This window comes from Panicum virgatum, chromosome 7K (assembly GCF_016808335.1).
Source record: "Panicum virgatum strain AP13 chromosome 7K, P.virgatum_v5, whole genome shotgun sequence".
Classification (NCBI taxonomy): domain Eukaryota; kingdom Viridiplantae; phylum Streptophyta; class Magnoliopsida; order Poales; family Poaceae; genus Panicum; species Panicum virgatum.
Genome location: NC_053142.1, coordinates 41621963 through 41749130, shown reverse-complemented (window position 1 = coordinate 41749130; position 127168 = coordinate 41621963). Strand labels below are relative to the sequence as shown.

At 47.1% G+C, this 127168-nt stretch overlaps 13 protein-coding genes and 1 long non-coding RNA gene across 20 annotated transcripts; 5 read left to right on the top strand and 9 right to left on the bottom strand.

Moving 5' to 3' along the window:
- The first annotated feature begins 14052 nt into the window (after positions 1-14052).
- On the top strand, positions 14053-15810 carry LOC120642681 (homeobox-leucine zipper protein HOX17-like). The gene is made up of 4 exons (XM_039919245.1): positions 14053-14455; positions 14627-14823; positions 14979-15058; positions 15178-15810. The coding sequence occupies exons 1-4, from the start codon at positions 14353-14355 to the stop codon at positions 15473-15475; spliced, it is 678 nt and encodes a 225-aa protein (XP_039775179.1). The 5' UTR covers positions 14053-14352; the 3' UTR covers positions 15476-15810.
- Positions 15811-24004: 8194 nt separating this feature from the next.
- On the bottom strand, positions 24005-27700 carry LOC120642680 (adenylyltransferase and sulfurtransferase MOCS3-like). The gene is made up of 11 exons (XM_039919244.1): positions 27374-27700; positions 27137-27229; positions 26967-27022; positions 26491-26555; positions 26320-26394; positions 26149-26227; positions 25896-25934; positions 25702-25801; positions 25136-25254; positions 24804-24926; positions 24005-24609 (listed from the first exon to the last, which is right to left on the bottom strand). The coding sequence occupies exons 1-11, from the start codon at positions 27645-27647 to the stop codon at positions 24223-24225; spliced, it is 1410 nt and encodes a 469-aa protein (XP_039775178.1). The 5' UTR covers positions 27648-27700; the 3' UTR covers positions 24005-24222.
- Positions 27701-29145: 1445 nt separating this feature from the next.
- On the bottom strand, positions 29146-30450 carry LOC120640265 (protein ENL-like). The gene is made up of 3 exons (XM_039916117.1): positions 30352-30450; positions 29558-29929; positions 29146-29490 (listed from the first exon to the last, which is right to left on the bottom strand). The coding sequence occupies exons 1-3, from the start codon at positions 30448-30450 to the stop codon at positions 29146-29148; spliced, it is 816 nt and encodes a 271-aa protein (XP_039772051.1).
- Positions 30451-32258: 1808 nt separating this feature from the next.
- LOC120642679 lies at positions 32259-34088 on the top strand. The gene has a single exon (XM_039919243.1). The coding sequence runs from the start codon at positions 32567-32569 to the stop codon at positions 33875-33877; it is 1311 nt and encodes a 436-aa protein (XP_039775177.1). The 5' UTR covers positions 32259-32566; the 3' UTR covers positions 33878-34088.
- A 2396-nt stretch (positions 34089-36484) lies between these two features.
- Positions 36485-39226, top strand: LOC120642678 (putative kinase-like protein TMKL1). The gene is made up of 2 exons (XM_039919242.1): positions 36485-37304; positions 38368-39226. Exons 1-2 carry the CDS (start codon positions 36785-36787, stop codon positions 38949-38951), a joined length of 1104 nt encoding a protein of 367 aa, XP_039775176.1. The 5' UTR covers positions 36485-36784; the 3' UTR covers positions 38952-39226.
- A 1270-nt stretch (positions 39227-40496) lies between these two features.
- On the bottom strand, positions 40497-60705 carry LOC120642677 (uncharacterized protein At3g06530-like). The gene is made up of 39 exons (XM_039919241.1): positions 60417-60705; positions 59606-59819; positions 59429-59524; positions 59225-59342; positions 58963-59136; positions 58557-58727; positions 58379-58434; positions 58178-58267; positions 57956-58098; positions 57694-57776; positions 57448-57576; positions 57165-57239; positions 56907-57078; positions 51325-51464; positions 51138-51245; positions 50584-50767; positions 50113-50210; positions 49885-50034; positions 49638-49791; positions 48116-48273; positions 47916-47997; positions 47499-47673; positions 47334-47409; positions 46989-47159; positions 46794-46865; positions 46616-46720; positions 45944-46033; positions 45391-45596; positions 45110-45317; positions 44835-45014; positions 44403-44498; positions 44244-44311; positions 43832-44165; positions 43507-43716; positions 42706-43389; positions 42194-42597; positions 41734-41977; positions 41281-41451; positions 40497-41143 (listed from the first exon to the last, which is right to left on the bottom strand). Exons 1-39 carry the CDS (start codon positions 60571-60573, stop codon positions 40913-40915), a joined length of 6477 nt encoding a protein of 2158 aa, XP_039775175.1. The 5' UTR covers positions 60574-60705; the 3' UTR covers positions 40497-40912.
- Positions 60706-61337: 632 nt separating this feature from the next.
- LOC120642676 (disease resistance protein RPM1-like) lies at positions 61338-64677 on the top strand. The gene has a single exon (XM_039919240.1). It carries the CDS (start codon positions 61437-61439, stop codon positions 63666-63668), a length of 2232 nt encoding a protein of 743 aa, XP_039775174.1. The 5' UTR covers positions 61338-61436; the 3' UTR covers positions 63669-64677.
- Positions 64678-74054: 9377 nt separating this feature from the next.
- On the top strand, positions 74055-80373 carry LOC120642674. 7 transcript variants are annotated; one of them, XR_005662681.1, is made up of 6 exons: positions 74055-74521; positions 76519-76634; positions 76830-76910; positions 78425-78461; positions 79178-79269; positions 79923-80373. It is a non-coding gene; the product is annotated as an uncharacterized LOC120642674 (long non-coding RNA). The 7 variants fall into 7 exon arrangements; XR_005662682.1 differs by having other exon boundaries at positions 76516-76634; XR_005662679.1 differs by having other exon boundaries at positions 76519-76910.
- Positions 80374-82281: 1908 nt separating this feature from the next.
- LOC120642673 (deSI-like protein At4g17486) lies at positions 82282-84856 on the bottom strand. Its single transcript, XM_039919239.1, has 4 exons — positions 84479-84856; positions 83428-83715; positions 83260-83340; positions 82282-82699 (listed from the first exon to the last, which is right to left on the bottom strand). Exons 1-4 carry the CDS (start codon positions 84591-84593, stop codon positions 82569-82571), a joined length of 615 nt encoding a protein of 204 aa, XP_039775173.1. The 5' UTR covers positions 84594-84856; the 3' UTR covers positions 82282-82568.
- A 1039-nt stretch (positions 84857-85895) lies between these two features.
- Positions 85896-87156, bottom strand: LOC120642672 (2-hydroxyisoflavanone dehydratase-like). Its single transcript, XM_039919238.1, has one exon. It carries the CDS (start codon positions 87011-87013, stop codon positions 86042-86044), a length of 972 nt encoding a protein of 323 aa, XP_039775172.1. The 5' UTR covers positions 87014-87156; the 3' UTR covers positions 85896-86041.
- A 1677-nt stretch (positions 87157-88833) lies between these two features.
- Positions 88834-91628, bottom strand: LOC120642671 (ent-kaurenoic acid oxidase 1-like). Its single transcript, XM_039919237.1, has 7 exons — positions 90784-91628; positions 90540-90689; positions 90168-90416; positions 89996-90079; positions 89677-89862; positions 89351-89469; positions 88834-89247 (listed from the first exon to the last, which is right to left on the bottom strand). Exons 1-7 carry the CDS (start codon positions 91399-91401, stop codon positions 89157-89159), a joined length of 1497 nt encoding a protein of 498 aa, XP_039775171.1. The 5' UTR covers positions 91402-91628; the 3' UTR covers positions 88834-89156.
- Positions 91629-92207: 579 nt separating this feature from the next.
- Positions 92208-94815, bottom strand: LOC120642670 (nudix hydrolase 8-like). The gene is made up of 9 exons (XM_039919236.1): positions 94345-94815; positions 93913-94229; positions 93742-93807; positions 93485-93622; positions 93311-93388; positions 93179-93229; positions 93044-93078; positions 92820-92928; positions 92208-92685 (listed from the first exon to the last, which is right to left on the bottom strand). The coding sequence occupies exons 1-9, from the start codon at positions 94460-94462 to the stop codon at positions 92479-92481; spliced, it is 1119 nt and encodes a 372-aa protein (XP_039775170.1). The 5' UTR covers positions 94463-94815; the 3' UTR covers positions 92208-92478.
- A 7750-nt stretch (positions 94816-102565) lies between these two features.
- Positions 102566-105585, bottom strand: LOC120640263. The gene is made up of 2 exons (XM_039916116.1): positions 103159-105585; positions 102566-103029 (listed from the first exon to the last, which is right to left on the bottom strand). Exons 1-2 carry the CDS (start codon positions 104141-104143, stop codon positions 102566-102568), a joined length of 1449 nt encoding a protein of 482 aa, XP_039772050.1. The 5' UTR covers positions 104144-105585.
- Positions 105586-116593: 11008 nt separating this feature from the next.
- On the bottom strand, positions 116594-118099 carry LOC120642669 (ethylene-responsive transcription factor 6-like). The gene has a single exon (XM_039919235.1). It carries the CDS (start codon positions 117948-117950, stop codon positions 116904-116906), a length of 1047 nt encoding a protein of 348 aa, XP_039775169.1. The 5' UTR covers positions 117951-118099; the 3' UTR covers positions 116594-116903.
- Between the last annotated feature and the right edge of the window lie 9069 nt (positions 118100-127168).

The window sequence follows — 127168 nt, the reverse complement described above, 5'->3', positions numbered from 1 at the left end:
CTGATGTGACAGTATATTTATTGAAGAGAGAGGGAAAGAAACCAAGACTCCAAATTTTATTTAGACTCCAAGTCTTCACACAAATCAAGAATAAATGTGAGAGAGACAAGTAGGCCATATAAATCAAAATAACACATTTTGCATTGAAAAGTATAGTTTTTGTGATGAAGTCTTTGAGGTTTAGACTCTACGAGTGGAGTTTGCATTGGGACTGCCATCAACAGTTCTATTCTTTTACTTACTAACTCCGAAAAGGACAGGCCAATTGGGCATCTTCCCTACCGGCCAACCGGCGCATCAAGCTGCAAAAACTGTCCGTTCGGCTTAATTAACTGTGGTCAACGATGACCATGGCCATGAGCCCATGATTTTAGCTGCTTCACCTTTCGTTTTTCTTTCCTTTTTTTTGGGGCTATTATTCTGCAATCATGCCTGTACGACGTGAATGTGCGTTATCCAAACGATGATGTGCTGTCACATCCTGGGCTACTGGCTGATCTCATAATCTTTTTTAATAATAATGAGTTTCTAACCAGGTCCGGGCTCCTGCAAATGTGCAATGGCCATGGCCCCTGGGTCCCCGAAGAGCCATTTCTGTGCTATCCTTGGAAGCATAAGATCCGTGTCAAATCTAAAAGCAACTTCTGTTTGGATGATTTAAAGTTGAGTGTTAAATTTTACATTTATAAACAGTTATATTACTACTAAAGTTTTTAATTTTTGATTAAAATTTAGCACATCCTATTAGCAGTTCGGTTTGGATGGAATAGTGCTAAACGTTAACACTTTCAGGTATTAGCACTTGATCCAAACATCTTTAATCGTAAGAACTCCCGTGCGCCTATGTTACCGTGGATTTATTACTTGTGATATTTTAGCGGCTTAGCTTCAGAGGTACGTGCACCGGCTACAGAACCAGAGTGATTTTTGAGAATAAGGCGACAAATAATACTCATAGCCACTAGCCAGGTTACGGAGTCTTCCGAATGCAGCGTCGTGGCGGCGGCTGTCGGTGAGGGTGATTGGTGTGCCGTGGCAAGCAAAACAAGCCGTCGTCTCAACTTCTAAATTGCACCCTGTATTTTTTTTTTGAAAAGAAATGGCTAGTCAGGAGCATATAATCTTCACGAGGCAAAGACGGTGAGATCTCAACAGAAGCCGGAAAAACTTCGATGTAGCAGGCCAGCTTCCACAGCGCAAGCATCCAATCACAAATTACAAGCGGCATTCTCCATCCCTCTTACAAACGCCATAGGCCACGATGGCCCTACTACCTAGCCAAGCCAGAGTACCCCCAGATGCCATTCTTTTTTTCCTGGAAGAACAGCCGCGGATGGAGTCGAGAACGCGACGACGGACAGGCGCCGCATTAGCCTACGCAGCAGGCATCTCTGGTGTGTGTGTGTGTGGGGCAGCCGGGCAGGGGATAGGACGGGCGCCCGCCGGGGAAGAAGGCCCCGCGATAGCCACCGCGTGCTCGACGATCCCGCGATCGCATCTCCGTCCAGGACGGCAGCCCGAAATAAAAGAAAAATATCCCCAAAACTCATGCCCAAATCATTGCCCCCGCGACTGGGGGCGATGCGACACCCCCGCCAACGGCAACGTTGCGTGCCGTCAACAAGTCGCAAGCAGTGTGGACCTTGAGACACATCCAGCCCCCCTCGGCCGTACTCAGCGTGCCATTTGCCATGTTGTCTAGCTAACATGGGCGGGGGCACGGTTGATCGGGGGGAGCACAGTAAACTAGCCGCCACCTGCGATAAGGATCTCGATAAGCATCCGAGACGGCTTGCCAGATAGATAATGCTGCAGCGTCTGAGAAGGAGACGTGAGGTTATATATCCCAGCAAGCAAGCGACTCCCCCCCGGCTGCAAGGCAGAGGAGCAAACACTTGTCCAGCAAGCAAAGAAGGGGAGGAAGCGGCCGGCCGTCCATCCTTCCCCACCGCGGCCGTGGAGGTCAGGCCTGCTGCAGGGTGGGCGGCGCGACGAGAGATTGGGAGATGCTGCTGCTGGACCTGGCGATCTGGGTCATCCCGGTGACGCTGGTATTCGTGCCGTGCCGGCGGCTGGTGGTGCTGGTGGCCAGGCTGCAGGAGTTGGAGGAGTGCATCATGCGGCCGCGGTCGCCGCCGCCGGACGCCTGGGCGTGGGGCGGCGTCGGGGGCCTGCACACCATGAGCGTCATGATGTGAGGAGCGCGGAGGAGGAGCTCCGCGGCGGAGGCGCGCGGCTCGGCTCAGGTCCCTTTCCTGCATCCGCTGCGGCCTGCCTGCAAATGGAGGTGCTCGCGAGGCGAGGCCTTTCTTCACTTGTTTTACATTCGAGGTGAGAGGGAGCATCCTCCGGGTAACTCAGCCATCGCCGGCCGTGTTCATAATCTGTGCAGCTTTGTGTGTACGTATGTAGTAGCAGTAGTATGCTCCGATCGTGCTTTTCTTCGATCGTTATGTTGGTGGTTGTTCGTGTTATTCGGCAATGCTCGTCATGTAAGAAAATTCAGTTTTTTTTCTGTAGTCGTGCTTGTCACCAGGCATTCAGTAGAGAGGGGTTGTCCAATAATTCTCTTCTTGTTCGTTGGGTTTCCTTTGATACCTGGCAGAAACGGAGCGCCCGGCCCCAGTTGTATGGGGCAAAAAAGAGCTTGTTTCAAATTGTACCTAAACTCTGTTCATGTCTTTGGAAAGAAGAACTTTAGCACAATTCGCCCCACATTATTATTCAGAGGCTCCGTAGACCTTCGCTCTCATACTTGTTTGATTCTGACAGTTTTTTTTAAGCCCCTGTCACATTAAAAAGAATTTTACTATTTAAGAGTATAAAATAAAATCTATTTATAAATTTTTTTGACAGATAAGTGCTAATTCTCGAGACGAATCTAATGAGGCTAATTAATCCATAATTTACTACAGTGATGTTACAGTAAATCTCTGTTAGTTATGAATTAGTATACTTCATTAGATTCGTCTCGCAATTTAGTTCCAAGATTCTGCAATTAATTTTATAATTAGATTTCATTTAATACTTTTAAATACTAAATTTTTTTTGACGTGACATGATTTAAAGTTGCGGCGCTGACGCTACACAACACACAGCTGAGTTTTGCTTCGGGGGACACGCGACCATGGCGTGCGCATCCGGCATCCGGTACTGGAGGAGTGGAGGGACCATGTCATGTGGTACGGGACGGGAGGGAGTACTGCTACATTGCAGTGGTTGCCTGACGGCGCCGGGCCGAAGGAGAACGGCGGCCCTCCACCCAATCCCGATCTGGCCGCTTCTTCCCGCTGTGGAGTGTTCGTCGCGTCCGCCGTGCAGTGCTGAACTTTTTTCATTTTTATATTTTTTAAAAATTAAAATTTCAAAAATATATGTCCGTTTTGAAATATTTCAAAAATATACCCTGGTCGCCCTCCCATAGGGCGACAGGCCCAATGTGTAATTTTTTTTTTCAAATTTGCAACGAAGTCCCTGGAGAAAAAAAACAAGCCATGTCGCCCGGTCCACGGGCGACCGCCGCTGGGCCCGGCCCACAGTCGCGGCAGGGGGCCTGTCGCCCCCCCCCCCCCCCGCGGGCGACAGGGGCGCCCCCCCCCCCCGCGGGCGACCGGGGTCTCCCCTCTTATAAAAGCCCCAGCCCTCCTCATTTGAGCCCGAAAATTCCACCAAAAATCCAGAAAAAAAAGAGAGGAGTGAGGAGAAGGAAAGCGGCGAAGCCCTGCCGGGTTCAGCACTTGTGATCTGCAGGTTAGTACATTTAGTTTAAATATTGTTATATTTAAGTACTACGTATTTAAATATGAGTAATATAATTTAATTAGTGCTATAGTAGATCCATTTAAGTAGGAGTTCAATGATACTTTAGTTCGTAGTTACGTAGTAGTAAATTAGTTTAGAAAATTAGTTCTACGCATTTATTATTACAATTGCAGTGCTATCAAAGTGATCAGTTGCGTCAGGTAGCGCACAACTTCGGAAGCCGTGTGCAGTACGAAGACAGCCACGGGTCGTCTCAGGCCTCGTCGTCGTTCTCGTGTCCGTCGACCATGCACGGGCCGACGTCGCAGTTCTTCCCAAGTGCAGGTAACGTACATATCTCTTTAAAATTACATAAAGTGTTCCTACATATTTACTAATATCACATACAGGATACGATCCAGCTACTGCGTTCGGCCATACTGGAATGTTTAGAGGGACAGCACCAGTTGGCGGACCGTATCCAGGGATGGTACCGGGGCCACAGATACCGGCCTACACAGGTTAATTTATGTTTCGTATTTCGGTTTCTACATGTCATTACGAAATATACGAGCGTACGCTAACATCCACATTTTTTGCGTAGGATTCTACCCCGATGCGGGCGCCGGACCTTCTTCTCCTCCTTTCGACCAGATAACGAGACATTCACCTTAGACGATTTCGACAGCTTGAGTCCAGAAGAGCCTGCCGTGCAAGGTGACCCCGATGTCTTGGGGTATTCACAGCTAGGAGGAGCACCACTTGGGATCTCTCAGCAGCAGACACCGCAGCCCCTTGCGCGTCCTGAGCGACAGGTGAGGTCTCCGGATGTTCTCACCTACTCCGAGGGACATGTCCGTGCCCAGCAGAGGGCTAAGAGGGTCCGACGCCCTAGAGGTGGTTAGATGTATATGATGTTTATTTGTATTGAGATAGCTGTGGACCGCTTATTTGTATCCGATGTTTATGATTGTGGTATGTTACTTGTCATTTATTTTTATAGATATTATTTATGTGAACTTATTATGTTTGTGGGTTCCATAATGCTCGTGAAATAAGGGAAGTTCTTGCGATTTTTTTCCGTGATTTAATGAAGGATAAGTTACGTGCGGTAGGAGTTAGCGGCCGAGATCTTGCCGACGATGATGACGAATACACGCTCGAATAGCTCAAAATAGGTCCCTGCAAAAATAAAAGTCCGAGAAAAAAAAGGGGGGGCCTGTCGCCCCCCCAACGGGCGACAGTGCCCTGTCGCCCGAGGGGTGGGCGACAGGCCCCTGTCGCCCGTTGGGGGGGCGACAGGTCCCTTTTTTTTTCTCCAGGAACTTCGTTGCAAATTTGAAAAAAAAATTACACATTGGGCCTGTCGCCCTATGGGAGGGCGACCGGGGTATATTTTTGAAATATTTGAAAACGGACATATATTTTTGAAATTTTAATTTTTAAAAAATATAAAAATGAAAAAAGTTCTGCAGTGCTCCCGTGCGGCCCACAATGGAGAGCCGTTGGAGCAATCACATCCCGCTCCTGATCCCCGGTCACCTGTCAACGTCAGATGAGACGGAAAGAAAAGGAGAGGCATTCAAGCTTTGGGCGACTGAATTGGGCCTCGTTTATCTTTTAACTGGGCTTTCGTTACGAGATTATGAAATAAGGCCCGTATGGGCCTTTGGAGAAATTATTTTTGGTTTGAGGGATGGGCTGGTTGCGTAGCCTTGACTACGCATGTCGGCCCAGCCACCCAGCTTACGCTACGGGCTACGGGCTACGGCAACACGCTGCTTACGCTATGCATGTCTTCTTCTTTTTTTCTTTTTTTTTGAGGGCTACGCAATGCATGTCTGGGAGGCAAGTCATCCGTCCAACGCGGCAATGATAAGCCCTTTCGAAAACGCGGCCATCATCGCTCCCTCACGCCTCCACGCCTCAGGGGCAAGGTTTTAAATAGCCGGCTATAGCTTCCGCTATAAACGGCTATAGCTTTTAGGAAGGCCAAACACTATGGTATTTAGTCCGCTAAAGCCGGCTATAGCCCGCTAAATGCCGGCTATAGCCCGCTAAACGCCGTAGCGGCAGCTCTGCCGCTAAACATCTTAGCCGGCGATTTAAAACCTTGCTCAGGGGGACGCTCAATTCAAATAGACCCTGCAGCTGCAGGAGGCAGGCAGGCACAGGCAGGCTCCCAGCAGCATCATGCCAATGAAACTTCGGCGCGCGGCTCCACTTTCCCCACGGCTCATCAGATTTCCCATGAGAGGCCGGCGACCGATCGATCTAGCGCAGACAGCACCTGCGCAAGGGCATTCCGCCCACGCGCGGCGTGCGAGCTCCAGACGCCCGAGAGCGCGCGCCGCCGGTCAACCGATCAGCGCGCGCGCCACCGCCATGATGACGAAGGCTAGCGCGGCGCGCATGATGGCGGCGCGCGGCAGCGGACCGGTGGTGGTGCAGGCACACATGTCAGGCCGGCCGGCCGGCCGGCAGGGCTCCCGCCTTCCTCTCCGCCCGTTCCGGATTATTGCCGCCGTTGCCTGGCGGCCTCTCATCACTTATGGCGAGACGGACAGGTGCTCGCTCGCTGAGCTAGCAGCGGCGCCCTGCAGCTGCTCATCACTCCGCATGCATCATCGCGTCCCTTGCGAATCAAGCTACTCCGATCCGCCGCGTACCCAGCTTTGGGATCCGATGGTTCTCGATCGCCCAGCCAAAGTGATCGACGGACCCTTTCGGTCGAAACTGGTAGAGATAGACCCTTCACTGTCTGCTCGATCTGCCCTCGGTGCGCTCTTGACTGCAGAAGTTGCAGCGTCCACTCGTTCTGTAATCATGGAACTGAACTGGCCACCTAGTTGGTACATTATGTATACTTGGCTCCGCCAGAATGGTTTGCGCGCCCATGCATGATTCTGATGACGGTGCAGTGACGGCCTGGCGGGGGGCATGGCAAATTGGCAATGGCAATGCATGCGCGCATGATCCCCGCGGGGGGTTATTGCAGCAGGGCTAGCTGCTTGCCAATACCAATACGGGCTCTGCGTGGTGTCTGTGTGTGATCGCCGCCCCTGCAGGCTGCAGGCCGCGCCGGCCGGGGTGCATGGTTCAGGTTTTCACTGCAGCGACGGCACATCGCACGGCAGTCCGTCGGCCTAGCATTTTACTGTGTGCCCTGCGCCGCCGCCGCCCACTACCGGATTTCGGGCACACGGCGAAGCCCCCTGGGCACATGGCGAAGATTTCGCCGAGGGTCGCACACGGCGAAGCGCCGACGGCAACTATAGGCACGGCAAAGGCCGAGTTTGCCGTGTGCCAAATTTCGGGCACACGGCAAATAATTTTGCCGTGTGTTTGTCGAGGTACACAGCACAAAAAAGTAAGAAGACGGCGTGACCGGAACCTAACGGCGTCGGGATGAATTCGCCGTGTGCCACGATTTCAGGCACACGGCGAAGATAATTAGTTCGCTATGTGCCACGATTTTAGGCACACGGCGAAGAATCGGAAAAAAAAAACAAAAAAATCCGCTGGGTACGCGTCCGTACCCGCCGGTGCCGCGTCCGTACCCGCCGGTGCCGCGTCCGTGCCGCGCGTTCGCCGTCGCCGCGCCCCGCCGGTGCCGCGGGAGGCCGCCGCACCCGCATCCTTACCCCGCCGGCGGCGCGGGTGGCCGCCTCGTCCCACCACCGCGCGCTCGGCGCCGCCGCACGCGGCTCCATGGCCGCGCGCTCACGGTGGCCCCACGGGGCTCCGCCGCGCGTCATGCGGCTCCACGCACGTGTCCGCGCGCTCGCTGCCACAGCTGCCCTCTGCTCCGTGCTCGCCCGCCGCGCCCAGCGGCTCCGCTGCCGCTTGCTCCCCACTGCCGCGGGCTCGCCGCGGCCCCCACGAGGCTACGTCACGTGCGTGCGAGCGCTGTCTGCGCGCGTGCCCGGGGCCGGCCTCCCGCCCGCCTGCCGCCGTGGGCCTGCACCACCGCCGAGAGAGAGATGAGAGGAGGAGGCCCAGCCGGGAGCTTTAAAAGGAAGAGAGGGATGATCCGCCTCCTGCACCACCGCCGAGAGAGAGAGATGAGAGGAGGAGGCCCGGCCGGGAGCTTTAAAAGGAAGAGAGGGATGATCCGCCTCAAGACGATTAGACCAATAGGAGAGCTCCATTTCAAAGCTTTGGATTGGTGAGGTGGCAAATGTGACCGATTTCTTTTATTTTGCCGTGTGCGAAAGGGCCGTCACACGGCAAACGGCTTGTTTTGCCGTGTGCCTAACGGCCGCGCACGGCAAAGGCAGACGACGTCCAGTGGCACATCCAAAATCCTAAACCAAATTTAAGCAAAAAATATAAATTTAAAAAAAGCATCAGAAAAATAACCAAATTTTTCTAAGAAAGAATCTAAGTTGTGTTTTGCATGTACAAAAAGTTTTGAAGTCATACGCCAATTTGACCGCCACTTTGAGTTCAAATCTAAACGACTACTTCTCAACTCTTTGGATCTTCTACGGAGATTCTTCGATTTCTGAGGAGCGTACGTGATAACTTGTCCGAAATTTTCTCAATTTTTTTCTTAGCCTCCGCGTATGAAATCATGATACCACGACAAATCTTATGATTTTCAGACTCCGTTTGATTTTTACAGAATTTTAAAACGATCCGGCCAGACGTTCGTGGTCAGTGTTCATGAGCAAGATGTTCGAAATTTCCTTCCATTTCATGGATATGGCCTCACATTGGACTCAATAATGTAAATATCAAATTTTGACTAATTATATTCAATTATTCAAAATACTTGCAGCTCAAATTTGATTTATCCACAAGAATTCGGTTTACTTAAATAAAATGATTAGATATAGCTGAAAGACCGAGAAAAATACCAAAACTTAACATATAATACCACGTATAGTATGTAGTTAGCAGAAAAAGTTAGGAGTGCTTAATCAAATTTTTTTGAAACAATTTGTCGTGTGCCACAACTTAGGCACACAGCAAAGAATAAAAACACACGGCATAGATTTTGATTGCCGTGTGCCAGTTGAAGCGCACGGCAAATCCAACGGTCAGGCAAACGGCTCGCCTGGGCCACCTGTTTGCCGTGTGCCAAACGTTAGGCACACGGCAAACAAACCAGGTTGCTGTGTGTTCGTCATGGCACACGGCAAACTCTCACCATTTGCCGTGTGTTTTATTTTTGCCATGTGTTTTTTTTTCAGGCACACGGTAAACGTACATTTTGTTGTATGCTTTTTGTTTGCCGTGTGTTTTTCTTTTGGCTCACGGCAAATGGCCTTGTTGCCATGTGCCCGAAATTCTACACACGGTAAAGATTGGGGGACACGGCGAAGTATTGGATTCCGGTAGGGGCCGTCGCTTCGATTCTACGCCACTGAACCTAGCGTGCGGGGTAAACAAAAAACAGTCACTCCTGCGGACAACAACAGCGCGCGCATTTACCTTTGTCCCCGTCACGCGGTGAAAGTGCGTGTTTCTGGTCTGGTGGTGGTAACTTTTTCGCCATCGAGATCGATCGATGAGCTTCCCTGTCAGGCCTGCCGCCAGTGCTCGCGCGTTTCTTACCCATCCAGTGAGCCCGGCCTGAAACTCTAAAAAAAAAAAAATCTTACCCATCCAGTAGTTTGTAGCGCTAGCACCGCATGTATGTCAATTGTCAACCGTCCGTTCCCATCAGAACCAGATCGGGCATAGATATCCCTTTTCCCTTCAGAGGTTTCGTCCGCATGCAGGTCTCAATCCAGGGCTCGAAGGTACCGGATGCCAAAACGTGCCGACGTGACCGGGAGCCCAATGGATCGACGGGCTTCAACTCCCCGCGCTGCCGCTTTCGATCGGCGTCCCGAAAGAAGAATCCATCCCACAAGCAGGCCCGGCGATAATCGATCGAAATGCGACCTCATCCGGATGCACGTTCGGATGACAGGCACACGGGCACACGGCTTCGTCGCCGGCGGGGGGATAGACGAGACGAGGATTACGACGGCGAGATATCTCTCCCGGCGGGGGGGGGGGGGGGTGAGATTTGGTTTGGGGCGTTCGACAATGATTGGCGGCGGTGGGATGCCTGCCGAAGGCGACAGGACGACACGCGTGAGGGCGGGTTGCAGGGAGAGGCCGGCCGGGCCCGCCGCGGCGGCATACTAGTAGGCCCCTCCGTCACCTGGGCTTCCTCCTCCTTTAATTTCTCGCTTTGCATTGCATTGGGGGCGCTGGCTGCTGCAAGGCGAGAGCGAGAGCGAGAAGACGGCAGAGGGAAGGAGGGAGAGCGGCCCGCGCGCGCGCCCACGTGCCGGCCCGCGCCCGTGTCGGACCGGGCCACGTGACCAGATCCCGCGGGATCGCCCGGCCGGCCCCCGTGATCTTCTCCTATGTCGGGAGGAGGACGCGCGCGCACCACCCCCTCGTCGCCGTCGCGCCCTCGTGCCCGGCTGGCTCCTCTCTTTTGCCCCCGCGTCGCTGTGCGCGCGCGCGCGCCGGAGTGGACAGTGGAGTCGCATGATTGGGGCAGCGAGCGATCGATGCGCGAGAGAATCTCCGCCACAGGTAGACGACGGATTGTCGGCTCAGGACGTACTTTCCTGTCAGGAGCTATTGGGTGTTAATTTAATAATTTTGCGCCAGCTCATACTGCTTGCAGCTGCGAATTACTCCAATGTCGCGGGCGCTTTAATTAATCAGTTAAGCTTTGACTTTCTGGAAAGATAACCTTGGTTTTTCACGCGGACCAGATCAGTGGATGGAATGTCTGAAAGATTATTATGCCGTTGATTACGTGGGATGGAGGAGGCAAAAGGAGGAACCGGTAGATTAGATGCTCGGTGAAAATCTTAATCAAGGTAGGTTGGACTACTCGAAGGCTCGATTGATGAGTAGGAGAGATCGCTAGCTAGTTAAGGAACTAATGGCCGCCCATTCCTATTTATGAGAGAAAATGACGACAATTTTAGTTTGAAACGTGGTCCCCAAATTATCAAAGACGTACTTTCGATCATGTGGTACTCCCTCTGTCTTAAAAAAGAACATATCTAGTGCAACCCATAACTTCGTAAAAACTCATGCAAACCATGACAAAAAAGTCGTTTAAATTCAGAAAAAAAAATCACACATCTAGATGATATGATGGTACACAATCTTGTAAAATATCTTATCCAAACTCGACTTCGTCTGTGAGATATAAAAATAACAAATTTCTAACAAATCATCTGGACAACTTCCTGGCTTGAAATTTGTTCTTTTTATATCTCACAGACGAAGTCGAGTTTGGAAAAGATATTTTACAAGGTTGTGTATCATCATATCATCTACATGTGTGATTTTTTTGATGAATTTAGATGAACTTTTTGCCGTGATTTGCACGAGTTTTCATAAAATTGTGGTTTGCACTAGATACGTTCCTGTCTTGAAATGTAAGGTATTTTGGTTTGTCCTTCGAGTTTTGGGAGATTTGTCTGGTAGTCTCCTTTGGGAGATTTCCACCAAGGCTTACTAGCGTGAGCTTCGGCTCCGCGTTGTGTACTCAAACTTTTCTCTTCTTAATATAACTCCTGCGTATTAGAGAAAAAAGTTTGATCAAGTTTAGAGAAAAGAGTAATAATATTTTGAATATCAAATGAGAATAATTAGATCAATTGTAAAATATATTTTTCATAATTTACTTATTGAATGCTAATATTATTCTATATAAATTTGATCAAACTACTATTTTGATTTAGAACAAAGCAAAATGCCTTACGTTTCAAGACGAAGTGAGTATGTTGTAAGAAATTTGCTCGATATTTTTTTATGACAATCTCTTGAGGGAGGACGAAGAGGAGGAAGTGAGCCCCCTTCCTTTAGGTTCTCATAAGGGTGCAAATGGGTGACCCTTAGGTGCACCTCCAACTCTCTCTAGTTCAAAATTTTGTACTACTTTTTTAAAATGAAATTTTGTACTACTTTTTCAAAACTCATTTTAAAAAGTAGTATAAAAATTTGAACTAGAGAGAGTTCGAGGTGCACCTAAAGATCACCCATTTGCACCTCTAAGTCCTCAATCCATACTGCCGTATGCACGAGCTATGAGCAGAGAGTAAAGCTTTTGGTGAAATTAGTGAAACTATTTTATAAAAAAACAATGAAACTGAGAGATGATCCAACAAAAGTTGGAGTACCATGGACGCAACTAGTATGAACCGCAGGCTAATGTAGCTTGGAGTACGTATAGAGTAGACGACTAGACGGAGCGGCGGACAAGCGCGTTGCCATCTCAAAAGGCTGGATCGATGGGCGGCAGGCATGCAATGATGGGATGATGATGGGTGGGTAGATGAGATGAGCTAGCGGGGCCCGAGCGCGGGTGGGGTGGGGATAGGTGCGTGCCGGCGCAAAGCGGGACACGATGATTTGGGCCTGGGGGGAGAAAGGCCATGATCCGCCCGGGGGCGCTCTCGCATGAATGGCCACTTGAACTCGCCTCTAGCTAGCTCTTGTGTGTGGGGGTGCGCCATGCCCTACCGCACCGTACCAATGGGAGCACAGCCACAGCCCACAGCACGCCCGCTGCAATGATGCCGTCCATCCTCGAACCGGGGCAGCCTTATTAGCGTTCTCGGTTGGTACCAAGTCGATCGAAAAGCCAATCATTTCTTCATGCACTGCTCCTACGTGCCGCGATTATTGCCTCTGGTGTGCAGCTGCTCAGTAGTTCTGGTCCTAGCTAGCCCAAAGCGAGCAAGTACTACTATACTAGCTAGATAAGATGTTCGCATCATACCGATCCAACTCTAGCTATTAGCTAGGACGATCAACATCCATATATGATATATGTCCATTCTGCAGTCAAAACATGGAAAAGTAACAGTTCAAAAAAAATCGCAGTTACTTTCATTCATTGGCATAGATTATATTCCTCAATTAGTGGCAACTAGTCTATCAACTCGCATAGGCTATAGTTAGAGATATCTAATAATTGTCTATCTCATGTTCTTTTTAACTAATAAAATATTTTAATCCAGTACTATAAAGATACATATTTATCATTATGTAATTGTAATAAATGTGATAGCTCTATTTACTAATTAATAATTTTTCTCACTTTGCATCACACCTTCATATATGTTTGATATGTATTTAATTGAACACTTTTGTTTGAGCTACGTGAACAACATGAAAATTGGTGTTCTTATCTCTTCTCTTATACATGAATATATTGTGACACATGCATTATGGTTAGTACTTTTATATAAATAATAACACAAATAATATATTAATATTGATAGAAATAGTAATTTATAATTTTATATTAATGTGCTTTAAGATTTTATTATAACAATATAATTTTGATCCAAATTTGGAGTTTATTTTAACTTTTTATTATGTTATCGTTGGATAATATATATGAAAATTTAAGGGGTTATTTGATACTATTTTATAATGGCATAAGTGGGTAATTTACACGAAGATTAGGGGGTTACTTTAGATTATTTTTTATAGACGGCAGAGGTGGATAATTTAGATACATGTTTAGAGGTTACTTTAATCTATTTTCATAACGGCAAAGGTGGATAATTTATTAGAAGAAGATAAGAGATCTAATGACTATTATGATTAGAGTTGCCAAATTGATGGCTGAAATTTTTTTATTTTTGTGAGAATTTATAGGATTTCTTTATTTTTTTAGACTATTCACGTAGGATCCTAGGTGGCTTCATCTGGAGGCTTCAAAAGGAGCCTCGAATTAGTAATCGCAAGATTTTGAACGAAACCCCAAATAAATAAAGGCGCTAACACTTCTGATTATATGCTAAAATCTAATAACAATCATTTCAAAGTATGTAATAAGCTAAGTGGTCCCAAATCTGAAACTTTTAGATGAGAAGGTACTATTTTATATGGCAGACACAATAATCTGTTTTTGCACCACACGCAGGCAGCATATAGCATGCTCAAAAGCCACACAGACAATGAAAAGGCAAGCACTAGAGCTACAGTTGCCGGATATAAATATATATGTATAAAGGGCGGATCTAGCACCGGGTCAGCCGGGGCTAGAGCCCCTCATACCCGTGCTAGAGCTCCTCCTAATATTTTTTCTAGATCCGTCACTGTACATATATATAATACTCCATGCATTATTCCGGTGTGGTCAGATTACGGCATGAAAACGCTGGCTCGTCAACGAAGGGCAAATACAATGCCCGCCTGCCTTTTCACCGAAAAGAAATCCTATAGTTTGATTGGTCACGGTGAAGAATATAGCTGAAGTTAGCTAGGCCAGCAATATATATTTCGCTGCTGCTGCTGGCTCTGCTTTTAGGAGGAGGTGGTGGTGGTGGGGAAGTTATGATTGCACCAATTAAGGAGCCCGCCCCACAAGTTAATGATTGCTGTCCCAGAAACTATGTGAAGTGAGATCCAACATTCCTCCCGTCCGGTCTGCCTGCCCCGTGCTACTGCTAGCTAGCTCCTCCTCTTTAAAACCCTTGCTCTCCCCCACTTCTTTATCACTTCCATCTATCCCAGCTCCAATCCATCCCCGGCCAGTTTCAGCTAGCTCCATACATACGCGCGGTGGTCGCGCGATCATAGAGAAGCGATCGAGAAGCTACAAGTAAGGGATCGGAGGGATCAATAATGACGGAGAGGGCCGAGGACTTAGGTCTCAGCCTCAGCCTCAGCTCGTCGCTTGCATCTCCTCGCACTCACCATGTCGCCGCCATGCTGCTCCGCTCTCCAGGTAAATAATGCACCGATCGAGAGTTCGTTGCTATATGTATGTGTGTTGGAGTAGTACCTACTTCGTTTAGCTCCATCCAGCTAGGCACACTACTCACTATCAAGCTGATGAGCATGCAACTATAGTACTGTTTGTGACATACTCTTGATCGATATATATATCATCTATCAGAGAAGAGGTTCCTGGAGACGATGCCGCTGCTACCGGCAAAGCGGAGCGAGCTCACGCCGGAGGAGGGCCTGCGGGGCGCCAGCGACGAGGAGGACGGAGGCTGCGGCATCGACGGCTCCAGGAAGAAGCTCCGGCTGTCCAAGGACCAGTCGGCCGTGCTCGAGGACAGCTTCCGGGAGCACCCCACTCTCAACCCTGTGAGTAGCATCGTCCTCTCTCCCGCCGCGCGCGCGCGCGACTCATCCATCACTCCGGATGAACAGCTTGCGGTTCAACCTCAATAATTCGCTAGCCGCAAGCAAGCAAGCTCTGGATCATCTCCATCTAATCAGAGCTGCTTAATGGCGTGCAGCGGCAGAAGGCAGCCTTGGCGCAGCAGCTCGGCCTGCGGCCCCGGCAGGTGGAGGTGTGGTTCCAGAACAGACGCGCCAGGTATTATTATATACGTTGGCACACATACATGCGATATGTTCTGATAATTATCCGATGATCTCCCCGGCCGCCCTCCGATCCGTCAGCCTGATCAGCTCGTGTTGGTGTCGCGCGTGCAGGACGAAGCTGAAGCAGACGGAGGTGGACTGCGAGTTCCTGAAGCGCTGCTGCGAGACGCTGACCGAGGAGAACCGGCGGCTGCACAAGGAGGTGCAGGAGCTCCGCGCGCTCAAGCTCGTCTCGCCGCACCTCTACATGCACATGTCCCCGCCCACCACCCTCACCATGTGCCCCTCCTGCGAGCGCGTCTCCTCCACCGCCAACTCCGCAGCCGCCGCCGCGCCTTCAGACCGCCGCGCCTCCGAGGGCGCCGCCGTTTGCCACCGCCCCATCGCCGTCCGGCCGCAGCAGTCGTGAGTCGTGACGGGCCGATCGACCAAAACTTAACACGATCGGCCGTGGCGCCACCAGTAGCTTCTACTAGCATACTTAGCTTCTACACTAGCTAGAGCTGTGCACCGTACCTGTGTAAGCCGACACAGAGCAGTCTGCGCATTTATTCGATCGTGCAAACTGTTTCCCTCGCTCTCTCGCTGTTAATCTTGCTTCTTCTCTTTCTCTTTCAGTCTGTACCGCTGCCTGGCCCAGCAGATTATTAGTCTTATATTATTGATTAGTCGTCGTCGAGTGGTTAGCTAGACAGCCATCTAGCTAGCTAGAAATGAACGAGAGCGATCACAGATCATGCTGTATGTTGAGGTCCATGCATGTAGTATATTCCTGGCCGGGAACTGGAGCGGCGTATGTACGCGTGTGTGTGTAGGGAATGAAGAAAGCAAGGAATATCGATGGCGAGCAGCTGGTCCTGTGAGAAAGCGGGGTGCCGCTGGATATGGTTGGGATACGGGTGTAGGGAGGGTGGGGCGCAAGGGGATGGCACGGTGGTTTGCCCTGTCGACCTGCGTCGCATTCCCCCGGCGGTGATGATGACGACGGCCGGCCGGCGATGGTGCGCGACCGGTCGCCGTCGTCCACCCGGTTGGCTTATTAGCTCTCGCCTGCTGGACACCCGTGCCCGTGAAGCCTGATTATATATTGATTTCCAGCTAGCGTTGTTTAACACGGATAGCCATGTCCCATCGCCTTTCTAATCTCGGTATCGTGATGGGCTTTATTTGCTGGCTTAATTAATCCGGCAACGCGCACTCGCAGCTTAATAGTCGAGCTTAATCAGGCGTTGGCTTAATCGTGCAGTTGTATTTTAAACTCTTTTTCCTTCTAATAAAAATTCGGCAAAACTCTTGCCGTCGTTTCGGGAAAAAAAATCAGGCGTTGGCTGATCAGCCTGCTGTGTCCTGAGAAAGAGCACGCGGCCGCTGGAATAATGAATGAAGAATAAGCTGTAAGAACCCGCATTTTTCTTCTTCTAATATGATTTCGCAGTGCTCCTACCCATTATTAAAAAAAAAGCTGTTCCGTGGTTGAATAAGCAAATTAATTACTGTTGGACAAATGGATGGTTAACTTAACTGCATGCCCATTCTGGAGGTTGAACAGGTTGCTGCCCCGTCAGTGACGGATTTGGTCCCTGTCGATGGAGAGTCCTGGGAACCTAGGAACCGTATATATGCCGTTCATAGACCAAAGCATATCTGCATATGTATCCGTGTATCGAAATATCCAGAGTCTGATGGATCGGCAGCACTCGTACCATGTACCAGCAGGGTGGGCGTTGCCAAATTCGTTAATCCTTATTCGTCTCTCCCATCAGGCATCAGCGCGATCAGGACGCGGCACAAAATCGCAGGTAGTAAGAAGTTTGTCTAGGAAGACGAATTCGGCATTCCGGCCGGCTGCCGGCAGGAATAGCTGCTTCATGCCTTCATCCAGAGCTCATCACAGTTAGCGCGCAGGAAGATAGACTAGAAGCAGTTCTCAGCCATGTGAGTGGTAATCTAATTGAGAACATGCAAGATACGGAGGTGGATCACATTATCGATCTATCTCTTGTCTGTAGAAAGAAAAAGTCTACTGCTACCAAAAAACCCAAAAACGGCAGACTCCCGAAAAAGCCAAAAACTCCTTCAAAAATTAAACTAAAATGAAAGGAGTATTCTGGAATAGCAGAGGTCTTGGAGACTTGGCTAAACATAGATTTTTGGCGGACTTAGTAAAAAAGGAGCAAATAAATTTTATTGCTCTCTCTGAAACTGGGAGGGATGTGTTTCCTGATCATTTATTAAAAAAGTTGTGCGCTGGCCGGGAATTCATCTGGCACAGTATGGCACCTCACGGTAGATCAGGAGGCATCCTCCTTGGGGTGGATTTGGAGGTTTTTGATATTGGAGCCATCGTAGAGGGAGATTTCTATGTGAAATTTACCCTACGATCCAAACACGATGACTTCAAATTTGTGCGGTATACGGTGTACGGCCCAGCACAACAGCTAAACAAACAATTTTTTTTGGCAGAAATGGTTAACACGTGCTCGAAAGAATCGCTCCCTTATCTAATTGGGGGGATTTCAATATTATGAGAGGGCCGGAGGATAAAAGCTCCGGAGAGTTTGATTTCAAGTGGCCTAACTTGTTTAACGCTGTTATTGAATCTCTTGATCTCAAAGAGATTGTCATGTCTGGTCGCCAATTCACATGGGCGGGTTCGGGTGACGATCCGACCTTTGAGAAGCTTGATAGAGTCCTCGTTAGTACTGAGTGGGAAATCAGATATCCCCTCTCAACAGTAGAACCAAGAGATAGAAATATTTCGGACCATACTCCTCTTATCCTGAATACGAGGGCATCCACCCACCACACCGATCAACGTCCCTTTAAATTTGAGAGGGGTTGGTTGATTAGGGACGGGTTCTACGACATGGTTGCCAATATATGGCAATCTGAGAACTCAGTGTGTTTGCCTCTAGAGCGGTGGCAGAATAAAATACGAAGACTCAGACAACATCTCAGAGGATGGGCCAAACACACCGCTGGAACTTATAGAAAAGAGAAGAAAAGACTTCTCGCTATTCTTGAGAAAATGGATAAGAAAGCGGAGGCGATTCCCCTATTCGCTCAGGAGTTGGATCTGAAACAATACCTAAAAGAGAGTCTAGTGTCTCTCTTAAGAGAAGAAGAGATAAAATGGTACGAAAGGGCAAAGGTCAAAACGCTACTAGAAGGAGACAATAATACTAGGTTCTTCCATCTAGTAGCTAATGGCAAACACAGAAAACAACATATCTTCAAACTTGAGAATGATCAAGGAAGGGTTATCGGTGTTGACCAACTTAAGAGCCATATCACCCATTATTATAAGAATCTCTTTGGACAGCCGGATGAATCGGAAATTTCTCTACGGAAGGAACAAATCGGGGATATTTCCCAAGTCTCCCTAGAGGAAAATCAGGCACTCACTAGTCTATTCGATGAGGCCGAAGTGCGAAATGCGGTGTTTCAGATGGAGCATAATAAGGCTTCGGGACCTGACGGTTTCCCCGTAGAATTTTATCAGGTTTTCTAGAATGTGATCAGGGATGACCTGATGGCTCTCTTTTCGGACTTCCACCGGGAGGATCTAAACCTCTTCAGTCTAAATTTTGGGATCATCACCCTTATCCCGAAAGTGGCTGACGCTACTAGGATTCAACAATATAGACCCATTTGCGTCCTTAATGTCAGCTTTAAAATATTCACTAAAGTTGCCACAAATAGGTTGAACAATGTAGCAAGACGGTGGTTAGCCCCACACAAACAGCTTTTATGCCTGGCAGGAATATAATGGAAGGAGTGGTCATCCTACACGAAACTATCCATGAACTACATACCAAAAATCGAGATGGGATCATTCTTAAGATCAATTTCGAAAAGGCATATGATAAGGTCAAATGGCCATTCCTGCAGCAAACCCAACGCATGAAAGGGTTCTCCTCCAAGTGGTGTAGGTGGATTGAAAGTATGGTGACAGGAGGAAGTGTGGGAATCAAGATTAACGATGATGTCAGCCCATACTTCCAAACTAAGAGGGGACTCCGTCAAGGGGACCCTATGTCACCTATCTTATTTAACATCGTGGCTGATATGCTGACTCTCCTGATTAAGAGAGCAAAAGCCGATGATCAAATAAGAGGTGTCATTCCTCATCTTGTAGAGGATGGTTTATCAATACTACAATATGCAGATGACACTATCATTTTTATTGACCATGACCTAGAACAAGCAAAAAATCTCAAACTTTTGCTATGTGCTTTCGAGCAATTATCAGGTCTCAAGATCAACTTCCACAAGAGCAAAATATTCTGTTTTGGTGCCGCCAAAGAGATGAAAGACACCTACACTAATCTCTTTGGCTGTAATGCTGGTGAATATCCCTTCAGTTATCTAGGGATCCCTATGCACCACAGGCAACTCCTAAATTCTGAATGGAGAAAAATAGAGGAACGCTTCGAGAAAAAGCTCTCTTGTTGGAAAGCGAAATATCTATCCTATGGAGGGCGGCTAGTTCTCTTAAACTCAGTTCTTAGTAGCCTACCCATGTTCATGATGTCCTTCTTCGAAATACCCAAAGGGGTTCTAAAAAACCTGGACAAATTTAGATCAAGGTTTTTCTGGCAAGGATCATCGGATAAACATAAATACCGACTTGTCAAGTGGGACATCTTGTGTCGTCCTAAGGACCAAGGAGGACTTGGAATCGTAAATCTGCATTTGCAGAATAAGTGTTTATTGGCTAAGTGGCTTGTAAACCTGCTGAATACCGATGGCATGTGGCAGAAGCTGCTAACTAATAAATATCTACATTCCAAGTCACTAACCCAGGTAAAGGCAAGATCCTATGACTCTCATTTTTGGAGAGGCCTCATGAAGATTAAAGATGAGGTGTTCGGCCTTGGCTCTTTTGTGGTAAAGGATGGGTCCAAGACCAGATTCTGGGAAGATACATGGATAGGAGACAGACCTTTCAAAGTTAAATATCCATCAATCTACAATATAGTGAGGGATTCACACGCAACAGTGGCTAAAGTTATGGCCGCGTCGCCTCTCCAGGTATCCTTCAGGAGAGTGCTGGTGGATAATAAACTACTTGAATGGCAAAACCTTGTAGCGCAAATCGCCCATGTCAACTTGGTGGACGAGCCTGATTATTTCAACTGGAATATGACCACATCCAGGTCATATACAGTTCACTCTCTCTATCTATATCTGATAGATAGAAACCCACCATTTCGACATAAGAGTATTTGGAAACTAAAGATTCCTCTCAAAATTAAAATCTTCCTTTGGTATCTGCAAAAGGGAGTGGTTTTAACAAAAGATAATCTCGCTAAAAAGAACTGGACGGGTAGCCAAAAATGTTGTGGCTGTAATATTAATGAGTCTATAGATCATCTTTTCTTAGATTGTCCGTATGCGAGAATGGTTTGGAGGATAATTTCTTACGCTACAGGTTTGACTCCACCTAATTCGATTAGGCATATGTTTGGCTCATGGCTTTCTAATCAATCTAAAAAGATTAGGAATTTGATTTGGGTGGGAGTGGCTGCTGTTTGCTGGGCAATCTGGCGATGCCGGAATGATATAATTTTTCACAAAGTCAAATACCATTCGATTTTGCAGGTTATTTTCAGGGGGACGTACTGGTTACGTTTCTGGGCGCAGCTGCAGCGTGAGGAGCAAGCCAAGACAGCACTTTCCTTGATGAGCACAAACATAGAGACTATCGCTTTGGAGTTCATCAAGGGAGGATGGAACACTTTTTATCATTTGCTATAATTTTATCTTTGAGAACGGCTTCGCTCTCATCTATTTTTCCCAATGTTGCGAATCCTGTAATAATTGGTTGTGTACGCCCTTGGGCGTAGATGCCGGATGTTTTTCATCCATTATCTAAAAAATGTCACATTGACAACGATCCTAGCTTCCACAATAATTCCTCTCATCTTCCTGCCGGTTTGCTGCATTCTCGCCGCTTTATTCGTTAAACCATCAGCATCCAGTGCCCCAACTCGGGCGTGTGTGGGCAGAACCATTGCTGTAATAAGACAGGTAGTTAGTAGGTTACGCCTAGCTAGCAGTTTGTCTCTCTCCAACGTGCGTGCGTGAATATATTCTGCACGCAGATAGACAACGCGCGCGGTGGTTTTCTTGGCCACGCGCCGTCGCCGTCAGCTCCCACTTGATCGAGCGAGCGAGCTTAATTTGTGTGCGTGACCAGCAAACGAACCCGGCAGCAGCAGGAAGCTAGGCTGCTAGCATGAGCTTTTCAGGCTTGTGGTATATGCTACCTGGACAGAGCACAGGCAGATTCAGGCAGGCATCCGACCGGGGGGCGATGCTTGAATACGAGTGCAGTGCGCGCGCCACCTCGCGCGTAAACTGTTTGCTTGATTCCATTTAGCAATAAATTTTAGTCTGAATTTAGTATATGTATATATGTACTATATATAGAGCTATCTATAGAGTTAGGCATATATAAATAAATATGTACAAATAGAGGTAGTACACGTATATTAATATATATAAAGATGGAAACAAAAGAAAAAGGAGCGGAGGCGTGGAGTAAGAGTGGAGGCGCTGCTGCAGGCCGATCCTGTTCATTAGAGGTAGGCATAGTTAATCGATGACCTAGAACTGAGATTCTGTTTAGTTCTCAAAAGTTTTTTTAGTGCTACAGTAACTTTAAAAGTTCGACCACTAATTAGAAGCATTAAATGTGGATATCTCACAAAATCCATTCCATAATCCCAGGTGAAATTGCGAGATGAATCTTTTAAACCTACTTGAACCATGATTGGACAACATCATGCTAGAGTAGACATCCTCTCACGATGAATTAATTAGACTTAATAGATTCGGCTCGCGACTTTCCGTCTATCCGTGTAATTAGTTTTATAATTAGATAATATTTAGTTCTTGTAATCTTATGTTGAAAATTGCTAAAGTGATTTTTTTTAAAAAAATTGCAAACTAAACAAACCCCGAATCGAAATGCCGGAAATCGAAACTGAAATCGAAATGACCGAAACAAAAATATTCGGTTCTAAATTGGTTCTCAGTTACAACTAAGCGAATTTATCTTGGTTAATTCGATTCGTAATATCTGCTAACCAAATAAACCGAAAGGATCGAAACTCACGCCACCTCTCTCTCACACCCTTTTCTCTCTCTGTCGGCAGCAGCATCCTCACTTGCTCCCTGCTCTCTCCTCTCTCTCTCTGTCCTTGCATTGCATACTCACGCACACATAGTAGGCAGCAGGGCCAGCAGCAGCCTCTCTTTCCCCTCTCTGATTTCTTCTCCACCGAGCAATCAAGAAGCCAGATAGCTGCAGTAGCACACAGGCCACTGGCTCTCACTCCCTCTGATTTCTCCATCGCAAGAGCCACCAGCAGCGCCATCTTCCTTGTGCTCCATCCCAAAACGTCAAAGCAACAAATCTCCCTAAGACCCTAACGCAAGCACCGTCTCTATTTTCCCCGAGCAAGCAATCCGAGGAGGCCAAGCTACCAGATGGCGCGTACGGTCGCCACTCCTCGCCCACGGCCGTCTCGGAGGCAGGCGTGGCTCGCAGGCCGCTGCTCGCCACCCACAGCCGGGCTGGAGGCATGCGCCGTTGGCCTGGCGCCGCTGCTCGTCGCTTCGGCTGGGCTGGAGGCATGCGTCGCCAGCGCTCGCCGTCCGCGGCCGGCCCGGTGCTCCTGCTCCCTGCCGTGCCGGCCAGGCGCGCGCGGCCTGCTCGACGGCGGCGCTCCCCGCCGTGTCTCCGGCCCGTGTCCGTCGCTCCACGCCGCTGGCCGGCAGGAGGCATGCGCGGACCGTCCACCCCCACCGGCGGCCGGCCATCCGCTACCAGCAGCACCGCGCCGGAAGCCCTTGCGTCCTGGCCGCTGCTCCCCGTCGCGGCCGGCCACGAGGCGCGCGCAGCCGGCCCGGCGCCTCCGCTCCCCGTCCAGGAGCGCGAGGCCGCCTTGGTGGACGGCCGGACGTGGGAGCTTGGCCTTGATGGCGGCGGCGGGAGATGGTCGCCACCGCCATCCCCTTCTTGCTCTTGCAGCGTCGGCGACTTGGCTTCCGTGGTCACCCGCTCACTTTGCCCTTCTGCTCGCGCCTCCCGCCGCTCCAGGTTCCAGCCCAGCGCAAACCGAGGGGAAGGAGGCGCGGGCAGCGCCCCGCTGGAGCCCGGCGCCACGGAGTTGGGGGGTGTTGTGGAGGCGCAAGCGGTGCCACCGCTTCAGCCCAGCCTCAGGCCGACGGAGAGAGGAGGCGTGGGCGGCGGCGGCGCCGCTGCAGTCCGGCACGAGGTTGAGGGAGGAAGGAGGCGTGGGTGGCGGGTTGGAGAGGGCGGTGGTGGCCGGCGGGATGAGCAATCGCTGCCATCTATGCTGGGACGAACGGCGTCGATTTTTTTTGCCGACGTGGACGGCGTGGTTGGCCGCCGACCTTCGGGGCAATAACATATAGAAATGTCACCAAGGCCAGAGCGCCAGGCTTTTGGTGTGCTAGCTAGCTTAGCTCGATCACGCGGCCTCGCGCCCACCGTAACTTGTGGAGCAAAAGCCGGGGCTTCTCTGAGCTCCCAACCCCCATCCATCCATGCTGCATGTTAAGTGGAGTGTAGGATATAGCAGTGTGTATTGGCTAGCACAATGATTCGCAGGGGGGAGTGTCCTCACGTGGTTGGTCGCGGCACTGTCCCTGTACTGCTCTGCTGGAGCCCAAAGCAAAAAAAACGCCGAATGATCGATAGTCAAAACTCTGTGCGTACCAGCAGGGGGCAGATAGAGAGCTGTTCTGGACCGGGGGCCAGTTTTGTACAACTGTCCTCGTATTGAAATGCCTATAGTACTTTGCAATAGGGGCATATCGCATAAAAGGGGGGAAATGCCGAACAAGTTTGTGAAGGGGCTCCTATACATTTTGTGGAAGATGATTAAATAAATCATCTATAAAGTCCATTAAAATCCAATTAATATTGAACTGGAGTAAGATTGGCTGGTTTACATTCCTCAGGTGGCCCCACAAAATTATATATATCTAAGAAACTATAGTACCAAAGTACTACTCCAATCACCTCTGTTGTAATTTGGCGGTAGCTATTAGCTAAGGACCTTGAGGGGAGAATACAGATTTGTCTAATAATAACCAAATGAAAGAAAAAAAATTGGCATTTCACCAGTACACAGGAAACCCGGGATCCATTTCTCGCGCCCACGACTCAAGGCCGCCGATCACGTCGCTAGCGTAAGGAAACCCGTTCTCCCGGAGGATGTGGACGGCCGCCTGGGAGTCCTCGCCGCGCTGGCAGATGAAGTACACGGGGCGGTGCCTGCCGCGCGACACGTCCGCCACTTGGCTCAGGGCGTCCCTGAGCCGGGGAAGCTTCTCCATCAGCTCGTGCAGCGGGATGTTCACGGAGTTGGCTATGGAGGCGATCTGGAAGTGGTGCACCGGCCGCACGTCCAGCAGCAGGTGAGGCCGCCCGCTGTCGAGCAGCCGCTTGTATTCTCTGCAGCTGATCCGGGCGTTCTGTGGGAGCGGGTTCAGGCTTGGCGCCGGCTGCATTATTATAGGGTCAGGTTAAAAGTGTTCGTGAGGACTGAGGACTAATTTGAGCTACTGTATATGTATACAATATTTTGGTTTTGTGGATTTTCGAGGTATAAAATTTATGTTCGATTGTTGCTTACCTTTAAATAAAAGGGAACATGATAAACCAATTGCTGTTTAGAAAGAAAATATGTACGACTTACCTTACTGGGATTTGAAGACTCTGCGAAGCTGACATAGTCAAACATCATAAAAGTGTCTTCAGTCAAATTAGGATGATCTCCACAAACCGTGCAAGTTGACGACCTTTGATGGATCTTTTTAACCTGCAAAAAAATAATGTAGAACAATGTATGAGCTAATCGTTTAAAAAAAAGTGTGAGCTTTATGGGTGAGACAGTAATTCGATCTTATGGACAATTTCATCTTGCAAACATGTAATATAATATATACGCACTTTCCAAGTATTAGAGCAGGATAAGGTTGATCAATTAATCGTAGCAAAGCAACGAATGCATAGATTGGAGTGACGTACAGTCTTAAAACGGGAGGAGAATGCATCAAAATGTATCATTCTTCCACAAAGGGGTTCACCGATACGAGTTGCGACCTTTATAACTTCAAGAGCTTGTAGGCAGCCAATCACTCCTGGAACTGATCAGCAAATGTAATTATTAGATTATGCAAAATTGCACAAACAATATGGAAATCAATATCGTATCCAATACCAACTGAGAAACAAGGTATGAACATATACATATACTTAATGCAAAATCTTGAAATTTTGCACTATTGCAAGATGTGTGGAAGATATGAAGAGTTCAACTCATAACAAAACGGAATGTAATTCATATCAATGTCTGAAAGAAACTCTCGGTAATAGTACGTATGTGTAATTATGTAAAACAGAACTATTAACAATCCCACCATTGGGTCGATCGTGTACACTTTAGTATATAATCATGGATGATATTGCCAAATTGCAAACTTACTAGCAAAATAATATATAGCCTTTTAAATCATTAATTTCCTAATTAATTTCTCACTCAAATTGGTTTAGGGTAGCAATAAGATCTTAGAATAATGGGGTATTATACTTACCAACCCCAAGAATTCCATTATCTGAATCACTCTGGCATGCTGCTGAGTCTGGAAAAAGACACCGGTAACACGGACTTCCATTATGGTTATAAACCGTTAACTGTTACATAAGTTTGAAAAGTGTCATTAAAATGGACATATAGGGGTTTAAGGTGAAATGTAAGTCATTGGCTCGGTGCCACAATAAGAATTACCTGTCCTTCTAGACCAATTGTTGAACCAGATATGAGAGGCTGAAGAGTCATAGATAGCAAAAGATCAGCACATAATCAATTAAAAATATTTTTGACAAAAGATTAGCATTTCGATATATAAAGATGCAGTTGTTTAGCATTTGCTCAAATAAACAGAATACAAGGTATGCATTTGTCAAATGATAATTGATAAGGTATCAAATTTCCTTTACGCACACTGTTCCCAAAACATAAGGCTGACACAGTATATTACCTTATGGAGAAGGACACAGCAATCATTAAGCATGTACCGACTAGCAGGGCTGTTTGTCGCATCGACTATTATGTCATATCTGTGATTATTTAGTGTTGAAAACAAGTACAATATGCACACAATAACCAAAAGGGAATGGATTAAACTCCTTTTTCACATTCTCAAGGATACTGCCTCACAACATCCAAAGCATTTTTGGACTTCAGTTTGAGTTGATGCTCGAACACCTTGACAGAGGAATTAATCCTGATATGATACCAAAAAAATTATTTCAATTACCTGATTCCACATAATAGGTTTAAAATATAGATACAAGAAACTATCAGTAATAGTATATCTTACGCCCGGCAAGCAGACGCTGCTGATTTCACTTTTGGCTGCCCAACATATGCTTCTACGTGTGTAATCTGAAAAGTAAAGGTAATCAGGCGAAGCAAAATAGAAAAAGAAAAGAAAAACACACACAACACATAAAAGAACATAACTATTGTTGTAGAAATTCATGTGCAAACTGAGAACTCATAACTTTCTGGGATGCGGTCAATTTTTGTCAAAATGGCCATGTGAAAAAGAATTTGGGAAGTGCAAAATTGCTTGAACATAACTGATTAAATGGAGAAAGAGTCACTTCATTATACAATGATGCGACTTATTAGGCAACAAATTGTCCTTTCGAGACTTGGTCTGAGTTCCAGGAAATTTGTAGCCAACTTGAGGTTGCACCAGAGGCAGTACGTGACAAGGATAGCAGAAGACTGTCATATGAGTATGAACGGATCATACTGTATGAAGTATCTCTATACCACAGTTTACAATACCTGTCCATGGAGATCGCTGAGTTCAACGTTTTCTCCATCAGCAATGCCTAAGGAACCTAAATATATATATAGTCAGCAAAGAGCAAACTGAGTTAAGTTTCTGTCTTTCTGAGCAAGCTCACAGCTAGTACTCTAGCAAGATAGATTAAGGACGATGGGAAATTAGTTACCAACGCCACATGCAGCCAGATACAGGGCTACGGCCGAGCCCAACCCTCCGGCTCCGACCACCAGAACAGATGACCGGGAGAGCCTCCGTTGCCCTGCCATCCATTTTGTTCAGAAAAAGAAATAAAACAAGAAATCATTTTTTTTGTTTGGTGTGTCGTCATATAATTAAATCCAAAATTGATGGACCGAATATCAGCGGGCAAGCAAAGCAACTGATCATGATAGCAGCCACCAACCTTGCACGCCGAAGTCGGGGAGAAGGAGGTGGCGGCTGTACCGCCAGACCATGTCGGGGCTGAGCCCGCCCCCGGCGGCGGCGGCGGCTGCGTGCACGCCCACGGCGCCCAGCTTGGTGGACAGGCTGGGAGGGAGCGTGGTCGCCGGCGCAGCGCCGCCGGCTCGGAGCTGGGACTCCAAGAAGCGCATGCGGGTGTCCAGCTCGTCCCTCTGGGCGCGCAGGCTCGCGATCTCGCGCATGATCGCCTCCGTCCTCCCGTCGCCGGCGCCCATTGTGCCCCGCGCGCACGCACGAAGCGCTCTGCTCGCTAGGTGAGCTCGCCTCCCCAGAGGTAACGCGAGCGCAGGTAGCAACTAGGAAGAGACGAGAGGCTACTCGTGGTAGTTTTATAGAGGTCGTCCCAGTAGTCGCCCACCCTGCTGCAACGCCTGGTGAAAAGTCCTCGAGATGGTCGTTGTCGAGCTGAATGTTTCTCCCGCGTTTGCTTGCCCTACTTCGATTAATTAACTTCGTCGCCAAGGCTTTTGCTACTACAGACTCTAGAGCACGTAGTATATATATTCAACGTCATACACCACGTATCCCGAGCAGCAACTAGAAACAATATTAAATGAATGGTCACAAACTCACAACCAATCCAGGAGGAGGAAACTGCCAAACCGGCGGCCGGACTCTTCCGTGTGTTGACGGCTTCTCAAGGATAGTAGTACGGGGTAGTAATAAAGCTGCAAGGCCGGCGTTAGCCCAAGGAGCCGCCGCCGAGTCATCAGCGCGCGGTTATAGAACTTAGAAGAGTCAGATCCTGGAGGACCACCGGTTAGCTAGGTAGCTAGGTACGTAGATATCTGCTCTGCGATTACGTCACTCCTGATCTGATATCCGGCGGCTCTTCCCCTCTCCCTTCCGAGTTCCTCTCCCGGTCTCCCCCGACGCCCGGCCCCTCTCCCCCCCTCCAATCTCTAGCCCTTCTCCTCTCCCCCTCCCCGCCAGTGTGTGGGGGCGGCGTCGCGCGGCAGTGGCTGCTATGGTGGCCCGTGGCGTGGGGTAGTGGTAGCACATAGATGCGGCGGCGCATGACTGCTGGTAGGCATGCAGGCGCTTTTTTTGGGTTTTTTAAACGGCATTACCGTCGAGTTAAGTCCAACGCGGGTAGCCGAACCATTGGTGATGCACATTTTGAACTGGCGGTGATGAGGTGTGCTGGAGTAGTGAAACTAAGGATAGATGTAGCTATGCACATGCTAAACATATATGAAGTGCGATGAAAAGTAAGAAGAAAGAACTATGAACACGGACAAAGAAGTGTAGAAATTACTGCTTTCTAAAGGTCTATCACAACTGGGTGCATGCTAAGGTCAGTCTCAGTAGAAGTTTCATGAACACATTTATCTAAACTAAGAACTAGATAACTGTGTCAGATGAGTTTCATGGTGATGAAACTCTCCTCACATCTCATAAAACTTCATTCTTCTCTCTCCTTGTCATGTCAGCAAAATTGATGATATTTAATGTCATGAAATCCTTCATAAAACTTCCATTAAGACTGGCCTAACATAACAACTATACTATAATATATATATGAGTTAATTTATAATTGTCGTATCTCTCTTAAAATTACCGGCACGTGCGGCGGGTTCCCAACGGTACCATCGTTGCCTACTAAACCAAATGTGCCGTCCTCTTAACCTAACAACTTGGTAGTTGCCATTTCAAAAAAAAAAAACTTGGTAGTTGCCCGCCCCTACTCTCCTCCAATTAACTTGGTCTTGGTTATTCTTGAAGGAACGGCGGCGGCGGTGGCGGAGGGGGAGGCGGGAGCAGAGGCGGGGAGGACGGCGAGAGGGTGAGGTCGGCGTCAAGGACAGAGGACGGCGAAGGGATGGCGCGCTCGCGGATGCCGTCGTAGCCTGCCTTGGGGGCAAGGACGAACTCTTCTTCTTCGTCTTCCTCCGCCTCCTCCTCGACCTCAGGCCCCGGCTTCGTCGCCAGCTCGAAGAGCTCCTCGTCGCACGAGCTGCCGTCCTCTTCCTCCGCCACCTCCTCATCCTCCTCGAAGATGTTCTCATCCTCCTTGATGTCCCCGTCGCGCAACCATGTCGCTGCTGAACGAGCTTTCTGACGACGCGACCACCTCATCTAACTCAGCATCATCGACCACGTCTTCGTCGTCGCCGATTGGTACCACGGGGTCGTAGCCGGCGAAGGCGCTCCTCGTCGCCCGAACCGCCGATTTGGACCGGAACTGTTTGCAGTCGATGCCGTGAAGGCCCAGCCTCTCGTTCGTGCTCCTGTTGCCGATCTCTCCGAATTCGTTGAAGCTTCTAGCTTTGGGCTTCCGGAGACTGCGGCGTTCGCGGCCCAGGAACGGCGGCGGCGGTGGCGGAGGGGGAGGCGGGAGCAGAGGCAGGGAGGACGGCGAGAGGGTGAGGTCGGCGTCAAGGACAGAGGACGGCGAAGGGATGGCGCGCTCACGGACGCCGTCGTAGCCTGCCTTGGGGGCAAGGACGAACTCTCCTCCAATTAACTTGGTCTTGGTTATTCTTGAAGGTTTAGCCTGACCATGTCATTCAAAAGTCTAAACAGCATCGTCGCTATCGACTAGCTAGTACGTCGAAGAAACACGTATTATGGATGAACCTACATCAGCCAATCCGCAAAACAAGTAAACTAGCGTTTAATGCCACCGCTGACTTGTTGACCAAGTTCACGTGAGCTGCGGTTAATTAATTTGAGTCGTCGTGCAGAGGTGGTTACCGGTGCAGTGATGTGGGAGATGATGATCGGGCCGCTTCAACGGACAACGGGTCAAGTTCTGGGAGGACAACTCGGTGGTTAGATTGGTGGCTTGCTGCTGGTATGGTTGCCCTGCTCCGCGGTAGTGTGATTGCGCAACGTGTCTATTGACATCCCACGGCCACGCGCGATGGCGGCCGGCGAGAAAGAGGCCAAGAAGAAGATGGCGCGCGCACGATCCGCCCATGTTTCTTCGCCGCGGCGGCGCCCCGGCGAAACGGCCGGCGCCGCCGGGTGCTGCGCGGGGGCGGGAGGCGGGAGGCGAACTTTCCGGCCGAGCATCGCCAGCACATGTGCCGCCGGTCCTGTCCCGGAGTCTGGCGCAAAGTTCTCGCGTGTGCTCTCAAAGGCCTAGCTAGCTCCCGATTGGAATCTACTCACCGTGTTCGGCTTGCCGGCGCGGCGGCTGCAGCTACGGTAACACTGTAGCTACAGTACCCTCATATTATGTCTTCCCGTATGTCGCTGATCGTGTAAAGTAATCCTCTGCTACAGTACAGCCGCTACAGTATATATTCTCTTCCAAAATTAACTTACAGTGAATCAGCCAGCCGAACTGGGTGACTAGATGCGTGCTAGTAGTTGTTGGTTGCGCTTGAACGTTACAGCGATTCGGTATCGTGGTGGATGAATACAGCGATGGGCTGGTTCAAAGCCCAAAACCTTTTGCCTCGCTGGGAAAGAAGAGGGTAACAGGCCCAGTACTTAAAACAGAAGGACCGTGCGCAGTGGTCAAGGAAGAAAATTGTGGCCCAGTCCATCGCCGTTGTAGCGCATGATAAATCCCCAGTCCACAGTAGCCGTTTCGTCCCACAAGCTCTTCCCCTTTTAAATTTTGGATTTTGACCCTAAACTGGCATAACAAACTGGCTTATAATCAAATTTATTTCAAAAACAATCTGGAACAATTTTTTAATTATTCTACTAATACAAAAAAATTATTCGGGAATAAAAATTATTCTAAAACAAAAATAGTTATCGGGCCTTAAGCGATGGTTTGACTGCTAGTAGCTCGGGCTCTCCTAACATTTGCGCTCCTCGTGGAGTCGTGGTTCCAATCTTCTCTAGCGCAAAACATTTAGTGATATTGCTCAACAATAGCTGAAGTCAACGGTAAATGGAATAGTTATTTTTCATCTATAAAGTAGCTTTTCTATTTTCAGAAAAAGTAGCTAACTTTTTCCTCTCAACGCCGGGAGAAACTGGAACGAAGAGGAATATTACTGCCCTCTTGATTACTCCAGTAATTTCAGCTATCTTTTAACACCCCCGGCCTAGCAGCGGAAGGAAACGCATAGAATCTCTTTCCCGGTGCGGTAAAGCATAGCTGCCCCATTAAGCAAAGGATAACCCACCATTACGCAGAAAATTAAAGCCTGCTGGAGCTACCTTTCCGCTCCTGAAATCTCTGTCTACACACCTCTTCAGAAAGCTGCCGTTCGCATCTCAGATGGCACGAAGCCGAATCGCAGTCGCATCCATGGAGCGAATCAGATCACGCACGTCGACCGTTGTTGGGATTTGCTGATTTGGGAGCTACAGTAGCGCATCCAAGGATATTCTGAGCTAGTACCAGCGAAGAAAGCTAACTGTCTCAAAATAAAAGCTTGAACACGCGCGTATGATCGCCGTACTAGCTTTTGCGATTCTGGAGCTCGCCGGAAGTGAAACCGGCTGAACGGATCCTGAAGTGGATCCTGAAGTACCGCATGGTCGGCCGTTGCTAGAAACGTCTACGGGACGAGACCGTCGGTCAGAATCCTCCAAACATTACAATCCGCCTGGCTGGTGAGCCATCCATGGCCCATCGCCTGACCTTGCCCAAGCTTCTATCCCCTAATGCCGTGTGTGCTCCGGCAGTGACCATGCTTGTTGCACGCCGGCCGGCTCCACCATGCACCTTGGGTGACTAGCCAAGCAGCTAGAGCGGCAGAGCTCGAGACCACAAGCTAGGCACATGCAGTTCTAGATGTTACTATGCCACGCCCACGCGAGGTCCTTTTCCTCCAATTGATTTTGCCTTTTCATCCAGCACGTTCCGGCGGTTTCGTCGGCAGTTAATCTTAATCTCCCTCCGGGGCGCGAGAGTTTTATTTGCTGCCGTCAGATTTAAAATGACAGAGGCCGGCCTTCCCTCCTTGCTCTTCGTTCTGATCCGCGATCAAATTCTTTCCCTCCCCGAGCTCCCTCTCGTTGCTTGCGTCGCGACCAAGTCTCGTGTGGCTTCCTCTCCCCGCCCCAAAGCCAAGGATCATTCGTCCAAGCTTTCCACCCCCAGCAACGAGGAGCAGCCGATCGATTCGTGCCCGCGAACAAGCACACCCTCGCAGAAGCGAAAGAGGCGCGCGCGCGCGCGCCAACAACAACCACCACCTTGCTCTCGCGTCCGCGCGCGGTAATGGCGGAGGCGGCCGGCGCGGCCCCGGCGCAGCAGCAGCAGCCTGCATCTAGAGTAGCTACGGCGACGACCGGCGACGTCGTCTCCGCGAGGCTGCAGCAAGTGCTGGCGCTGCTGTTCCCGTCCAACCTGGCCGCGAAGGCGGCGCTGTTCGCGCTCGTGGTGGCGCTGCTGCCGCTGCTGCCGACGAGCCAGGCGCCCAGGATCTGGGAGCTGCCGCACCTGCTCCTGCTCGGCATCATCATCTCCTACGGCGTCTTCGGCCAGAAGAACGCCGACGCCGAGGTGGCCGCGGCCGCGGCGGCCGACGCCAAGCCCATCGACGACGAGGCGTCGTCCGTGGAGGCCTACGTCTCGCAGATGATGCAGGGCTCGCCGCTGGTATTCGAGGACAACGACCGCGACGGCGACGATGGTGGAGCTAGCAAGGTCGGCGTCCAGGCGTGGAGCTCCCAGTACCTCCCAGACGACCCGCTCGTGATCGTTGCCGACGCCAACAACGGCGACGGCAACGGCAACGCAGGGGAGAAGCCGCTCCTCCTGCCGATGAGGAAGCTGAAGCCGGCGGCCGAGGACTCGGCGGCACTGACAGACGATATCGGCAATGCCATTGAGGAGGAGGAGGAAAAGGAAGAAGAAGAGTTCGTCCTTGCCCCCAAGGCAGGATACGACGGCGTCCGCGAGCGCGCCATCCCTTCGCCGTCCTCCGTCCTTGACGCCGACCTCACGCTCTCGCCGTCCTCTCCGCCTCTGCTCCCGCCTCTCCCTCCGCCACCGCCGCCGCCGTTCCTCGGCCGCGAACGCCGCAATCTCCGGAAGCCCAAAGCTAGAAGCTTCAACGAATTCGGAGCGATCGGCAACAGGAGCACGAACCAGAGGCTGGGCCTGCACAGCATCGACTGCAAACAGTTCCGGTCCAAATCGGCGGTACGGGCGACGAGGAGCGCCTTCGCCGGCTACGACCCCGTGGTGCCAATCGGCGGCGACGACGACGATGACGCCGTCGACGATGCTGAGTTAGATGAGGTGGTCGCGTCGTCAGAAAGCTCGTTCAGCAGCGACATGGTTGCGGACAGCGACGAGGACATCAAGGAGGATGAGAACATCTTCAAGGAGGATGAGGAGGCGGCGGAGGAAGAGGACGGCAGCTCGTGCGACGAGGAGCTCTTCGAGCTGGCGACGAAGCCGGGGCCGGAGGTCGAGGAGGAGGCGGAGGACGAGGTGGACCGGAAGGCCGACGAGTTCATAGCCAAGTTCAGGGAGCAGATCAGGATGCAGAGGGTCGAGCCGGCGGCCACTACCAGGAGGTGACCGACCCTACAGGCTACAGGGGCAACAGGTTCGACGGTCTGCTTGCAAGATCATGGCCAGGCCGCGGCCGTGCGGTTCCTCGTGTACGAAGACGTTTTTTTTTTCCTTCTCTTGTTTCGTTTTGGGTGTCCCGATGTAATTACTGCATGAGCAGCGGTGTAAATTAACAAAGTGGAGCCGGGGCTTATGGTTATCGCATTAGGATTATTATCGTTGTGCGTTGATCATCATTTGGCGACTTTGACTTGCTGCACTGTCTGAACTCTGAAGTATGAACATATCCATTCATCCGAAGCGGGTGAACACGAACTGGATATTTCGTTTCCGCCAGGGGAGCCGCTGCTTCCATGGAAGGACGGAGGAGGAGGTAAAAACAGCCTTCAAAGGTTGCCCGAATTCTGCGGCCCAGACGACCATGGGAACCGACAGCACAAACGGAAATGCTTGGCCCAGTCTGCATCCGGCCCAAGAAGACTTCTGAGCCTCCGAGGCGGTCCATACCACAGCGCCGACGCGGGGAACCGCGCGCGGGTCGCCGGATCCGGGTCATACGGTCCCTCCCCTCCCGCCGGTAGCCGCGGCGGAAAGGGGAAAAAAAAAGGGTGCTCTTCTCGGTTCAAAGCTGCCGCCGCCGTAGACTGCGTCCGCGCGCAGCGTGCCATCCATGGAGCAGTGTTGCCGGTATGCCGTACGCATCGGCGAAATACGTACGTATACGTCTGCTGCCCGTCGGTTACGGTTGACGTATCAGTATCAGACCACTCGTTAGGCACGGCGGAGTATACATTGTTTTTCTTTTACACAAAAAAAAAAGATTTAAGCGAGTGTAGAAAAAGGACCGGTACTGGGTGTCTGGGTCTACGCACAGCGATGCCAGAACAGCAGCAGAATAGTATATAGCAAGAGCTTAAAGACCTCCTTGATTCTGATATTTAGCATCATTTATGTTGTAGCATCGTTTATGTTTTCCAGGGCATTTGTTCGCGCTAATATTTAGCAAAAGCTTAAAGAGCGGCGTATAAAGTCAATGCCAGTTCCAATCACACGCCGCCGGCCTGCGGGATTTATTGATGGCGAGTCGGCGGACGCGAGGCCCGTATCGTCTGACACCGTGATGGTCCAGAAGGACCCGTCAGAATCAGGCATTCCCAGGATTCAAGCCCTGTTTAGAGGCTGTTCGGCTAATGAATAGTATTCGGCCGGTAAAATAAATAGTGTTATATGAGAGGAGATAAGTCGAGATAAGCCGAGACAAATCGAGATTTAGTCAGCCGAACAGCCTCTTGGTTCTGTTTTTCAAAATTTTTTAAAACGGAATCTTGGCATTTAGAAGTACTAAATGAAATCTATTTATAAAACTTTTTACACGGATGGGTTCTAAATCGCGAGATGAATCTAACGGGCCTAATTAATCCATCATTAAAGGTTATTTACTGTAGCACAACGTTATCCAATCATGGCCTAATTAGGCTTAAAAGATTTGTCTCGAAATTACACCCGGGGTTATGGAATGGGTTTTGTCAGTTATCCACACTTAAGATTTCTAATTAGTGGTCAAACGTTCAAAATTACTGTAGCTCTGGAATTTTTTTTGAAACTCTAAGGGGAACTAAACACGACCTTAGTACGTAGCATCTTCCTTTCCATACCTGAGATGAAACAGTATGACTGTACGAGCCAGAGCAGTTCGTGTTATGAATTACTTACTCCGTTCTAAATTATAAGTCATTTCAAGAATTTTGGAGAGTCAAGTTTGACCAAAATTATAGAGAAAAATATAAATATTTATGACATCAAATAGGTGCATTATGAAAATATAGCAAACAAAAAATCTAATGATACTTAATTGGTATCATAAATATTATTATCTTATCATATAAATTTGGTCAGATTTGAAAAACTTTGACTCTCTAAAATTCTTGGAATGATTTATAATTTGAAACGGAAGGAGTATGATCTACTTTCGTGTATTGTAGCAGGTAAAAACGCATGGGATGAACTTGGTGTCTACTTTCACATTTCACATTTCAACTTTCCAGCGACATTTCATGCGGGAAAAGAGGTGTGGTTGCGGTGTGGTGTCCATGACATTCTTTTCTCTTTGTGGTAATCGCAAGACAAACAATAAATCCCTTGCGTCTTCCAAGCTTTATAAAATTTGCCTGATATTTTAACCACCCTCACCAATTTCAAACAAAAACACTAATCCTCTCAAACACACAAGTGGCTTGTTTTAAGTCCAAACTCAACATAACTATGTAGTTGCAATTATGTTGGAACGGATGGGGTAGGCTTGTTTTACGATTCGATTTTTTTTAAAAAAAATCCGAACATCAGAATCAAGAATCCAGCTGATTATGTATTTTGAAAGTCTACTGATTTTTTTTAAAATCAAGTTTTAAAATTGACCATAAGCTGAAACAAATAATCATGACCCTAATAAATGGGGGACCCCATCCAAAAAGCCTCCATCCTCACATTCTTTTTTTTAGGAACACCCTCACATTCTCTTTTTGAAGGAACACCCTCACATTCTCACCGTCTCACTCACACCACATTGTCACCTTTACCACACAACTTTCCTCTCTTGCCAGAAGAAAAAAAGAAAGAAATTTCCTCCCGGAACGAAACGAATCTGAAGCTAGCCTGCCTGTCCTGTGCAGGCTCTCCTCCATCCCAACGGCAAGAATAGCAGAGGCTGCGCAAGGCAGAGGAAAGCAGGAGCAGAGCAGCCCCCAAACAAGCACGCGAAGAAAACCTCTTCTCTCTCCCTCTCCCTCTCGGCGGGCGGTCTCTTCCAAACTCCAAACCCTACCACCGAGCCCCCATTCCCCCCCACCGGCCACCCCCATTGCGCCCCCAGCAGCAACCAAGCACGCTGCTCCCTGCTTCCTCCGATCTACAGCAATGCGCAAGGCAGTCGTCAACGCCGTCCTCTTCCCGGCCCTCGCCGTGGTCCTCGCCCTCGCCGTCTTCTACTTCGTCCGCCGCCGGCGCCGGCGCCGCGGGGGGCGCTCGGTGCTGCCGTCCTACGGCGGTGGCGGCGCGAGGGCGGACCGGCTCCAGGCGCCCGGCGGCTCCGGCGGGTACGTCGCCGGCGGGGAGGAGGCGCTTGTGCGGTTCCCCGGCGGCGAGGCGCTCACGGTGGCCGCGATCCTCGAGGCGCCCGGGGAGGTCGTCGCCAAGTCGGCGCACAGCACGCTGTACCGCGCCGGGCTCAGCGCCGGGGAGGCCGTCGCGCTGCTCCGCTTCGTGCGCCCCGCCTGCGCCGCGGGCGCCGAGGAGGCCGCCGCCGCCGCGCGGGTGCTCGGCGCCGCGCGCCACCCGAACCTCGTGCCGATCCGCGCGCTCTACGTCGGCCCGCGCGGGGAGAAGCTGCTCGTGCACCCCTTCTACGCCGCCGGCTCGCTCCGCCGCTTCCTGCAAGGTCGGCGCCCGTTTCCCTCCACGTCTCGCTTGCTTTCGACCCAAGCCAGCTACGAGTAAGGCTAATCATGCGAAATGATTCCTTGATTGCTTACTCGAGTGTTGGTGTTCCATTGCTTGGATTTGCTGCGGAATTTGAAATTTACCTCAGATTTAGATGGTTAAGTTGCTTTTGTCATCCGATCCCTGCGGTAAAAGCTTCACAGGCAATGATGCTTCGCGAGCTATGCAGATTTGCTGTGGGGTGGGTACTCTGTTACAGCCTTGCAGGGTGGGTTTTTGTTACTTTTAGCCATGTGTCTTCACTGCTACGCTTTGTGCTCTTGTCAATTACACAAAGGGACAGTTCATAAATTACTTGGTAAGATTTTCCTGGTTGGTTGTTAGCTCCAACACTTCACAGAGCATCTTCTTCTTGTTGCGTAAGATCGTGGGTTTACATGTGCCAACTTCACTTCATTTCAATTTTCAATGGTATAGCACTTTCAAGCTTTTTAATTGTCGCTTCTATAAATAAAATGGGTGATGCAAGTCCTCTATCAAATCAAGGCTTTGGAGGAAAGTAGTATCTTTTCCAGACATAATTAATGTTTCTTTTATTATCAGAGAGAAATGCTTTTCTTTTTTTTAAGTGTTTTCATTACTTACTTCCGGGCATTATGTTGGTGGAGTGCTGGCACTTCTGAACTGTTTGTGTTTTCCTGCATCTGTCACCTCTCATTTTCAGGGAGTTGTTGGATCGCATTCTCTGGTTAAATATATAAGTATATCGTTGAGCCCTCAATTAGTCAAGTAGAGAAAGACTCGCATAATAGTTCTTATTACTTGCATGCACGAAACAACTTTCAGTTCAATGGCAATGAACTTTGGGTCATTTGCATTTCGTAACATCACGGCCTTGAAGGGGACAGTCTTTGGTTACAAAAGAATTTTCACCCATTACTAGTGTCAATCAATAACTAGCCCGTCTCTGTCAGTTCTTCACTCATTTATCTATATCTTTTGCTTTTTGCTGTTTTTGTCATTTGCAAGTTCTCATCTTTATCTGTTCTTCTGACCTGCAGAGGGAATCAATGATTCACAGAGATGGGAGATAATTTGCAAGTTGTCCATCGGCATTGTCAAAGGACTGGACCACCTTCACACAGCTTCACAGAAACCAATCATTCACGGCAATCTCAAAACAAACAACATTATGCTTGACGCCGATTTCCAGCCTAGGATATCAGATTTTGGCCTCTACCTCCTTCTGAATCCTGCTGCCGCACAAGAGATGCTTGAGACATCTGCAATGCAGGGGTACAAGGCTCCAGAGCTGATCAAGATGAGGGATGCCACAAGGGAGAGCGATATCTACAGCTTGGGAGTGATTATGCTCGAGATGCTTGCTCATAAGGAGATTGTAAATGATAAACCACCTAATGCCCGCGACATCCATTTGCCAGCCTCTTTCAAGGATCTTGTTCTCGAGAGGAAGATATCTGAAGCTTTCAGTTCCGAGCTTATCAAACAAAGCAAGAATTCTGGGAAGGAGGAGAATCTAAATGCCTACTTCGAATTGGCAACAGCTTGCTGTAACCCTTCACCGTCGTTGAGACCGGATACAAAGAAAATACTCAAAAGGCTTGAAGACATAGCGAGAAAATAGGTGGGTGTGCGAGTGTGGCTCCAATGCTATTTAGAAAGTGCGGTGTTATAGCAGCAGAATAGCTTGGCTGTCTCTTGTATTGTCTGTTACTTCTTGCATACAACAGAGTTTGTATTGGGGCATTTGGAGAATGATGGTAACCTAAGCTAGGAGCAACCAGCATGTATAGCAGAGTATACTTTCCACGCCACTACATAGGAACTCATCAGAGCACATAATGTGGGTGCTTTCCACGTGGAAATTTCTATAAGATTTCCTTAACTGCATTTGTCTTCCCTGAGATTTTGTTAATTGCATGCCTTGCATGAAACTGAAAGTGACAGGATGTGATTTCAGTTTCCATGCATCATACAGTATATGCTGATATATATAGTTGCTGAACTGGTGGTGGAATTTTGTCCAAAGGCATGACCAAGAAACAGGCTATGTACTCTACTGCTATTGCAAGTTAGTGACAGCAATGATTCATGCTCTCGTACTATACCCAACGGAAGAGGCAAGAGGACGATTGGTCAAAAGATGCCCAGGCCTCTACGCCTAGGTTCTGTTGGTCCTTTGGTTCATTGTCATCAACAAACCTTCATCTTCTGTTAAAAAAAAAACTTCGTCTTTCCACAAGAAACTCGAGTGAGCAATGAAGTACGTCGGCTCTTTTGGAGGCACCGCCTAGTGACATCCTGTCAACGTCTCTTTACTGTTGGCCTCGAAACTTCATAGTTTTGCGGTCCCAGGCATGTCTACATCACTAGCGCGGCTACATGCAACGTTAAATTAAACCCTATCTTTCAAAGTTACCTGTAAGCATTCGATGTTTTAGTTGGGAAGATGCACAAAAATGCACAGCCTTCTCACTAACATAAAGGCCGTTCCCAAATAAAATTTTTTTTGGGTGTCACGTCAACGGTTTAATCAAATGTCGGAAAGGTTTTTCGGACACTAATTAAAAAACTAATTTCAAAACTCACTTAGAAACCGCGAGACGAATCTTTTGAGGCCTTTGACCGTATCATTAGCACATGTGGGTTACTGTAGCACTTATGGCTAATTATACACTAATTAGACTCAAAAGATTGTCTCGTCGTGTACATCCAAATTGTGTAATTAATTTTATTATTTAATTATATTTAGTGCTTCTTGCATGTGTCCAAAGAGAGTCACAAATTTCGAGGTGAAAATTTTTGGGAACTAAACGCGCCCTAACAGCAAGTCCAAAGGACGGTAGCTGAGAACGGATCATCTGGACGACGGTAAGATACTTAAGGTAGGTTTTCACTTCCAGATCTCAATTTTTTCACCCCATAGCTTGTGGACAAATCGGGGCTCCAAATTCAGTGTGAAAGGGACCTGACACCCTTTGTCAGGGCCGAAAAGATCCTACTACAACCATGTGGCCACGCCTCGCGTTTTCGTGGCGGTCAGAATTCAGAAACCAATCCAATCTGTCATAAGTAATCATACAAACAATGCCGGCAATCATGCCGAGAGAAGAAAAACCAACCCTCAGAATGACAGAATATCACGGGGCACTGATTTACACCAATGAAATAATAAAAAAGTAAGGGTTTCAGAAGCTTTAATTACTCCATGTGCTGTTGTTCCTGGCACGTGCTTACATGGTGCCCTAGTGCGGAGGGTGTGATGCAGATCATCCAAAAGTCACCAAACGAACAGCCCACCATTCTTTGACAGCCTAGTTACAATACAAATTTACAAATTACAACAGATTTAAGTAGAGATGCTCATCAATTGCTATACGCGTGATTTCACATAGGGCAACGTCATCCCGAAAGGTCAAAAAAACATCATTCAAGGCCAAACAGAGTCAAAACTGTATTCTACACATTTTTTTAAGGGCATCTTGCCTAAAGATTGAATGCATTTGTTCAAATGAGCATGCCTGATGTTCTACAGTTCAACGCATGGGACCAGATTTGACACTGAGCAGCCTCTGCCAACCAGCCTCACAAGTACTGCCGGAGGCTTTCGCCACTGAGGGTTTCCATCTCTTTTAAGATCTCCTGCGACAGTGTCTTCACAGGAAGCTCCACATCCTCAAGTAATTCGCCAAGGAATGGGATGGTTTCTGGGAGGAGAACGACGTATTCTTCCTTCAGGTGCTGGACCATGTACCTGACAACCTTCAGGCCCAACAATTTGGGGCGAACTTTATCACTCCTGGTCTGCATCAGCACCTGCAGTTTTATGACAAATCTGTTAAGGCACAGGAACGGCGTACAATGACAGGCCTCAGGGTTTTGGATGAACTTTTTTTACAACATGTTATGTGCATCTCTAGTTTACGAAATACTGGGTGTTGTTAGGTTCGCACCTCATGGTTAAGAGGCTTCCAAAGAACATCCGAGCGTGCCGTGACTGCCATTTGCCCCAAGCACAAAACAAGAGATTCATCAACTTCTTCAACCAATGGAGCATCCACAAGTGATTCAATAGATTCTGGTGGTTCCACAACAAATTGGGAAACTATTGGCTTCAGGAGAACCTGCAAACACCAAATATATTAAATTTAACAGCATTCAGAGAAGTTGCATGCCAAAAACAAAGCCAGAACATATGATTCATTGAACAATATTCTCATATTGGCCAGGTAATCTGAATACCATACAGGAACAGTGACATTGCCTATTCTAATCCAAGTTGTAGGAAATTCAAATTACAACAGAACATGAAAGGCCAGTTGCCCTGCACTTTTAACCAGTGTCTTGCAAAAACATGCCGGCTGTGGTAAGGAAGCACATGCACTATTAAGTATGAGCCAACTAACCTGGAAATTAGAGGCATCTAGGATCTTCTGTTCGTTATCATAAAGGAAACACTTGTGTAAGGACTTCAAAATCAGAGCTCTTAAATTCCACAGTTTTAGTCCAAATAAATTATCCTTCTGTTCGACTTGAACATCAAGTTTAGCCTTCTTCTTCTTTTGCTTGGAACCAACTAAAGGATCATCTTCTAACAGATATTGTACAGATCCCTCAAGTAGGTACTTGAAATAAGGTGTAAACAAGGATCTGCATGGACAAATTAAATAATTAATTGGTAAAGAAAACACAAGCCAGGACAGTTGAGAATAACACGCTTTAGTTGCGGGTTGCTAAGAAGAATGAGCTGTCCTAAAATAGTGATAGGATGGGTATTGGCAGGAAAAAAAAAGGTAGAATAATTGAAGCGGCTATCTTTTCTCTGAGTATGCTCTGAGCATAACTTTCAGATACATAAATGGATACCTGTGCTGCTCAGCAAGTTTGTTGATCAATTTGTAAAAAACAATTGCACGGTCTAAACTTTTCTTCGATGATGACTGATCAACTTCTGAGTCAGCCCATTCCAGAGTACGAAGAAAAAGTGGCCTAAAAGTGCCCTCTGTAAGCTTCAATGTGAGAGTAATTATGGCATGAATAATACTTTGCTCAACCATATTTATATTCTTCAAGGAGTCAGGATGTTGGCGACGGATATCAAGTGCTGCTAAACAGTGTTCATATACTTTCACATGGTAAGTTCCTACAGCGAGCCGGTCCATTGTACTAACAAGACTAGCAAGCATTTGAAATGCCATCGAAAGGCTTGCTTCCCCACAATTAGTAGCAATGGAGTATAGATCCAGTAGAGGAGGAAGAATAAGCCGCACCTGCAATGCAAAAAATATGATTAGATCTAAGGAAAAATCCGAGCAATCATGGTTCCTCAATCCTCATAGGATCCAGAAATAAACTGAATAATTTAAATGAAAACATACTGGAACTTTCTCTGTCAGTAGCTTCCGAACATCTGCAGCTTTTGCATCTAATTTGGCATCCATGTGAGCACAACATTCAGGATGCAATACCACCAGATCGAGTATTTCCTTCAAATATGGATTAACAAATTCGCCCAGCCTTTCCACAATCACTTCAATTGTGGCCAGTGAAGATAGCAGTATAGCTGTATCTTGGTTAGAAAGTCTTGTGTCTGTTCTAGTAGAACCATGGGCGTAACTTCCACTAGGACAACATGAAACTTGATGTGCTATTAGCATTATATTTTTCACAATTAATGGGAGCTCTGGTAATGCTTTTGATCCAAGCACATTTATCAGAGAGCCAACAGTATGAATCAATCCAGAAGATGCAGCTGCATCTGCAGAGCCAATGTGATTGATGATTGTTGAGAGGCACTTGCTATAAACTGGATAATCAGAGGGATATTCTTTCGATAGTGTTTCAAGCAAAGAAATAGCAGCAATTTTCACTGAAGTGTCTGAATCAACCACTCTGTCAATTAATTCAAGAATCTTTAAGCACAAATTGCTGAAATATGGACCAGAGCTCTTGTCCACTTTTATAACAGTTACAACAGAGCTACGCTTCTGTTTTCGTGCTTTTCTTTGCTTGTTCTGAATCAAGCTGTTTCCTCTGGCAGTTTCAGACAATATCCCAAGTGTCTGTAGAGAAGTTCAAATCAATAATCACAGGGCATAAAAGGTTTTGGTTTCAAGGAACTCAATTAGTTAGAAGGTATTGTGCAACCAATAAAAAAAGTTTATCTGACAAAAAATTACCTTTCTTTTCACAAGGTTGTCCGAATGATCCAACAACTGAGTGATTCCTCTGAAATATGTTGAAGCAGTCATCCATCCTGTAATTGTTTTGAGTACTGTATTTGCAGACTCTCTGAGTTCTTTTATAATATCAGAAGAAAAATCTCTTTTTTTATCTTTAGTATACACAGTACACAGGACAACTTCCTCCATAAGTGATCCAAGAGAACCCTATAACAGTGAAATGAATAGAAAATAAACTTTTACAAACTAAGCTCCTAGAGTGAAATAGAACATAACATAGATAAATGCATTAAAAGAGCAGCAGTCTTGACAAATGAGCAACCTGGATAAAATTAGCAGCCTCATCAGATTCAAGTTCAAAAATCAACTCTGTATCTTGCAACTTAGACAGAACGAGCCTCATTGCCAAATGTAGCATTAGATGTCCTTGCTTCCCGTGCACCCTGATTTCTTTTAGTAGCCTACTGAAACAAGGAAACCATAATTTATAGGAATATTGATTAGTAACATTGACTGCCAATCCATATTCCCACTCCTGTGACAAAGCACTCCAACGGCTTCCCTGATGTTCAGAAAGAGATAATGAAATCCTCTTAACCAATGATTGCAGCAGATGCATGATCACAGTACTCAAATGGCTTTCATTTCCTAAGGTCCTGAAACAGTATAACGAAATTAGACCGCTTAACATATAGGAAATACAAGGATGTTAAGGAATTTAGGATAGAAAATACCTCAGGAGGTAAACCATTAGCGTCAACCGCCTATGTTCAGGAATATCTGCTAAAGCTTTAATGAATATCTGCAACAACATCAATACAGTCTATTAATTCAATGGCTTTATGGTCAATAAAATGTAAAGCAGAATGGAACTTCAAGGAAAACTATAGAACCTGAAGAAGCTTTTCTATACTTGTGTTCCTGGATAACCAACATGGAACCACGACAGATAGTAAATCCTCCAAAACACGTTGAGAATGGCTGTCATCCTGCAAAATTAAGAAAACATATGACTAAAATAACAAGTAGCATTAATTTCATGAAGAAATACAAAAAACAATGGCTTGATAAAGACACTTAAAATACTGGATCCTTTTAAAAAAAGTAACAAAATAAACCCAGGCAATGATTATGAGCATTAATTGGTTCGCGACATTTTAGAACGAAGTCCCTTATAAAAGTAATACAAGAAATAACTCCAGAGGAACCATAGTGAAGGTTAATCAACAACAAACTGCACAAAATAACACCAGAGGAACTCCATAGTGAAGGTTAATCAACAACAGACTGCACAAAGATATGTCCCCAAGGATATTTACACTCACCTGTTTTATAGCATCTCCAATGACCAGAAATAAATCAACAATACTATCTGACAACAGTTGTGGGCAAGCCTTTCCCAAAGAAGCTATCAAGTAAAACCCATGATTCCGAGTTGCTACATCCTTGACAGACCGTATGTAATTAATAAGGAGATCAACATCCGAGCTTCTGAACATTGCATCCTGCACACAGATATGTAATCCATGAATACAAACAAAGAAAGCGGCCTTTAAAACATTATTGGAATATGCAGTTGAAAATCAGCATAGCTAAGTACCTGATGACGCGAATGCGAATGCAGCGTATCTGTAATATCTTTGAGGACCAGCAGTATCAAGTGCTGAGCTTCTTTCATGGAGTTAGATAAATCGGGGGTTTCGGATGAGGTATCATGTTGGTTGGTATACTGAAAAACAATCCCTGAAATCCATTGATCAGAAAGGAGCTTTGATAGAATCTGGAAAAGCAGTTGTAATAAACACGTCCTGCACGAGGGTGAAAGTCAGACACACAGAACATAGCGTACTAACAAACAACAGTAGTTCTGTAATACCAGACCTTTGGTTCACATCTTTCTTAATAAACAAAACATCTAGAAGAGAAACCAGAATAGAAGCTATAGGACTTTCTCCAAATAACTCCTCAAAACTGCTAACTGCATCACGACTCAGATCATCCTTTCTCTTTGTTCTTTTTGATAGTCCTCTTGCATCACCAAGTGCAACAATTAATTCAATAAATTTCACCACAGTAGAAGCATCAACCTACCACAAGCAGAATAACATAAACATTGACAAAAACTGATACAGAAAACATCAAGGATACGGATAATGACATTGCCTACTACATTAATGATACTGTTGCTAAAGCCACTTGAACAACTTGCAGCAGACAACTTTGCATGAATGCCAAAAATCAATGAAAGAAAAGCAAAGAATAATAATAGGAAGAATGTAAACCAAATAGACTATTATAGTGATTTCAACACAGAAGGAGATCAATATCAAGACACAATGCAGACTGCCCAACAGAATTGATGGATTTCACTCAATGGAAAATGTAACTTGGCTTGTATTAAGAAAGGAAGAAAGGGATATATATAGATACAAACATTAATTCGCAGTAGAGCATCCCGTGTGGCATTTCGAATTTCGATGTTCTCAGTTCGAAACAAAGAAATAAGGCACCCAAAAACTTTTTCCTGCAAAAGTAAATTACCTAAATTAGCATAATATTCATGGCGGTTATGTTTACCCAATCTACTAATTTTGAAGGGGAAAAAAACATAGCTGGCTGAAATGATAATATAAACAGGTACAGACAGATGCCAAAGAAGTAAACTAACTTAAGAACAGAATATGTTGAAAAATTGGAATCAAACATGTGACAAAGATGCAAGACCCGGCAAGTTATACAGAAAGAGTGCATAAACTAGTAACTGCGTGCTCAGGAAAAAAAAGAGAGAGATTATCTATTAGCTAGTGCATTCATATTTCATAGGCTCATGGTAGAACATCAGACATCACTTGCCAACAATATCATCTTTAGCGACACCTATATTATATAGTACACGAGGCCTTTGTTGGTGTGCTTTGCAGTATGCTTAGCTTAATGTTAGCTATACAATAGCAAATCACTATGCAAAATAATTCAGCAGCATACAAGAAAAATTTTCCGTAAGGTAAAAAGGCAAGGACATTATGCACGAAATAGCACCATCCAAACAGTTTTTTTAAAATGAAAATTCAATGCAACATGGGGGTTGTATGACATAAAATTAAACCTTAGTATCGGTCTCCAAATTATCGAAGAACACTGGTTGAAGAGTCTGCAGGACAGTAAGACATGGCATTACAGCAACAGGATCATCTGGAGACAGAGCATCAACCTGAAGTTTTATAAAGTCAGTTGAATCCAGAAGATAATTTTCAAATATGAACATAATAGAAGGTTTTGCTCACCTTTAACGCTCTCACCAGAGGTTCAGACATGTTAAAACCAATATTTGCACGATCTGGCAGTGAGAACAAAACCTACAGAACACCAATGAGGCAGCGAATTAACCAAATGGGCAGCAAATTTAATATAATGCTAATCTATTGAACTATATAGAAGAGCATGAATGAGCATATAGGAAAAAACATGATCGTGTGTACCTCCAAAAGCAAACAAAGGATTTGAATTTCATAGGTAGATAAGCTCTGCCTAGAATCATGCCGATTCCGATATTGATCCCGACGGTCCAGAAGATCAAAGAACAAAGACTTCACACCCTCAGCCTTAAATAAGACGCCTCCTACTCCTCTCAGGATTGACAGAACCATGAACTGCAACACATTTCAAAATATCAACACGCATAAAATACAATCATCAAAGTTCATGCATATGCATTTGCCTTTATTTTCTATGGTAGTGATTAGGGTGGGGTGTGTGATGTTGTGCTGGTGTCAATGGGCTAAGCTGGCTTTAGTGAGTTGACTCAAGATTGCAGGTCAACCGACCTTTCCATAAGGAGTGAGCTTTAAAGCAGAGTGCAAGATGAAATCCAGGAGAGCATCTTTTGTTGTCCGGTCAAATCTGATAATAGAAACAGAAGTTAGATTTACATCCCATTAAAATTAAGTATACAAGAAAATTTATTTGTAGAAGAAAGAAACAATGGCAACCTTTCATGAAGGTTCTCTGGAATTATCATGTCCTGGCGTGGGCTTAGCATTGATGAAATATATGCAGGAAGAAATTTTGCATCCGAGGAGATCATTGTCTTTTGGTTAACCAACGACTCGAGGAAAATACCAAAAGTTGGAGATGACATGCATTGCGGCAATTTGATGGTGTTACCTGTTGATATGTTAGATAAGATAAAAAACAACGACATCAAATCAATGCTTTAAATAGCGGACTATAGAATTTAGTGGAGAGCTCTGCTCAGCTCCTGCTACAGCTCGCTATTTAGTACAACACTATTGTGGCAGTAGCTGTCATAATTGTAAACCGCTATAGCGCCGCTATAGCCCACTATTTAAAACAGCACATCAAACTGGTCAGGTTGAAAAATAAATATGAAAAGAGTGCTGACAGACCATTTCTTGGTACAGAAGTGCTCAAGCGCTGCCACACCAAAGAGAACCCCTCAACACACTTAATAGCAGATGACCTTATATCCTACAAGGTAACAAAAATAAACATGTACAGTACATTAAATAGACGAACTCTAGCCAGCAGAATTTAGTAGTTTGCAGATTGCCAGCCATAAGAAGTATGAACGGAACCATATTCATACCCTGTTCTCATGAGCAAGTGGGAGAATAACAGAAGGAAAGCCGAGTAAAAGCTGCATCCATACGCTTTCATCCAAGCTACTGCTTTCAGAGGAAGCGCACTTAGAACATATAGAAGCGAGCATATGAAGACTCTCCACTTGAACTCTATCTGATGAATCTACATCAAATAAAGGATTTTCATCAATACTTGGCAAGAAGATAAAGATGGAGTATGGACAAGCTGTTTTACAGGATAATGAGCTGAAAAAAAATACTAGTAGAAGAGAAATCAGACGATGTCTTCGCTAACTCTATCATGGTCATTAATGAACTTGGTTACAACAGTTAAAGACTTGGGATGGCAACAGAGGTATAATGCTAGTCACAATAAACTCAGCCATGGAGCACTGTGGAGGCCGAGAACCATAGCAAGTGTCCAATGTGGGCTCCCTTGGAGATTGGATGAGCACCACAGGCTACAGCACAGCTACAGGTGTGGGGCTCTAAACTCGTAGTCAACAGCTGAACTCGTAGTCAACAGCTAACCATAGCAAGTGTCCAATGTGGGCTCCCTTGGAGATTGGATGAGCACCACAGGCTACAGCACAGCTACAGGTGTGGGGCTCTAAACTTGTAGTCAACAGCTGAACATGTTGAGTAATGTGCTTTTTATTTATTACAATAATAAATAATCCATAACAATAGCACGGACATTCCATACAAGAGTCACCCCAGGCGTCCATCCCTTCATTGCAACAAGTACATAAAGAAACAGCAAGGCCATAGGACACGTAACATGGTTGAACATTGCAGAAGTTCAATTCTGCATCCTTAACTAATACCTAATACCTGAAATTTGATACAGCAAAGGAGGAAACAACAGAGGCAAGGTAAGGGCAGGTCGCGCTCTGGTTGCAGGCTACTCCCGTGCAACTTGAGGTTCTGATAGACACCGGATTGGAGGGCAAACCCCTTTTGAAGAATACTAATTGATTGATTACTAAACAAGCTAGTTACTACCACGTACCATATGACTATATTTGGAAGTGCTAGATAAGCTAAGACATAGAAGTATCAAGCTATAAATATATGGTATTTATCTCACAGCTGGCTGTAGGTAGGATAGCTGAATCTAAATTCGTTAAGGATCCAACCAATCCATAACATCATGATTGCTAGTCTGCTACTCTTCGTTGCATATTTAATGGTTTGTGATAAATCCAAACAATTGTGATTTTTTTTTTTGCATTTTTTTTGAACAACCCATCATGCACCACTTGCAGTTGGGGAGGTGGAATCCGGGCCTAGCTAGCTTTCCAAAGAGGGGAATCACAAGAACAACCATTAAGGACATATAGAAGTAGGCTGATTGTGACACAAAATAAAAAAAATAGTCCTGTAAAAAACAAAGCCAAAGCATAATGCCAAGGTTAAATAAAAGCACTACACTAAGAAATATGGCAGTTGTTCTTCGGTAGACACAGGCTTAAGTCTTGTAGAGTAACAGAATAATCTTTGCTTAAGAGAGCAAAAGTAGCAAACCTTCATCCAGAAAGTACTTTGAAATAAATTGAAAAGGTGCTCCAGTGCAATTAATGATGAGATACTCTAAGTGCTTCTGAAAGACATTTTTGCCAGGTGATGTAACAAAGAAGAGAAACAAATCATCAAGCATTGCATTTTCACCGCTGCCAATCTGCACACAACAGAAATACAGCATAGATCATGATGTTCTTAAAAGTGAAGTGAGAAGAATAGGTGATGTAGTCATTGCTTAACAGTTACATACCCTAAAATTCTTCTTAATATAGGAGGACTGCACCTTTAGAAATCCCCAAAATATACATGAAAGAATTCTAGCATTCAATGCCTCTGTATCACTACTAAAAATATGCTTCACCAATTCTAAACTGCACTTCTCAAGCTTATCAATGCTTATCTGCAAAGCAAAACACGAGAGTTCAAGTCCAAAGAATATAGAAAAATCATTCAACACTGAATGGTAAATTGTAAACACCTCATCACAAACACCATTGTCTTCATGCTGTATGTGATGCCATTCATCCTTCAGGGCTGGCAAACAAGCTTTACAGAGAACCACTTGCTTGTCCAAATCTGAAAAGGATCAAGAAAAGACAGTCATCCTATGTGGTTTTCTTACCAGAGCAACCAGCATTTCCAGGCAGGAGAGAACTGGAAGGCATTATATGACTTAGGGCAATTCAAGACACAACGTTTTACGGTAGATGTATGCGCGCATGTCAGAAACATCAGATGCCAGATGCTATTAAGTTACCGGGAGAAATAAAACACAATTTAAGAACTTTAAAGAGTATAAATAAACATTTTTCTGGATGTTTCAGTAATAGAAGTCAACAAACAATTATCAGTAACAAAAGATAAGTAGTATAGCACAGATTTGTTATTGCAACTACCACAAATGCGGTCACAATAGTATATGAAAGCATAACAGCAAAGACAATCGTACCTTCTGAGGGAGCAACAAGTGTTTCCAAAACTACAAGTAGAAATAAAGTTCTAGAAAATCTAGTTCCATTTCCAGAGTTAGCCAACCACTCTACATACTTATTTGGGTTAGCTAGGAAAGTCTCAGCAAAAGCTTTGATATTCTCCTTGTTAATGGAAGCAATGGAATCTGCACTCATGTTCTCCTGCAACATAATGAACACAAGAATTACTTATGACTTAGAAATAAATAGAACAGATTCAGATCATCTAGATTGAAATATCAAGAGACATTTCAACCGTAAATATTACATCCTCGCATATCTAACCGTGTTAGCCTACCCCAACTTGCTTGGGAAAAAAGGCTATGTTGTTGTTGTTGTTGTTGTTGCATATCTAACCGTACATGTGTATGGGGTTCAAGATATGTATGTGGGCATATCGAACCAAATATGTGCAACAACGTGCCAATTGTGGAAAGGTAATGAATCACCTTCATCCGATATGCTTACACAGAGTTACACTAAAGATCAATGTACAGACAAGATTAGCTGTCTGGCAAGTAGGAAACCTCACCTTCATTTTCTGAACAGTGACCTCATCACATACAAGAGAACTACTTGTGTAGAATTCCCATTGTATTTTCTTAGCTAGCTCCAGGGCCTTTAAGTTCACTCTAAGGGTCTGTTTCATTAAAACGTTGAGGGTGAGAATAAATGCAGAAAAATAAAAATGGGAGATATTGTAATAAGTTAGAGCTAACCTTTGGGTGAATAATAAGCAGACGAAAAACTACTGCAGCTATGTCCTTGGTATGTTCCACATGATGGGATTGATATTCAATAACCATCTTTTCCAAGCAAGAAACAGCAACATCAGAAGCCTTTGATGCTTTTGAACCACCTGCAGTAACATAAAAAAATTCCTTGAGTTGTGATAAACATTTGCCATGTGGTATATCAGAGTATCAGGATCGTAAGAAGGATAACTATAGGAAGACGAATCAATGATCCTTAGATTCAATAAAATATATTGAGCAGGAAGAGGCGGTCCAGACCACCGAGATGTTACTTGTTGCATTTTCTGCCAATCTCTATATTGTAGGAGGATAATAGTTGTTGTATTCCTCCAACCCTAGAAGGGTGGGTATAAATAGTACCTACACATGGGCCTCTAGATGGGCCTCTATATATGGGCTCAATATACTCCAACACCCCCCCGCAGTCTGAACTACCGGCGCAGCGGTGTTCAAGACTGGACAACAAGAAAGCTAACACCCCCCCGCAGTCTGAACTACCGACGCAGCGGTGTTCAAGACTGGACAAGAAGAGAGTACAAATAGAGTACAAAGGGCAAATACCCCCCCGCAGCCACAACTAGCCACCGGCTACGTTGAGGCTGGATCGAAACTCCGAGAAGGTCGAGGAGGGCAGCCCCTTGGTGAAGATGTCAGCAAACTGGGAGGTAGTCGGGACATGGAGTACCCGAACATCGCCGATGGCGACTCTGTCGCGCACGAAGTGTAGGTCGATCTCCACGTGCTTCGTCCGCTGATGTTGGACGGGGTTGGTGGAGAGGTACACAGCGCTGACGTTGTCGCAGTAGACGAGCGTGCTCTTGGCGAGCGGGCTGTGAAGCTCCACCAAGAGCTGTCGTAGCCAGGACGCCTCCGCCACGCCGTTGGCGACAGCCCGGTACTCCGCCTCGGCACTGGAGCGGGAGACAACCGGCTGCCGCTTGGACGACCAGGAGACCAGGTTGCCGCCCAGGAAGACGGCGTAGCCGGAGGTGGAGCGACGAGTGTCCGGGCAGCCAGCCCAGTCAGCGTCAGTGTAGACCACCAGCTCAGCAGAGGACGAGCGGTGCAGTACCAGGCCGAGGTCCACAGTGCCACGGACGTACCGGAGGAGACGCTTCAGCGCAGCAAGGTGTGACTCCCGGGGATCATGCATATGGAGACAGACCTGCTGAACAGCGTAGGTGAGGTCCGGCCTGGTGAAGGTGAGGTACTGCAAAGCGCCGGCCAGACTCCTGTAGGCAGTAGGATCAGCCACCGGATCACCCAGATCAGCAGACAGCTTCGCCTGAGTGTCGACTGGAGTGGAGCAGGGCTTGCACTCAGTCATCCCAACCCGCTCCAGAATATCGAGGGCGTACTGCCGCTGGTGAAAGAGAAGACCAGACGGGCGAGGCTCAACAGTGACGCCCAATAAGTGGTGGAGCTGACCGAGATCTTTCATAGCGAACTCCTGCTGCAGAGAGGAGATGACACTCTGAAGCAACTGCTGACTGGAAGCTGTGAGCACAATGTCATCGACATATAGCAGCAGATAGGCAGTCTCATCCCCACGGCGGTAGATGAAGAGAGACGTGTCAGACTTGGCCTTGGTGAATCCCAGTGTCATCAAGAACGTGGCGAACCGAGAGTACCAAGCCCGAGGAGCCTGCTTCAGACCATAGAGAGACTTGTTGAGCCGGCAGACCATATCCGGACGACTCGAGTCCACAAATCCCGCTGGCTGAGAGTAGTAGACAGTCTCGGACAAGGTGCCGTAAAGAAACGCATTCTTCACGTCCAGCTGGTGCACAGGCCAAGTGCGCGAGAGCGCAAGCGAGAGGACCGTGCGCACCGTAGCAGGCTTCACGACCGGGCTGAAGGTCTCATCATAGTCCACACCAGGTCGCTGAGTGAACCCCCGGAGGACCCAGCGAGCCTTGTAGCGCTCCAGTGTGCCGTCAGCCCGACGCTTGTGTGTCCAGATCCACTTGCCAGTCACCACATTGCAACCAGACGGACGCGGCACGAGGTCCCACGTCTGGTTGGCGAGAAGAGCCGCGTACTCCTCTTCCATCGCGCGACGCCAGTGAGGATCCGCCAAGGCGTCGCGGACAGAGGAGGGTACCGGAGAGACCCGCGGCTCTCCCTCGGTGGCGGAGAGAGTCGCGGCCTGGGACGCCATCCGCCGAGTCACCATGGGATGTATATGCCGAGGATCCCGATGGATGACCGGCGGGTGGTACACCTCCGGCTCGGCTCGAGAGGGAGCCGGAGGTGGCGGCGGCGGCGGCGGTGTCGGCGTCGCAGGTGCCTCTGGAGCAGGAGGCGGCGCCGGTGTCGACGCCGAACGACGCCGGTACACCTGCACCGGCTCAGCGTACTGCTGCGGTGTCGGGGTCGGCGCCGAGCGGCGCCGGTACACCTGCACCGGCTGAGCGTACCGCGCAGGTGCAGGGGAAGGCACCAGGGTCGCGCGTGGCGCAGCAGGTGACACCGGGTCCGCGCGCGGCACGACCGGAGGTCTGGGGACCGCGCGTGGCACGACCGCGGGCACCGGGGCCGCACTTGGCGCAGCAGGGATCACCGGAAACGGTGGCGGCGCGCCTGGAAAACCTGCAGGAAAAGGACAGACAGGTAACGGTGGCTGAACCACCGGGTCAGACGGAAACAGAGACTCCAGCTCGGGGTCAGGAGAAGGTGTAGAGGAGGTGGAGTAGGGGAAATCCGACTCGTCGAAGACAACGTGTCGGGAGATCAGGACGCGGCGAGTGGTGAGGTCAAAGCATCGGTACCCCTTGTGGTCAGGGGAGTAACCGAGGAACACACAACGAGTCGAGCGGGGCGCCAGCTTGTGAGGAGCGGTGGCGGAGGTGTTAGGGTAACACGCACACCCGAAGACCCGAAGGTGGTCGTAGCGAGGAGGGGTACCGAAAAAAGCGTGGTGTAGAGTGGGAGCAGGAGAAGCAGTGGACGGAAGACGGTTGAGCAAGTAGGTGGCGGTGTGGAGGCTCTCAGCCCAGAAGCGCGGGGGAGAGAAGCCTGGATTAGAAGGGTGCGCATGACGTCGTTCGTCGTGCGAATCATCCGCTCAGCCTTGCCGTTCTGAGGAGAGGTATACGGACAAGACATACGCAGCTGAACACCCCGAGACAGGAAGAAAGACCGGGAGGTGGAGTTATCGTACTCCCGCCCGTTGTCGCACTGGACGGCCTTAACAGTGAGGCCGAACTGAGTGGACACCCAGGCAAAGAAGTGGAGGAGGGTGGGGAAGGTCTCACACTTGGCACGCAAAGGAAACGTCCAAGAGTAGTGCGAGAAGTCATCGACCACCACCAGATAGTACTTGTAGCCAGAGAGGCTGAGTACAGGGGAGGTCCACAGGTCACAGTGAACAAGATCGAATGCATGTGTCGCATGCGAGGAAGAAGAGGAAAAAGGAAGTCGAACATGACGACCGAGCTGGCACGCATGGCAGAGGGGCTGAGCAGGGGCCCTAGTACCAGGAACATCGGTACTACGACCGAGCTGAGCCAGAACGTCGCGCCCAGGGTGACCAAGACGACGGTGCCAAGTGGTGGAAGACGGCGTCGCGGCAAAAGCGGCAGACCAAGACGGCCAGGGCGAAGAAGAGACGAGAGTGGTGCAGCGGAAGAAGGAAGGCGAAGGGTGTAAAGGGGCCCCGTGCTGTCACACCGGAGTAGCGGACGCCGGGAGGCCGAATCGTTTACAGTGAGGCCAGAAGAATCAAACTCGATGGAACAGAAATTGTCAGCTGTGAACTGACGAATGGAAAGAAGGTTATGAACCATCTGAGGAGCAACAAGGACATTGGGAAGGAGAAAAGAGCTAGGAGCAGAACCCACGGCGGTGACAGGAAGGCAAGACCCGTCACCAACCATGATGGAAGGACAAGAGGGGTGTGGGGGTCGGACAGAAGAGAGGATACCGACGTCTGGGGTGGTGTGGAAGGAGGCACCCGAGTCGGCGATCCACTCGGTGCTGACCGGCGTCGTCCGCCCCATGGCGCTGAAGGACTGCGCGAATAGGGGAGCGTTGGCGGCGAACGGTGCGGCCGCGGGGGGCATCCCAAACGCAGGCCTCGCGGCGGCGAGGGAGGTAGTGGCCCGCGCGGAGTCCCTGGGCGCATCGGCGTGCGCGACGGCGAGGGAGGCGGCGGCCCGCGCGGCGTGCGCGGCGGGCGCGACGGCGGCCACAAAGGCGGCGGCGGCGGCCAGGTCTGCGGGCGCGATGGCCTGAGCCAGCGCGGCGGGCGCGACGGCGGCCTGCGCGGCGGCAGCGGCCATGGGCCATTGCAGCCCGGGCTGTAGCTGCAGCGAATGCAGCGGGTCGCCCCGCGCGCCCGCGGCACCCCCCGCACCCGCGCCCGCGGCGGCGAGATCCTGCAGGGGCGGGGCGGGAACCGGCGGCGGCACGTGCAGGGCGGGGGCCGCGGCGGCGGAAGCCAGATCCGGGCCGCCCAGGCCCTGGCCCGGACCTACACCCCAGCCCGAGGCCCATGGGCCTATATCTGGGTCGGGAGGGGCAGCCCAGTGGAGGGCGCAGGGCAGGGGAGGGGGCGCCGCCCAGGGGAGCAGCAGCGCAGGGGCCTGGGCAGCGCCCCTGGGCGGCGGCGGCGCAGGAGAAGGGGTCCCGCCCCTGGGTGGCGACAGCGCCCAGGGGGCAGGGCCCCTAGGCAGCGGTGGCGACGCAGGAGGTGCGCCAGGCGGAGAGTGGAGCGGCGGAGCGACGCCCACGCGAGCAGGGGAGCTAGCGCTCGACCCGGCAGGAGGAGGCAGGGGCGTCCACGCGGCCGGCTGCAGCGCGCGCCAAGGGGCGGCGGCCGCGCCTCCCGCTTCCTGGGCGCCAGAGGAGGGTGCCCGGGCCGCACCCCCCGCGCCAGCCGCGCCCGCGCGCACGCCAGCGGCGGCGGCAGCGGGTGGATCCGGGGTCCCCCCGCCCGCCGCGCCCCCCGTGCGCACGCCGGCGGCGGCGGCGGCCGCCGCAGCAGGGGCAGGCAGGGGCCCCCGACGCGCAGGAGCAGGGGAGGGAGCGGCTGCGGTCCAGGCGGCGCTCGGAGCAGAAGGAAAGGAAGAGGGGAGGGAAGGGGGAGAGGGAAGGAAGGGGCGGCGCCGGGAGGGGCGGCGCCGGCGGCCAGCGGCCAGCCATGGAGGCCGGCGGCGGCGGCTGCAGTGTAGGGAGGAAAAAAAATCTAGCCTGATACCATGTAGGAGGATAATAGTTGTTGTATTCCTCCAACCCTAGAAGGGTGGGTATAAATAGTACCTACACATGGGCCTCTAGATGGGCCTCTATACATGGGCTCAATATACTCCAACATATATCTATTTTTAACAACTTCAATGAACAGGCCAGTTGGTGCTAACTTTATGGCTATATATTCAAAGTGCACACATTAGTTATGATGTCTTGTGAGTAGATGGGTACTGTAAGAAGCTAAACCATATAAAATAATCCTAAACAACCACTATCACAGAAGTCACAAAATAACTTCACACCATTGGACCTCCAGCAACAGCAACGAAGTAGACATTAGAAATATTACTCACCCTTGTTAATGATTTTGATGCATTTGGTGAGCACGTCATTGTATGCTTTTAGAAGGCTATCAGGACAGGCAACAGCAGCTGCTAGTCCTTCTATGGATAAGGCAGCTTGGACAACACTTAGATTATCATCATACATACTGCGCAATATTGCATCTTTCATATTGATAAGTTTCTGCAGAAAATCAGACATAACAACGCAAACCTGATCATCACTTTTCGAAACCAAACACATGTCCAGACAACAATATAGAAGATTACCTGTGGATTTAGAGCACTGTTGTTGAAGATGCCAGATGCAGCAATTTTTGAGAGAGCTGATTGGCGTACCATAGCCTGCATCGTGGATAAAATTTTACTTCATTAAAGTCTAGAAAAGATAACAAGACCAACTAATACTGGGAAGGGCTAATTATACCAAAGTACTCAATTCAACAAATACCATGTGGACCAGGGACAGTAATTCTTCTAGAATATAGAGACTGATAAGTTCGCCAAAATGTATACAAAAAGTAAATTCACACCAAGCTCAGTCAACATGTACCTTTGGATGGTCTAGGCTGAACCAAATGTTTGAGTCAGCTATTTCAGTTGGAATTTTCTTGCTTTCATCAAACACTAAGCCGAACACCTCAGATAAAGAATCCCCTCCAGTTGAGTTAATTTCAGATTTCTGATAAATAAAAATGTCGAATTCCAAAGAAGGTAGATAAGAACAGGAGAAACAACAGTCAAACTGCAGCGATAAGAACTGATAACCTCCATTAGTGGAAAGTCTATCATCATGTACCTCAAGAAATTTATGAATAGCATCATGTAGCTCCAATGGATATTTTCTTTCGATCGTGCTCAAGATTTTCTTAGCCCAAATTCCTGAAGAATAATAGAACATTAGTTAAGGGGAAACAATCGTACCATAGATGATACAATATATATATATATAACTGGTTGTAGCGAACACCATGATATACTTGGAATAAATATATGCACAAAGAACAACATAAAATTGCTCAATTACTTCAAAAAAGATTTGAAGAAGGTGTTACAGCTACCTTTTATATCCGGGTTTTCAGTGGCCCGAGATACCTTGCGACAGCTGCCAAGAACCTTGCTCACAATTCTTTCAACAGAGTTATCCATTGGTAGAGTCTCAATAGTTTCAATGAGGTGTGTATGGCAGGAATCATCAGAAGTACTGTTAACATGGTAAGAGTCAAATATTCATAAAACACCAGGGAAACTATGCAAAATGATCACATTGATAAGCAAATCACCTGTAGTCAACCAATGATTCAACATAAATCCTAACAAATCTCTCAATATTGTACTCACTGGATAATACGGAAAGTACCCCAGAAAAATCCCTGAAAAAAGTTTAAAGCAAGAATTCAACACTTGATGGCAGAAGGGAGAAGCAGAAAAGAACAAATATTATACTTTATACTATGTATGATACAAACAAACCATAGGTAAACCTGATGTCTTTCAAAATCATCAATGCCTTCTTAGGGAAGTCATGGACTGATTGTGACTGCAAAATTAAAGGAATGTATCAATACCTCTACCTTGGCATCACCTGTATTGGGTTCAATATTCGCATAGTATGGCAGCCTTTGTTAAGGATATGTATGGCAAATAGTTAAAAGCCCATACCTGAACAAGACTTATAATAGCCATCACTGCGACACGAAGCCATGGTAAGTCAACTGACTCAGATGCATCATGTCGTGCAGTCCTTGCAACAAAGAAAATCAAATTTTGGACAAGTTTTGGTGCTAGAGATGCCCGTGTTGCAAGTACTCCAACAATCATCAGAGCGCCTGCCTGGTCACAAAGATCCATCACAACAGTATTATGATATAGCACAGAAAGCAAGATGTCAATAAGTATGCTTAAGGTTAAGTGGATACAAAAAAAAAAAGGTCCATAAGGTGTTAAATGATAAGTGTACACACACAATTCAGTCAAGAATTGCAAAATAAAAGGAAAGAAGAAAATAAAACAACATCAAAAAGTCAATCAATTTTAGATGCTACAAAAATTGCAAAATCAAGCTGACCTTATAATCCCGATCTCCCGTTATTTCAGGATTAAGAGAGTCAAACACAAATCCCAGGACCCTCTGCACTATATCTGTGTCAAGCTTTGGGACGGCACCCAAGCACTCCACAATCACAGCGGTGCAAAAGCAAATGACTGTCCTTGAGTGACTGAATTCCCTTGTTGGTGTAACCTGGAAGTAAACATAATCATCAACTAGAAAGCTCCGAAAGTGTAGCGGAAACCTACCATGAAAAAAGTGAAATAACTTTTGGACTTACATAGTTACAGAGGGTCTCCAGCACAGCCTTATCCCGAATGCACTGCTGCACTAGAACACTCCTGGGTGGTGGTGCACCTGAGGACTTCACGCTATCAAGAAATGCCCACTTACTATTCCTGAAAGCACATCATCGAGCAGACCTCAAGTTATCAATGCAGACAAAGGGGTTGAACAAGTGTCAATCCAGAACCATGGCACTCACCCTAAGTTGACCAACTGCACAATCCGAACAAATGCATGTGTATCATGGTACGGCAGTGCGCTCAGCAGCAAATCATCCAAATTGTATACATGCACCCTAAATGAAAGTTTCCACCAGCAAAAAGAGATAAGCTAAAGTCACAAGATCAACTTAAAAGTAGCTGAGCTTAGTTCATACAGGTATCTGCGGATAAGGTATTCAAGGGTCTTGAGGGCAGATGGAAGATGCAAGTAACCAGCTAGAAGGCGAAGGTAGGTGGAGATGGACTTGTTGAGTTTATCATTCTCCTTGGGAGTTAGCTGTTCACGGTTCACCTCAAGGCTAGTCTCCCTGAACAGAGTGTTGCTGTACCTAGCAAACCTCTCGTCCACACTGGCAAGGTGCTCCAACCCTACAAAGCAATTTGAATCAAATACTATAACGTAGGGGACGCTTTTGATTGAAGCGCTTCATATGCAAGACTAACTTGGTTGAGAAATTTGCAAAAATGGGATCGTAAACATTGGCCTTTGCAGTTTTGCCATTGGCCCCACATTTCATAGGCACAGATGGTCCCACCGTGTCATTCACTGGGAGTGGCAAATTCACGAGTGGTCAGTGTTTGCAGTCCTAATATTATAATTTTTTCAACTTGGTTTGATTCGAGATATTAGTAAAACAGAACTTTAGTTCGATTTGAGATACTAGAGAAGTTTAAGAAATCAAGTGTTTAAAAAAGGCACAGGAACAACTGCAGAAGGATGCCATTCGGTGTATATCAACCAGCAAATAGCAGTTAAATTCCAGGCGAAAATAGTGAGCGAAATTACTGGAGTAATAGGGTATCTCAAATAAGAGCTTCGACAAACATGATGTTAGCTTGCTCGGGTTAGCCAAAAAAACTCCACCAAACTGCTGTTCACAAAAATATTTGGCTGCTCTAGAAAGGCAAAGTAAACAAAGCAACAGCAAGCTGGAATCGATCGGATGAGTGGTTAGTGGTAGGCACCGGAGAGGGCGATGGGAAGGATGGCGCGGAGGTCGATATCGGCGGCCTCCTTCGCGTCGAAGAGCACCGACGGCCGGGTGATGGGCCGCCGCGCCGGCTCGGGCGCAGCTCCAAGCGCCGACTTGATGGCCTGTAGCTGCGACGCGATCGACGCCATTGCCGGCAACTCGCCGACGCTGGCGCGTGCCGAGGGTGGAGGGAGCTGGTGCCGCCGCCGCTGAACCCTAAACCCTGCGCGGTGGGAAACGAGGAGGCGGCGTCGAGAGGCCGTGAGGGTGGAGAGAAGAGAACCAATGGAAGTAGTCGGATTTTGTAGTGTTAATAAAGTAGTGGGCCGAATGGCGTGCACATGGGCCACATACATACCAGCCCGCCGCTACCTCCGCTGGGCCAACGATGTTTTACATCTAAGGCTGGAAAAGGCCCGTTGTCTCCTCTCTAGTTTGGTTCATTTCCAATCCTCAGTTTTTCTTTTTTGAAAAGTCTAATCCTTTCAAAAAAAATCCTCAGTTCAAGCTCATCCAGCTATAAAATCAGATTGGTTTCACTTAAGTATATGGCATAGTGCAAGTGAGGCGACGGCACCGGGCCTCCAAATTTAAAGGGGACTCCATAATTAACAATTAGTCTACTTAAATCTCAATTATTTTTCATAAATCCACTACCGCAACATGCATAGGAATCTCGAAGACAACTGTAGCAAGCCTTCGAGGTTTCATTGCAGGATACATGATGCGATCGACGGTAAGCGCGAGGGCCATATCGCCACCGTAGCAAGTTGTCGTATGCCAAGCACGGTTTTTTTTTTTTTGATGGGTGCCAAGCTATCGTGAGGCTGCCGCCCGCTGCGAATCAGTGACTCCGTCAATGATCCGTTATTTTCCAGCACAGCCACCTACCCTGCCTAACAATCGTCGGATGCTAGTTCATTTCTTGCAAGACAGCTCACTTCGAGTCAAAGATTGTTGCGTCCTTTGACTTCATCCCCTGCTAGCTAGCCTCCGAGATCTCCCAGCCTCCATGGCGGAGATGATCGCCGTATCCTTCTCGGCGAAGATCGCCGCGTCCTTGTCCGCCCCAGCAGCCGTAGAGCTCTCCTCTCTCTTCGCCATTCGCTCGGGGGTAGCCGCCGCCGCGCGGGAGCTCGATCTCCTCCGCGCCTTCCTCCGCTTCGCCGACTCCCGCCGCGGCACCGACGCGCTCGCCGCCGCTTGGATCGACCAGGTCCGCGACGCTGCCTTCGAGCTTGAGGACGTCGCGGACGAGTACTCCTTCCTCTCTGGCGGGGGCTTCGTCCGTGGCTGTGCCAATTTGGGCGCCTGGTTCGCGCGCTCGAGGCGACTACGGAGGGCGCGGGAGAGGCTTCGCGAGCTGTCGGTCGCCAAGGAAAAATTCGACATCTTGCCGGCGGTTGCCTCCGCGGCAAGATTGTCTTCAGCCGTTGGCGGCAGCGCAACTGTCATCAGCCGGAAGGTAGCAGATACAGCGCACTTTCTGGGAGAAGAGGAGATCGTGGGCTTTGCGGCGCACAGAAGCTTACTGATGGAATGGCTGACCGACGACGCGGAGCCCCGGCGGAAGCTGATCGCTATCTGGGGGATGGGCGGTGTTGGCAAGACCACTCTAGTGACCAATGTCTTCAAGGAAGTCGCCGCAAGCTTCTACTTTGATTGTAGCGCATGGGTGCCCGTCTCCAAGAACTTCACTACGGAAGACCTTTTAAGGAGAGTCTATAAAGAACTTCAGCATGAAGTTCACACCGGCGCGCCGAGGAACGTGGAAGAGATGAACTACCGGTCCCTTGTCGAGGCTTTGCAAGGGATTCTGTCCAAAAAGAGGTACTTGGTGTTGCTGGATGATGTCTGGGATGCACTTGCATGGTATGAGATCCGCAGTGCATTTATTGATAATGGAACCGGGAGTCGGATAATCATCACAACACGCAGTCAAGACGTGGCTAACCTGGCAAATTCCACAAGGATTATCCTGCTCAAGCCACTTCCTGAGAAGGAAGCATGGTGCTTATTTTGCAATACAACTTTCAGGGAGATGGCTGATCGAGAGTGCCCGCGGCATCTGGAGCACTGGGCTTCGAAGATACTGGACAAATGCAGTGGTCTGCCATTGGCGATCGTGTCAGTTGGCAATCTTCTTGCATTGAAGGAGAAAAGTGAATTTGCATGGAAGAACGTCCATGACAGTCTTGTGTGGGATGGAAGCATCGATCATGGAATTGGGCAAGTGTCGAGCATACTGAATCTGAGTATTGATGATCTGCCGTACCACCTGAAGAGGTGTTTCCTTTATTGCAGCATATACCCTGAGGATTTCTTTGTCAAAAGGAAGATTCTGATCAGGATGTGGATTGCTGAAGGCTTTGTTGAAGAAAAAAATCATGCCACAATGGAGGATGTGGCTGATGATTACCTGAACCAACTAGCGCAACGTAGCCTGCTGCAAGTCGTGATGAAAAATGAGTTTGGACGTGCCAAGCGGTTCCAAATCCATGATTTGATCAGAGAGTTGATTCTGAGTAGGTCGGCAAAGGAGGGACACTTTGTATTTTCGAAGTGCACACCAACATTTGAATCAAACAGTAATTACTGTCATCTTGTAATTGATCGATGCACACAGAGCGACCTCCCAGCTCCAAAGATGGTCTCGCTTCGATCCCTCCATGGATTTAAAACACAGTTTGATGCTTCACTGCTGTCTCGCCTCAGATTATTAACTGTTCTGAACTTATGGTACATTCCAATAGCTAAGCTCCCTAGTTCAGTGACAAATCTCTTCAATCTGCGCTATCTTGGCATCCGTTCCACTCTAATCAAAGAGCTACCACATGAGTTGGGACGATTACATAAGTTGCAAACTTTAGATACCAAGTGGTCCATGGTCCAGAGATTACCAGGCAGCATAACAAAACTCAAGGCTCTGTGCCACCTGATCTTATTTAGACGCCATGATGCTGAGTTATTGGTCCCTGGTAAAGCAGTTGTACTTCCAGATGGTATGAAAAATCTGACTTGCCTGCAGACTCTTAAATACATCGAAGCTGATGAGAAGATGATATTATCCTTAGGAAGCCTGAGACAGATGAGGAGTTTAGAACTACATGGTGTGCATGAGACCAGTCTTGTTCATTTGTCATCATCCATCTCAAAAATGAGCCACCTTAGATGCTTGGGAATTGTCAGTCGGGATGCTAATGTGCAACTAGACCTTGAGTCATTTTCACAACCTCCATTGTAGCTACAAAAGCTCACTCTAAAAGGGAGGTTAATAAGGGGTAGGCTACCTTCATGGTTTGACTGCCTTAGTAGCCTCATGGAATTGCGGTTGCATTCTTCTGGATTAAAGGAAGATTCAATTCGATTGCTCTCATCCCTTCCCAGGCTGTTTGATCTTAGCCTGTGGGATGCATATAACGAGAAAAAATTGACCTTTGCAGAAGGTGGGTTTCCTGTCCTCAGAAGACTAAGATTGCAGGACTTGCGCAGCCTTGCAAGCCTAGAGTTTCAAAAGGGCAGTCTTGTAGATCTGCAGAAGTTGATGCTTTTCCAATGCACTGAGATGATTAAAATACCCCAAGGCATTGAGAACCTTATGCATCTTGAAACTTTGGAGCTTTTTGAAATGCCAAGTGAGCTCACAAGAAAAATACAGGAGGGGCAAGAACCAGGGCGGCATCATCAAAATTATGAGCCCGCCACAATTGTCAAGGTCATCCAAGTGCAGGATGGGCGGTGGTTTGAGAAAAAATTTTACACCAACCTATGTACTTTACAAAAACAGGGCATTTAAATATGGATGTAGCATTATGAACTTTCAGTCCGAAATTAGCTCTGATCAAGGGCAAAGCACAACATCAATTCAAATTCTTGCAGGTAAGTAAGATGACAAATGGACTGATAGTGTACAGCATATGATCAACCATCTCATTTTGGCAACCAACCGTAAAGTGCAGACTGCAGACAGTATGCCAGATGTATAGATGTAATTTGTGAGTTTTGAACCTGGTACACACATTTTAGTAATCCTCAGTGATTATGGATAGTTGGGGATGATAGTATGATAGACTTCACATATTGGTACAACAGAAGTTAGGGGCTATGGAATGTGGAAGCTAGATTTATAAAGCCATTGTAAATGCTCATAATTGGTTTGTATACATTTTCAAAACAATGTGTATCAGTCTAGTGCCCATAATTACATGGTTTATATACCTGGAAAGTTAAAGCTCTCTTTCCATGCAACTGAAGACTACAGAGGTGAGAATGGGTTTGACCAAACATTCTTGTAACGGGTTAGAATTTTTTTAGCTAATTTCCTAATCTATATCTGTTGATTATAAGCTGGGATGATGTAACGGTGCTACAAACTATTTTGATCCAGTTGTGGTGCAGTAGAGACTGAAGGCGCCATCCTAACACCGTTAAATGGTTGCAAAATGAGCATAACTCAGCTGATAAGGTACCTTGTGGCTAAACTTGGATGTTTAGCAAAAAAAAAATGTTAAATGGCTGAAAACGACGCAGGCTAAGTTCCCTTTTTTTTCTCTCTCTTTCCAACAAACATAAAGTAGCCTTTTGCTTGGCAGCACAGCAGATAGTTGTCACGATGAAGACGTGGGAATAAATTGGACAGAATATGGTTGATCTGACCATCAGATCTTCAAATATTTATTTTACAAATTTATGCCATGATTTAAATATCTCAGCCAGTAATTCTTTGAAAAAGCCCACAATCAAATTTGGTTCATTCTTATTTGATTTGAAGAAAAATAATATGAAGGAAGAATCCATTATGCCATGGTGCAAGAAATACTGTTGGCTGGGCTGAAGCTGGAGCTGGTGGCTGGAGTGGTATGAGAGAAAAATACTGTTGGCTGGCTGGTGGCTGGAAGCTGGTGCTGGAGCGGTGTGAGAGAAAAACACTGTTTGGCTGGAGGCTGCTGGAGCTACCGAACAGAGTGAATTAATTGTGGGAGCTCATTTTCATAGCAAGCAGGAGATAAAAGTGCAAGCCAAGGAAAACCCAGCATGAGGTCCTCATGCTATCATGTTAATTAATTCAGTTTGCTAATCAGAAGTATTAGCAAGCTTTGCCCTATTATTTTAACTACCGAATATGCCCGTGCGTTGCAACGGGACGAAAAAAATCAAACTCCTATCCCACTGTATATGGACTAAAATTAATTAATTGTGACTCTTAAACCGAAATAAAATCATTATGAGTTCCAACTCAAAAGCCTTTTTTACATTTTAATGTAGTATTTTCTTGTATGCTAGTGCGGCCTTAATGGGATAAAATAAAGAAAAAATGTATATACTCTGTACACGCCTAGTTATGTGTTTCTTCAATAATCTACACCCTTGTAGGAATCATTGGCTGAAGAACTATAAATATAAAATTTCAAAAGAAAACTTGATTAATAAAGGAAGCAATACAAAATTAATACGGGCCACGTCAAAAATCCTATTCCACCACCTTCCCCTCCATTCCCTTTGAATTGAAGTAACAGATACTAACCAGCCCAGCCCAGCCCAGCCCAATAGAAATCAGCCGAGCGGTAGGCCCCCTGCCGCCCCCCTGCCGGACGGTAGGAGTATAAAACTGTAAAACCTAAAACCAAAAATATATTTCTGTAATTTTTTTTAAAAAAAAATACAAAAATAAAAAAGACGCAACCCTAGGTATATAACCAGCCGCCTTACTCCTCCCTCAAATCCTCCCATTTGGCCGCCGCGCCCAGCACCCTGCCCCTGGGGACCACCGCACGGGCGCACATGCACGCCCACCGGTCCAGGCCGCAGGCCTGCTCCCCCCTCCCGCCCTTGCCTGAGCCCCATCGTCGGCCGCGCGCGCAGCGCAGGGCCACCTGGCAAGCCGACGGCGCCTACTCCCGCGGCCCCTCTTCTCCCACTCGACAACCGCCGTTGATTCCAGCGGCTCTCGCTTCCGAAGTCGGCAAGTGTGTGCTGAGGTTTCGACCCTCGTGCTGTTCAGCGGCGAGGCTTCCTCTGCTCAGTCCTTTGTTGGCTTCCCGTGCATCGATTGGATCGAGCTGTTCGTAGTTTATCCGTTTGCTTGTGGTATTGTACTTGTACATCGAGCCTGATTCGATTTAATTTGGATCGATTGCATCACCAGTGATTGTTGTTCGTTTCTATTTGATTGTATATATTGACCTCTAGCGCTTGTTCTCTTTCATTTTGATGGAAAGTGATTACATCAGTAGAAGAGTATTTTCTGATTCTTGATTCGTGCTTCCTCTCTGTCGGTTTTGATTTTTGATGTGTTAACTGGTAACCGGGTCAATTCTGCCACGACCGAGACAATTACGACGTGGCTCGGATTTGGTGAGGCCGGTGTCGCTTGCATCGTAGAGGGGAGGCGTGGGTCATTGGGCTCACCTGCCGGCACTTCACGGTTTGAGTCTTGACGGACGAAAGTCAACCTAACCGTTTAACAGTCCGCTCTTTATATATACCTTCTGGACGTGAGTCTCTATTTGGTTGAGTGGAACTTGAGTTGTATTGGGTATCGTATACCTGGTCAAGTCCAAGTCTTTTTCATATTTTTGCTTTGGTCCCTGCGTACTGTTCGAATATAAGTGAATTGACTGCATCTCTCCATCAAGCTTTTGAGTTAAATTGGTTGTTTCATGCAACTTAATATGGTATCAAAACCTCCGGTTTTGAATTTGAATCATGTTCGGTACGTTACATACGTTACACCGCCGCCAAAAGATGAAACACTTGCATGTTAGATATGAAGCTGCATTCTGTCATAAATAAAATTGATAAAACAAGGCAAGCATGCAGCATCCCTCATAATTTAGGATACAGATAAAATAGCATACTTCTGAACAAATCGAGCCTAAAAAAATGGAAACTAATAATTAGTAGTATATAATTCACTACCCTTTCAATCCTAACATGAGCTCCATGACTAGCTACTCCGAATAAGGTGGGCAAGTCCACCCTTGCTAGCTCCTTGTTATTGCTCAATGATCCCAGAAATAACCCTGGCCTTTTCTTCTGCCTTTCCTTTTTACCTGCGCCAAATAAAACAGCACATGCTCTTTAGTCAAATATAACCATAATCTTCCCTTGGTATTGTCTCGGTATGTAATAGAAATTGTAATAAAGTTGCTGACTCTTTAGCTACCCACGGAGCTTATGTTTTAAAGGCTGGTTCATATGTATACATGAGCGATGATCCTTTGTATGTGATGAATATTGTATCTGACGATTTGCCTTTGCATAGAGCTTGATGCTCATGTTGCATATCAAAAAAATATAACCATAATGAAAAAATAACATTAACACCAAGGACGAAAATAGATTATCACATGATGGCAATGAAACAATTAGTGAAATCCAGCTCTCTTTTTATTCCATGCATAAAGCACCTTGGTCTTCCACCCTTCTTTTTGTGTTGAAAATAGCAATGCATACTTGTGAGAAGATTCTAAAAGATTAGAGAGTATGCATGAACCATGGTTGTCATGCTTCATAGTAAAATATGGAATACTCTATAAACTAGATATTTGTGTGGTTAGATAAGCATAAGAAAAATTCTAAAGTTAGATATTTTGTGGAAAGTGTGTAGAAAATGGACACATGGCAAAACCATGAGCCATGGAGTCCTATAAATAGGGGTGTTTCTCTCCCCTCTTGCCATACCATGTCATAAGAGGTCCAAATAGGAGATGACAAGATTGCCATATAGTGCAGTAGTGTCATGACAGGGGTAGCCATATAAAAAGTGTTAGAGTCTTGTGTTGTACTAAGTTATGATGAATAAAGATTTGAGTTATATAGAGTTAGTTTCCCATATTCGTATCTAGGTGAAGGTGTTTTTGGTGCAGTGAGTATAGTGTCGTTAGAAAAAATTGTATCACACTACTTTAGTACCACTTCTCGGAAGTTGGTATCATGGTTAGGAGTACCAATTTCTCAACATTTTGTGAATTTAAATGTTATTGAGTATTGACACCGGGGAGAGAAATTTTGGTCTCTCAAGACATTTGAAGCATACATCTAAAGATTCAATCTTTGAGCATTTCGACTACCAATCAGTCGGACAATAATTCATAACCATTGTGATAGAAAAATTCGGTGGCACTGCATGAATTGATGGCTTTCCCAGTGAGGCACATAAATTGTGGCACAATTCTTATATATAGCATTATAGAACAATATTAAGTAAGGAAAACAGAGAAACATGTGAATCTTACTTTTTAAGGAATTCAAAGAATTTATGTGAGGCTCGTGACTCCTGAGAGGTTTTGAGCTTCCCAGCGTAGTTATCCACAGGAGGGTCGCCGAGGATAGATGGCAGAAATCCCGGGAATGGTGGTGTAGCTGAGCTTGGAGTCGAAAATGCTTCGGGGTTTTAGTTGGTTGGGAAGAGGAACTGCGGAGCCCTCCATCATCATCCGCACCACGGCCGCCTTGGTCCCCTCTGCTGCCCTAGCCCGCCGGGGGTGAGGAGCCAGCTCCACCGTTGTCTTTCCCCTCGCAGCCGCGGCCTTGGTCCCCAATCCCGCCCTGAATCGTTGAAGAACTATCTCCATCGCTGTGACCCCCGCGCCCGCAGCCGTGACCTCCTCTTCCACCTTGGCTCGCCGAAGATGAAGAGGCATGTCCGCCGTCACCGTGGCAGCCCCCGCGGGCATAGCCCCCTCTCCCACTCTGGCATGACTGATGTGAAGAGCGGGCTCTGCTTCCTCTCTGGCCACGGCCACAGCCTTCTTCGTGACCCATGGCAAGGCCGGTGAAACAATCTTCTCTGCGCTGCCGCTGGGCCTCTTGGAAACCCTCTCCTTTCTCTGCACTGCTGCCGCTGCCTCTGGATCAAGATTCCGGGACTGGAAACGAGAGAAGAAACACGGCGATCGGGGTGCTCCTTTCTTCCTTTATGACTGAAGTCCATTATACCCTCTCGATGAAGTTGTGTCTGAGTTGTTTCAAGCTAAATTAGATTTGTACCGTTACAATTATCACTATTTTAAAATCTACCATTACTGTTTATTATATAAAAGATGCTATTATAATTCTCAATCTATCCGATTGTAAGGATCACCGGGGTGTCCGACCCTAGAGGGGGAGGGGGTGAATAGGGTCGCTAATCGCTTTTCTATCCTAGGGCTCAAACTACTTGCAAAAGATAAACCTAACACGTCCTACGCATGCTAGTTATGACTAAGGTTTATCTATGCTACTCTCTACTAACCCCTAAAAAGACTTGCAACCTAGCTAATCCTAATCAAACTAACTAGGAAAGTAAAGGTATGCAAGGTAGAGTAAGTGCGGAAACGTAATGCGGTAAGTAAAGAGATAAGTGCAAGAGGGATGCAAACTCCCGAGTAGACACGGTCATGTAACGTGGTTCGGCATAAACGCCTACGTCCACGGGACACCGAGGCTCTTCCGATCACCGTCTTGCACTACGCCACCAATGGCGATGCCGGCAAGCAAAGGCAAGTGCCCACAAGACACCGAGTCTCGTGCACCGCCACCGTCTCTCTCGGTCACCCGGCCGAAATCCACTACGGAGCTTCTCCACCAAGGAGGGGGCCTCCTCTTCCCCCACACAAAGTGTCGTTGCCACTCCACACCAAGACGGAGGGTCACACGACAGATCACAAGTTGCTTGCCGCAGCAAGACTTTCTCTCAAGCTAGTTCTCTCAAGAACTAAGCCTAAACAAGCACTAAGCACTCTCACAAGTGTGCTTAAGCCTATATGATGTACAATGAAGCTCTATGGTGGTTGGAGATGATCTTTAGCTCTTGTATACTTCCTTGAACTCCAGCACTCTCAAATGACCCGGCCTTGGGGGTATATATAGGCAGCACAAGCAAATATAGCCGTTGGAGAAAAGCTGCCAGAATTGTGCTTAACACCGGTTAATCCGATGCTCCCCAAATTGCCATCGTCGGTTTAACCGGTGATACTAAACTGCCCACTGAAAACTAGCCGTTACGTGTACGGGCAATCAACCGACGCAATCGACCGATGTATGTAATATTAGCGTCGGTTTAACCGGTGAGTGCAACTGTCCTCTGATCCTTGAAAAACAAACTCTCTGGACAACTGCACCGATGCCATTAACCGGTGCATCATCGGTTCATCCGATGTATGCATTTTTCTTGGTCTGCTTCTGCCATTGCACCGACGTATTCAAACTTGCTATCGTCGGTTCATCCGGTGCCAAACCCTAGCCCGCAGGCCATCTCTGTCATTGCACCGATGAGTACATTTTGCCTTACGTCGGTTTAACCGGTGATACTAAAACTCCCAGACGTGCTCAAGTCAATGCACCGATGTGTGTAATTTGCTTGGCGTCGGTTCAACCGGTGACTTGATTTCTTTTTAGGTTTCAGGGCGCTGCCCTGAGACCCGCGAGGGGCGGCTCCCCCTCGACCCCCGTCCGCTAACCGGGTAGCGGAACCCCCGTAGGGGCGGCCCTTCGGGCCTAGCTTCGCCTCTCTTCTCTTTGTCATCACTTGAACCTGAAAGCCTGAGTATATCATCTAAGCAAACACATTAGTTCAAGTGTTGCGTGTGTCATCAATCGCCAAAACATTATATTGAAATATGGCATGAGAGGCCATTTTCGCTACACCGATCCTTGACGTTTTCTACGCTACCGATACCTGGCACCACTAACAGGCCTACCGATACTCTGCATAATTTCCTCCCATTCCCCTTCCCCAAGAAAGTGTTACTCCCTCTGTCCTTCACCTTAATGCCCAGATAATAAGTGAGTAATCCTGGATCACTCATCTTGAAGATCTTTACCATTTGTCCATCTGGTTACCAGATCATCTGCATAGACTCCCACCACAAGCCTCTCAGCTCCAACACCCCTACAGTATATAGCATTTTCAAATGGACATCCCTTGAAACATAGAACAACCAATTTCTCATCTAGTTTCTGATTTCAAGCACCATACAAAGCTTTGTGTAGCTAAAGTATCTTGTGTTATTGCCCGGCCTGAGTGAACCCTGGTGCTTGCTCCACGAACACCTTCTTCTGAAGGTCGCCATTCAAAAATGCTGTTTAGACATCTATGTGGTGGACTTCCCATCTTTCATGCACCGCCAACGCTAGCAGCAGCCTCACAACTTCCATCCTTGCCACTAGGCGAACACCTTCAGCGTGTCCTCCTAATAGTCATGCGGAGGCTTGCGATGGACTCGATGGTGAAGATGACGTTGTTGTGCACCGATGCGGCATCATCTTCCATACCATCGGTCTAGTCCCACTCGCCCTCCTCGCTGAGACCAAGTCCCTCGTGATGTGAACTCGGCATGTCATGGGATCGTATTTTCGGAATGCCTTGGAGCCGCGCTTGTAGCAGAGGAAGATCATCTTGCGGACCGGATACTCGAGCTTCTAGAGATGTGCCTTTGTGTTCTGTATATAGACAATGCAGCCAAAGGTTTTCAGGTGGTGGAGGGCCCCTTGTTCCCATACTAATACCAAGCTTTGAACAGAGTCATCCCCTCGACGCTTGGACATCGGTTAAAGATGTACACGGTGGTGTTTGCCGCCTCACTCTAAAACAGGCCCGACAGCCCCTTCGCTTCGAGCATGTTGTGCGCTGCAGCCGCCACCATGCCATTGCGACGTTCCACCACGCTGTGAGTTGTCGACAAACTCCGCCAGTTGTGCAGTACTAGGAAAATTCAGTCATGGTGAACTCGCCGCCTCGATCAGTGCGGAACGCCCCAAGCCGGACTTTCCTTCCTCTCGCGCCCGGAACTCCTTGATCGCCTCCGCTGCTTGATCCTTGGACGGCAGAGCCGCCACCCACGTGTACCGGCTTCGATGGTCTACGAGCAAGAGGAAGTAGCTGTTGTCGCTTGGCGTCGTTGGTGTGATGGGCCGCACAAGTCGCCGTGCACGATACTGCGCCAGCTCCAGGAACCAGTTGCCTCTCTGCTTTCTGGCTAGGCATGCCTCGCATAGCTGGTCCACCTGCTCCACCACCGGCCGCAGCCCATGCACCAGGTCCTCCCGAGCCCCAACCGCATGTGCCAATGCCAGGCATCATCCTTGCCGCACGTTGCCAGGCAAACCAACTAGGCAATGTGATCTCGAGGCGTCAAGCACATATAGCCGGTTCGCTATGCACGCGGACTTCATCCGTCCACCAGGTTCTCGGATCCTCATCACGCCATCGATGTTGATTTTGTACCCCACTTCATCGACCTGCCCGGCGCTGATAGTGTTGGTGGTGAGCCGCGGTATGTAGTAGACTCCGGCGAAGGACGATCGATGCTCGCCGTTCTTGCAAGTTAACAGTACCGCAGACTTCAATTCGCGTCACCGAATCATCCTCAAAATGCACCGTGCCGTAGAGCGACGGATCCAGCTCTGCGAACACCCTCCATCAGCATGACATGTGGTTCGTGGCCCCCGTGTCGAGGACCCACGATTTGGCATCATGTTCCTCCTCAGCGTCTAGGTGGACGAACAACTTCCGCTCCCGCAGCCGCACCTGGGTGCTTGTTGCCGGCTTCTCCCCTGCACTGGCCCCAGCATGCACTGCTCCTTTGGACCGTGGGGACGCACTCGCCACGTGCACCGCCCCTAGTGCAATCGCGCCAGGCTGCGAGGACGGGGCCGCCGTGTGCGACGGCCCTCGCGCAGCTGCGCTGGGCCGCGGGGATGGGGCCTTTGTGTGCGGAATCGGTGAGGACGAGCAGCTCGGAGAGGAACTCCGTGCGGTGGCCGGAGATGCGGGCGGCGGCAGTGTGGTCGAGTCCCGCAGCAGTGACAATATGGAGATGCAACAACGAACGCATGCTGCTGACCTCAGCAGCAGAAGGGATGCCTGCTCCTCGTCATCCCACACGGCCGGCACTCATCCTTGCCGACATGCCTGCCGGAGTTGTTCACCGGCAGGGCGCGCTTGATGAAGACGTACCGGAGTTGCCTCCGCGCCCATTTCCACGCCCACACCGTGCGCCACGACACGCAGAGCTCCCGCTTGCGCCACCGTCGCTTCCTGGTTCTCCACCTCGTGCCGCCGCGCATCCCACTGCTCCTCCATCAGGTACAACCCTCCCTCGCGCTGCAACGTGGATAGTGGCGGCTCGAACGCTTCCTCTGCAGCCTTCATCCTTAGCTTCACACAACATCGACGACGGTGAGGGTGGACTGGTGGAGACGTCAAGCAGTGTGCGGATGGCGAGCCCGATCTGCTTGAACAGTGCTGGCGCGCCGTGGGGGATCTTTTCCACCACCTTGGTCTCCTCAACGGGATCGTCGAGCATCGGAAGCTGAGCCACCATGTTGTTCAGCCGAAGTGCGAAGTCCTCCACGGACTCGCCGTCCTTAATGCCACCAACTCGGAACTCACAGAGAAGTTGTTGCACCTGCACGGTGTTCTTCCTCACGCGGCCATCGCCGACGCTCATGGTGGTGATGGATTCCACGCCTCCTTCGTCGTATACTTGTCGGCGATCACGGACGCGATCTCCAAAGGGACGGCGGTGCGGAGTGCCTCGAGAGTTAACATGTCCTCCTGCGGATCGACATCGACTCCAAATCCATGAATTGGCTCTCTGGACTCCAATCCGTCACCGTCTCTCTTTCCACGATAAAATAATCAGATTTCCTCCATGTAAGGTGACTGATATCCTGTGTTTACGTAAGTCGACGTTCTGGTGCGTTAGATTAGATATGGACGTATGGGGCGGATTCATGTTTGATTGGTGTGAATGGGCTCGTGTGATGGTTGTCATACCCGTTTTGGCAGTAGCGGATGCTTGTGGTTTGTTATCGGGTCGAGTTTCATTTCACAGGAGGTCAACGCTCCCTTTCCACATCTCTATCTCTCTCATGGCGACCTCCTCCTTCCTCCTCGCATCGGCCTCCGAGCGCTTGCTGGGTCATGGTCACCGGCGGGCTCATGAGCCCCTCTCCCATCTGATGCTCGCCCCGGCGGGTATTTGCCTCCCGTCAGGCGTCCGCGAGGAGGTGGTGGTCCAGGCCACGGCTGTCCCGAGCGCCGCAGCCTCGGGCCGCCGCGCCATGCAGGTGGCGGCCGAAGCGGAGCCAGGCTACACAACTGACGAGAAGGTGCGTACTCTCTCTCTCTCTCTCTCTGATTGAGCTTCCCCAGTCATCTGCCGCTTTAATGGATGGGTGGATTGATGTGGTCGCTGAGAGCTGTAGCAGCAGTCACGAGATAAATGAGTTGCTGCCTTGCCTGATCCCCTCCCTGGCTCCACCCTTGGTTTCCCTTCCTCTCTTCTCCACGATGGGGGAAGGGATGGATCGATCTGCTTGTTGTTTCGGAACATAAGGAAGTCCTCTCTCTCTCTCCCTCTCTCCCTCCCTCCCTCCCTCTCTCTCTCCCCTGGATCCATCCCCGTGGGGAACTCATGGCATGATAGTGTTGGGCTTCATCGGCACTAGCAAACTGGCACGGCGTGGTGTCGGGATCCCTTTCCATTCCCCGATCTGGATCGCCGGAGTCGAGACAGTAGGAGGCTGAGATCGGAGAGAGCGGCAAAATGGTTATCTGTTGTTTGTTGTTCATGACTCGATTTTGTGTTGAATTCATGGTCCATTGTCTTTGATGGAAGCATGTTAGGGTTCAATTTTGCGGATTCCTAATCAACATGTATTTGTTGTCTCAATCAGATGGCAGGTGGCGTCTGGCAAGTGATGTTTGCCTCTTTTACCGCCATTGCTGCTTGCTTGTTTATTCTTATTTGTTTGTGTCCTTTCTCAATTTAGGATGGATTGGTTGTGGCTGTATGGCACATTTGGGTATCTATTATAGCTAGTTATAATGATTCATGGCTTCATGCTTTATTGATGTAGTATAGCGGTGCCTCTAGTAACTGGTTCGCTAATTTTATTGGGGAAGATATGGATATGGTTTGGCAAGACTGCAGGACCATGCAAGCATCCATGCTTTATTGTGTCTGTAGCCTGATTACACTCAATCTAGAGTAGCTTTGTTTGTGGTTCTCAAGATAATAATTTTTCAAATTTGATTAATGAGACAGACACTAAACTTTGACCTCGAATCCACTTGTGAGAAATTTGTTTATTACAAATTATTTTGTGTTTCTATTTGAAGCAATTTTTTATTAAACTTGAGACAAAATGATGGATGTCGAGCACTAGCAATCTAGCATCATTCCTAAGTTAAACTGTAGTTAGTTTATTTAGTTTCATTTCTATATTTTGGACTAAACTTATGCTGTCATAGCCTTGTCGGTAATAATTACTTTTAATTCAATACATCTATTCACATATCACGTATAGTTGTAGACATGTCACTGTCACTTCTTTCAAACTTGTTCATGGCATTTGTGGCCGTGGATCAATGTCGTATGTGGAACAAACTTGTTGCATTTGTCATGGCCGTCAGGTTAGTGTTGGGTCTGGCTGACACAACTGCTGCATCCTTGCCATCTGGTTGTGTTTGTCACCTTTTGAGCTTTTCCAATCGATCTGATTTTTGTGTTTGTCACCTTTTGAGCTTTTCCAATCGATCTGATTTGGTGCTGTGATCTGATTTGTGTTCATCCAAATATAATCAATTTTAGTTCTGGATTTTTTTTATCTTGTATTTGCTTTTATTCCATTTTTTGACATACGTGCCCATCTCATCGGCTTTTTTTTCTGGTATGCTTGACCTACATTTTTTACTGGAATACATGAGCTATGTGAGAAGATTTAGTTTGTGTTGGGTAATTTTTTGTTTCGCACTTGTAGCTGGATGGAGGAGCCAATTATCATGGATGATGTTTTAGAAGCAAAATTGTGTAGGACTTGTTCAACACGGTCTATGTGTTCCGATGATTTTTAAAAATCAACTGTGTTCAACAGATTGTTTATTTGTCAGTTAAATTCATGAGCCTTTGAATTGGGTTTGTATGAAATTTGTGTAGACAGTCAGTCATGCATGCAAAGAGAGAGTGGATGGGTGGATTGAGTGCGTTCTGGGGTTTTCTTCATTATCCGTTGAACTAGTTTGATTTGTGGTGAGGCATGGTAGGGTACAATTTTTGGGATTCCTAATCAACATTTGTTTTTTTGTTGTGCAAATTTGATAGCAGGTGGTGCCCAGCACCCAGATGCATGATGCTGTTTTCAGGGAGTGGGAAATGTGATTTGAAAAATATAGTCAATACAGGAGCACTGCCTTTCTTCTGCAAACGCAATCTTTTCCCCGGTAAAGGACCAATAAGACGTACCAGATTATTGATACCAGTGTTGAAACTCTATTTTTCTTATGTGTCCATTCTTTTCCTCGATATTGACATGTGATTTTCACACTGTATTATATTTGTGGGATATAATCGACAAACTGTATGGTACATTCATTAATTTTTCAAGTGTTGCAGTGCTCTTGTTTCTTTATGTATAGATTTCCTGGAAGGTTTGGGAGCTAACAGTTGTGCTCGCCAAGTGTTTGATAAATTCAACATTTCCAAGCGGCAGGAGACAGGTAGGCTACTTGTTGATTGGTATACCCATCATGCACGACTTGCTCTGTTCGCTCTCATGGTTTTTTTCTTGTCCTCTTTGTGGAAATAAAAACTAATAGCAGAACTAGTTGTCTAGTTGTATTATGAGAGGTCTTGCTCTCTAGTATTCATAGGAAAATTTCAGACAATGATTATCCCCTTTATGATGCTTCAAAGTTGTCCTTGTCCATGTTTAACTTCAAAGGTACTCACTTTGTATATGTCTTGGCTAGCAATAATTTTTGTATTACTACAGAAATAATCTTCTTAAGTCCTAGCATTAAGAATTATAGTCCAACTACGAAAAAATACTATAGTATGTTATGTTGTAATTTTATAAATTCTTTTGTGTAATTACAATAATTTTACTTTCTTTACTAGTTTCAATCTTTCCCCAAGCAGCCCCTTATATACCAGCACAAAATCCATGTCTAGGTACCATTAGAGCCCACCAGATCATTATTGGAAATGTTGGCTATTCTTGATTATACAAAGTCTAAATCTTATTTTGTTGATTATACAAAATCTGAACCTTTTAATCTGAGCTATGTCACTACCTTGTTTATTGTACAATATAAACCAAGTTTAGTCTTTGTTTATTCATGTACTTATTTTGTGTCCTGTTACTATATATTTGTTACCTGATATTTCCAACTACAAGTTATCTTTCTAGTTGTGGACTGAGTGTAGGTGTAGGTGTTGGCTGTATAGCAATTAAACAATGTAGGTATTGGTTGTAGAGCAACATATGGTTGTACATAGTTAATACTATAGTTTTCCCTTTGTAGGATGCATTTGTTTCCCACACCTATCTGATTTTCCCAAGTCGTGTAGTACTATTGCATAGAGCGTTTTAATCAATATAAACTATTTTTTTAATATGCTACTACATGACTGAATGTTTTTCTTCCAGTCTGTCCTATCTCTTCTATTGGCTTACTCATTCATAGATGAAAACTTCTTTTTATTGAAACTTTGATCTGCAGTCCTGATATGATTCATTTAGCAATCAAGTAAATATGAAAACATGGCCTGAAATTTCAGAATTCTTATAGTATAATTACACCATCATTTAGTATTGTAATTGTCTAGTTTTTTACTGTAAAACCTAAAATTGAGCATTGATTTTCTATTTCAAATTTACCCAAGCATTCTAATTTCTTCCTGACCTTTACTTTGTGGTATTGTAGGAGCTAGGGGCCATCATGGCCATTAGCATCTTCCACTAAAGTTTCTTTTATCGTTCTATATGTAAGAGAACAAGATAATACCAAAGATGTAGTTGCAGCAAAAATACTTGTGTGTCTTACTCTTTTAGTTTGGTGAGTTGAGAGCTTAAGATTTATTGTGGACTCAATCTACAAATACACCATCCTTTTGTGTTGTAATTTTGAAGTTGGTTACTATAAAACATAAGTGAGCAATACTTCACTAGGATTTTCGGTGCCAAATATACCCAAGTATCTTAGTTTCTCCCTGACCTGTTACTTTCTAGGATTGCAGAAATGGAGTTGAGGTTGAGGAGAACTCAGGTGAAGAACTTCTCCTTCGCTGCAAATATTCATCTTTAAATTTTGAAGGCCTTTTAATGTTATATGAACATACTTTAAGTTCAAAGTTTTTTCTGCACATACTTTTGTTTTAGAGTTTTGCATTTCCATTTTTATTACCATAGAATTATTTTTAAGAGGCTAGGGGATTATTAGTTTGATATATTAACTCTTACTTATGTTAATGAGTAGTATGGCATTACATACAATATTTGTTCATTGTGGTTGCTGATTGGTCACCTTTGTTTTTGGTTAATTAGTACTCTTGATCAATGTCTAGAAAACTACAAGTAACTTATACTAGAATTACACTCTCGTTTAATAATGTAATTTCCTAGTTTTTAACTTTAAAATACGACATTTTGTATGCTATAAATGTGAGAAGGCAGAGGGTCAAGCTTTTTTAGAATTATTTCTTTTTCTTCCCTATTTCTATATTGCTAGCTTTGTGTGTACTGATCCTGAATTTCAGTTTCCTGCTTATATAACAGAATTCGTTTCTTCTACCTGATGTATTCTTTTCTTTTCTTTTTTTTGCTCATGGGCACAGATTTGACCCTAAATCCAACTGATTGCTCATGACATTTTTTCCTTGAAATCAGAACATTATGAAAGTGATTGTAGCAATGTTATGCTTCAACTATATGGATGTCTTTGTCTGCCGGTTTGTCTAATGCTCCATGTTTTACTATTTGCAGGCTTACACAGACATGTTTTGAAAGTGCATTGAGAAGAGGTGCATTGAGAAGAGGTACACCTAATTTTATACAGACAAGTGCATTGAGAAGAGGTACACCTGACTAAATATGAGCTGTATGCCTTTAATCTTCATTAAATTAAGAATTTCATGTTCCTATTTTTTGTCATAAAAGTGCATTGAGAAGAGGTACACCTGACTAAATATGAGCTGTATGCCTTTAATCTTCATTAAATTAAGAATTTCATGTTCCTATTTTTTGTCATAAAAGTTTCATTGAGCCCTAATTTGATCAAAGATGACTTTGATTTTCAAGTAAAAGTCTTGTTTGTCAGTGTCATAGGGAAAATTTGTATTGCTCCATGTAGCTCTTTTACATGTATTCTTATATGTGGTTGCTGTTTGGTCATTTTTTTGGTTAATTAGCGCTCCTGATCAATGGCTAGAAAACTACAAATAATTTATTCTAGAATTACACCATGGTTTAATACTGTAATTTCCTAGTTTTTAGCAGTAAAATACAACATATTGTATGCTATGCATGTGAGATGCCAGAGGGTCAAACTTTTTTCAGAATGGTTTTTTTCTTCCATATTTCTACAGTGCTAGATTTGTGTGTACTGGTCCTGAACCATAACTGATCTTGAACCATAATACTAGCTCTTTTATATGTTATACCTGTGTTCTTTGTCTTCAGCAATTCAAGCACCATTGCTTCACCTACCTTGACATTTTTTTGCCTGCAGTGAGGTTTGTTAAAGTTGCATTCTTGATTTCCTTTTGAGGTTGGTCCTTTGTGTGTACTGATTTGTGGTTCGATTGCCATGCATGTAGTTGATTCCCTTTTCTACTCTTTGTGGCTGCACCTGTTTTGTGTTGTTCTGTCAGTTTCCCTTCCGCTTTCAGTCTGACGGCCTCGTCATTCGCTGAGAGCCCGACACGTTCGTCGCACACTCGCACGCACGCTCGCACCCATGGTCGTTCACTGGTTGATTGTAGTGATGGACAACATAGGAAGATATGTGCATCATATTTTCTTGTGGTTAGCAAAATACCTTAGACATCACAAATGTTCAGTTGAGTGCTTTTTCAGTTGAACCATTACAATGTTTAATTAGGTGATCTATCTTGACTGCAGTCATGCCCAACACTAACCACAAACTATCACATTATCTGTACTGCTACCTTTTTAAAAAATAGAACCTAGAATAGTAATCAGTGAAGCTAGCGCATCTCTAGAGACATCTTACAAAGTCAGGAGTCAGCTGATACAGTTTTCTCGCTAAAAAACTGCCCTCAATTGTTTAAGCTTTTGATGAGTTGTTATATGGTTGATAAGCAATACATTTTTCTTTTTTTTCTTTGGCAAAAGCAATTGGTCCCTGATTGTTGTTTCAGTGATGAATTAACTGGGTTGACCAAGGGTGGTTGAGACCTAATACCGATTTTTGTTTGGAGGAGGATTTTTCAGTTTAGTGAATGGGGCTGGTGGTCTGACTATCATACTTGTATATTTATCTTGGGAATTAATTGGAACCAGCAAGCATATATATTGTGTTCAGTAAATCAGTAACAACTTGAGTATCTGTCATTAACTTTTTGTCCATCTTCCAGACTTGCATTTGCTTGAGCTGGTCTTAGTTACTTAGTTTTGTTGGTGATGGATGCATTTCTAATAGCAGTTATATAGCTTATTTTATAATGTGGTTTTGCTAATTCTAATGATGTCTGACCGTGATGAAGTTTCATTCTTTATGGTTCTGTTGAAGTCATTGCAGGGCACTGGGATTTCACCTGATCTTTTTTATTTGTCTTGTGACCTATGTTGGTTTTGGCGGCTAAGATTGAAGAACTGGCACTCTTTTCCTCCTAATCAATGCATGATACCTATTGAGCTTTTTTTCCCTTCTTTTCAATTATGTCTATTGGGCCTGTGTGCACTACAATATAGAAGGCCTGCCTAGAATATTAAGTCAAGTAATGTCATGTTTATTGGGTTTTTTGTAAACCATTTTAGTTACAACACATTAATGTTATTTTATAGTGTTACCATAATTTTTTATATTTTTATCTGTAAATTTATTACATAAATTATTACAAGAAAATACCTTGTGCTGGTTACATGCCTTTTTTTGATGATGTCAACCAACATCCCAGAGTTACGAAGATGATTGGATTTTGGTTCTGAAAACTAGAAGATCTTCACCTCTTGAGAAGAAGCTGATAGAAGCAAGCACTCCTACACTGCTTTCCTTTTGTTATCTTATCTAAATTGTAGTAGCAAACTGTTCTTCTACTATCTAGGTTGGCAGATAACAATATATCTAATATTTAAGTGCTACTTTTCTAAGGATGTAATGAAATCTGTCCTACTTTAGTTTGAGTCTACCATATGGATATTTATTTGATTATTTTCAGTGTTGGAATGTTTTTCTTTGCTTTATCATTAGTTTTTTTTGTTTCTAGAAGCCTTTTTTCTGACGAGATCCATTTCCAGTTGCTGTTTTTGAGCACAATGTTGATCACACAATCTTTTTTGGCAGCTTATATTTCTCTAATGTCGACAAAACAATTTGTTTTGTGATTTTTTACATATTTCAATATCCTCTTCTGTCTTATGGTCGAAGCCGGTTACCAAGTATACAGAAAACAACCCAACATGTATGAGCCCAACAGATCTATTAGGAATAATAGTCCACATTATGCAGCCCAAAATTACTGTAGCACTATTAGAAATACACAGAAAACAGCCCAACATGTAGAAGCCCAACAGACAGATTGGGCCATTTTTCTCCAAACACTTTGATTAGAATCCAATTCGACTGAGTGACTATGTAAACAAAAAATCAGTCACCTGATAGGGGGGCAAATTGTTGGGTGACTTATGTGTAAATAAAAACTCAGTCACCCGACAGCGAGACAGACCCTAAAATAATAGGTCGGAGATTAAATTTGGTGGTGCGACATTTTATTTGGAAACAAAATCAAGTCCAGATCAATCTGACACGAACCTGAGATGCTAACTCACAGATTGAGGAGATAAAATTTGAAAGCTGTGGTACCTAGGGAAGTTTGGAAAATTCTATGACACCGAGAGAAGCTATGTTAATTTCTATGGCACTGAGAGAATTGGCTCAATATATAAGTATTCATCAGGACTATACAACATCACCCAAACACAAGATACTAACGACAAATGTCAGAAAGCATGTCATTGCTGTTGAGTTGTATGTGGGTATACAAAAAACTCAGTGGTAAATAAAGAATCAATATAATTAGCAGCATTCGTCTACATTCCCACACGGTCACACCACCTGGAGAATCACTTCAAGGACGCCAGCTGCTGCAGTTGAAGTTATACTGATATATGGAATCCAAAAGGGTGGACTAATTCAGATAAGATCTTTGGCTAACTTTGGCGGCACATCTATAGAATGGACGTCTGATGGCAGCAGGTGTTGGTCCAACTCTTCCAAATCACTATCCCCAATAATTGATGAAGATATTGAATCCATATCATCATCTATGAAAAGGAAACAGATTAAGAACAGATAAATGCCAATACAAAAGATAGCAGGCAATCAAACAAAATGATACAGCAGGTTCAAGCTAGCTATTGCTGTTTGCGATCTCAGAATCCAAAGTGGCTTATAGAAGATAGTTACGAGATACTAAACCGAGGAAACTGAATTCACAGAAAGCAATGATCTGTAGCATTCTTGATTACTGTCAGTTTACCAGCTCCTATGAAGCAAACACAGGACCCACAATATCTGACTGATGTGCAATAAACCGAAGTCAAAAGCAGCGTGACTAGGCTGATGGTCATTTTGTGCACATAAACAAAACATCCAAACGGCTAACTGATTACTTGCTAGTAGATTTTTATGGCCCATCATTCGATATATACACCAAACAATCAAGTCAACGAGCTGTTTAATATGTAGATCAGCTGATGCATACAAGCCAGAAAAAATGTAAAATTCTAGAACAAGGTTTAGCTAAAAATTTGATGCAGTTCTTAAAAAAGAAACTCAGATTACAGCAGAAATCATCATAGGTGAAATTCAGGCATCAACTCACCAGAAAATGCAGGATGAGTAGGGACGTGTCTGACTGTAGAAACTTGGATGCTTTCTGGTAGGAGACAGTTGAAAAATGAACCTAAGATTGTCAGGGCGAAAAAAAAAATCAGCTACATAGAGTTGCAAGCAAATTAGGACAAAGACACATTAAACTGGTGATACCAACCTACTCTTGCTAGCCGATTCACCCATCCAGGGATTGACTTCCTGGTCAAATTCTTACAGACATCATCTGTAAAATGGTTGCAATTCTTTGAAATCAAATGATACGTGTTACCATTGTACTTTCCAGCAAGATTTTCAATGAATGAGCGGAACTCTGCCCTGGACATGTCAGTTGTGCCCATCCACAAGGACCTTCTATAGACGAAGCCAGGGCAGCTTTTTGGTTCCACCTCAAATACCCCACTCGTTGGGAACTCATGTGCTCCAAATCCGTACTCCATGCCATGGACTGTTCATTTGAGCAAACAGTACAACAATCTTTGAGTGTAAGCCCATATAGATCAGTTGGTTAGAACAATGCAAGCTACCAAATGCAGGTTAAGCCTACAGAGTAAGTGAAAACTGCATCGTACAACCTTACAAGCAAATGGAGCATACTCAAGATAAGTACTAGTGCGCGGCAGATAGGTGATGGTACAGTTTCTTCAGTTTGATAACAACCTACAATCAAGGGCTTTAGTTTGTCTGCCAGGGGGAACCGGGGAAGGGGCCACACTATAAAACCTCACGAGCAACTCTGTTCCAACAATTGCCAATTCATACCTGATACACCTACGAACCTACAAAATTCGGCCACCTTTTCTCCAGTTTTTAAATGTCCTTGGTTTTCACAGAGTTTACCTGGATCGGTTGAGCACAGTTTTGCCCTAGAAGGTTCAAAAGCTACCTAATCATCCATCAATGAGAGAGAGAGATAGAGAATTTTTCTCTCGTGCTAAAGAAAACGGTATCTCTAAATCACTGAAAAGTACCAGAAGCTGGTAGTACACCGTAAATTCACAAATAAGCCTAGCACGAGATTCCCTCGCCCTCTACCCAACCTTTTGAATTTCCTTGTAGTTACTGCAATAGCTACGAATCACAGTTATCGAACAAACTCGAAACGATTACTGCACGAGAATCTGGGCACAGCATAAAAGGCACGCAGCACAGCAAACAAACACGAATTCCGGCAGCCCAAGGCAAAAAGGAAACGGAAACATACTAAGCACCTTCGATTCCGGAGTGGAAGATGCCGAGGCCGAACCAGTAGAGGTAGTTGTTCATGGGCGTCAGGTCGTACACGTTGAGCACCACCGGCGCCCCGGCGCCGTTCTGCGCCTCCATACCCGCCGCGCGTGCCTGAGAAGCCCGGTGGCGCTACAGATCCCGCGACTCGCGCGGCATTAGCTTCCCGATCAGTGCGCGGGTTCAGCTGGATCGAAGGGAAGGGGGAGAGGCTTGGCCGCTTGGGGATCTTCCGCTTCGCCGCTCCGAATTTGATTTGGTTCGAAGCGAGGAAGGGAAAGAGCGCTAACTAACTGGGGAACAACTAGCACGCCACCAGCCTTGACCTCTGAAGATATTTTCCGTTAGGCTCTGGCTGTAGCACTGCGCCTGTTGGAGCTAGAACTGGGCAAATGTCGGGTCGGGTCAAGGTCGGGTCACGGGTCGCATAGGACGGCCCGCGCCCGACCCGTATCTATCACCGGGTCGGGTCGGGTTGGCCCGTGCACCCTGCGCGGGCGTGTCGGGTCGGGTTTTTTTCGGATTGGGTCGGGTTTTTTGGCTTTTGGGTCGGGTTTTTCGGGTTGGGTCGGGTTTTGGATCAAAAATCACGGCCCGTGCCCGGCCCGTTGATTGTTGCGGGTCAAAAAATACGGCCCGCGCCCACCCGCCACGTAGCTCGGGTTGGGTCGGGTCGGGTTTTTTTCGGGCGGGTTGGGTCGGGTTGTTCGGGTCGGGTGACCCATGCCAGGTCTAGTTGGAGCCACCGTAGTATGGGGCCCGCCAAACGTGGGGCCTATGGTTCAGTGAGGCGCAAGGGTCGCGCGATTGGCGAGGAGAACATCGAGGTTGCAATAGTGATGGTCTGATGGACGCTTGCTGGGCTTAAAAGCAGGGCTGCTGATTGATTTTAGTGGGGCGCCACGAAGTAGGCGCGAGCCCGGTGTTGGGCCGGTACTGACTTGCGGGCCCGCGTGGAAAGAGGCACGACCACTCTTTGACTTTTTTCTCGTCAGAGTCAAAGACTTTTTTTTTTTGAGGGCTCTCGTCAGCGTCAAAGACTCTGTAGGAAACTTTGCACGCTTGGACGTTGGGTGCCTGGATCATCAACAGGATACGGTCAAACCGTCAAAATCGGGTCCCAAGTCGCGCAGGCTTAATGTGATCGTGAACTGCAGGTAGGCACTTGGGAATTCGGGATTTGAGCATTTTGACGAGGAGCTGCCCAAGATGGCACAAAAATTGGACCGAACACCATATGAGGCCGTGAGGCGATAAACTAGCGCACAATTAGCGTGTTCACTGGTCGAAGAAGAATGCCGGCCAGATTGCCGCTGCAAACGTGTGCAGTGTGTATGTACATTGAATTGATTCATCACAAAACCCTTCTCGGAGCAATTGATGATCACAGACTCCGCAATGTATTGAACGACAGCATGATCTCGTAAACGTTTCAGCCAAACAAATCCAAACGCAAGTCATATAGGATACACGACATGTATGTATACAAGCAGCTCGCGTACTGCGCTGCGGAAAGACCCACGATGACACGGGCACACGGGTCTCTTCTACAGATTCAGAAACCTGGCAATGGCCTCGTCCTGCCTGACGGCATCGCCGGAGGTGAAGTCGGACAGGTGGAAGCAGTGCCCCTGCCTGGCCGCCTCGACGATCTCCAGCTCCCCCGCCCACGCGCTCGCCCGGAGGCCCTCGCAGTACGCGCGGCCGCGGTCGCGGAGCACGTCCTCCTCCGCGAGGCACACCAGCACGCGCCCGCACGCCAGCCCGGCCAGCGCCGGCGCGCCGCCCGCGAGCGGGTTTATCCACGGGTCGTCGAGGCCGGTGGTCGTCGCCGGGGACACGACGGCCCACATCCTCACCAAGTTGTCGGCCATGGCGGGGTTGCTCTCCTCGGAGGGCACCTTGGCGTCGCTCAGGAAGTAGGGGTGGACCAGGACGACGCCGCTGATCCGGGCGCCCCCGGGGAGCCCCTCGGCGCCCGCGCGCATGGCCATGTGGTGCGCGATGTTGGCACCGGCGCTCTCGCCGCCGAGGGACAGCCGGGAGAAGTCCGCGTGGTCGGCGAGCCAGGCCTCCTCCCCCTCGCCGGCGCCGGACGCGTGGGAGGCGGCCCAGCACAGCGCCCGCCACGAGTCCTCGTACGCGGCGGGGATCGGGTGCTCGGGCGCGAGGCGGTACTCCACGGAAACGACGACGGCCCGGGCGCGCGCCGCGAGGGAGTTGAGGTACCCGTGGATGATGGCGTTGAAGGCGCTGAGGAGGCAGAAGCCGCCGCCGTGGAAGTAGACCAGGACGGGGAGCCTGCCCCCACCGTCCTTGGCTGCCGGCGGAAGGTAGAGGCGGACGGCGACGTCTGGGGAGATGGCGCGGTCTTTGGACGCGACGCCGGTGCCGGCGTAGGTGGAGGCCGGGGATGGGTCGGAGCCGCAGTAGCGCTCGACGCGCCCGCTCCTGAAAATACGGATGAGGTGCGCGGCCTCGAAGACGACCTCGTCGTCCGTGGCACCGGAGGCGGCCATGGATGGCTCGAGGTGAGGTTTCCGCTGGTCTCACCTCTCCTGCACAGGTGGGTGCGGTGGGTGGTCGGAGAAGAAGGAAGGCGTCGACGGATGAGCGGATTTGATTTGCTTTTAGTACGTTTTTCGTGTGGGAGATTTGCTTGGTTGGCGTGTAGCCCGGTGAGCGTGTACATCACTGTTTATTAGTTTTGATGATGGGAAACGTGGGTTTCTTTTCAATGTATACACATGCAACTAGGCGTATAGCCCGCGCATTTGCGCAGCTAGTATTGAAAATTTAAAAATTTACATGTCGTTGTATCTTTACTTAAATGTTATACTATTTTTTTACCATACATCATCTTGTTCATTATCGTAAATTATGTTTTATTGTTGATTAAAATAATTCAACTATGATCTACCTATAATAACAATTTGATTTGTTGAGCTTTAATAATATTATGCAGATAATTATTCTTATTTTTATTTTATTTTGATTGATTGTTGTTATCTTTAGTTTTTATTAATAGTATATATTTGTAACTGATACATAGCTAAATGATATTTTATATTTAATTTTTTATAATAGCATTGGTGGGTAATTTTTATCGTAATGACAGTAGTGGGTAATTTTTATTTTTTTATTTTTCTCCGATTAACGTGAGAATTTCTAGGCCTTAAGAGCGAACGTGGAGGCTCTGTTTGTTGGTTAAATTATAAGATAATAGATGGGTGATTTTTATTTTTCTCTGATTAACGTGGGAATTTTTAGGCCTTGAGAGCGAACGTGGAAGCTCCGTTTGTTGGCCAAATAATAAAATAATAAATTTATTCATTAACAAGTTTGTGCTGATAGTGCAGCAAGGGAGTTTAGGTGGATTCAGCAAGCACACGTCAAATAAACAACTTCCATGTCACAGGCTCATAGCGAGTGTGATGGAAGAAACGCGAAATACAATTCACCACCAAGTCAATCTCTTTAACGGAATTGAACAGAGCTTCAGCGAACTCGCGCCTTCGTGTGTTGGAATGTGCGATATGCTAGCAACAAAGCTGCTCAAATGGACATGGGTGATCTGGATCACCGAAAATTTGAACATTTCCTTCACGAACCGCGGAGGAAAGTCTACCGCCAGGATATAGTGGTACACTGTATTAAAAAGTATTAAATAAAAGTTAATTATAAAATTAACTGCAGAACTTTAAGGCTAAACTGCGAAACGAATCTAATGATATATGAATCCATGATTAGCGATTGGTTACTGTAGCATCACTGTAGCAAATTATGAATTAATTAGGCTCATTAGATTCGTCTCGCGAATTAGCACTCAGCTGTAAAAAAAATTATAAACAAATTTTATTTGATACTCCAAAATGATAAGATTCTTTTTGATGTGACATGAATTTAAAAAAATTATGTGGAACCAAACAATGTCTTGATCCTCCGATACCTTCAGGCCTGCACCCGGGAGTGGGTTTCTCTAACGTACTGCCACGTTACTGACGCATCGACCTAGATTAGGGCATTATTCCTTTTATTCCCTGTTCAAAAGTTTGAAATTTTTGTTTGACAAGGCAGAGAAAGGTCTAAATTCCAGGTATCGGACCTGCAGTGAAGTTATTGACCACGAAGACGGGCAGTAGAATAGTAGCGACCAATTGTACTGCTGCACTTTTGCTATCAGGGAAGCAGTTCCTCTGACATTTTAGTAACCGCTAATTATAGGGGAAAAACATTTTAGTAACCGTGCCCACGTCACGGTGTCCTCAACGTCAGAGGAATCCCGTCGCTGCTAACAGAGCTACCGCCCAGGTGTGCTGGTGCATACAGAGCAGAATCATACTGCATCGTGGTGATTCAGATATTACAAAAAGAATTAGTATCAAAAGGTGCTTCGGATACACGAACATGAACCAGTCTGAATTTCTGAGATTTTTTTGAAGGCGTCTGAATCTCTGACCTGATCATACATTCCAGACAAGGCATGTAGATTGCAGAATCGGGGGAAAGTGGTGGGCTTCTGATGTGCGAAATGGCATGATTCTTTTGTGTGCAGTAGACCGTTGCTTTTCTCAATTCACGCACGGCAGACGGCACATGCACAGCTCAAACATCTGATTCGATGCTTTGGATTTGAAGCAATGGGAAGCCTTCTGTTGCTACTCATAGTTCACTGATGGCAATGAGAGCCCCATCGGAAGGATATGAGTGTGGAATGTATACTATTTCCGCGTCAGGATTAAGCAACTCCCATCTGAAAAACAAGTCCAACCAAGACAATAAGCAGATGTGATTGAATTTTTGTAAATAAATTCTCCAGGTGAACAGCGATTTGCAGACAAGTTAAAGGGAGTTACTTGTAGCCAACGGATAGATGATGCAGCATGATAATGAGCTGCAGCCTTGCGAGCATGTTCCCCGCGCACATCCTGTGCCCCCCTCCGAACACCTGGTATGTACCTGGCTTTGCTGGTTTCTAAAAAATGTGCAATTGTCGAATCATCATGGTTGGCCATTTCGCCCATATCAAAATTCAGTGTCATTAGCTAGCTAACTCTGTGTTCTACTGGCTTGCTTCTCTTCTTCTTATATGAACGAGCAGTGCTCCTGCCGTATTTTCTAGAAAAAGAAACTCTCTGTGTTCTGTATGTTTTGTATGAAGCGAAGGAGACACTGAACTTACTTCCCATCTGTCGGGGTTGAATTTTAGCGGATCGTCGTAGTAATTGGGATCCGTATGCAGTGACCGCAGCCAGACCACAACCCTCCACCCTTGAGGTATGGTGTAACCTCCGTACTCGACATCTTTGAGTGCTACACGATGAACCATTGCCGCGACGTTAGCTACTCGAAGTGTTTCTTCGACAACCTGAGACAGCAAGATTCCTCCGATCATGATACTCGACTAGGTAAAGAAGGGAGTGCCAAAATTTTCAGTGCTAAATAGTACTAGTAGAACTATTTGTGCGGTATTAGGAAGTTGCATTGATAGTCAGTGCTACCTTAGCAGTGTATTTCATCTTTGGGATGTCGTCAGGGGTGATGAACTCCCCATTCTTGTCTCTGCTGATCGCAGCGTTCTCCTCCTAAAAAAATAGCACAGCTATTTTAGAGCTCACATGGAGCTCTGACTAATGAACAGCTAAAGACGAAGCTCGTGAGCAGTCAGCTTACTCTGAGCTTGGCAAGGGCATGTGGCGTCTTGGCGAGGTGGTAGACAGCCCACATGAGAGCAGAGGCAGTGGACTGGTAGCCCGCTAGCACCAGCGACACGATGTTGTCCACCACCTCCTCGTCGCTGAGCAGCCTCCCTCTCTCGTCCTCCGTCCGCATCAGCGCGCTCATCAGGTCCTCGCCACCGTCTGCCCCTTCCTTCCTCCTCCGCAGCTCATCCCTGAACACCGCGCTCAACTTGCGGCGGCACTACAGTCAGGCACACCATTCCAAGTCAGGATTCAGAAACCAAGTAGCTTATGGCTAGTAGTACCTGACGCTGACAGATTGATCGATCTCGATTAACGAGACTGTAGGATTGTAGGTCTGTACCGTGAGAGCTCGACGGAAAGCAGTTCCTGGCAGATCGAGCGGGAACGCCCTGAGGCCGCCCAGCAAGCCGGCGAACCACGCGTCCATCTCCTCTGTCAGTGGCGACGGCTCCATGCTCACGAACATCTTGCAGATGATCTCGAACGTGACCTGCACAGTGAGAGTCGATAATTGAAGAGGCGATTTAACGAGGTAACTGAAACGAAATTCGTGATAGCTGCTGTTGTTCAGATCGTTCGCTCACTTTTTTGGCCTCGACGGCGGCGGTGACGGTGCTCTTGTGCGCCCACGTTCGCAGCGCCGCAGCCACGCGCGGCTGGATGGCGCGCGCGATGCTGCGCAGCGAGCTGGGCCGGTTCACCGCCTCGACGACGCAGGCGCGGAGCCTGGCGTGGCGGGCGCCGTCGACGTTGAGGATGGACGAAACGCCGACGAGATCCGGCGCGGGCCAGCACACGCCGAAGCTGTCGGGGGACTGCAGCACGAGCTTGTTGGCCGCGGGCGAGCACACGAGGACTGCGGGGGAGCCGAACAGGTGCGTCCGGTACAGGCCCGCCGTGGCGTCGCCGTACCTGCGCATCTTGTCGTGGACGAAGCCGTCGGGGCGGCGCGCTCGCCTGAAGTAGCGCTTGAGGGCGGGGTTCTCGCCGACGAAGGGCAGGCCCATGTGGCCCGGCGGGAGCCTCGCTCGCGGCCGGCCGTGGAGCCAGCGCTTGAGCGCGAACGCGGCGCGGTGGAAGGCGTCGTTGCCGTGGCAGATGGCGAGCGCGAGAAGCGGCGGGAGCAGGGCAATGGCCAGCCACCATCCCCACGGCCACGCCGCCTGCTGATCAGGGCCAGCCCCAGCCACCATCGACTCCATCGATGGAGATTGCAGTTAGGCTAGAGCTAGTCGCTGGTGATCACCGCTTTCTGTGTGAATGAAGTGATCACCAGATGAAAAACCGGCAGGAGCACTGCCAAAAGTGATCACCAGATGACCACACAGCTCTCCCACTAGTCACTACTAGTAGAGTAGTAGTAGGGATGGAACAGTTGCTCCTTGTGTTTCTGGAGACTAAAGTTGCTAGATTGCTAATGAATCTTTTTTTTTTCAAAAAAAAAAGACATGGACGTGATCTATTATCAACCTGTATGTGAGCAAATGCTTGTTGTTATCCTAATAAATTTAAACTAGACAGGGATGCGATTTATTCATAGTAGCAAACCTTTTAATTGGTGCTGACTACTGACGAACAAAGATTCTTTCTTTCTTTATCGTTGGCTTTGGGGCTGTTTGTATTCCAAAGGTTTATTAAAATAAACCATGTAGATGCCAATTAGAAAGATTAAATATGAGCTAATTATAAACCTCCTGTTGCATAAAAAAATGATATTTGCATATAGTTCTCGGTATTTTTCATTTACTTCCTTATTTGCGTGATCTACGATCGCAATCTGAATATTTGCAGTTAGACCCCCGGTTCCTCCTTCCTAACTTTGGCCCGCCGTGCCTCTGCTCCGGCACGAATCACGAGGTCCTATCCGGCCTAGAAATCGCCTGATGAACAACTATATTTCTTCAGTTGGTTCAGAGTTCAGAGTTCAGACTGAAACTGCTTACTTGGACAAACTGGATCACCTACGACTACGATTCGCGTTGGATTTGTTTACATGCAATGATCCGTCTGAATTCGTTCTGCAAACTGCTGATTTGCTGATACGAGAGGACGACTCTTGTTTTTGGATCGGGCGCACAGGTTCGGACCTCTTTATTGCCGAGGATCTGAATACAGATATTCACTATCCAAACTGCAGCCACCGATCCTGTCATCGCCTTGGAGTCCTAGAAATATATTTACAGGCTCGGCAACACTATTGCCTTGCAGTTTCATCAGCTGTTTCCACACTAGCAGCAATCGTACTACTAAGGTATAGGCTGGGCGGCGATCCATCTCCGTCAGGTGGCGCTGCAGTTCACGTCCTCTGGCTCGGCGACGTTGTAGTACAGCGTCGACGTCCGGTCGTCGAACCTGGAGACGACGTGGTGCGGCGTCAGGCCGCAGTAGCACTTGCGCAGGCGCTGGATGCAGATGTCCATGATCTTCTGGAACATGTGGTCTTCCTGGATGAAGGGCTGCTTCACGAACTCCTCCAGCGGCATCCACTGAAAGAACCGTTTGGCAATGTCAGTAATTTTGTCTGCAGATGTCACTGACCCATATTGATGTTCTGAACATCGTACTAAGTATTTGGAAATGAGATGTTTTAATGGGCAGGTTCAGTTCAAAGATGATGCACCTTTGCTGCCTGAATCTCTGTCTCATCAATCTTGATCTCACTCGATAGAGGCCTCAGCATGCAGATGAAGAACAGGTCGGACTTCTGAAACGCGACGTTGTGGGCATGCCTAGCATCACAAATGAGGCAACAATTCAGACTAGAGTTTGGGGATACTAAGATACAGTCATATCGGGATAATCGCTGGACAATCGCTGGACAAAGAAGGTACAGTAACTAACTACCTGAAAGCAACGACATCAACGAACTCGGTGTCGACCTACATAGCGCATCGCAATCACAGCACTTGTGAGAATCGATCCATACGAGGAAGACGCATTGGAAAGAAGTACTGGGTTCTAGAGAGTTCCATTTCTTACCCCGGTTTCCTCCTTCACCTCCCTGCTAGCCCCCGTATAGATTTCCTCCGACTGTCACCAAACAAAGTTTCAGTAACAGCGACACGTATCGTGCTTAGTTTACAGTGAGGACGACCTTGAATACATTCTTACCGCAAGAATGAAACCTGTGGGGAGTTTCCACACACCATCCAGCAACGAACCGCAATACTTCTCTTGCACAACTAGGACCTGTTTTTCACGAGAATGCCATCAGAATTCAGAAAGACAGAGCTTTTCAGATATCAGTCCCCATCGAACCAGAAGCACGGTGCACATGTGATTTACCTCCATTTGATCATTGATCACAAAGCCCCCAACTCCAACCTGATGAGAAGCATTTGCTGGGAGCATGTTTGGCTCGTCGGGGATCCAGTACGTCATCATCAAGTACGATTCCTCAGCGTGGTGGTACTTGAAACCTTCCTGCAGACAGCGGTTCAGAACAATCATAAGTAAATTCTGAATGTTATTCCTTAAAAACACTCCGAATTTTAACATGGCAGGACTTGTTGGGACTGAGAATCTGAAGACCAGCTTTGTACCTTTACTGCCAAGGGAACGAACTCGGCACGATCTACTGGTAATTTCAACCACACCCCTTTCTTCCCCTGCAACAAAAAAATCGTCGCAATTCAGCCAAGGCACTGAACCACTGAAAGCTCCTCGCTTGGATGCGCTAGAGAGAAGGGACCAGTGGGGAGGATGGGCCGTACCACGGACTTCCAGTAGGAGAGCGACGCCGCGAGCGAGCGCGCGAAGGCGGCCTTGTCGGTTGGCAGCCTGTCGGCGTCGACGACGACCCCGCCGTACTCGTCGTCGGCGGACTCCAGCACGAAGTTGTGCTCGAGCGCCGCCCACCAGTGCTGCTGCTGCTGCTGCTGGTGGTGCCCGGCGCCGCCCGCCTCGGGCCAGTTGGCGACGCCCAGCAGGTCTGCCGGGTCGGCCCTGAACAGCTTCCTGCGCGCCGCCAACCGCACCCCGCTCAGCATCCGGCTGATGGAATGGGAGTAGGACGCGCTCACCCTGCAGTCTGAACCCGCCGAAACCGGACGGAGGGGCAGCTCCGTCGTCAGATTGGTGAAACGAATGCGGAGGCTGAGAGCAATCCGGGAACAGCACAGCCGGTGACGAAACGATGCACGTACCTCGGGGGGAGCAGGAGCAGCTGAGGAAGCTCGCCGTGCTCCCGGCGCGGCGGCGCCCGCCCGGCGCCGCGCAGAGGCTGGCGGCAGCTGCGGCGGTGTCGAGCAGGCTGCTCTCCATCCTCAGCTCAGTCGCACACAGTCTCCAAGCGAGATAGAGAAACCCACCCCCAAGCTGCCCGGAACGGAGATGCTGCTGAGATGCAACCGTTGCGCGCCTGTTGCCTGCGCTACTGGTCAGTGGTCACTGAACTGAACTACCTGCCCGCCGAAGAGAATGGCTGAGCTCCACACGACGCTGCCGGGAGTTTATAAAATATCGCCAGGGAGGGAGGTCCACGTCGGCCTCACGACTCACGAGGGCCGGGGCCGGGGCCGGAGCCGGACACGCCGGGTGCGTGGGGATTGTCGCGTTTCCGGAGCGGGCAAGGGCATGGGCAGTCTACCACCACCCGCGGGCAGTGGCGCCGGCGCGCCTCGGCTCAGATCACTAGAAATTCTTTTTTTTAAAAGGACTGCAAGAGTTTTGCCGAATTTTTATTAAAAGGAGAAAAAGACTTTACAATACAAAGACACCCAACTCACCATTATCGCACCCCACTCGAAACAGACCCCACGCGAAACAGACGCACCACACACCACTCGGAGAAAACAGCAAAAACTAAAAAAAACCACTAGGAGGTTGGGATGAATCCGTTGACTACTCCTACCACTTATTGAAACTGTTGGACGTCTTTCTTGATTAGATAAGTAATCTCTGTCACGGTCTTTTGTTCCTGCCTGAACGTTCGTCTGTTGCGCTCCTTCCAAATGTTCCACTAGAAATAAATAATGAGTCCGTCAAAAAAGGATTTACTCTCTTTCACGATCATCGCTCGACATTTCTTCCACCATTTATAGATAGAACTCACCGAACCGCTGGTCGGTTGTTGGTGCAAATTTAGCCAATTAACCAGCTCAACCCAAACTGCACAAGTGAAAGGGCAGTCTTTACAAAGATGTTTTGGTGCCTCTGGTGTTGTGTTGCAAAGTTTGCACAAAGGGTTATGGGGCCATCCTCTTTTTTCCAAGTTGTTTGCTGTTAATATCTTTCTGTGCAGCAGAATCCATGCAAAGAATTTACATTTTGGTTCCGCCTTTGCCTTCCAAATTGGGGTAATGGATTGTCTTCTTGCATGCCCAACAAACTGGATGCGATATGCACTCTTAGTTGTATAATTCCCATCTGACGTCCATCTCCAAATAATCTTATCATCAAATATCTAGATTGCGTTCAAGTAAACTGATTTACTCCCACAGATTTGCATACTCCCTAAACTCGGCACCCGTATGTAAGGGGCATACCTGATCAATCCAAAAATTATTGTTCAAAGCTTGTTGAACAGTAAAATTTTTCCTCCTTGATTTTCTAAAAAGACTTGGTGCCAAATTTTTTGGCGCTGCTCCGTTAACCCAACTTGAATGTCAAAAACTAGCCTTATTTCCTTTGCCCACTTTGACTATTGTTGATGCATTGAACAGGTCTCTATCCCTCTTATCACAAGGGATGTCAAGACCAACCCACGGTCTACTATCGTGCTTCCATCGGAACCAGCACCATCGAAGTCTAAGAGCTCTTGCTAGCCGCTCAAGATCGAGAATCCCCAGGCCTCCCATCTCCTTTGGAATGCATACAGTTAGCCAATTTATCAAACAATGTCCACCACACACCTTCTCGGGTTCCTCTCCCTTCCAAAGGAAACTTCTCCTCATGCGGTCAATTTGCTTGATGAGCCACTTCTGAGTTGGAAAGACTGTGAGGTGGTATATAGGCTGCGAGGTTAAAACACATTTGACGAAGGTCTCCCGACCTGACGATGACAACATCTTCCCTTTCCATCCCGCCAATCGCCCGCCAATTTTATCTAGCAAAGGCTGTACATCCACTCTTCTGAGTTTGCGTGTGTGAAGAGGGAGCCCTAGGTACTTTCCGGGGAAGCTGCAGACCTTTCTAGGAAAGTTGATTAGTGCTTCAGAAATTATATCGTCGCTACAACTGATGGGGAAGATTTCAGTTTTGCTTAAGTTTACTTTGAGACCTGAGCATTTATTGAAGACGTGTAGGAGCTGGGTAATACTATGTAATTCAGATCGGTCTGTGTTTGCGAAAATGGCCGCATCGTCTGCGTAAAGTGAGCAGCGAAGCTTAGCTGCTTTGGGGAGGATCTGGTTTATGAGGCCCTTATGGGCTGCCAAGTCCATCAATTTGTGTAGTGGATCAATTGCTAGGATGAACAACATGGGAGACAAAGGATCCCCCTGACACAGACCTCTTGCATGCTTGAATTTTTTCCCGGGCGTTCCATTAAGCAAAACTCTAGATGAAAATGTGGCTAATAGAGTTGCTATCCAATCACGCCACTTTTGGCCAAAACCCAATGCTTGTAAAGTTTCTAACAGATAGACCCAGCTAATCGAGTCAAAAGCCTTGGAAATATCCAACTTAATAAACAACGCTGGCCACTTTGCTTTATGTAGAGCCTTTATCACATTTTGCACGTAAATAAAGTTGTCATGTATGCATCGCTTTTTGATGAAGGCATTTTGGCTACCTGACACTAGATCATTTAGCTTTGGCGCTAATCTATCAGCTAAAATTTTTGTGATTAACTTGGCCAGGCCGTTGATGAGGCTGATCGGTCTGTAATCGCTCACACCAGTTGCATCCGCCTTTTTGGGCAGCAAAATAATATTGGCTTCATTGACTAGCTCTAGTCTCCTCGTTTTGAGTGAATGGAAAGCTTGTAGGGCTGCAGTTAGATCGCTACCAATGATCGACCAACATTTCTTATAAAACAATCCAATAAAACCGTCCGGCCCCGGGGACTTCTCGGCCGGCAAGTGCAGAACCGTGTTTTTTATTTCCTCATCCTCAAAGGGGTCTTCAAGCTCACTCAGGTTATGAGGCTGGTAGCCTAAATTAGCCCAATTAAAGCTTAGAGATCTCTCTTGTGTCTTTCCCAGTAGATTGACAAAGTGATCAAAAATAATTTCTTCTTTCCGTTGGTGATTTGAGACAACTCCAGAGGCAGTGGCTAGGGAAGGGATAAAATGTTTCTTTCTTCTGTTATTAGCATGCAGCATAAAAAGCCTAGTGCAGGCATCTCCCTTTCGTATCCATGTTAGCCTAGAATGTTGTCTAGCACGTAATCTCTGAATGGCAGCGAGGTTAACTGATTTGGCTTTCAGGAATCTACGGAATTCCAACTCTTCTGGTGTGAGAATTCTTTGTTCTTGTGCCGCATTCAAAAGCTTCAGGATCTCCTTAACAATCTCCAACCTAAGTGACAAATTGCCCAGGTTCTGTCTTCTCCAAATCTTGAGGGCCTTAGCTGTCCGTAATAATTTGACATGCATGCGTAGGATGGCATCTTGCGTGTTGACTGGCTGCGCCCATGTATCCTCAATTACCTCTTTAAACCCAGGCATGTTAACCCAAAAGGACTCAAATCGGAACCCCTTGTAATTTTGTTTAGCGATATCACCGGTAAGAAATAAAGGGCAATGGTCGGATCCCATTGTCGGTAGTGGCTGCAAATCAATGTTCGGAAACAAGAGATGCCACTCAGGTGTTGAAGCGTCCCCTCATAAGAGAAGACTTAAAAGTGATACAATATCAGTCACAGGAGGCTGATAACACTTTTATTACATCAGATGGTACATCACCGTACAACTCTTCGCGGAAGTGGGCAGTGAAGCGCCACTATCGCTAGGATAACAACTAACACCCACACAATGATATTAACTACGAAAAGGGGGGGTCATCAGAGTCTTGTGCCATATGGAACTTCCTGTGGGTGACCCTATCCACAGGCAAGGTTGGGTGCAGGACGGAACCTCTACTCAACGTCTTCGGGAACGAAGTCTGGATCTTCCTCTGTAAAAATTAAGAATGGGGTGAGTACGAACGTACTCGGCAAGTCCAACCACACCCACGGAGGGGGTATAAACAGAATATAATGCACAGGGTAAATCAAGGATGAGGCTAGGGTTTTATTTGCGGAAAGCAAATTTTGATGCAGGGGTTCATTTAAAAGAAAGGATTTTCAAAGTAAGTTTTCTTGTACCAAGTAACACGTAGTGTTGATCCACACAGGATCCAAGTTTTAAGTTGTTACCGGACTCCTCATCCGCCGTAGCACACGGCACAGCTGCCGGACACTTTTCCCAAAACAACTCACGCCAACCCGTCCATTCCCAGAAGAAACACTAGTTATGTGACCACACCGTAACTCGCCCAATACCGTGGGCATGACTATTCGAATAGATTTTAACTCTGCATAGGTGTGCAACTTTACCCACAAGCGGGGTACCACAGCTCGATCACCGTAGTGTCGGTGCAGATCCCAACAAAGCCATTACCCACCTTAGCTAGACCTGACTAGCCATCACGAGATCCACCAAGGGGTCATTGACCTATCACAGAGGTTGTAACCAGGGCATAAGTCACACAGAGCTAATCCCTTCTCCTTGATCACCCGTTGCTCTCAGCTCTCCTGATGGCTATCAGACTAACTAGTGGGGTTTATGCTAAGCCGTTGCCCATATAATGGTCGAGTGGTTTGCACGATAGTGGAGTTAGGTGCGATGACACACCAACTCGGTCCTTAAATGTGACAAGATGGATATCCCCCTTTCTTGCTCAACCACATAGGCACGAGCACACCATTTGGCGAATCACACAAAAGTGCCATCCATCCTGTCTAAACTTATCTTTCGAAAATTTCCCATTTTTCCCTTCCCACACACTCACACATTTTCTTTTTATAAAATGAGTTGTATCGTATTTAAGGTCCTAAGCGCTCTAGCAGCGATTAACGTCCAAACAAATCACATTCAGACATTAATCTAGGTGGTCAAGGAATGGTTATAACAAATCAAGGGGTGGCTATCCAACCATGTTTTCAGCAATCAAAACATATGCAATTTTTTAAAACAGGCCAATAGGTTGTGTTTATAAAAACTAGGACAAAATATGCATCAAAGGGCGGGATTGAACTTGCCGTCTTCAAAGCCTTCCGGGAAGTCCTGCTCGAGGTACTGTCCTTCGGGTTCAGGGTCGCGGAAATGGTCCTTGTTCGCTTGCTCGCAGTACTGCTCGTCTATGGGCTCTCCCTCGTTCACACCGTGATCTACGACGCACACAAGCAGGTACACAATTAAGAAAAAGAAATAAAAGCTTTATCGCAAAGCTCGATTCGGAAACAATTAAGATATGAGGATAGGAGTAATATTTTTGGGCGGTTTTCTATTGGCATGTCCAAAACTATGTTAGGAATGGCGTGGTAAAGTTTCAGGTTGATCAGAGGTTGTTTGGCGCATGAAATGATAGGTTACAGAAAGGTTTAGGGGTTGAAAAAGGAGTCAGGGACCTATTTATAATTATTTCTGAGAAGACAGGGGCTTGATTGGTATTTTAGAAAATAACCGGATTATTTTGAAAAGGTCAGGGGTTTATTTAGAAATATGTTTATATGGGGATGGATTTATTTTGAAATATAGTAAAGGAAAGGGTTTAATTTGCAAAAGGCCAAAGGGTGGGAGGGCACTTAAACAAATAGAAAAGAGGGGAGGGGGTTCTGGGAAAATATGCCCTTCTCTTCCTCTCCCGACCGGGAAACAGGGGAGGGGGCGGCGCGTCGCCGGCGGCGCCTGGGCCGATGGCTCGGGGCGCGATGGCAGCCACGGAGTGGGGGAAAAGGAGGAGGAAGGCTCGCGGGGTCGATCCCCGGCCGCGGCTCGGGCGGGGGTGGTCCGAGGCGGCCTGGCCACGATGGCCGGCGGCCAGCGGGTGGCGGCGGCCCTGGGTCGGCGTCCTGGAGGCACGACGGCGGTCAAGGGGAGGGGAAAAGCGAGAGGGGGCCGAGAGGGTCCTATCCCGTACCTCGGCTCGGGCTGGGGCGCATCGGGGGAAAGCTGTCCGCGGAGGCCGGCGGCGGCGGCAGAGTTGAGTGCGGAGGTGGCGCTGGGAGCTTGGGGAGAGAGCTGGGAGCGGTGGTGGTCGGCGTTGTGGGGTTCGGGAGCGGCGCAGGGCCCCTTTATAGGCCGAGTAAGGCGGTGGAGCGGCGGCCGCGTAGGTGGCGGTCCGGCGAGCGGTGCGGGGTGCCTTTAATAGCGTTTGGTGTCGTGACGCGGTGGTGGCGCGATTCGCGGTGGCTCCGGATGACGTGACGGCTCGGGCAGGCACGCAGGCACGTGGAGGGGCCGACTGTGGGGCTCGGCGTCGAGCAGAGCGGCGCAAGCGGCGAGGCGGCGGCTCTGTGCCCTACAGTGCGGCGGCGCAAGCGGCGAGGCAGCACAGGGAGGCGGTGGCGGTGCGTCGGGTGGTGCGGCGAGCGGTACAGCCGCGTGGAACGCGTGACGCGCGTGGGCGGTGCAGGGAAGGCGGGGCATGCGGCGCCAGCGAGCGGGTGTCGCGGCGGGCGCGGCTCGACGTGCTGAGCGCGGCGAGCGCGTGCGTGTGCAGCAGTGGCTCGCACGGCGCGAGCAGAGGAAGGCAGCGGCGGTGCGTGCGCGCGCGCGTCGCGGCATGCGGAGCGTGTGGGAGCGGACAGGAGCAGGGGCCAGGGGGCATGCGCGTGGAGGAGGGACAGCGCGGCAAGTGAGCTGCTCTGCAGCGTCGAGCGGCAGGGGAGAGGGAGGGAGAAAAAGAAATGAAAAAAAGGAAAAAGAAAAGGGGAGGGAAAAAGAAAAATAGGAAAAGAGAGAGAGAGAGAGAGAAAAGAGAGATCGCTCGGCGGATTCCGCTGCGGCGACCGCGGCCGGTCGCGCTTGCGTGCCGGTCGGGCGTGACGCACGGGGCGAGGAGGAACAGGGAGACGGGACAGCGGTTGGATATCAGGACCAGATTTTCGGGAGATCGGGAGATCTTGCGGGGAATGATTTTGAATGGATTGAGCTCAACGATTGAAAAGAGATTTTGAAATTATTTAGCGCGTGATTTGATTTGGTAAATTTTCGGGTTGTTACAGGTGTCCCAAACATGCGATCAATTCTCGTGAAAGTAGGGTTGTTTTGTTCATTACTCCAAGTAAACTTTTTGCCTCGGAGATCGATCTCCATGAGCTGGGCCTCATCAATGGTTTGTCTGAAATTGCTCATCATAAGCCCGTTTAATCTGTCATTGCTTTTATCTTCCGCTTTATATATCAGATTAAAATCACCTACTACTAGCCATTCAACTTTCACAATTTGTCGCAAGTCCTTAATCTCTTCTAAGAAAGCTAATTTATCACGATCCTCTTGTGGGCCATAAATGCCTGTGAGGGTCCAAGACTTATTGTCGGCCCTCAAAGTAATATCTATTGACATTGTGTACTCAGTTGTGCTGCAGTTGTGTAGGTTGAAAAACTTGTCGTCCACAGCACTGAGGATGCCCCCTCGAGTACCACTAGCAGGGAGGGCCACGTAATTCCTAGCAAAACGTTGGCCTAGCGTATCCACTACCAGGTGAGTTGACCAATGTGCAATTTTTGTTTCCTGAAGGTATATGATAGTTGTACCTGACGAGGTAACGGTGTTGCGAACACTCGCTCGTCTTTCCGCCGCATTAAGTCCACGGACGTTCCAGCACAACAAATTAACATTTTTCTGTGACATAGAGAAACACCAAGCAACTTGACGAAATCTTGTTCACTTCTAACAGGAAGGGTCTATGCAGCTTCGCACCAGGACCCAACACAAAGCCAAACCAACCATGTAGGGCGATTAGTGACGACGATGATAACTTGACGTGTTTCATGAACGATGGTGCTAGGCGCCAGGCCCCATACAAAGCACCCATGAAGCCGCAGGGCCAAATTGCCGGCCCAATAGCGGTTACAAACAACAAGTTCTGAGGTCTCTTGCTTAACATATCTAAACGCAAACACACTACTTGAAAGTTAGCTAACAAAGACCACAAGTTCCTCCTGGCAATTAGGCCATCTATATCCCAACCTCCCCTGTAGGCAACGGGCCACCTTACTCTTCTTCTTGCTCACTGCCTTATTTCCTTGTTCAACAAGGACTGTGAGGGCATCCATCATCTTCTTGGTGACAGGCTGCTGGAAATGCCGCACCACATAATTGAAATCCACATTAGCTTTTTGTTTCAAATTAGGTGACAGCTCTCCAAGTTTATTAATTAAAACTCTCTGAGCAAGATTCAAGCTGCCCTTGACTGGGTTAAGCTTAGCTTTGTCAGCTAGCCTGGTGCTTTTCCTCTGTGCCGTTGGTGTTTCTGTGCTGATATGTTGCACCCTACTTGAGTGATCATCATCTGGTTGCAAATTATTAACACGTGGTGGTGTGTGCAGTACAGGAACAGGAGGGCGCACGAAATGTAGTTAATAAAAGAAGACAGGTCATTAATCTCATTATCTTCAGGACTTGTTGTAACAATAGCACCATTAACTAATTTATTTTCTATTTCACTAACCTGCTGGACAACCTGAGTATTGCTGGGGAGGGGGTTCCTGGCTGCAAACGGAACTTCTTCTACTGTCTCCAATGCCACTTCTCCCCTCTGTATCTCACCCTCTTCCAGCACATCTGCCTCAGCTTCCATTGGCTCTTCTTGAGCAGCAACAAGTGAAGCTTGCCAGCCACCTTGCAGTCCCTCTGCCTCGCTGAGCATCTCCAGGATCCTGGCCTCCTTGGTGGGATGTCCTACAAAAGCAGGGAGGATGAACAATTCATCCCGCATTGGGTCTGATCTGACCACTGAAAACGGTTGACATGTCTGAAGAAGCTGACAACTAAAATCTGTTAAACTGACAACTGAAGGTGTTTTCTCACCCATTGTCTGAACTAGAGGGCATGCAAAGGAGACCTTCTTGCTGGAGGAGCACTTCTTGGGCTTGTAGATGAACTTCCTTGTGTTGGTGAGGCGACGCAGACCGCTGTCCCAGGCATCACTCCCCCAGCCAGCAAGGGAGGGCCTGCTATGATGTGGGTAGACACCACCGCTGCGGTGTCCCAGGTGACGAGAGGTGGAGTAGCAGTCCTCCACCGCTCCCCGGCACCGTGACACCCTCTCCCAAGCATGACTGCTACGGTGGCGGCGAGTGCCGCGGTGGTAGTCATCGTTGTCGTCATCGTCCCTTCTTCTAGGGGTGGTGCCTCTGTCTTCCTGACGGCCTCTGGGTCGCTCCCTCCGCTCGCCAAGGGAATCTGGAACGCCATATTGCCAGTCGAAGACGCGACGTGTCTTCCTGTTTGGGTCCCCTCCCGGGCCCTGGATGAAGGAGAGGTCCTCCACCACATCCAGATGGATGAACAACTTGTAGGTTATGCCGAACTTGAAACCACTTGGTTCCTCATAGTGCACCTCCACCTCCTGTCGCCTGCCGTCCATCTCCCTGTCAGGATCAGTCACCGTATGCCATCCCTCTTTGGCGATGTTGGATGGGTTGACACACCACGCCCAGAGGCCGTACGTTCTCGTACGCTCCCGGCGACGAGTCTTCCCCTCGACATAGTGGATGGCGCACTGGCTGCCAATGACCAGCGCCGCCACCCCCTCATTCCAGGCATGGACAGGACTCCCCTCGATCCGCAGCCGCACACGGAACTCCCAGCGCACCACTGAGCCATGCCTCTGCTCAGACCATGGCGCAAAGCTGAAGCAGCGACCTCTGTTGTTGATGGTGGTTCGGTCCAGCACACGCTGCCTGTCGTGGTGGTTGGAGAACAGCACCAGGTACTGCTCCGGGAAGTGCTTCGTCACATGAATGCTACCGCGGCTAAAGCACATCTGCATCGCAAGGGGCGTCGGAGACATGGTGTGGCTCTGTGTCGTGACTGTTGCCTGGGAGCAAGCACACTGCTGCCCGACTCACCAGATCATCTCTCTCGCGCCTGATCACCCCAGTCGCCGCCACGGCGCGAAGTACACGCCCCGGCCTCGCAAGCGGGTCACTAGGGTACGCCATGGGCGCCCCCACACCCTTGACCACCTCGAGGTAGCTCCTCTTGCAGGTACGCTTGTCGGAAGCTTGGTCTTGGTTTCTAGGCGGATGAGGCTGGAATTGAGGAGGCTGGTAGTGTTGCCTTGTGGTGGGAGTGGAGAGCTTCTTAAACCGTGGGCAGTCTGTCGCTCTGTGTCCTGATTGAGGCAACGCCAACATTTGGTGCGGTTTGTGCATGATGCCACTCTGTGGTTAGGTGAGAGGCAGTTAAGGCATTTGCCCCTGACATGACTGATGAATTTCCTCCTCTCTGCATCCAGAGTCGTTTGGTGGCGGATTGGAGGATTTGAAGTTTCTGCTTGCTTTCTCCACCAGTATCGAGGGCGGACCGGTTCAAAACCATCTCCAATGCCATCTTCAGTATGTTCAGAAGCTACATCTTGGGGCGTGCTTGCACCAGTACCAATTTTCAGCCTACTAGGCGAAGGCTTGAATTGATGGTCTGCCACCGGAGCTGAGGTAGACGGTTGCTTGACTACTGGTGTCGAGGAGCAGTGATTGCTCACCGGGCTGAAGGTGCCTGAATTTGACCGGTCGAGAGCGTGAGCTGCAGCAAAGTTTGAATGCTTCTCCTCCTCCTTCCACTTTCCTTTCTCTGCGTAGCTGAATCTTGCTTGCAGGCTTGTTGAATTGACTTCAATGTCGAGGAGGAGTGGATCCACGCGAAAATCTTCAATTTGATGCAGCACGTTGCACGATGAAGCTTCTCCATGTGGGAAATCTTGAACGAGCAGATCTGAATGAGCTAGGCTCAGAACTTCCTTGCCAGGGGCTGCCATCAAAGGGCTAGGTATCAATAAGGACTGCAGTTGATTCGCCAGACCCGGAAGCAGAACCTCCTCTCCATCCGCGCCGGCTGCCGTAGGCACGCGTACTTTTTCAGAATGGAGCGCTTCAATGTCTTCTTGCCTTCTCTCTTCGATCACTAGAAATTCCGCCCGGGAGTCCCAGGAAACGACACCGATCTTAATTTCAAAAAAAAAAACACGACACCGATCAGCCCGAGCTCCCGCGGATTAACAACATCCAGTAGCTCGCGGCTGCGTCAGCTAATCAGCCCCCATTAGCAGCAGTGCGTCGTCGTCGTCACTGCTAGCGAAGCGAGGGGTTTGGGGCGCTCTTATCCCGATCTCTGATGCTGCGACCCCGTGCATAATCCAGGCTACCTGTCAGGGGTGGACAGGGACCGGCGAGCGCGGGGGACACGCTGATCACCGGTTAGGTCGTTGCTCCAGCGCCGCATTGCCTTTGGTTTAGTGGGCGCGATTAGGTAGAGTGGGGGGGGGGGGTACGGCTGCTTCTGCTTTTCCCCCCTGCCGCGTGATTGTGCTCCGAGTCAGATTGCGATAAGCGGACCGATAACTGGTTGGGTCGGCTGCCTGATCGGAAATCCGAACTGAGCTTTCCCCCCTTTCACGTCGACCGACACCGATGATAGCTAGGGTCGCCGTATCTTCACAGCGACCGTATATCCCTCGTGGGTAACACAGGCTGATAGGGGCATGTGGTAAATGCGCTAGTGATGTTGTACTCCTACGAGATATTTACGCAGATTTTTCCCGAACATTGCCGGAGGCCGGAGCACCGGTTTCCCGGAAGCAAAAGCGAATCGATCGAGTCTGTTTTTCGTTTCATTTTTTTTTTTTGCGGATGATGAAACGCGCCATGTCTCTGTTGCGGCGCGTGCAGCGTGCTGCAGAGTCGCAGGACGGGCGCACGTGACTGATGGAGGCGTCGTGCCGGTGCCGCGTTTAGGGCGCAGGCCGCACAGATTCGTGTGTGGTTTGGGCGATGCTCCGTGCCGGATTACGTGGTGCCGGCTCCCGGCGGGGCCTGCGGGCCACGCCAAAGGCACGGTGGCCCGACGGCTCTAGAAGGCGACGGCGCGGCAACACGTGGGAACGGCCCGGCCTGCCTGCTCCGGGAAAGGAGGAGCTGCCTCCGGAAACGCGTCAGCGCCACGGGCGCCCGGCACGCCGGCCGCGACGTGCTCGGCTGCCGCGTGACGGTGAGGGGAAGCGCTCAGACGGCTCACGTCGGGCTAAATGAATTCAGCGTGCCGATCTCGATCGGCTCCGAGCTTCGGATAAATGGGCGGCGGCGAGCCACAGGCGTCGGCTTCCACCAGATGGCCGGCCCGGGCGGCCAGGCCATGCTTTCGGCACATGCTTCACGAGCTTCCGCGCGGCACTGTTGGCGAGGTGTTCCGAACAAAAACCACTCCCCGGTCACACTCACGTGACGAGGCCTAAAAGGCCTGAAGCGACGAGATATACGGAGTTTTACTGTAGTTTGCGGGGGCAAAACTTATCTTCGATGGACTGAGCACCCGGGCAACAGATTCAGTTGCTCTGCTACAAGGATGGGACGTACTCACATGCAACTATCTTCGATTGGCTTCATTATTACTGTTTTCCTCGTGTATTCGGCTCCATATTCAAATCAAGGTTAATGGCATGAACTATGAGTCATTTGGTGGGTGCTGTTCTAGGCAACGCGCGTAATTGGTAGCGCAGTCATCTTAGAAAGAATACTATAGGTTGGCTCACGTGCACACCTCCTGAAAAAGATGTAGAAAAGAAAGATTTGAAGTAGTAATGTCCAAATCAAATTCAAGTTTGGGCTGCATCATTGAATTTGTTATGATCGAAATCTTCAAAGTAAGATTTCAATCGACTTTATTTAAATAACTTTTAAGGTGGAATATTTTTTAAGGGGGGCAATTTCGTTACAACGCTCAAACAACTTTATTTAATGTGAAACTTGTTCCAGTTTCACAATAAGACTATCCCCTTTTTAAATTTTGATAAAATATAGTCAAATGTAATCTTATTTCTCGTCGTTAGAAACAAGATGATGCAATCAGAATTTAATTTAAATATTTGATAAAAACTTATGGATTCTTTTACTTGGACGTTTTTTTACACTGAACCCTATGCACCATGGAATCATGAGCTAGTAAGATTCACTCTGTTCGGCAGCTCCAGCAGCCTCCAGCCCAACAGTATTTTTCTCTCACCTAGCTCTAGTACCAGCTTCCAGCCACCAGCCAGCCAACAATATTTTTCTCTCACACCACTCCAACCACCAGCTCCAGCTCCAGCTCAGCGAACGGAGTGATTATTTGCGCATTTTGTTGGGTTGTTAAGCCTGCCCATACCATGTGCAGCTAACAGATTTTTTATTTCCTTTTTTTAGAGAGAGGAACATACTTTTCTGCAAGATAGATAGTATATATATCTTTGATCTATTAACAGCCCATTATGTATATTAGCCGGCCCAAACTGGCTCATAATCACAGCCAGTAGTCTTTGGACTTTTTTTTCCTCCGCCGCCCGCCGTCCAGTTGCATCAATGTTTCAATAGGACAGAGGTAGAAAAGTGGTGATGGGCCAACGGTGCAGAGTGCATGAGGAGCCGAACATGAAGTATACGCAGAACCCTGCCATATTCCTTTGTGTGCTTTCCTGGCTCCCGTTACACGTAAAACTGGTGATTTTTATTTTTTTCACCAATAGAAATATGAGTAATTATTGAGCTAGTGTATACTATTTCAACATTTGAAAATACTTGATTCAACTTTTTTTAATATCGAGTTCAGCATTTTGAATAAACTACTTCAACATTTTGTGTAGTAATGTTGAAGTGATATACCAAAAATGTTGAGCTAATACATCTAAAATATTGAGTTAATACATCTAGAATGTTCAAATTTAAAATACAAAACTAAAACAAAGAGTATAGTCATATGGGATCTCAAATTGATAGAAAAAATCCAAGAAAGAAGATGGTTCAGATAGAATTAAAATTTAATGTACCATCAATGAGAAATCTTAGTTCAAAATCTGAGAAACAATCTCACGTAAGCCAGCAACCTGTACGCCACCTGACCCACGTCTTCCCAGCATGCATGCTAGCGCTTGTTGGTCCCTGGCTCCCCGCACTTAGCGGTGACACGTCACCTTGGTCTACCAGCGACGCTCGTATCCAGCACGTTCGTTTAAACACGCGTACCAATCTTAAAGTGGAAGATGTGGAAAAAACTTTTTTTCGGAAGATACATAGGAATCCCGGACTTCGGCTGCAGCCTTTTGGGCCTAGGATTTTGTAGAAATATTTCTTGGGCCACATTTGTGTCGCACGCACGAATGCCTTTTGGGCTTACACAACGTTGGGTCAAGAATGCGGCCCAAAGTTCTTTTGCAGCCGGAGCCACTGCTAATTGGGCTTCTAAATAATCATGGACGCCGGGTTGGTGCATGGACGCCTCGCTCGTCGGTGGCGTGAGCAGGGGCTGCTGGGGTCACACGGGTGACCCCAGAGTCCCAGACCTCACCTATTCCAGATTTTATGTTGTTGGATTTAAATTGACTTATATTTTATTTCGGAATAATTTTTTAATTATTTTAGCAATACAAAAAGTTTGTTCGAGAACAAAAAAAAAGTTGTTCCAGAACAAAAAGTTAGTTATTGGACCTTGTTCGATGGTTTGACTGCCAGTAGTCCGAGCGACTCATAACATTTGCCACGTGAGTTCCCTTGGAGCATCATGGCTCTTAGTCGTCGTAGGTGACGAGGTTGAGGCCACGCTCTGCACGACCGGCGGATTGGAGAAACACCGTCAACTCGTCAGTCTTTCTTTCAGACGACTGCAACACTTGAAAACTTTTTCATCCTTGACGACGGAGAGCCGCCGTTCAATTCCGCACGCGGTGCGCTTCCCCGTTCGGAGGGGATGCCTGGCGAAAGCTTCTCAAACCAAACAGCGGAAAATGTAATCAATTAATTCTAGATGCTTCCGAACTTTGCAACGCCTGCGAGCGTTGATGGCAACCGTCGTCGACCGGGCAACGCCTGCGAGAGGCATGTCAACTCATCAGGGTTGATCATTTATACAACAAGCAGCGGTAGTTTCTCTTTCTTTTATTTTGCGTCTTTTGCGTCCCACGGACCGCTTCTGGACTGTCGGTCTGCTTCTGAACCTGCCAAGTCTGGCCTGCGATCGAGCTGCATGTCAACCCATTGGCCAATCATTTACAAGCTGCAAGATTTTTCTTTCTTTATTTTCTGTTATTAAGTCCAACGGATTGGATGACCAAGCAGGCTTTGGTTTCCGCTCTTGAATCTGCCAAGTTTTTGTTCAAAAGTGAATCTGCCAAGTCTGGCCGGCCGGCCATCGCGAGCTGCGAAGGGAGGAAGCAAGATGCCCCATGCTCCTCGGCATGACGCCATGCCTGCCTGATCGGTCGCTTGTGCCGCCACGAGCCGGTCGAGGTCTACCGTCTACCATCGACGCGCGGCTCTCCACCACACCGCTGATACGCATGGCGTCTTTGTCAACTGCTCTCTCTCGATCATCTGGTTGACAGCGACGGGAGCGGTGGCGTCTGGTCGTACATTGCAGCAGGACTCGTCGGTTTCTGCCATCGTATCGTATGCGTGCTCCAGCTACGTATCGCCGCCGGCCCCGCCGCCGCCGCTATTTTTATTCGTGCTTCCCTTGAAGTCTAGTCTCGTCCGGCCAGTCGAGTCATTGCCTGATCCGGTCTGGACGATCGGTTACCGAATGGACAACCTTATTGTTGAACTGCAGATAGATGCTTCTAGCTAGTAGTACTAGTAGCTACTAGAATCTCTGACTCACAAGTCGGAATTGTGGCTCCTGGTCCTAGGACAACTTGGAACCTGAAAACTGTCGCTCTTGTTGGTTTCAGCTGATCGAGGCCCTCTTAATTATTGCAGTCACATTCTGTCATCAGCACGGCAGTATTCCACAACAATGTTGTCATATCCTCCGACTAATTACAATTAGTCACGACTAATCATCCTTATTGGTTTCTTGGTACCGATTATACCCACCGACCCGACTGATTGCAAGTTCTCCAATTAGTCATAGACTAATCATGATTATTCATCTGATTAGACATAGAACAACTAATATCTGATTCATAATACACTTCTTTGGGTCTGTAATCCATTTGTAATCTCTCATATCTATATCTTAGCATTTGATAATTTGCTTAGAGATACTTGTTAAGTGAGATATTTAAATGTTTGGCCATGGTTGAATCTTAATCTTATTGCTTGTTTGTCTTCTTATTTTCTATTGTAATTTATAATTGACCATTTATTTAATATATACATTCTAAGTATCAGAGGATTTAGATAGGACGACTGTACTACCGACTAGGTTCGACTAATCAGCTTGATCAATGACTAATCATGATTAGTTATTTTATCAGTGCTCTCATGACTAGGTTCGATAATACAATTTAAAAATATTGATTTGGATCAACCAACCATGGTTGAATCTTAATTTTTATTATTTGCCTACTTATTCTCTACTGTAATTTAATTTATAATAACAATTTATTTAATATAGATACATCCTGAGTATTAGAGAATTCAGGATGACTAGACTACCGACTAGGTTCAACTAGTCTCGACTAATCAGCTTGATCAGTGATAATGATTAGTTGTCTTATCTGTGCTCGAAAATACGATTTGAAAACATTGTTCCAGAAAGCGTACTCGATCTACCTGCAAATGAGACAGCGAGTCCTCCTTGGCGGCAGCTTCTGCTAGACTAAGCCCTCGATCTCGAGCATGCGTCGTGTAAAAAGGAGCTCGAAGGAGGGAAAATTGAAATTCGCTGATTTATCCGGCTATCCTTCTCTCTGGGTTACAATTACAGACTTACAATTAATGATTAATAAAACTAGTCAGTACTAGTGAGATTAGGCCACGCCGTTTGCAGTAAGCACGCACGCATGTCGTCGGTCAAACCGACGATGCGGTCGACAGGCCTGCACTTGAACGCTATCCAGAACCAGACTGACCGGCCGCAGCAAACTCTGCCCTGGGCACATGGAAAAGGATACACATCCTGTGGACGAGGCACGTATAGATATACGACGACCATGATGCTGACCGGCCGAACTGTCAGGCTACAGGCTTAATCAGTGGAAGAAGAATAAACTGTCAAAGTAAAAATTGGAAGATGCTCTAACTTGTCACTGCTTTCTGTGGCTACCTGTGGAATTCTTAGCGCATGCATCAAGCGTAGGTTACCAGTTTTTAATGGTCGTGCGGTGATCTTTTCCCGGGGCAGGTGCCATTTGTTGACCTGGAATAATCCAACACGTCGACGTCGCCAAGGAGCTGACCAGCTTTCTGCAGGCGCACGTACTGACGACGTTACTGTACTATCTTTGGACTTAAACTTTTGAAATCGGTTCAAACTCCTATACCATTATACGTGCCTCGAGTTTTCTAATTGCTAATCCCTTCCGTCTTATAATACTCATTTCTGGACCAAAGCAGCGCTGCTGATCTACACCGCCTGGAACATCTGGAAGGAGAGGAATATACATATACGTGTGTTCGATCAAAAGTTTGGATCACCGCCGGAAGTTCTGCACGCGATCAAAGTTGAGATCAACGAGAAGAGGATGGCCTGTGGCACTCCAGAGTTATCTACTCTATTAAATGCTTAAGAACTTCTTCCCAGAGTTTGAGTTTGTTCCCTTTTATGTAATATCACTTAATAACATAGCAGTGCTCCTCGAAACTTTTCGAAAAAATACTCATCTATTATCTTATTATTTGGCCAACAAACGGAGCCTCCACGTTCGCTCTCAAGGTATAGAAATTCCAATGTTAATTCTATTATCTTATTATTTGGCCAACAAACAGAGCCTCCACGTTCGCTCTCAAGGTCTAGAAATTCCCACGTTAATCGAAGAAAAAATAAAAGAGATTAAAATTACCCACCACTGCCATTATGATAAAAATTGACCCAAAATACCCCTATGTCTGACTAAATATAGCCCACCATGCCATTACGAGGAAATTAATCGGATGTTTAAAACAACTAGCGTTAGAGTCAAACAAAAATAAAAAAACAACTAGCCATGCCTAAGTTAGGAGATTCTTAATGATTCGTTGTAGCATCATGATTTTTTTTCATTTTTTTTGTAGGCATAAAGATTGATACAAGACAATCATAGCAGCAAGGAATATTTGCACACCACGGCACCATGCTGGAAAAGGTAGAAAAGTTGTAGCCTCGCTCGCAGTGTACTTAGAAATACTATTATTTTAGTAGAATAATTGTAACCTCATAGCAGTAAGGAATATTATTTTTAGCACACAATCAAAACATGTGCAGACAAAATTATATATGTGTTCTATTTACTAAAATTTCAGTAAAAATTCATGCTGAAACTAATAAATGGTGCTGAAAAAACTAGGGGCAACCTTATGTCAACAACTATTTATCTAACTGTCTTAATCAAATCAGTTGAAGCATATTTGAATTGATTAAATGAGTACCCAAGGCTACGAGAGGAACAAACTAGGTGCAATAAATCAATATTCCATTGGAAACGATAAGTAGGAATGAGAAAAAATAAGAAAAAAGAAAACAGATAATGAGAAAAAGGAAAGGCCATAAGCTAGCGTGGATTAGGGGGTGGACGACGTGGAAGAGTGTAGTGTAGAGTGTGGAAGAACTATTATTGGATTAGCTAGGGGAAAGAATAGGAATGGATGGGTGGGGGTGAATAGGTTTCGCACGCCCTGTCGATTCTATGAAATAAACCTCTTCTTTTTATCTCTCCCTTGAGCAACCAAGATAAAAACAAACAAGAAGCAGGTGAGTAGCAGGAAGATGCCAAGAATCCGCCCCAAATCATTGACTTAGATAAATAAAAATAACACTACAACATCAAATGTAACACATAAACCTAAAAAATGCTCAAAAAATTTTCTTACATAAAAACTAATTCTACCCACAAATGAATAATTTTTTTGCCATTAACCCGACCCTCAAAACACAATTTTGAGTACTATTAAAAAATTACACTTCAATGGAACTAAACTAAATATTTTTAATCAACGTTTACAACAACAAACTTAGAACTATCTCAAACTGGTATCTAATTCAAACCTTGAAGGAGTATGAAAATAAAATCAAATTATTGATCCTCAAAATTATTTTAACACATCTTGATTTTTGTCAACAACAAAAATTGTTTTATGAAAACCGATGGCCTGTTCGGCTGGCTGGTCCTGCCACCAGCTGCTACAGTCCCTCTCACAGAATACTATATAAACCAGCTGCTACAGTACCTACCACCAGTCAGCCGAATAGGCTATAAAAGGGTGTGACCTTAAATATATTAACATCTAGCGGCACAAATAATAAATATAAATAATTAAATAATTAAAATGTAAAATTAGAGATGATAACATCTATCCGTGCATTTGCACGGATAGCCTTTCTAGTTTCTATATTATATTATGAGATGTTTAGAACAAGGAAATCGTATAGCGTGCAGTAGCTAAATAAATAATCAGTTTATATGTTTGTGGTGATTTTGAAAGCATTATGTACATGGGAAAATATTGGTAATGCCCTACTAGCTTAGCTAGTACGCGTTCTCACTCAGTGGCGGACCCAGATGTTTTTTGAATAGTCCTAGGACTACCAAGATTTTGTGCAATCTTTTGTTTACTAGTTAGATACGAAAATATTGATAATTCCCTACTAGTTAGTACGCGATCTCACTGGCGCGCCCAGTCCTAGGACTACCTAGATTTTGTGCAATTTTTTGTTTACTAGTTAGCTATCAACGGCTAATGGCCAGCTCCCGTACTACTGCTTTGCAGTCCTGCTCCAAATCTTTCTGCCAGGCATATCTTAGGTTCAAGTTCTGGCTTTGCCACTGATCTCACTAGATGTTCAACTCATGCATGCTTGTTAATTATTAGTTTGGTGCACTAGATTGAATAATTAAACATCCAGAGATTCCTTTGTCGATCATGGACTGCTTCATGTCCGGCAAACTGAAGTTGACCGGAAAGAGTACGTATTGGGCATCGTAGTACGTCAGGCAGCAATAACAAATCACAAGCCCTGTCCATGCAGTTCCGTTAGAGTTGACTAGTGACGCTACCAGCCTACCAGTTCCGTGCTTGACATGCCAACCGGATCAAGGTCATCGGCGTTCAAAGTGATCGGGTGGTTTAGCCTAACAGGGGAAGATGATGAATTAAACACTCTAAAATCTTAACCTATGACTCCAACTAGTTTGCATAAAAATTAGACTAAAACAATATATCTAGATGTGCAACTATAATTCTTCTAGTATAAAACCCTTATCTCAAAAAAAGTTTGCAGCCTATAGTCAATCCTAATAAGATAATGCACTAAAAAAAGTAAAGGCACACAAGTTGCAATATGAAATGCGGAAGCTTAAAGAGTAGAGAATGAGAGAAAGCAAACTCTCGACATGGGGATTTATCCCGTGGTTCGGATTGCCACAAAGGTGTCCCTACATCCATGTTGTTGAAGCACTCACAAAGAGTATCGCTTTCCGGCAATCAAGTCCCTTCCGTGAACACAATTACGGTCACCTTGATCCCGTTTTCCACTAAAAAGCTTGTCCACAAAGAAGAGGGGGTCTCCACATCCCCCGTACAAGGTTGTCTTCGCCGCTCCACACCAAGCCGGAAGGTCGATGATGTGCCGGCGAGCCATCAAATGCTCCAAGGGGCCGACGCACCGAAATAAATGTTGGTTCACTCTAAAACTAGCCACAAGGCATAACACCTTGCTCTCACACTCTCTAAAGAGCTAATCCTAGCACTAACACTCACAAAGCTTGTGCTAAGTCTAAGAATTTTATTAATATGCACTTGGGTTGGCTTGGAGGTGTTCTTCAATGTGTATGAGGTCTCTCTAGTCTCCAGCAACTCCAAAATGGCCGGGAGATGCCATATATATAGCCCACAAACTCAAAATAGCCGTTTGTAGCCGTTGGGGGCATTTCTGCGTAAGCATCGGTCTAACCGGTGCCTAGTCATCGGTTTAACCGGTCACTGATAGTTTGAACTAGCCGCTGGCCCTTTCTAACGAGTTCTGCAGTTGAAATATAGTACTATCGGAATATCCGGTGGTAGCATCGGTTTATTCGGTACTAAAAAAACTTTATGGGGCCAAAACATGCTCTCTGGACAATAGTACGGTGCATTGCACCGATGACTTTTTTAGTACCATCGGAATTTCCGGTGCTTATAGAAATCAGCTTCAGGGTGCTTCGTATTTTGGCCATAACTTTTTACTCCAAACTCCGATTTGGATGATCTTGTACTCTTTGGAAAGCTTGTGAAATTCTCTACAAGATTCTGCTAAATTCCATTTCATTTGACCAAATTTTGAGCATCGGAATAACCGGTGATAGGCATCGGTTTAACCGGTGCCACACAGAAATCAGCTTCTTTATGTTTTGACCATAACTTTTTACTCCGAACTCCGATTTCGATGATCTTGTACTCTATGGAAAGCTTGTGAAATTATCTACAAATTTCTGCTGAAGTCCATCTCATTTGAACAAATTTTGAGCATCGGAATAACCGATGCTTGTCGGAAAGACCGGTGCAGGGTCATAGGAAGAACCGATGCTACTGATTTTTTCATAACTCATCCAATTCAGCGTTTCTTTGAGTTCTTTCTTAATGTTTTGCTTTGTTAATACTTTTTAATATATTTTTGGGACCTAGAAAGATTTATTTGACAAACTTGTTAGTCCCATTAATTGCGTTATCATAAAATCATCAAAATCACAAACAATGGTCTAAATGGGGCCATGTTCCATACATGCGTTGATTAAAACATTTTTTTATAGTTACATTAAGCCACCGGCATGTGTAACACTTTTTATTAATAATAGAAATGTTTTTTGATTCAGTGACGTACCTGCTAAATAGCAACACCTAATCTCTTCTGGATATATGTAAACCGAGATGCTCGCCGCATGTGCAGGGGAACGGCAGAATAATTCAAAGTTTCTGAATTCTGATGTGTGAGTCTACTGGTACTCTTAAGCTAGCTTAGATCAGGTTTCGATGAGAGGATACACTTTTTTTTTGTATTTGACTTTGTTATCCTAGTACTCAATGAGTGACTTATACTACTGATATTTTAAAAATAAACAGTGACCATATGACGATATGTAGATAGACACTCCAACTGTTATGGGTTGTCCTATATGAAATCTTATTGGTGAGGACTCCACAACAATTCGCATATGAAAAATCCTTCTACATCGCTAAGCTGAAAGTTCATACAAAAGATGCCCACATCACTGAACTAATCTGTAAATTCCATTTTCTGGTCCACTCCACCCTTGCAAAGGTGGTACTGCTACTAGGTCAAAACTGGCAATAGAGATATGAATGAAACAATACAAATGACTACAGAGTAGAAGCCATGAACTACATTGAGAAAAAGATGTAAATTTAACTCGACTTAAGTTACAATGCAGTCGTGTAGATCCTATAAACGCCACATCCTTTGCTTATTCTTTACAAGTATCGAACGATCTGCACGTATGTACCTTACCTCTCGGCATGTTTCTTCAGATTGTTTCCTCGTTTGTACACAGCTCATTAGCATCCTGACGGATGAGGTTCAGTGCCGATTCCCTAGGATTGGAAGGGAGCTGAAACAATTTCCTTGGTCATCCAAAAGGGTAAGGCCAAAATCCTTGGCAATCCAAACAGGGGTCTTCAATTAACGGGGAGCTGCGGAAAACCCAACGTCGGGATCGGTGACAGTGGCGATAGCGGCGGCAGGCCGCTGAGCAAAGCCTCCCAGTACTGGTCGCAGGTCCCGCTCGAAGGCGTCACGGGAAGCCACTCAGCACCGGCGCCCGTCTCTGCCGTAGTGGACGTCACTGTCGATGAGGCGGTGGTGGTCTCGCGCGTCGACATGGAAGACGGCGAGGTGAACGATGACGACGACGCATCGACCTTCACTGCCTTGTTCACCTTCACCACCGCGGCCACCTCGACGTCGTCGGGGTCCTCCAGCTGCTTCCGCTTCCTCTTGCTCGCCGCGGCGGCGGCCTTCGTCGCCGGAGCCGGCGGCGGGGCCCAGAAGTCGGCGCCCCGGGTGCCGACCTCGTTGGGGAAGTTGAGGATGGCCTTGGCGCCGCGCATGCGGAACGCGGCGCGGTCGTAGGCGCGCGCGGCCTCGACGGGCGTGTCGTACGTGCCGAGCCACACGCGCGATCCCCGGCGCTTCGGGTCGCGAATCTCCGCCGCGTACTTGCCCCAGGGGCGCTGCCGGACGCCGCGGTACAAGCGGAAGTCCTCGACAACTGCCGCGGCCGCCGGTGCGGGTGCTGCCCCCGCGGCCGCGGACGCCGCCGTTGCCGCCCACGCGTACGAGCTCGGGGGCACGGAGATGGTGAGCGGCTTCCTGACGGCGGACGAGCGCTCGCTCCCAAACTTAATGTTCACGGGTGCCGCTAGCTCCTGCTGCTCCGGGAGCGCCGCCGCCTCGCCGACCGCGGGTGCAGCGGGGGCACCGCCGCCCATGTACTCGTGGGTCAGGTCCGTGCCCATGAGACCTTGATGCTGCTGCTCCTGCTGCGGCAGCAAGAACGACACGGGCTCGAACTCCGGCTTAGGCGGCAGCTCGGGGAAGGTGGCGTTGTCGGAAACCATTGGGCTATGGCTATCCACCGTGGCGACGCCGCCGCAACCACCACCGAGCAGGTGCTCGCGGATGAAATCGAGGGCGAAGCCGTTGGCGTCTGCCATGAAGGCCATGCCCCGTTTCTTGCTGGAGCTTCCGAACTGTACGTAGCAAGGACTGCCACGAGGGACTCGAACTCACTCTCGGTGGAAGCGACCGTTATGGAGGTTTCCCGTGTGTGAGCCTGTTTGCGTGCGCTGTCGGCGAGAGCTACTAGATGTGAGTGAGGTGAGCACAAAGCTTTGGGCGGTGCTCAGTTCGTATTTATAGGCAGGCGGATCAGAGAGGCAGAGAGTATAAGAAGTTTCTGGTGGTGAATTCTTTGAGAATCTCTTGAGCAGTAGCAGACTGGGTCCAGTCTTTTGGGTCGTAATTTACCACTAACCTTGATTCTCCCGGTCTAATGAGTTCGTCCTGATGAGCTTTGATCAGATCACTTGATCGAGGTACCCTCCCGAGCGAGCGTACGTCTGAGTAGTTGTTTCTTTCGGTTTTACTATGGACATGCTGGAAGATGTGATCACCCGCGTATGGAAATAATACTATAGTTCAAGTGACATTGACCTAATCATCATTGGATCTATTGTCAAATACGGATGGTAGTTTTGATTGACCAAATCATCATTGGATCTATTGTCAAATACGGATGGTAGTTTTGAGCACGAAGAAAGAAAAACTAATGATGATATATATTTCACACGTAAATGCGTGTGCGCGGTCACAAAGATTCGAACACATGACCTCCAGCCTCGTGCATTATTTCCTCACCATCTCACCTATGCATCATATGTGATTGGGTGGGAGACGCTTTCCTTTTGAACCAACCCGTGGAGAACCATTTAGTACCGGACCAAGACATCGACCAGTAATAAATGTCACCTTGTAGTACCGGTCGGTATCATTGACCGATACTAAAAGGTGACATTTAGAAAATCGGTCGGTAACAGCTTTGAGGACCAAAAGTTTCTACCCGGTACTAATTTCACAAGTTAGTACCGGACGAAAATACATCTGGTACTAAAGTGTTGGACGAATGACTGTTTTTCTGGTAGTGAATGATGATATATAGGAGTATTTGTGACAGATTTAGATGTAAGAATACACCGAATTTTTTACAATAAGATTTCCTTTAAGGTTTGTGCGGCCTACTTCTCCGGTGACATTAACGTTCAAGGTGAGAGGGAGGTTTGTATGTTTCTGTCATATAATTCAAAATTTTCTTTTGAAAAGAATAATTCAAAATTTTACTAGATCTTCCATTTGCCCAAAGAAACCTTTGTGCTGATGCATATGTAGGCGATCCATATTCCATATAAATACCAGCCGTTGCGTTAGAAACAGAATCAAACAACTGCATTTCTCAAACCTATGTCGAGGGAGATAAAAAAATTTAGGCAAAACGAGGTTAAGTACGTGTTGCAAAGCCGGCGACCATAAAAACGCGTAGGCTTGTAAAGCTTCCCTAGAACTACGCGTGTTTGGATACACGACAAGGTTCGTTGAAGCTAATTTTGATGGGGCTGAGGCAACTTTAGAATCTAAGACTGACAGGGTTTCCTCGCGCAAAAAAAAAAAAAAGGCTGACAGGGTCGATTCCGACACGCGCTTTGTCTTAGCGTTACCTGAATTGTCATTTTGCAGGAAGCGCGTCAACTAAAGAACAGCTACGTACATAATCCCTTCGTTCCAAATTATAGATAGTTCAACTTTTTAATCCAAATTTGACTATTCATCTTATTTTAAAAAATATGCAAATATAGTCAAATTTAAGTAGTTATTTTTGAAAAACTTATATTGATAAAGCAAGCTACAACAAAAAAAATGATATTTTGCATAATTTTTTGCACAAAACGAGTGGTGAAATTTGAGATAAAAAAATCAAACAATCTATAATTTGGATTAGAGAGAGTACAATATTTGGCTAGCTAAGAAGTGCTGGTTCAATTCCTCGCCACTCACGGTCAAGTTCCTCGTAGCAGTGGTCCTTTTAACGTGTCCAGTTTAGTTTACCCCCCTCCGGCCCACCCTGATGTTTCTTGGGATATGTTCACTTCCGCCATCGATGGATCATCAAACTGCCAGGTCGGATGAGAAGCTACTCCGATCCCGCACGCCTGCATCACGGGGCGGCGCACGTACGTAAGGTAGCGATGATTCGAGCTCGCGTTGGCTGTAGCTGCCCATCATGTCATGCGGTTGTAGACTGGGTCGTCGCCTCTCTTGCTTCGAATACGGCAGTGATTAGTGTATAAATAAAATTCCAGCACTCATTTATTGGCACTTGAGAGATACTCTCTTCCATACTCGAAAAGAAAATTATTTTAGAAAAGATTTGAATCAAATATTGAAAATATAAATTATAAATAATTTTTAAGTTGTTAAGTTTCAAAATACAAAAATCATATAAATAGATTTGCCTTAAAAAATACTTTCTTAAAAATATAAATATATCACTTTGCGACAAAAAATTTTATAAAAAAGAAATCAAAGTTAAACTTTAGAGACCTTATTGTAGGAATATGGGGACGAAAAACAAAGATTTCCTACCCCATAACCAGGAACTACTGCTATTATAGATCACGGGATTACCACTGGGCGCGCGGGTGCAGAACTTCTGTCGTGCGTCGATGTAGTCGAACAGATGGAAGCCGGCAGTGCAGTTGCGAGAATCTCATCGCGTGCGGCTCGTCCTTGTGCAGCAGATGCGGCACCTCCAAGGTATCCACACGTACGGGAAGAAGCGTCGCGATCCGGATTGCTAGATCCGCGAAGGCGACCTAGGGCTTGAGAGCGAAGGAGCGGGCGACTACTGTTCATGTCGGTTACTGTCCGCATGAACAGTACCGTGAATAGTAAAAAGCTAGGGTTTTTAGGCGTCCCCTTCTGTTTATATAGCCCCTTAGGTGGGCTGCCTTGGGCCCCACCTTGGGTGCTCCCTTTTGGGCCTAAATGGCCAATTAGTGCACCTAAACCCAATCTAATTCGGATCTCATCCTTATCAGTCTTCTTTTCCTTAAGTGTGTGACCCTATGGGCTCCCATGCGAATAGACATAACCCGAGTACTCTTACTCGGCCCAATAGTAGACATCGGCCTCTAGCAAAACATGTCAACTCCTATATGCACGCAAAGATCATATCAGACGAGCCGTCACAATGTCATATACATGTTGTTCCTTTTGCCTCACGATATTTGGTCTAGCTCCAAGCCAACTGCTCTTTCTCGATCCTGTGATTCGGAATCCTTGGTTAACTCTTAACCCCAGCATGGCATGCATTTCCTGATCCGAATCACTCGAGGGGCCCAGAGATATCTCTCTTGTAGAGAGGGGCAAATCCCATCTTGACCGACTATGTCTCACAACATGCTTCTTGACAGACCCGAAAGTCACCTTTATGACTACCCTGTTATGGTGCAACGTTTGATGGCTCCTAAGTAAGTCGGTTCACATCTTGAGTACATACGACGATCTCAGGTCTTAGGACACAGCGTACATATTGTGTAATGAGAAATTATCATCTCTCGTGTTGGGTCAGTTCAGACTCATGTCCCACATGAGCCCACATTATTAGTTTGACATTTACATGTCCATGACTTGTGAAACATAGTCATCAACTAATATATGTGCTAGTCTAATATCCATGTGTGTCCTCATAGACAATTCACATTATTATCAATTAATACAAATTGTTTTTCATAGATATTCAAGGAACACTCCATTAATCATGAATAAAAAAATATGATCATTTTTATGATTGCCTCTAGGCATATTTCCAACACTTATCGCTATTGGAAACGACTTTTTTTCGAGTAGGGAGGAGTACTGATCCGTTGTCCTTCCTATAAGACAGTAGAGCTTGAATACTAGAACATGACTAGAATTTATTCAAATCCCGACTCCCAAGTACATGCATATTACTACCTGCTTCTAATTTCACCTGTTAGTTTTTTTAAAAAAAAAAACTTTCACCTGACAGCCATGCAGATTCCGCAGGTCCCACGAAGCTCCCTCTGGCGTCCGTTTTCAGCCGCTCGATCGGAAGTCCGATCCACCTAGGCGTATGTTTCATAGGAGAAAACGTTTAGCGTTTTTATTTAAACATGATGGGTGTATCTTCTACAATATGTTGCCACATGCTATGAAATCAATGTTACCTTAGATGCACTTTACGTACGAATCTAAAATACTATATTCTCACCAAACACTCATATAATTTTACTGGTTGGTGGCTAAACTTGCGAAGTTTGAGCATTTTTAAATTGAGTTTAAAATATGAAATGTGCCAATATATCGATGAACTGAGGGGGCAGGAAAGAGTCTGGCGGCTTCCTTGTCTTTTATTTACTCGTTGTGAATCTTGCATGTGCAGAGCTAGCTAATAGGCGGCTTAGCCCTGCTATCAACAAGAAAAAGAAAACGGTGGCTAAGCCCAGTTAACTCCTGTAAGTTCAATTATTTTCTCTGTGCATGAGATGATCACAGCACTGATCCCTGATCAGAGTCTAACGAAGTACTTACATCAATGATTAATGTAATGAGCTGGGGCCCTCGCCGTTCCTGGTTATATCGATCTTTGGATCAGCGTTCATTGATGGTCTCGTTGACGATGGCTACATTATTTCGATATGCTCGAACTATTTATTTATTTAATTATGTATGTTCTCTTATGCCCCGTTTGGATATAGACATTGTAGACTAGAATTTGGAATTGGCATTGGTGCTATTTTTTAGATATTTTTTTGCGCAGCAGGGACTTGCTTGTATTTTCTTTATCTTGTGTGGTCTTTCCTGCAAAAGAAGGGTGTGCGGTTCCATCCTTATCCACCTAGGGCAGCTCCAGTCCTCAATCCGACTGATGAATCCACTCCAAACGAACCAAATTTTGATTCGATAGCCCCAACGTGCGCATCGATTTGTGGAGCCCGCACATTTATCTCCCCACCAATCCGGTTGTCGGCCGCTCGGCTCGGTTCAACTGTTGTCTGAAGGTCGTTTTTGTTTCTGACATCGATAGGTCGATCGTCACAGTGTCTTCTGTTCGACATTTTCCAGCCTCGGTTCGCTTTCTCCTCACGCTGGAGCTGGCCTAATATAACTTGCATCCTTTTTGCCAAAAAAAAATCCACCTATTTGGATGGCTTCGGAATTGGTAGCTGGAATCTCAATCCAATACCGAAAGGCATTTGTGTACAACCGCACCTCCTCCTGCATGCCGAGCTGTCATGCTCCATATGTTGGAAATATGCTCTAGAGTCAACCATATTTTCTTATATTCAAGATTAATAAAATGTTTCTTAAATATTCATGAATGACAACTTGTATTGATTAATGCTTATGTGATGTATTTATGAAACTCTTTACTTGTATGAATATTCTAAAGTGTTCCTAGTCGGAGTTCATGTGAGGACACACATGAATATTAGACTAGCACATGTATTAGTTGATTGACTACGTTTCACAAGTCATGCACATGGTGATGTCAAACTAATAATGTGGGCTCATGTGAGACATGAGATTGAACTGACCCAACACGAGATGATGACTTCTCATTACACAATATGTACGCTGTGTCCTAAGACCTGAGATCGTCGTATGTACTCAAGATGTGAACCGACTTACTTAGCAGCCATCAAACGCTGCACCGTCACAGGGTAGTCATAAAGGTGGCTTTCGGGTCTGTCAAGAAGCATGCTATGAGACATAGTCGGTCAAGATGAGATTTGCCCCTCTCTACAAGAGAGAGATATCTCTGGGCCCCTCGAGTGATTTGGATCAGGAAATGCATGGCCATGCTGGGGTTAAGAGTTAACCAAGGATTCCGAATCACAGGATCGAGAAAGAGTGGTTGGCTTTAAGCTAGACCAAATATCGTGAGGCAAAGGGAACATCATGTATATAATATTGTGGCGGCTCGTCTGATATGATCTTTGTGTGCGTATAGGAGTTGGCATGTCTTGCTAGAGGCCACTGTCTACTATTGGGCCGAGTAAGAGTACTCGGCCCATGTCCATTCGCATGTGAGCCCATAGGGTCACACACTTAAGGGAAAGAAGCATGATAAGGATGAGATCCGAATTAGACTGGGCTTAAGTGCACTAATGTGCCTTTTAGGTCTAAAAGGGGGTGCCCAAAGTGGGGCCCAAGGCAGCCCACCTAAGGGGCTATATAAACAGAGGGGGGCGCCTAAAAACCCTAACCCTGGCTACTATTAACGTGGATGAACAGTACCATGAATAGTAACGGCGCGCTGCAGTAGCGCCCCCCTCCCTGTTCCTCTTCCTCGTGCATCTAGCCCTAGTTCGTTCTCGCGGATCTAGCAATCCGGAGTGCGAAGCTTCTTCCCATACGTGTGGACTTCGTGGAGGTGCTGCGTTTGCTGCACAAGGACGAGCCGTTCGTGAGGTGGTTCACGCAACTGCGCTGCCGGATTCCATCTACACTACACCGACGCGCTATAGAAGTTCCGCAACCGCGCGTCTAGTGGTAATCCCGTGATCTATAACTGCAGTAATCCTGGTTTATGTGGTAGAAAATTTGTTTTTGCTACCCCATATTCTACACCATATTAGGTGGAAATATAGATGGCCAAATGAACCGTGTCAGATGGGCCGCACGGGAAACGGTACTAAAAACACGACATAAACACGACCCGACACGGTGGGTTTAGTGCCAGTGCCAGCACGACACGGTCGTATTGTAGTGTGTGGGTCGAAACCCCAGTACACAGTGCCAGCACAAGCACGACACAACTAACGACCGGCGGGGTGCTGGCACGGGTCTAGCCGACAACCACTCAAATATATACCTCACACCTCTCTCAAACCCTAGTCTCTCTCTCCTCCCTCTCCTATAGCCAGCCGCCATCCCACCACTCTCAAACAGTCAACCGCCGGCCCTCTCAAACCCTTGACCTTCAGCGATGACGATACAACGGCAGTGGAGGCCGCTGGGCGGCGGGCCAGAATGACACGGCGGGCTACTTATTCTGGCGGGCCAGCAAGGCACGACTAAAGCTTAGTGCCGAGTAGTGTCGTACCGAATAGTGTTAGTGTTGTGTCGGACTGGGTTGCACGTTTGGCCATCTATAGGTGGAAATAATCAACCTCATCTTCCCTGCACCCTCCCCTCTCCCCCACACCCTCCTCTCTTCCGCCCCCCCTCTCTCTCCTCTCTTTCGCGTGCACGACACGCATCTCTCTCTCCCGCACGCGCAGTCGCATCTCTCCGCCACCCTCCTCTCTCTCGTGTGCGCGACCGCGCATCTCTCTGCCGCTCTCCGTCCTGGAGCTTCCGCCGAGCTCTAGCATCAGCTTTGGTATTGGTACCCAGTTCAAATCCAATTGCTCAATATCTACATCCAAACAATGTCTTAGAAAACTGTGGCTATGTACTTGATTTTGTACCCCAATCCAAGCAAATAGGTTATCATGTGGCCAACTTTTGTGAATTTACTCACAAATGTATCTTTTCCGGGGGAAAGGTACATTCTTTTTTTTTTTTGCTTGATGCTAGAGTATACTTTATTATGATAAGAAAATAATTGCTGAATGTGTTTATTGGAGGTGGAGACTAGACACTCCCCCTTAGAAAGATCAATCACCGCACCAATTCGCCATTCCTTTGTTAATTAGAAACGAACTAGAATACATAGGATAAGGTACACTTAACCCTCCTTTTGTTTGTCTGATGAAGGAGCAGGACGCAGACCTTTTTTACGAAGACTTCTAATTTAAGCCCACTGCCCACTGGTACCGTCAACAGCTGACAGACCAAACCAAATTCTTCCGAGTTATTTAAAACCCTTTGGACGCACCGAGATCCTATATATCCCAAGCAGATGACATCCACATCATACTTGAAATCGCTCGCCAACTTTGTTGTCGTCCAAGATGTCCCAACGAAAAACAGAGAGAGAAGCATCGGCGTAGCCGCTAGCCAGGTCAACACGTACGTACGTATACGTCGCCCTAAACGGCTACACCGCTATGTCGAACCTAACCCGACCGGCTTCGGCAGGCCGGTCAGGTTCGCAAGCGTACTTACGGTCGTCGTTTCGTCGCCCCAAACAGACACTATCAGCCAAACGCCTCTGACGAACAAACCATAATCAGGCTGTGTTTGTGTTTAGTTCCGTTTTGTAAAAATTTTGGAAACGGAATCTTGACATTTAGAAGTACTAAATGAAATTTATTTATAAAGCTTTTTACACGAATGTGTTCTAAATCGCGAGACGAATCTAACGAGCCTAATTAATCCATCATTAGATATTATTTACTGTAGCACGACGTTGTCCAATCATGGCCTAATTAGGCTCAAAAGATTCGTCTCGAAATTACAACCGGGGGTTATGGAATGGATTTTATCAGTTATCCACACTTAAGACTTCTAATTAGTGGTCAAACATTCGAAATTACTGTAGCCCTGGAATTTTTTTGGAATTTTAAGGGGAACTAAACACGCGCCAGCTTCCAGTTAGGCCTGATCCCTGTTACATTGATAGTACTAACGTCCCTCGCTGCCCGTGTGTTATGTCATCATTCTCTGCCTGTACATCCACAGTAAAGTACTACTACTACTTCAGGCCATGAGCGCAGTGAGCGACCGCTCAGAGCACAAAAAATAGAGGCCCTAAAATTTTAGCAATCCAAGATCTATATATCTATCTATTCACTTTCTATTCCCGAACGGAAGATATGTTGCCGCCGCTATAGCATTCGCGTCTCTTCCACCTTTCGTCCTTCCCATTAAGCGGCGGCAGTCCGCAAATTGCTATTAGCCAATCACCAAGACCAATATCGGAGCCATCCACCAGCACTCTAGCGATCAGTGATTTATTCAGAAATCAACTTGACCTTTATATATTTTTAACTCAAAATTATATAAGATAAAGTTCAATTCTTTTAAGGTTGGCTCTTAGATTATCTAGACTAAAATTTGAGATCCTTTACCACCCCTAGTTTTAGGGCCCCATTTTATACTCCCTCCGTCCCAATTTAACTGCCCGTCTAGGAGAGAAGTGAGCAACTTAGCAGAAGGGTGAAATTACTATACTGCCCCTATAAAAGAGATCTGTCTTCACAAGTTATGGCAGAACATTATTACACAAACGTACAAAGTCTGACACACAAAAGACATATGTGCATGCAAGGAAGCAGAATACCACAACACGTGGCCACAAATAAGCACATAACAAGATTACATAAACTTCTAGGACACGCGCCATTGCGCCTATCCAAAATTCAAACGAGGAACTTGGGCGCCAATGCCCAATTAGATGGCTTCAGCGCCGCAC

Excerpts from the sequence above, each read along its gene's own strand:
- LOC120642669 (XM_039919235.1), bottom strand. The coding sequence starts at position 117,950 with ATGGCCTTCATGGCAGACGCCAACGGCTTCGCCCTCGATTTCATCCGC.
- LOC120642679 (XM_039919243.1), top strand. The coding sequence starts at position 32,567 with ATGGCGGAGGCGGCCGGCGCGGCCCCGGCGCAGCAGCAGCAGCCTGCA.
- LOC120642680 (XM_039919244.1), bottom strand. The coding sequence starts at position 27,647 with ATGGGCGCCGGCGACGGGAGGACGGAGGCGATCATGCGCGAGATCGCG. Across the intron at positions 26,228-26,319 it reads GCTTTGGATGTTGTGAGGCA|ATATGACATAATAGTCGATG; the intron begins GTATCCTTGAGA and ends AAATAATCACAG. Across the intron at positions 24,927-25,135 it reads TCTCCTCCCGTTTTAAGACT|GTTAAAAAGATCCATCAAAG; the intron begins GTACGTCACTCC and ends ATTTTTTTGCAG.
- LOC120642678 (XM_039919242.1), top strand. The coding sequence starts at position 36,785 with ATGCGCAAGGCAGTCGTCAACGCCGTCCTCTTCCCGGCCCTCGCCGTG. Across the intron at positions 37,305-38,367 it reads GCTCCGCCGCTTCCTGCAAG|AGGGAATCAATGATTCACAG; the intron begins GTCGGCGCCCGT and ends TCTGACCTGCAG.
- LOC120642672 (XM_039919238.1), bottom strand. The coding sequence starts at position 87,013 with ATGGCCGCCTCCGGTGCCACGGACGACGAGGTCGTCTTCGAGGCCGCG.
- LOC120640263 (XM_039916116.1), bottom strand. The coding sequence starts at position 104,143 with ATGTCTCCGACGCCCCTTGCGATGCAGATGTGCTTTAGCCGCGGTAGC. Across the intron at positions 103,030-103,158 it reads CCCTCTAGTTCAGACAATGG|GACATCCCACCAAGGAGGCC; the intron begins GTGAGAAAACAC and ends CTGCTTTTGTAG.
- LOC120642671 (XM_039919237.1), bottom strand. The coding sequence starts at position 91,401 with ATGGAGTCGATGGTGGCTGGGGCTGGCCCTGATCAGCAGGCGGCGTGG. Across the intron at positions 90,417-90,539 it reads CTTTCCGTCGAGCTCTCACG|TGCCGCCGCAAGTTGAGCGC; the intron begins GTACAGACCTAC and ends GCCTGACTGTAG. Across the intron at positions 89,470-89,676 it reads TCAACCCCGACAGATGGGAA|AAACCAGCAAAGCCAGGTAC; the intron begins GTAAGTTCAGTG and ends CACATTTTTTAG.
- LOC120642677 (XM_039919241.1), bottom strand. The coding sequence starts at position 60,573 with ATGGCGTCGATCGCGTCGCAGCTACAGGCCATCAAGTCGGCGCTTGGA. Across the intron at positions 49,792-49,884 it reads ATATTAAGAAGAATTTTAGG|ATTGGCAGCGGTGAAAATGC; the intron begins GTATGTAACTGT and ends TGTTGTGTGCAG. Across the intron at positions 46,866-46,988 it reads TCCTTTGTTTGCTTTTGGAG|GTTTTGTTCTCACTGCCAGA; the intron begins GTACACACGATC and ends GGTGTTCTGTAG.
- LOC120642673 (XM_039919239.1), bottom strand. The coding sequence starts at position 84,593 with ATGGAGGCGCAGAACGGCGCCGGGGCGCCGGTGGTGCTCAACGTGTAC. Across the intron at positions 83,716-84,478 it reads CTTCCACTCCGGAATCGAAG|TCCATGGCATGGAGTACGGA; the intron begins GTGCTTAGTATG and ends TCAAATGAACAG. Across the intron at positions 82,700-83,259 it reads TACTCATCCTGCATTTTCTG|ATGATGATATGGATTCAATA; the intron begins GTGAGTTGATGC and ends TCCTTTTCATAG.
- LOC120642676 (XM_039919240.1), top strand. The coding sequence starts at position 61,437 with ATGGCGGAGATGATCGCCGTATCCTTCTCGGCGAAGATCGCCGCGTCC.
- LOC120642670 (XM_039919236.1), bottom strand. The coding sequence starts at position 94,462 with ATGGAGAGCAGCCTGCTCGACACCGCCGCAGCTGCCGCCAGCCTCTGC. Across the intron at positions 92,929-93,043 it reads GTTGATGTCGTTGCTTTCAG|GCATGCCCACAACGTCGCGT; the intron begins GTAGTTAGTTAC and ends TTGTGATGCTAG. Across the intron at positions 92,686-92,819 it reads CAGAGATTCAGGCAGCAAAG|TGGATGCCGCTGGAGGAGTT; the intron begins GTGCATCATCTT and ends CGGTTCTTTCAG.
- LOC120642681 (XM_039919245.1), top strand. The coding sequence starts at position 14,353 with ATGACGGAGAGGGCCGAGGACTTAGGTCTCAGCCTCAGCCTCAGCTCG. Across the intron at positions 14,824-14,978 it reads AGCACCCCACTCTCAACCCT|CGGCAGAAGGCAGCCTTGGC; the intron begins GTGAGTAGCATC and ends AATGGCGTGCAG. Across the intron at positions 15,059-15,177 it reads TTCCAGAACAGACGCGCCAG|GACGAAGCTGAAGCAGACGG; the intron begins GTATTATTATAT and ends TCGCGCGTGCAG.
- LOC120640265 (XM_039916117.1), bottom strand. The coding sequence starts at position 30,450 with ATGCTCGGCCGGAAAGTTCGCCTCCCGCCTCCCGCCCCCGCGCAGCAC. Across the intron at positions 29,930-30,351 it reads GCCGCGGCGAAGAAACATGG|GCTAAACCTTCAAGAATAAC; the intron begins GCGGATCGTGCG and ends TGACATGGTCAG. Across the intron at positions 29,491-29,557 it reads TCGCCGGCTACGACCCCGTG|AAAGCTCGTTCAGCAGCGAC; the intron begins GTACCAATCGGC and ends TCGCGTCGTCAG.